This window comes from Theropithecus gelada, chromosome 3 (assembly GCF_003255815.1).
Source record: "Theropithecus gelada isolate Dixy chromosome 3, Tgel_1.0, whole genome shotgun sequence".
Classification (NCBI taxonomy): domain Eukaryota; kingdom Metazoa; phylum Chordata; class Mammalia; order Primates; family Cercopithecidae; genus Theropithecus; species Theropithecus gelada.
Window position 1 is genome coordinate 86,445,863 of NC_037670.1, and position 144,179 is coordinate 86,590,041.

Sequence of the window (144,179 nt, forward strand, 5' to 3'; positions counted from 1 at the left end):
GCACTGGGCATCAGTTGGATTTGACTACAGTGTAGAAATGTCCTTGATCTTCCTCTGAGCCACGTGATTTCAACCTCTATGGCCTTTTTCAAGGCTACCTCCTCAAATCCTGTAATCCCAAGTGTGGCATTCTCTCCTTCTTCCTGGGTACACGGCTGCCCAGCTAGAGACATGTCCCAGCCTTGCTTGTGTCTGGTGTGATCATGTAACTGAGTTGTCACCAAGTGATGTGATGATGTGTACAATTTCCAGATCATCTTCTTAAAGATGTCTAAGATTTGCTTTTAAATATAATGCAGCGAAGCTGTGGGGGACCTATTTGGGGGATATAAATGGTACAAGTTTGACCATACAAAGGTAACTGTTTAAGCTCAGTGACAGGCACATGGGAATCTCTTATACTGCATTATCCCTACATTTGTGTATGTTTGAAAATTTCTATTGAAAAATAAATTATGCTGCTAGGCACGGTGGCTCACACCTGTAATCCCAGCACTTTGGGAGGCCAAGGTGGGCTGATCACGAAGTCAGGAGATCGAGATCATCCTAGCTAACACAGGGAAACCTCATCTCTACTAAAACTACAAAAAATTAGCCGAGCGTGGTGGCAGGCACCTGTAGTCCCAGCTACTCGGGAGGCTGAGGCAGGAGAATAGTGTGAACCCAGGAGGCAGAGGTTGCAGTGAGCCAAGATGCGCCACTGCACTCCAGCCTGAGCGACAGAGCAAGACTCCGTCTCAAAAAAAAGAAAAAATAAATGATGCCAGGCATGATTGCTCACACCTGTAATTCCAGCACTTTGAGAGGCTAAGGTGGGAGGAAGGATGCTTGAGCCCGGGAGTTTGAGACCACCCTGGGGAACATAGCAAGACCCCCATCTCTACAACAGATAAAATTAGCTAGGCATGGTGATGTGCACCTATAGTCCAAAGTACTGAGGAGGCTAAGGTGGGAGGATTGCTTGAGCCCAAGAGGTCGAGGCTGCAATGAGCTGATACTGCACCACTGCACTCCTAGGTGACAGAGTGAGACCCTGTCTTAAAAAAAAAAAAAATTAAAAGGTGCTTTCGCCAGTTATGTTCTCTCCTTTCCTAGCCTGGTTAGAAAGAGGGCTGACTGGAGCAATCCTGGAAAGAAAAGCACGTATTGAGGATTGCCGAGCCACTCCTCCAGTCCAGGTCCCTGGGCGGCTTCCTGGAGCAGGGCTTGCTTACCTCCTTCGGAGAGTTACCTGAAAGAGAAATTGATTTCTCCCTCATTGGAGCCATTGCCATCTGGGGTGTCTTTCGACAACAGCTACAGTGTTGTCCAGGTGCCTCTACCTCCTTATTTATTTCCATTTTATTTCAAACCATCTCCTCTACTCTAACAGACAGTATAATCTTACCTGCCTTCACCAAACCTTTACTTATTTCTGCCTCTCTTATAGGTCAGAACAATGTTAGAGCCCAAGAAATGTTTACTATGTTTACATTTTTTGTTGTTTTGAGGTCAGGCTGAACCACCAACTACAGAAATAACTAGACTCCACTAAGACAACTTCAATTAAACTGTTCACAATACAAGTCACTGTCAAAACCTTTACACCAATTTCACATTTGAGTTTGGAGGTCATTATTTAACATAGCTATGAACAAACCTTTGATTCAGAAAAGAACCATAAATTACAGTAAAACTTAGGATGAAATATTAATGTTGAGAACATTTCAACTAGAAAATAAAAGGTTCAGGAAAACTTAATTTTTTTCAAAAAAAATATAAAATACAGTTGTGTTATAAACCCTGCAAGCTGACTGCAACCCACAGACACGTTTTATCTTCCCCTCTCCAAATGCGGCACAGTTCCACACAGCATTTCAGGAGTCTTGAATGTCAGTGCCCTTAGAGGGCACTAGTGCCTCCTCCCTCCCCACTGGCCTTGCACAAGGGCCTCCTTACACATTTACCCTGAGGCCTGTGATCTGCCCATAGATTGGGCTTAATGGGGGCATGAGGCATGTAGACAAAATCGTTTTCTAAAAAGAGTGGTTAATCCTCATCGTGGATTGCCAAAGAAGGTCATAGACCTTAGAAATATTCTTAGAAATAAGGTTGGTTTTCACACAGTGGTTTTGGGGTGAAGTCCCCTGAAGGTCAGGGGATAAACTTGGTAGGTAGACCAACAAAGAGGAAAACAAAAATTGGGTGCAAGCTGGTGTTCATGACTACTAAACAAAATTAGGAGTTTCAGGAAAACCTTTTACAGGGTTAGACTGCAGGCTTGTCTCTGATCACCACTGTGACAGCCAGTGTGCCCACCTGCTCCCACCCTCCACTCTCCCTCCCCTCCTCCACTCCCCTACCTCTCCCTCCCCCTACCTCCCCCCTCTCTGCCCTCATACCCCCACCCCAGACTGCTCAGGTGAATCCCATCTTTGTCAGACTAGTTCCTAAGCTATGGCTGCAAAGATTGGAATTAGAGCGGGGAGGAGCCGAGAGGGCCAGGGACTGCTGTGTCAGATTTACTCTGAGAGCTACCGGCAGAACAGCGAGGAATAGATCTGGAGGGTTAAAGAAAAGGGTGAGAGAGACAAGAGCCAGTGTGGGCTGGGTCTGGAAAATCAGAAAGAGGCTAAAGTCAGGAGTTTGAAAAGAAGCTGAAGAGGAATGGGATAGAGAGAGATACGTTGTTATGTGCTGCATAGTTTTAACATCTCAGTCAACAACAGACTGCATGTGCGACTGTTGTCCTATGAGTATCATGGAGCTGCTCTCTACAGGTGTACCATTTTTTATCTTTTATACAGTATTTTAACTGTACCTTTTCTATGTTTAGACCACATATATTCACCATTGTGTTACAACTGCCTACAGTGTTCAGTACAGTTACCTGCTGTACAGGTTTGCAGCCTAGGAGCACTAGGCTGTGGCCAGAGTGTTTAGTAGGCTATGCCATCTAGGTTTGTGTAAGTAAACTCTGTGATGTTCACACAACAAAATTGCTTAATGACACATTTCTCAGAACATGTCCGCATTGTTAAGCAATGCATGACTGCATATGATCCCCAACCTAGGGTGGTTTGATTCATGACTTTTTGACTTACAATGACATGATAGCAATATACATTCAGTAGAAATTGTACTTCAAGTTCACATACAACCATGCTCTTTCTCACTTTCGATATCATATTCAATAAATTACATGAGGTATTCAACACTAGATTATAAAATAGACTTTGTGTTAGATGTTCTTGCCCAACTGTAGGCTAAAGTAAATGTTCTGAATATGTTTAAGGTAAGCTAAGCTAGGATGTTCAGTAGGTTAGATATATCGAATGCATTTTGACTTATAATATTTTCAACTTACCATAGGTTTACTATTACATGATAGTATGACATACTGTCATAAGTCAAGGAGCATCTGGTGGGGTGAGAAGAGAGAGAGAAACAGAGGCTTTTAAGTTTGAGAGGCCAGGCAAGGTGGCTCATGCCTGTAATCCCAGCATGATCGCCTGAGCTCAGGAGTTTGAGACCAGCCTTGGCAACATGGCAAAACCCTGTCTCTACCAAAAATATTTTAAAAATTAGACAGGCATGGTGATGTACACCTGCAGTCCCAGCTACTCAGGAGGCTGAGGTGGGAGGATGGCTTGAGACTGGGAGGTGGAGGCTGCAGTGAACCACGATTGTGCCACCACACTCCAGCCTGGGCAACAGAGCAAGACCCTGTCTCAAAAATAAATAAACAAACAAACTTAGTACCATACTCCCTGCCTCTCTGTAGAACCTCTTCTCTGAAGGGGAATCGTTCTCATTTAGTGATATCCACATGTTCCTTGCACCCTGGCTTCAACAACACCTAGGGTGAATGCAAGTGCCCCTTAATCATTTTCAGAAGGAATCCAAAGTACTATAGATTCAAGGGATCACTGTTCACCCTTGTTTTCGAATCAGTTTAGGAAAACTGTGCACGGTACCCCTACACACAGACGCATACACACACACACACACACACACACACACACACACACACTTAAAGATTCACAGTGAATTTTTTTTTTCTTGAGGGTCTTGCTCTGTTGCCCAGGTGGGAGTGCAGTGCCATGATCACGGCTCACTGCAGCCTTGACCTCCCAGGCTCTGGCGATCCTCCCACCTCAGCCCTCCAAGTAGCTGGGACCATAAGCATGTGCCACCATACCCAGCTAATTTTTTTTTTTTTCTTTGTAGAGATGGGTTTTTGCCACCTTACCCAGGCTGGTCTCAAACTCCTAGCCTCCAGCGATCCACCTGCTTCGGCCTCCCAGAGTGCTAGGATTACAGGTGTGAGCCACTGCCCTGGCGTCACAGTGAATATTACCATATGAAAGTCACTGAGAAGTCCTGCAGAAAAATTAATATTAAACTTTATTTAGCCCAACGTGTCCAAAACGTAACTGGCCATGGAAACCTCCATCCTGCTTTTTTTTTTTTTTTTAACTTATTAGCATTCTTCAGAACTAGCGCTATAGGGAACACCTTTAGAAAGTTCTGTATCCAGTCTTTTTATTGTACTGAGGAGGAAATTGAGGTCCAGAGAGGTTGGGAACTGCCTTTGGGTACGTGCCAGCCACAGAGCCAGAACCTGATTCACCAGACATCCTTCCAAATCAACACTCTCTCCGGTAAATCACACTTCAGTATGTCTATTCCATACCTCTAATATATAAACAGTACATACAGCACATGAGTTGATAGCCTTGTAACTGCCAACTTACAAATCACCCTTTAAAAAAATACTAAGAAATCGCTAGGTGAGAGCTGAGATCATGTATACAAACTTGAAGTGTGTTTATATACACTATTAATCGCCCTTGTCATGGTTTATACTAGTTAGCCAAGTCTTGCTGGTATCAATTGTTTATCCTCATTGCCTTCTCACTGAAATACTACTACCAATAACAAATACTGGCTCCCTTTTTGCTCTCAGTGTGAAGGATAACATTAATATAGTGATGCAAATTTCTAGCATTTATCTTTATGCATTCATTTAAATGGAGCCAAAACTAAAGAAATCACTTGTTAACAAGATAACAAAAAACAAATCCTTATACTGCTCACTTCATTGATAGATCAAATCCCATTATCACTAACTAAAAGGGAAATTCTTTACTTTGGAATTTGGTTGAAATTAAGACAATTTTCAAAAAAGAAAAATAAGAATGAAGAGAGGGGCTTGGAAATCTTTGTTTTTGCAAGTTATAAATATTTGTCATATTAAAAAGTAAATTATGTTTGATTGTAAACTTTAAAAGGTAGGTAACATACAAATTTTTTAAAATCATATTTTGAGAGCAGTCAGTACCCAACTTTAAAAAGTATTTATGAATAATAACATATTAGGAAAGATCAATTGGAATTTCTGTCTCAAAAGTTAAATATTCAGTGCCTGTGATCTGTATTTGTTACTGAAGGCTTCTTTATCAGCAGAAAAGGCAAATGATACCCTGCAAATGTTTCCAGCATGCAACTTTGCTTATCTCCCTGTATTAATGATCCTTATGGCAGTTGTTACATTAACCTTATCACATAGTACAGCAGTAAGGGAAGACTATTGTGAAGGGAAAAAAACATTTTGTTTAATCTCTGGGACCTTTTTTGAACCTAGCAATTTTCTGATTGTCAAGGATGGAAAAAAAAAATGAAAGTTAAACTTTTACTGAGTTTATTTACAATCTCAAAGAAGAAACTGGACATTTCCAAATGGGTGATTCAGTAAACATCATAAAATTTGAAGAGGACACAGATTAAATTATCAACTAAATGCTCATTATGTGAGTTCTGGGTTTCATGGGGTCCACTAGGGCGCTCCCACCAGGAGTCAGGAAGTGGCTCCTGAGAAAGGCAGTCTCTCCTTCAGGGCTCTGAACTGCTCATTTGTGAATATGACATTACCAAAAAAACTCCCATTTGCCCCTCGTAAGACTTCTATCTCCTTCTTCATACAGTCTCTATGTGCACACAGATGAAATTCAGAGGCTCTGTCTTTTAATCCCTCTTTAACTTGGATAATATCAAACCTGACCCTGACACCATTCTACCTTCTCTTCTCTCAAGGTATTCAGAAATCACCTAACTCTATGATTGCAATTAATGTTTGGTTCAGCTACAAATGCTTGAGCTCAACCCACATACTAGCAGAATGAACACAAGTCCCTTCCACTCCCCCACCTAGGTAACATGCTTTTTCCTTTTTTTTTTTTTTCTTTCATTATCCCTTTAATACAGAGCAGGGCTACTGATTAGCAAGAGGCAGTTTGACTCCGGCAATAGGTCTTCTTCACTAAGCCTCACTGTCATGGAAATTCCAGCTGCTACAAGAATAAGAGGCTCAATCCATATTTGCCAGCTCTAATATGAAATCTGTCAGAGCCCAAATTAATGAGTTCCAAATTCCTTACATCACGATAACAGGTTAAGACTGGTCAATTAATTACATAAATCCTTCCCGATTCATTGTGCGTTTGCAGCCCAGATTGTGTCTTACATTACTCCATGACACAAGGCCTTTTGGCTCCTGTTGTTCTGCAGAAAGGCCCCATTTAAGTGGAGGCTGCCTGCCACGGCAAAATGTTAAATGTCACACGTTAAATTTGCACTTTTCTGTAATTGCTTTTGTTTAAAAAAAAAAAAATTAAACGAAAGCACAGGGCTCCCAGTACACTGCTATGCAGAGAGCTGGGATTGTACTGCACGGATCCCAGGGCAGGTCAGCACCTGTGTTTTACCTCTAATAGCACATGCTCCCAGTACCGGGTCCTCTATACGCAGTGGAACCCAGAATGTGCATATTTGTGAAAATAAGCCAAGTTTCCCTAAGATCTAAGATTCTTATCTTTATGAAAGGATTAAAATAGGATTTTCTACATAGCTAGCTTCCCTTGTCTACCAGTAAAAATATTGGATATCTTAAACACTGTCGATCTAGTCACCTTTCAGAAGCGTGTGCATATTATATTTGCATAGGCCTTTGCCTCCAAAAAAAAAAAAAAAAGATATTCCAGATGGCTTTGCTATTTGGATTTGTCACTGTAACACACCTACAGAGAGTGGTCTAATTGAGGACCTCATAATCATCCAGGCCAAATCTTTTCCTTTTTATAACATCACAATGTACCTGGAATCACAGCTAGTTAAAACTTGACCTGGATGTGTGACCTCCAGATTCCTAGCGTGGTCCCTCCACCCCACTACATGCCTCTGTGGACTTGTATGCACGTAGTTGCTGGGTACGGAATGGAACCGGTTCTGGTTGCGTTTCCTGAACCACCTTATTGTGGGCTAGGGGTTCTGCGAATACACCAGCGACCAAATGATGCTCTTAAGAACAACCGACACCTACGTAGGGAGCAGGTTCTTTCTACTTGGGAGCCCTAACACTACTCACTACGCGGGCAGCTCGCCAGACCCAACCAAGGGTGCATTCTGCAGAGGGCGGCTGCAGCCTCCGCACTGGCCCGGCAGCGCCCCCTTCTGTCCTCCGGCGGCCTGGCACCTGATGTGTCAAAGGCCGCGCGCTTTTTCCGGGGACTAGAACACAGTCCCGCTTACAGGGCCTCAGCCTAAAGCAGGTGGAAAACTTGTGTCATGCCCCCCCCCCACACACACACACACACACACAGAGCACCCTGACCCAGGCGCGTTTCTGAACCTGGAGACACGCACTCCTTCCCCAGTAGCCCAGTCTTACCACCAGGCGCGACTGTCCCCTCCCTCTCCAGACGGGAGGGGGCAGGTTAACGCAGCCGCGCGCCCGCCGGGCAGGTTAGGCTCTTGGGGACCTAGAAGAGAAAGGGGTTAACTAATGTGTGCGATGCGTGTGCAGATGACAAAATTTAGGGCGCGTAGAGTTTGCCCGGCGCCACCGCGTCCGCTCGCGGGGACCCTCGGGGGCTGGGCCCCACGGGGCCGGAGCAGCACGGTGTCGCCCCTCCTCCAGCCGGGCTCCAGCGTCTGCAGAACAAAGCCTGGGGACCAGCCCCGGCCACGGCGCGGCCGCCCCTCACCCAGTCCCCGGGTGGCAGGGCCTGCTCCACGCGCACTCTCCAGCCTGGCGGGGCCCTGGAAGCTGGGACACGCGGAGGCCCAGAGGGTCATCGGCGTTCAAGGCAGCCTCCCACACCAAGCGCACCGCCCGGAGCCCCTCTGCACTAGCGCTTTCTGCTTATTGCTCTTTTCCCCAGAAGCCAGAGTCATCATGGTAGCGCGGGAAGGGGCCTCGTGGGCCAGTCTGCAGCAGGTGCGGTCGGGAGCCGCAGGCCCGCGCGGTAAATCGCTGTTTCTTTGCGGTCGTTGTTCCCATTCACCGCCCGCCGCCCCCCGCTCCACCACGGTTCTTTTTTTTTCTTTCCGCCGCGCAGTTGCCATGGGTTACCAGGGCGGTTGCCATGGGTTACCGGACCGAGGCCGGCTGGCTCGCTACCTGCCGCCAGTCGCCGCCGCCGGCGGAGTGGCCCGGGCGGGAGTGGCGGGAGCGCGCGTGTGGGGGACGCAGCGCGGGGGATGCGCGCGGGCCGCGGAGGCGCCGCAGCCAACAGGCGGCCGAGGGTGCAGCCGCGGGAGCGCTATCGCCAGTGGGGTGGGGGGCAAAGCTATAAAGAAGGCCCAGAGGTAAGAAACTAGCAAAAACACAACCACAAGTTATGCCCGTGCTGTGCCTCTAGCAGCAAAGACAAGCGGTGTGGGGTTTTGGATGAATCTACACTTCTCGTCGGGGGAGAAAGGGTATTTTCCTCTTTAGCATAAGCCATTTGCATAGTGTCTTTAGACCAGAGTTTAAATTCAGCAGGAAATTGTAGCTTAATGTTTTGGGGTTTTTTTCTCTTTTTTCCTCTATATCTTTTGAAAAGAAGTCTTTGGAATTTTGGAGAAAGAGAAAGGGTCATTAACTACCAGAGTTTGCGCAGCTAAAATAAATTAAGTGTCCAATGCACTGCTCATGATCTAGAAAAGTTTCCAGTTAAGACAGTTAAGACTGAAGCGCAATTGTGTCTGCTAAAAAGGGACAATGGTGACTCGTTTGTAAGATGCATATGGCAAAGAATAGAACCAAAGTCCTTTGTATATATAGCAAATGTTAAAGAATGTTGCTTATTTACATCCTTCTGAAATTTTTGAACTCCACTCTATTAAAATTATTAATTTCTTATGACCTTTATTTGCAAAGAAAGTTCTATGCTTTGAATGTCAAATTGCAGTAACTAATTTCCGACAGTATTTTGTATTTGAAAATGTGTTTATATATAATAAACTAAGAAAAGGTCTATATTCCAAACAGAAACACAAAATTGTACTGAAATAAATTGTTTCCTTCATTGAAAATATGTTGCTTTGTATTCATAGGATACCAGCTAAATAATTTAAATATTAAGAGGAAGACTATTTAGAAACAATAAGCTTTGTTATTTTTGTTTTAAAATGTTGAGGCTTCCAATGAAAAGGGGTCGTCTTTTATAGCTCAAATACTGAAAACCTTTTTTGTACCACAGTAGCTCAATAATAATGAATCCTTAAGGCATCCAAAAAATACAAACCAAATTCAAAACAGCATCTAGTTTACTGTTGGATATAACGGTGATTGTAGCCAGGCTAAATGAATTTGTTTAACTTCTTAATTGTCATAAAAGAAATTTTGTTCTTTTACTTTATACTGCATATCACTTGTTTGTATTTAATTATTCAATGAAATGTGGACTAGGTTTGAAAAACTGGCAAGATACTTAACATCTTAAGGAATAGTATCTGCTTAAGAATAAATACTTGTCCCTAGTAATTTTTAAAACTTGAAATCTTAACTAGAATTAAGTAACTTTCTTCTAAGTGAGACTTTGTAAGAAGCCTCAGTAACAGGTTGTTGACGTTCACTGTTGACACCTTTGGGTTATATATAAATCTAGTTCTACAACAAAACACGTAAGTTGGCTTTATAGGTGAATAGTTTACCCTTTCAGAATTAGCCAGGGAAAATGCAGTTTTGCTGTATTGTAACCATAAAGAATCCAGGATTAGAATTATTTATATTTAAGTCATATTAAAAATAGTGTTAAATAAACATCTATTCATGTTAGTTACATCAGTAATTATTTTCTTTTCCCTAAAGAAAGCTTTATAAAAAATATGCCAGGGAAAAATAAGAGACAAAGCAAGAAAACCACTGGAAACTGAAGTTCATCTAAATATCTCGGCTGCAAGAAATCAGTTTTAAGAAGCCAGAGTGTGGACACTGAAACAACTGAACCAAGGCTAAATGCCTCAAATATGTACAACTATAGTTAATATTAAACCATGTTTTACCAAATTTCCTCATAAAAAATAAAAAACACTGAGTTTTGGTCTAAGGCAGAATATAGTCTCTTGTATAAAATAAGTGATCCGGCAAAGTTGATTTTTTTTCCCGTTTAATGTAAAAATGATCTCATGACATTTACATACTAAATATTAGGCATTAATATTAATTTTGATGGTTATGTTACATCATCTAAAAATAATATGACAATTGGTGGCATAGTATGTGTTTTTCAAAACTGCTGTAAAACAGAAATAGTGTGAACTCAAACACATATTGCTGAAGGGATGAGGATCGCTCTTAAATGCCTGGATGGCATAAACTTTACATATTAGCATGGTAAGAAATTACTAAATCTTGTGCACATGTATCCTAGAACATAAAGTATAATTTTAAAAAAAAGAAATTACTAAATCTTTTTCTTTTCCTGTATTAAAATAATGAGGATCTAAGACACATTAAATCAAAAATATTTACAAAAATTTAATAATGTTTTAGACCAAAGAAAAAAAGGACAAATTAAAGAAATCATTCTAAATTTAATTTTTTAAATGTTAGTTCTTAGTTTTGTTAGCTTTTTTTTCTGTTGGTTCTTTGAAACAAGCATTGTAAAGACTTTTTAATAATACAATAGCTTTTAAACTCCTAGTGAAAATGAAAAGGTTGCTTTTTGTAGTAGCTTCTGCCACTCTTCAATTAGGCTGGGTGACAAAGCAACAAGTTATCCTAGTTATCTGAAAATATCTTCCTGTTAGTTTCACAGAAATATTTTGTACCATTCAACATGGAAGAAACTTGGGTAATTATCTCAAGAAAATGTTGCCTCATCTGAAATCTGAAGTTCAAAATAGTTTATCTAAGATATCTTTGGGACACTAAAAAAAAAGACATTTTATGAAAATTATACCAATCTTCAAGTAGATGCTTTAAAAGAAGGGGTTTTTAAAAAATGAATAATTATTTCTGAAATTAGCAAGTTGACATCCTTTTCTAAATTATGGGAATATTTATTGGTAAAATTAAATTTATTATTTTTATAAAATCCTTCCTCTGATTTAAGTAGTAAGTAACCACCACTGATACTGAAAGTTATCTAGTGATAAGAAATTGCACATTTAGTCAAAAAATAAATCATTAACCTGTAGTTCTAATTATGCAATGATAATGAAAAAAAATGATTTGTCTCCAGAAACCATTTGTTGAAGCTGATTTTGGACAATGAAAATGTATTTCTGAATCTATATACTGGAATTATAAGTAATATTACTAGCACTATCTATGTTTTTTCTAAGATGTAAACATTATTTTAATATGTCTCTATTCATAAGATACATTTCCATCTAAGCGTGAAACAGAATACTGGAAAGGTTAAATACTCTTAAAATATTTCAGTCGAACACCCAAAAGCGTATAGTGTTTTGCCAGTGCACAGGAGGTATCCACAAAATATCAGCCACATGTCTGAGAGAGGCAGTCTGGTCTACAATGTTACTCTTCATAGGGGTTAACAACATATACACCGTGTTTACTGTTTACGGTAACACTGCCCCACTGATACAAGAAGGAATGCTCTATCTTGATTTTAAATGCTACTTAGTTGCCTATCTTTTTAAATTCAATAAAACCAACTAGGTTTTTTAAAGCATGTAAGTCATTTCATTTGAGGGCAAGATCTTGTTTACCAATAATGCCTGCCTGTAAAGGATAGTATTGCATTCACAGGATTTTTAGCTTTACACAGAAGCCTACCTAAAATAAGACAACATAAAAATACCACTAATAAACAACCCAACAGCTTTAAGAATTTAAATACCTAACATCATGACAGTGAGCTTTAGGTAAGAATGTATTATTACGAAGCTTTCTTCTCTATGACTGGACATAATTTGCTATTCCTAAGATAGTAACATTAGAATTATTTTTCAGGATTCCTGCGGAGCTGTATTTACTTTACATCCATGTGAACTGCTGTCATCACTACTGTGTCCAAGCCCAGAGGATGAACTGGAAAAGAAGAGAGGGGGAAAATAATAAAAAGAGGAAATTGGTTTTCACAACACACTCAAAGCCTGAGTAACAGAGGAGAACTTTAATTATCTCCAGTCACAAAGAGAGACAGGAAATTTGGACTTTTAATTAGCCATTTGGAGTGCAGTTGGGTATTTTTTTAGCTAGATAATTTAAACGCGAATAATTCAAGTCTGACTAAATGAAAGTCACATAATCAGAATGCAAATAATTGAATTTCTACTGCATTCATTAATTCAGTGTGGAGGTGTGTGTGAAGACTACTATGATGAGCTGTCACAGCTCAATAAAATCTCAGTCAATTAATTTTTTCATTATCTTAGTATTACATCAACAAAAAAGTGAAGTGTGTATATATATCTATACACATGCATATGTGCACTATGTGTTACATAAATACATATACATTAAATCAAAATGCAAGGAAATACCTTTCTGAATCGTAATCTATATCATTTTCTTTTTTTCCTTCTTCATCTTCTTCAGGGAAACGTCTGTTCATCAAGGCAAACTTGTGAATTGCTTCTTCCACAGAATACTTAGTCTGCCCAGAAACACACGCCTCAATGTCTTCTGAATTCAGATGGCTCTGTAAGAAGAGGTGAAGGCTGCTATCTGAAAGCAAAAGTGCATTCTGTAGGACTCTGTATTAAAATAGAAAAAAAGGAAAAATAATTGGTGAACAGGATGGTCAGTGATAGGGTAGAAGAAAGAAAAACATTAGAAAATGTACCACTGAAGGTAATTTCTCTCCTGTGGTAAACTTTGTATCAATTATGGGCTCTGCCCATTAAGGGGAGGAAAGCACATGTTAACTTTTATTCAATTATTTGGAAATTTAGGTGGGTAAAAACATGAAGCTAATAGTTAAGAACATCTGTTAAAAGAATAACTTCAAGGACATTTCTTCAATTTACCCATCTGTTATTACCATGTGGATTAATTATGGACATATTTTGCTTAAATAGTCATAGAAATTTATTCTACTTTAAAAAATTTACTGCCAATAGCATGTCAACTCAGTGATCTTTATGGGATAGGCTGTCATGAAACATCAAAACTTTCAACTACTATTAAAAATTATATGAAGTCGATACAATTCTCAGCACATTTTACATTTTAAAACTTTACAAGTATAGTTATATACTTAAGTGCATGTTTACAACAGCTCATGAGAGAGATGGCTTTTTTTAAATACTTAAGGTTAACTATAAATTTCTCCAAAATCTTTAGGAGCACTGAATCTGTGTGTTGTCAAAATGAGGAACCAAATAAAATTGATCCCAGCCAACTTTACCATATATATAATTAAAATATGATAATGTTGTGATGAGTACATACTGCTCTTCCCACATTCAAGATCAAAGTTTACAAAGACAGAACAGATTTCAACCAGGGCATCAGGACTACATGGAAGATTAAAAACTATTCTGTAGCAAAATCTTTAGATGCTCAAATTCATATCAGTGAATGTGTTTTCTCTGAAATGCACATCTTAGAATATGAAATCCAATCAAAGTATACCTTTATATTTAAATAAAAACTGATTTATCTTTTAGCAAAGATGTTGACATATGATAATTTAGTCTCTACGAATAATAGTTCAATAATTATGTAAGAGGAGACACTAAGACCAGATATAGGGGACAAAACTAAAACACTAAAACCAAGTAGAGTTTTCTTCAACAAAAGATATTTCCAGTATAACGATCTGTGAAAAATAGATCATGTATTTCAGACCAAATGAACCTTACCTTATATTCTGCTTGTTTAAACAAGTAATAAGGAAAGTAAATCTCTTTTGGCCATTAATATCAGTTTAGTGAAAATCCAAGGCCATTATAATAAGTCCTTTTCTACAAAATAAAACAATTATTTCTCAACAAAGGCAAAAATGCCTAAAAATGCACAGTATTAAAACCAAAATCTAGCTGTCCCCTTTGCTTCAGCAGGTTTACAGTTTGAGAAAATATTCTTTACTGGTCTATTAGAAGGAAAAGTAAAACCTTTGTGCTTTTTAAAAGGCAAAACCTCAAGCAAAACAGCTAAATCCTTCCTTTTCCCTCTGTGTCCTCAGCCCTGGGTCCTCCCAGAAGATGACCATGTCACATGATAATGATTAATTCACCAAGTACAAGTAGCTGAGTAGTAAATCCCTCTTTACTCTTTGAGATTTATTTTCTACATTTACAAATGTTTACCATTCTGGTTTTAAATACTTCAGATTAAGAGAAGAGTTATAGACAACAATCCATTAATATGAACTTGGATCATGAAGTCTGTGAAGTGAGCAGACTGTTTCCTGTGGCCTCTGTCAGCGGTTTCCTGCCTGCCATCAGTACAAGGAACTGTTCATGGGATTGTACTCACAGCTTTGTTTCTGTTAGAAATGTGTTTTATTTTCTTTATAAAATAATGGGTAATCTTTAAAATTGATTTTAGATGGTTTGAGGCATTACACCACAAAAGTAATGAGCACTAATGCCAATGATACTGGACACAAATTCATTTTAGCTTTATTTCATGTCTGAAGCAATTCTACTGAGCCTTGAACCGCTCACATGTTGTTATTAACTTGCTAGTAACTTAACACATGGGTACAGCAAACAAAAGTGATCAGAGTCCAGGTTGATTGGGACCTCAAGGCTACTGTCCTTTTTCTTGAGCTATAATTCAATTTCCAATTTTACTGTACATTAGACTCATTATTTCCCAGTGTTTTCTTTTTCTGCTCAATACTGCCATCTGGAGGACACACAGATGAAAAGAGAAGGAGCCAGGCTCACCAAGCTCACAATTCCAAAGAGGGAGAAAGATGTGGCTGAGGAGGGAACATCTGAACACTTCCCCAGGCCTAGAGTTCAAACCAGTCAGTCGGCTAGACCGTTTTGGTCTTTGGAATCTCCTCTGTTTCTCTGGCTAAATTCATGCCACCATACTCCATGAGTATGAGTTTTAAATAAGCAAAAATAATTTTTAAATGTATTTATATGCTTTTTATTTTATAGTCAGTTCATTCTGAAATTTAAAATGAAAATTTTTGAGTGTTTTCCCATCTGGTTAGGTGAGCATAATTAATTTATTCTGAGTACTATTTCGCTTACTATCAGAGAGGGCTGTGACTGCCACCATCATAATATTAAATCTTATTTTTTCCTTAGTCATGTTTGTGCCATATTTTCCACAAACAAATCTAATAGCAGAAAATCAATTTCAAACCTAATATAAAGAGTACTTTGTAAAACAGTGAATAAAATGTCATTTGTAGAAACCTCCATTTAAAAAGTATATGATTTTCAAATCTTTATAAAAGGAATGAAAAATAGCCTCTAGGATTTTAAAATAATTTCTAAAAAGATATTTATAGTGCAAATCAGAAGTTATTCCTTTCCCCATAACAATTTTAGACTAAACAAAGAAAAATCTGGTTTTTTCCCTAAATTGGACACAGTTGAAAAGCACAGTTTTCTTCAACATGATTTTATTAGATGTATTATATATATGATGGTTTAGCTAAGAACAATATATAGCTATGCAAAATCATTTCATCCTAACTAAGGATGTCCTGGGTCTACTGAACCCAATACAATGATATATATACACATCTGTATAGTACATGGAAGATTAGCAGTTTGATGTAGGAAAAAAAAATTAACTCAGCCTGTTTAGCTCTTACTATAAGAAAAAATAAAACCTACAAATCTTCATTGAAGATATTCATGATCTGTGCTGTGGTGCCCTCTATTGAATACAAAGACATAAAAATCGTGTGTGTGTAAAACTAGCTGTCATGGTTCAACACTAGCCTTTTGTAAAAAAAACTTTAATATTCCTTAATATTTGAAGAAATACAAAACCATGATACTAAAGTCTAAACTGTAGGGTAAATGTAGTTGTATTAATGGGATGAATTCAGTAAAGAAGGAAAGTAGCTCCCACTCATGAATAAATCTGTTCAAACCTAAACTGAAAATCCCATTCAAACCTAAAAATTAGTAGGAATTCCATTTTCCATAGTTGGAGACTTACTGAGTTTATGTTTTTTAGCCTATAACTTACTTTTCGTAACTATTAGAAGTTACTTTACGTTTATAATTACTCAGGGGCAAGAATACAAAAGGGAGATTATAGTTAAGACTGAAAAAAAATGAGTATATTTGAAAAATCTCACAATCATAGCAAATTTAGCCAGCATTTAAGAGTACTGCTAATTTTAAATTTGCCAGGTCCTGGGATTCATATAGTACATCCACCTTTCCTATAATTTCTTTATCTATAAAACTGAGATAATATCCAACTCCTAAGATTTTTGTAAATACTGAGACTAAAACATGTAAAATGCCAAGCACATAGAAAGTGTTCAATAAATGGTGGAAATTATTCTTATTTGGCACCCAGTCAAAGAAACAATTTTCTAATTCCTCTACAAAGATCAGTACTTTCTTATTAAATATGTATCATTTCACAAATGACCTTAAAGAAAAATAGATATATATACACATATACAAAGACATTGTGGTTTCAAAAGGTTTGAACATATTTAGTGCTTCTGGTTCATAACTTCAAAACTTACATGAAAACCAGGCTTTAAAAATACATGCTAAAAACCTACAATACAAGCATGTTTCCATGTTTTAATGCTGTGGTTTCTAAAATTCCTCTACGAACAAGGTACAGGCTATTGATGGCTGGCCCTACTTAGGTAACCAATGGGGGTTCAGAGGATGTCAGACTGGGGCCAAGACACAGGGCCGAGGTATACATCACATCCAGTTTCCTAAAGTGGACCTGGGTTGGGTGAGGGTAGAGCGCACCAGGGGCAAAGACGTCGAGGGTGCTGCCTTACACAACCCAGGCAAGCACAGATCTGAAGGACACAGAAGGGAGGCTGGGGAGGGTCAGCAGGGGCCGCAGAGCTCAGGTCAGGCCTGAAGCCAGCCCTGTGGTATTTGACTCCTCACTTCCTTCAGGTTTAGGCTGTGTAGAAGCACCAGCTTTCATTTTTAAAGTGAAATATTAACTTGTAGGCAAATGTTCACATACTACTGTGGAACAAATGGTATCACAAGAGAACCCCCTGCCAACTCCATGATTTGACAACCCAGTCGGATGGCAATCCAGATTCAGCGTTAATGAATCTAGCCGTAGCCCTGGATATGTACACAGTGCTCCCCACTAGAATGGAGGTGTCAGGAGGACAAGGACTTGTTCATTCTGTGCAGTCCTATGTCCGCAGCACACAGGATTAAGCATTCACTTAATAAACCTCTGTTGAATGAAGGATCGCTGCATGGTTTTTGGAGGTTTCTTCAAGTCCTTTTCATCTGTAGGACACAACCACTCAGTGAGGTTGGCTATGGGTGGGTAATATTACCCCACTCTATAGCAAACAAAGGCTTAAAAGGAATGAAGTGACTGCTCCAAGGCTCATATACAGCTACCAAAAAAACCAGGAATCATGATTATGGGAGACCTAGAACTCAGCTCCTTGAGTTCCTGAACCAGGACACTTTCTACTATGACATCTGCATCAAATACAACCAGCAAACAGTCAAACCATGCACTATGCAAAAATAACCTGGCACAAGCATAACCCCACTATGGCTGAATGACACTCACAAGGTCATTAATTTAATTTAGGTAGATCAACTGTGGATAGAAAGGTTGTGTTCAAAACAACGAAGTAATTCCTCGTCAAAAACATATACCCTGCACTTAACTAGCTATATAATTCAGAGGCATGTGCTGTCTTCTGGCCTGAAATAAGACTTCCCTATAGAAGACAAGCTGCCACAGCTCCCCCAGGACAACATCTACACTAGAGTGACAGGCAACTCTAGAATTGTGTGGCGGGGACCACATCTCAAGGGAGAGGCCATCAGCCACCTTGGCCTCATAGAGACAACAATTAAAATCAGAGGCCTCCTCTAGGGGAAAAGGCAGGAAAAACCTGGCCAGGTCTCTGTTCTGCCATGCCTGTGATATCCCCCAAAAATACAATGAAATGTTTTTGGAGGACTTGGCTCTGCTCATCTGTTCTTCTGGTCTCTTGCCATGTTTAATCCTCTGGCTTCTCTTCATTTGCCCACTCTCCCTCAATTTATAATCTTGGATCTTTCTGTATGTCTCTAGGACACCTTCAAAGGAAAGGCACTAAGTCAATCTAATAGAAATAAATATTAATATTAATGTGCATACTTAATATCCAAACCCTTTATGAGAGAGCCAAATGGGGAGGAGGCAATATATTATTTCAGGCTAGCTCTAAGGTCCTATTTAGTGAACCCCAAAGGAGATGACTTCAGATCCTGAAACTACTAGAAAAAGAAACAGTTCAGGAGATTGGGTCCTGTCACTAACTAGCAGTCACATGACTCAGCCTATTTCCTTATCTACAAAATTGGAAATTAGGAAAGCACAAGCTGTCTCATGTCTAAGTACATTAAGATACTAACAGCCAACATGAAGACAGCACACACTGCATGCCAGACACTGTCATGAGTGCTTTACAGTCACTAACTCGTCTATCTTCTCAACAACCCTATGAGGTAGGTACTATGATTACCCCATTTTACAGATGGGAAGACACAGGCAGAGAAGGTAAATGATCTGCCCAAGCCCCCAGCTAGTAAGTGGCAGAGTGAGGATCTGAAACCAGCTAGCCTGGCCTCGGAGTCTGGGTGTAAATCAGTGTGCTATATGGCCTCTAGCATTCTGGGTATTCCAGCATTCCAAAGAGTAGCCGGGGAGGGGCAGGGCGGGGGAATCACTGATAGTGTTATCTCAGGCAGCTTTAACTGCAATGCCCACCATCACAGAGTAATCCAGAGTTAATAACTCACTGAGACTGTTCACATGCCACCAAATACTCCTTTATAAACATTCCCTTCAAAGATCAGCATTAAACCATTAGAGGAACCCAGAAGGATATTAGCAGCCCATTATTGAACTGATTTTGGTCTGTAAATTCTAAGCATTGTAAACAAAGGCAGTTTTTAAGAAGCACCTTTTGATAAGTAGGCATATTTGTTTCCTGGCAAATTTTTACTTTTGTCAGCTAAACTCCCATGTAATTTGGATCTGCCTGACAGCTTAAAGGACCATGTATTTGTTATCTAATTGAATTCGTTCATTGTTTTCTTCCTGGAAGACTTGGTCCCAAATATGTACCAGATGATGTGAGCCACAAGATGGTGCTCTAATATAGGAAATGGACCAGTGGGTTTCACTTTAGTGCAGATTATTCGCATTTCAGAAACAGGAACATTCTTCCCCACGCCACCATGCAGCTCTTGCAAAGCGCTTGTTCACACCCCTTGTCTGGACACAGAAGTGTCTGGACACTCACTTTCTGAGGAAATCTTCCAGACCCTGGCGACGCTGATCCACATGCTGGCGATTGTTCATGTTGAAAAACAGGTTTTTAGATGGAAGTTCTGGAAGTTGTCTTAGGAGAAAGAAAAAAAAATGTTTTTAGATGATTAATTCAAGGTGCTTCTGTTACAGAAATCCCTCAAAGTGAAGGCAAATTACGTATGATGATTATTATCACACAATTATTCTATAATTATGATTACACATTATATAGTTATATAATAAGGATATGCGGAAGTCAGTTTAAAGAAAAACCTGTCTTTAAACATTTCTGAGGCCTTTCATGGCCTATACCTATCAAAGTTGGTAAAATTTAAGTGATAAATTTTAAATTCAGATGCAGTAGCTAAAAAACTAAACATACATCTTGTAATCAAGGCAAAAGCCTATAAAAATCCTTCATATCTTATATATCTTAATGAACATCAATTTCAAATATTCAATATAATGACAAAGTCTCCTCAATATACTCTAAATCACTTACACCAGCAACGCATTACTTTGGAGTCTTTGCCTCAGCCACACGAATTCTCTGTATCTTCTTCGTACACAGGATGTTTTCATTGTAAAACACATGCTATTAGTCTGTACAGAAAAAGTAGAAAAATGAGTCTCACCTGAGGGAAAAAAAAATGCATTTCTTGTATCTATAATTCACAATATGATCCCAATATTCATTCTAAATAGGATTTAAACCACGAAACATATATTTATATTTATGCCAGTACTCTGAAATCTTGCATATAACCCAGGAAGATAACAGTCGTGAAGACAGCCAGGATGATGGAAATAAGCAGTGTTGCCCCAGGGCGAGGTATGACCTGGCCACTGCCTGCATCCTGAAGGAGCCTCCTACTCACCTATGAGCACTGCTTTCAAGAATAAATAATAAAAAATAAATCCTAACATATAAATGACAGGTAGGAGCTCCGGTTCATCCGTTGCATTTTACCACCATCCACGTAAGCTGGAGGAGCCTCTGGGGCTTAGAGACACCTCCTCACGACCCTTTATGAGACATTGCAGAAATCTTCATCTCCTTGACATGGCCACCCTGCAGATCACACAAATCACCAGGAATCCTGAAATCACTTTTAAACTAGAGAACAGCCTTCCCTTCTCTGCTGTATGTGAGACAGAGTATGTCCATCCAAGCCAGAGAATGGCTGTAGTGCGTGGGGGATAAGCATCTGGCATGGAGGACAGGCCGACCGGATTTCCAGTCCTGGTTCTGCTACAGGGCAAGTCACTCAAACTTCAGTTTCCTGAGTGCTAAAATGGGATGAACTAGTACATATCTAATTCATAGGGTGGTTGTGAGGATTGATAATAAGCACTTGGCCAATGTTGTCTATTAATATTACCATTAGTTACTAAGTGTTGTTTTCCTTCCAGATACTCTAAGGCAGACTTGGAAAAAGCCACCAATGGCGTCCCCATGCTAAGCTCAGCCACAATGCTTCTCCTTTGGGTAAATGTAAGACGAGAGTAAATATTCTCCTTTGAGTAAAACCTAGCAAAATATTTGTTTCTCCTGGTTTTTGAAAATATGAGTATCTCTATTCTCTGTATTTCAAAATCCGATTTTCTAATCTAAATGAGAAACAATTTTTTACCCCCAAGATGAGTACTATTTCAAAAATTATTATTCTACCACTTCATATGCCCAGTGATTGTTTTCCTTGGGAAATCTAAGTAATTATGTGCATTAGCTCTTAAACTGTTCTCATGAAATATATGACATGGTTCCTGGTATTCTTACACTTTGTAAAGTTCAGAAAACTTCAGAATGTAGACAGGTTAAGAGGCTCACCTCCAAGGTAGCCACTGGTCTAAATCCCATTATCTTTAACGATATGGCAGCAAAACCCGCTGGAAGGAGTTTGTGGCAAATAACATTCTGTGGGTGGACTTGGAGCACACCAGGGTGTCACTCTAATGTGCTCTTTGGGGACTAGGTTTGTAGACCATGTTATACCAGAACTAGTGCCCTAATGAGGCTTGAGCAGGTATCTTCCCAGTACCCTCTCCCTAAAGAACCCCTGACCACTACAGGGATTCCTGACATCTCAGACACAGGCTGGGTCCATTTAAACTCCCTTTAATGTCTCTGCTCACAACCACCAGGGCTGTCAATATCTAAAAATCCACCTGGTACCTACACCAGACTGAGGTCCACCCATAAGTCCTTCATTTGCAGGGCAGGTTCAGGGGAGTATTTACGATGGCTACCCAGCTCTAGGGTCTACTAGTTTAAAATTCCAAGTAAACGTTAAGATCCCAGAGTTGCGTGACATCATCTTCCTTGAGGTTAATTTAAACAAGTTGTAAGACCAGCTTCTCTACCTCGAAGCTCTATGGGTTAACAACTAAGAGAAGCCAACCAGAACTCCCTGGCTCTGCCATCCACTTTTAATTGTATGACAGGTGGAAGTCTCTTCAAGATTAGAGGATACTGAGATCACTAACTGATTAAGTTCCTCTAAATCTATTTGCTTGTTTTTGCTGTCCACCAAGCCAAGGCTTAGCCATTGTCAATTTATTAGTGTTTCAGAGAAGTGCCAGGACACCATCAAATACTATTTGTGGAACCCATCATTTCTGGCTCCAGATGGAGATTTCTGAATTTACAGCAGGCTATTTATAGAGCAGAGAAAAATCTATACTTCCATTCACTCCTGGGAATAATTAAATTTCATGCCTATCATGAAGTGCGTGATAAGGACGCACAATTTTTTTGGAGAAAGTTAGAAGGCAACTAAAAATATTTCATTTTACTTCAAATGCTTATTCTTATATAGTCATAATTTTCCACACAGAATGCAACTCCAGTGTGAGCTTATGAATAAAACCAAAACAGAATCAAAATCCATGGCGTATCCTGGAATGGCTTTACAACACAATCAAAAAAGCAATTCTGGGTTTTTCTTTTATTTTTTGAAGTTGGGGAAACTTCAGAGAAAAAAGGGAAGAAAGGAGAATTTAAAAAAAGAAAAGTTCTATGGCTGGTGTTTGGGTGTCCAATATACCAAGTGAGCTATTTATAATGGGATGATTAAATAATGGTTACATTTTACTTCACTTGTGCTATGAAGTCACGGATACAATCTGGGTCAGCTTCTATGCTCCCCAATTGAACTAATTTAGTTTGCATCTGATATGCATCTGATTTAGAGGCAAAAAGTATTGTCCTCAAAACTGGGGCCAATAAACTATAGCCTGAGAGCCAAATCTAGTCTGAGACCTCTCTTTGCACATAAAGTTTTATTGGAATACAATTATGCTCATTCATTTATGCACTGTCTGTGGCTGCTTTTCATCTGCAACAGCAGAAATAAGTAGTCTCGATAGAAACTGTGTGGCCCACAAACTGAAGATATTTACTACCTTTACAGAAAAAGTTTACGTACCCTTATTTAAGATGGTCACAGAAGGCCACACACCACACAACACTGTTCAAGAGATTGTAACACAGTAGGATCCACGCAAGGCACGTCATTTCTAGTTACATTAATTACTCAGATTCTAGACAAATTAATCACAATAATTGCACATATCCATTTCCCACCTTCTGATTCTATATATAAAACACCACACATCTCTTTTTCCAAAGAACTCTATATCCTCTCAAACTTGAAGGTTATCAGGCATCATATGATTCAGAAATATGCTATAGCAGATCATAAGAAGTGCCATTAATGAGCTATAAGTACTCTTTACCCGTGCATTTTAGATGCATGCGCATCTTCATATGTGAAGGCAATAAACATTAAAATATTAATATTAACAAAGGAACAATAAGGGATTCAAATAAGTAATTTTTCAACTTTAGGAACCATCTTACTAGTTCATGTAAGATAAAAGCATTAATTGTAATCATTCAAATTCAGTTTTTTGAATCAGAAAAACTTTTACAAGTGTCAACTTTATCCCATAAAATGTATCCCATAAAAGTCCCTCAAAATTACTATTTCTACTGACTTCATACTTACATGAATACATATCTCATAGTCAATGTAAGAATGCCAGAAGTCCTCCTTCTGAATCCTAGGATCTCGAACCCAGACACTTACAAATTCCTGTAATGGCATCATAAACAAAGAATTATCCTTCAGAAGTGCAAGTAGGACTGGAAAGAACTGAGCAAATGACTGCACTAAAACAAAACTGAAATGAGCTTTAACCAATGTGGTACTTGTAATACTTTAAAAAACAAGAAGTAAAGTTAATGAATCAGGCACCACGAGCAAATCCAGAAAACACTTTTGCCACATAATGGAATTTTTTAAATAATGCAAAACTGAAGTGGGAGCACTTCTGGATAGTTTTACTGGTTATCTGAAGACAAAGTATACTGTAAAACTGACTTTTAATTTTTAATCATAAAAAATTGGTCCAGGTTTTTTTCGAATTTAAAAAGTGATCATTTCTTACTTTCTTCATCTCTCCAAATTGAAACAATGGGCCCTTCTGGGTAAGTTGCTTATTAGGACACAAATAAGAAAGGGCACCAGGCCAAGCATGGCAGCTCACACCTGTAATCCCAGCACTTTGGAAGGATCTCTTGAGCCCAGGAGTTTGAGACCAGCCTGGGCAACATGGCGAAACCCCATCTCTACAAAAAATACAAAATTAGTCAGGCACGCTGGTGCACGCCTGTGGTCCCAGCTACTCAGGAGGCTGAGGAGGGTGGATCACTTGAGCCTAGGAGGTCAAGGCTGCAGTGAGCCTTGATTGTGCCCCTGCACCCCAGTCTGGGCAAAAGAGCAAGACCCTGTCTCAAAAGAAGAAAAAGAAAGGATACCAAAGGTCATGGGAAAAGTAAGCAAAGAGGGTTGAAGTTGACTTTGTGCATACATCCCAGCCACATGAGAATAAGCAATAACAACTTATTAACAGAAAGAGGAACACCTTCTTTTACATAATACTTTTCTATTTTTAAAATACATTTCCCCTACGTTAAATCATTTCATCTTCATAATCTTTGTGTTATACATAGAAATTAGGGATATTAAAAGTCATATACAGTAGATAATTTTGTTCTTTTATAAAGATAATAAGAATAGAAAACATGGGGTAAAATTTAAAACAATAGGCCGGGCGCAGTGGCTCACGCCTGTAATCCCAGCACTTTGGGAGGCCAAGGTGGGCGGATCACAAGGTTGATTGAGACCATCCTGGCCAACATGGTGAAACCTCATCTCTACTAAAACTACTAAAATTAGCTGGGTGTGGTGGCGCGTGCCTGTAGTCCCAGCTACTCATGAGGCTGGGGCAGGAGAATCACTTGAACCCAGGATGCGGAGGTTGCAGTGAATCGAGATTGCGTCACTGCACTCCAGCCTGGCGACAGAGCAAGACTCCGTCTCAAAAAAAAAAAAAAAGAACAAGATAACCCTATAGTGATGCTCTTTGACCATTATTTCTTTTCCTTTTTCTCATTTTTGAGATAGGGTCTCACTCTGTCACCCAGACTGGAGTGCAGTGGTACGATCTTGGCTCACTGCAGCCTCAAGCTCCAGAGCTAAAATGATCCTCCTACCTTAGCCAATCTCACCCCCAGTAGCTGGACTATAGGCGGGTGCCACTATGCCCAGCTAATTTTTTAAATTTTTGTAGAGACAGGGTCTCGTTATGTTGCCCAGGCTGATTCCAAACTCCTAGGCTCAAGCAACACTCCTGCCTCAGCCTCCCAAAGTGCTGGGATTATAGGTATGAGCCACTGTGCCCTGGCCATTATTTCTTCTTCTCTATTTATTTTTTTTTTATGTGCATTAAGAGACAACCATCATTTCTTAAAAGCATATTCTAAATTACAAGAGGGACTAAAAGACCATTTTTAAACCAAAGTATCCATAATATTCCCTAATCACAGTGTGATAAAGCAGATTCTGCCCAGGGATGGAAACAGAAGCAAAAATCCAGATACTTTGCTCTTGGTCTATGCTTTTCACCTCCATCTCTTGTCACTGTGTATGCGGGTGTGTCTCTTAAAATTTTAAATGTACACTCAAAATTCATTGCAGCACTAAGACTCCACATATTTTTTCAATCCTGAAAATACTTAACTTGGAGTGCTAAATATCACTATTCTCTTGTGGATGACAAACTTCTTCTTCTCTGCTCCCTGAAATGTTTCTGTGCCTGAGTGCCATCCCAGGCCGTTGTTCTCTGCACACTATTGCAATTCTAGGGTGACCTCATCCAAACACATTCAACCCCCTCGCATGGGCTGATGGTCCCCACCCAAAGCTCCATCCCAGTCCAGGCACCTCTCCCATGGATCCAGCCTCTAGCTTGATCCACCTAGAAGTCCCTTGAGCACGCCGTGCCCATACCCTTCCCACATCATCCTGCTCCCCTTCTCAGTGAAGAGCATCTCCCACCAACCCCAGCTAGAAATCCAGTTCTCCCAGACCCCTCTGTTTGACTCATTCCCCAAATCCACACAGACCAAGTCCTTCAGAGTCATTCTCCTTGGAACCACTCACAACTATTCCCTCTGCTACTGCCTTGGTTTAAGGACCTCTAGCCCAACATTAATGCAAGAACTGCTAATTTATATCTGGGCCCATATCCAGTGCATTCCCCACATGAAGACAAGAATGGCTTCAAAACACGTATCTGATGATGTTGCTTTCCTGCTGAAAATACTTCAAAGGCTGCCCCATAACCTTCAAGTTCAAACTCCTAAACTAGCACAATACAGCCTTTCATGATTTTCACTCTGCTTATTTTCAAAGGCTAAGCATAGGTCCCCCTAAGCAACATGCCACTTCACACTTTCAGCCTTCGACCAAGCTGTTCTCTCTGCCTGGACTGCTAGGCCACCCTACTGCCCTTTTTTTTTTTTTTTTTTTTAAATCTTCTCTCTTTTTTTTTTTAATCTTCTCTCTCTTTTTTTTTAATCTTCTCTTTTCTTCTACTGTTTTTTGCCAACTCCAATTCATTCTTCAAATGCAACTTGGTTCCCACTTTTTCTGGGAACCCTTCTCGGATTCACCCAGTCTGACTTATTTGACCCTCCTCTGAGCCCCTAACGTCTCTGGGATTGCCTTGGACATAGTCCCTACTCACCATGTCCTACTGTGCTGTATTGTAATTACCTGTAGGCCTCCTCTAGCAGGTGCTAAGCTCCTGTAGGGCAGCTTAGGCTGTCTTGTAAGACTTGAATGCCTGATACATCCAATGCATTCCATTAGTATCATTTAATGAATAAATAAATGCCTGCAGGAATAAACAAACTGCTTTCAGGAAAGGAAAATCAAACTTCACTTGAAATTAAAACCTCATCTACTTGGATTATTGGGCTCCATGAATTAATGGTAAGTTATTTAGCAGCTGGTCTAAAGTTTATTTTATTTAACAAACCCCTTCCTCTAAGGATGTGCCAATTAACAGCATAAGGATACAAGAGCAATGTTTAAGATCTGGTAGAACAAACTGTTTTCTAGCACCCTAAAGAACCCAGAAGCACCTATTTACATAGAAATAATTGAAAATCCTTCTGATAGCTTCAATAACTTAGTCCCCTAAGACTTGTACCAGGCAACAATTTGTTAGCCTAGTTGGAGCTAAAATATGTACTCAAAAGTAATAAAAGTACATTTATTTTAAAATATTCTATAATTCACATGGGTCTCCTCCTCCCCCACTCTGCAATTAGTAGGAATTAGTGAAGTTTCCCCATACTCTCAGCTACAAATAGCACACCCAGGAAGCCAAGGTTCACCTCTAATCTCTTAATTAGACGCATCCCTCATGACATTGCCCGCCATCCTTCAAAGGAATGTTGACAGGCTGTCAGCCACAGAGGACAGTTCCACAGCCCCTTACCTAGAATCATATGGATTTCCTAGGAAAATTGCTTCAGCAGCTGCAGTTAGTCAATTTAATAACCTTATTAAACACTTTAATGACTTCTTGGGCCTAACGACTATATGTAGTAGGAAAAAGCCAGGCAGAGTGGAATTAAAAATTTAGACTAACTGTCCCTACTGTTCTCCATGTGAAAACAGACTTCTAAAGAAAGACAGACTCCTAGACTCTTTGAAGATCTAATTCCTGTGTTATCCTATAATAATCACCCTTTGATTTCAATTTCCCTGTTTTTCCCCCATCCCCACACCCCAGGTTTGACCATTATCCACTTCTACCCTGTCTTTTTTTTCCCTTAGCCCTTATGTGAGATGAAACTAATAATAACAATAACTGTATTGTATTGTACCAGGGCACTCGACATGTGGCGTGCTTTGTACTGTTTCACAAATGTTTTCTTCAATCTTTACAACAACCCTCAGAGCTCAGTATATTCTCATCCTACTCTACAGATTTTTTATATGAGGATTCTAAAGCTTAAGCAACTGGCCCAAAGTCAAATGACCAGTCTGAGCTAAGTTGCAAACTCACATCTGCCTTCTTCCAAAGACTGTACTCTAAAACATGTTCCATCTAGTGATTCTTTTAGTAATAACAAATATTAGGCAATTTCCAACTTCACTGTAATTGTATTGTTTTGGAGGGGGAAGTTTTTTCTACTTTTATTAGCTAAAATACCAGTTCAGACAACATGCTCTTCTCAAACTCTGTCCTTCTGGCTTCTTAAAGCTTTGTATTTCATTTTTGTATTTCTAGCACCAAGCACGGTACTGGCACGTACTAAGTGCATATTAAATGTTTCGGAATTAACCAACTGATTTACAAGTAAGATCTTTTAAAAGACAGAGGTCCTCTATGCTGAAAATCGTAAGATGCTATTGAAAGGAATCAAAGAGACATACTATGTTCACAAATTGGAAGACCCAACATAATTAAGAGATAAATTTGCCCAAAATTGATCTGTAGGTTTAACACAATTCCTATAAAAAATATCAGCAAGATTTTTTTGAAGACATAAATGGGCTTATTCTAAAATTTATATGGAAAGGGAAATGTCTTAGAATAGCCAAGAATTTTTTGAAAAAGAATAAAGTGGGAGGAAGCCTTCTTCCCAATGTTAAGGCTACAGTAGCAAGACAATGGAGTCCTAGAGAGGGACAGACACAGTAGATCAATGAAAGAGAACAGAAAACCCAGAGAGAGACCTACACAAATATGCCCACCTGATTTTTGACAAAGGTGCAAAAACAATTCAAAGGAGAAGGAAAAGCCTCTCAAGAAATGGTTATGGAACAACTGGACATCCATAGGCCAAGAGATGAACCTCAACCTAAAGCTTGCACCTCATACAAAAATCAACACTAACCAAACCACAGATGTAAATGTCAAACATAAAACATCAGAGAAAACTTTTAGAAAAACTTTTAGAAAAAAAAAAAAAACATCAGGCCAGGCACAGTGGCTGATGCCTGTAATCCCAGCACTTTGGGAGGCCGAGGCGGGTGGATCATGAGGTCAGGAGATCGAGACCATCCTGGCTAACACAGTCATGCCCCATCTCTACTAAAAAATACAAAAAAATTAGCCAGGCGTGTGGGCAATTCACATAAGGAAAAAGTGATCAATTAGGCTTCACCAAGCTAAAAATCTTTGCTCTGCAAAAGACACTGTGAAAAATGTTAAAAGAGCAAATTACAGACTGAAGAAATATTTGCAGATTACACATCCCATAAAGGACTTGCATCTAGAATACATTAAAAAAAAAAAAAAAAAAAAAAAACTCTCAGACAGGCGAGGTGGCTCTCTCCTGTAATCCCAGCACTTTGGGAGGCCAAGGTGGGAGGATCACCTGAGCTCAGGAGTTCAAGACCAGCCTGGGCGACATGGTGAAACCCCATCTCTATGAAACATTTAAAAATTATTTAAAAATTAGCTGAGTGTACTGGCTCACACCTGTAGTCCCAGTTACTCAGGAAGCTGAGGTGGGAGGATTGCTTGACCCTGGCAGATGGGTGGGAGGTTGCAGTGAGCTGAGATTGCGCCACTGCACTCCAGCCTCAGCAAGAGAGACCCTGTCTCAAAACACTCATTCACTCACTCTAAAAACTCAATATTTTAAAAATAGAATTTAATTAGAAAACAGGCAAAAGACATGAAGAGGCATTTCACCCAAATAGGGCATTCAGATGGCAAACAAGCACGAGGAAAGATGTTCAACATCATTAACCATTAGGGAAATATAATTAACCCCACAATGATATATCATACATACCTATTACAGTTTCTAGGGGGATTACCACTATTTTTTATTTTAGCCATTGTGATAGGTGTGTTTTTTAAAATTTTCCATCATAGCTTAGTTTGAATCTTTGTAGCACAGTAAAGATGAGTAGGTGTTAACTGTAAAAATATTTACTTAGAGGCTGGGTGTGGTGGCTCAAGCCTGTAATCCCAGCACTTTGGGAGGCTGAGACGGGCAGATAACAAGGTCAGGAGATCGAGACCATCCTGGCTAACATGGTGAAACCCCGTCTCTACTAAAAAATACAAAAAAAAAAAAACTAGCCGGGCGAGGTGGCGGGAGCCTGTAGTCCCAGCTACTCGGGAGGCTGAGGCAGGAGAATGGCGTAAACCTGGGAGGCGGAGCTTGCAGTGAGCTGAGATCCGGCCACTGCAGTCCAGCCTGGGCGACAGAGCGAGACTCTGTCTCAAAAAAAAAAAAAAAAAATTTACTTAGATTACAGAAAGATCACACAAGACGAAAGCTAATAAAGCAGAACATCTAGGCGTTAAGTGAATATTAATTTTTCATAGCTTTGATGAGAATTTTCTACCATAAAAATGCAAACTTGTCTCAGTTTGTTCTTCCTTCTTAGGATATTTTTTTTCCTATTTCAAAGTAATGTTTTACATGTTCATGTATTTAAACTATTCATTCATTCACTTAAAATACATTGTATACCAACAATGCGCTAGGTACTTTTCCATAGAACTAATGGTTATAGAATTTACCAGTGTGGGCTGGGTGTGATGGCTCACGCCTGTAATCCCAGCACTTTGGGAGGCCACGGCAGGTGGATTGCCTGAGGTCAGGAGTTTGAGACCAGCCTGGCCAACATGGTGAAACACCGTCTCTACTAAAAATACAAAAATTAGCCAAGTGTGGTGGCACACACCTGTAATCCCAACTACCTGGGAGACTGAGGCAGGAGAATTGCTTGAGTCTGGGAGGCGGAGGTTGCAGCGAGCCAAGATCGTGCCACAGCACTCCAGCCTGGCCGACAGAGCAAGACTCTGACTCAAAAAAAAAAAAAGAATTTACCAGTGTGTTAATCACCGGAGTGCTATTCAGGACCCCTATATAACAATCTCACAACTAAAATCTAGCACATTTCTTATACTATATTCTTTACAAATAACAAAATAGAAAGGCAGAAGGAATATATCAAGTAACCTTCCTTTATTTCCTAACAACAGCTGTAACAAATAAGAGACATAGGACAAGGGATATTACTTGCCACTCTACAGCATGGAGTATGTTTAAATACCATCCTCTGGTGGTACTGAATGATGATTTTTTGAAAAGCTTTTATTACTTCAGGATAAACAACTGTGGAGAGATTTAGCTAGACCTGCCTTTTACAGGACTTATAATAGTTCACAATGTTTCAAGTTTCTTTACACAAGCAGTATCCCAAATCAGTGAGAGTTACCTTTTCATATCCTGTAACACATTAGGAAAAGTGCAGGAAAAAAAACAAAAAACAAAAAACCTCCTCTTCTGCAGTAAGAAATAATTGGCATCCACAAGGATGCAATCAGCAAAATCTAGAATGTGAAAATCTTTACAAGGCAAAAGATGCAATTTCTTCCACAAATAAATTGCAAAAGGGGGAAAAGAGAGAATTAAAGACTTTAAACAATGTATCAACCAAATGCAACGTGTGGTCCTTATCTGAATCCTAATTAAATAGAGAATTAGAATAACCAAGTATATAATTTTTTTCAAAATAATCAAGGTAATTTGCACATTGAATATTTGATGATATGAAGGAATTGTTTAATTATTTAACATGTGATAATATGGTTCATTTTTTAAAAAGGTCATTTGTTAGAAATGCATACTGAAATATTTACAGATGAAATTATATAATACCTAGAATTTGTTTCCAAATAATTGACTGTGGTAGCAGGAGGAAATAGATGGGGTGGGGATACAGCTTGGTTATGAGTTAATAATGAGTTAGTAAACTGTTGAAGCTGGTTGGTAGGTACATACATGGGGGTTCATTATATTATCATCTCTACCTTGTGTATTTTTTTGTTTCGGGGATTTAAGAGGCGAGGTCTCACTCCGTTGCACAGGGTGGAATGCAGTGGCTATTCACGATCGCTCACTGCAGCCTCGAACTCCTGGGCTCAAGTGATCTTCCCGCCTTGGCCAAGTTGCTGGAATTACATGCATGCACCAACACACCAAGTTTTGTGCAATTTTTTAACACAAACGGGAGCGTAACCTACATTTATAAATACTATTTTGTTTATTGGTTTGTTCACTGCACAGTCTTTCAGAAATCTTTTTATGTGAGCATATATATGTCAATGATACTTGTTTTAATATAAACCTTTTATTTTAAACAGTTTTAGATATAGAGAAATTATGAAAATAGTACAGAGTGGTCCTATACATCCCATACCCAGGTTCCCCTATTATTAACATTTTATATCAGCATGCTGCATTTGTAACAATTCATTAATCAACACTGACATGTTATTATTAACTGAAGTCCATACTTCATTAAGATTGCTGGTTGGGCACGGTGGCTCACGCCTGTAATCCCAGCACTTTGGGAGGTTGAGGCAGGCAGATCACTCACGAGGTCAGGAGATCATGACCATTCTGGCTAACACAGTGAAACCCCGTCTCTACTAAAAATACAAAAAATTAGCCGGGCACGGTGGCAGGCGCCTGTAGTCCCAGCTACTCAGGAGGCTGAGGCAGGAGAATGGCATGAACCTGGGAGGCGGAGCTCGCAGGGAGCCCAGATTGCGCCACTGCACTCTAGACTGGGCGACAGGGCAAGACTCGTTCTCAAAAAAAAAAAAGGTTGATTTAATTTTCACCTAATGTCATTTATCTGTTCCAAGATCCCACCTGAGATACATTATATTTAGTCATTGTGTTTCCTTGGGCTCCTCTTGGCTGTGACAGTTTCTCAGGCGTTCCTTATTTTTCATGACCTTGACAATTTGAGAAGCCCTGGTAGGTATTTTGCAGAATGTCTCTAATTGGGATTTGTTTCATGTTTGTCTCATGATTGTCTCATGATTAGATTGGTGTTACAGGTTTTCAGAAGGAAAGCTACCTATTTCAAAAGGTAAAATGCCATTTTTATCATTTCCAGGGTATATGCTATCAACATAACATCACTGTGAGTGTTAACAGTGATCACCTGGCTGAGGAAGTGTTTGTCCGATTTCTTCACTGTAAAGTTACTCTTTTTTCATTTCTTAACAAATGTGAAGATGAATTTATGTTTACTAATTCTTTCCTTTTCTAAGACACTTCTAATTTAAACAGAGCTGGTGAAGTATTTCTTGAAATGTGTTAGAACACTAAGCTGGAAGAGTGAGATATTAAACTATAAATTCTGTATGATCTCAATTTTCTAAAAATGACATATACATATGTATAGAAAAAGACTAGAAAGAAATAGCTCAAAGTTTTATTTTTTCCTGTATACTTTTCCAAAAATGTTCTGCAGTGAACAATTATTTTAAAATCTGGAAGAAGAGTTAAGAAAAAAAAAAAAAGGAAGGAAGATCTTTCTCTGGGACAGGCTCAGAAAAAAATACCAGAGTCCTCACAGTAACTATAACACAAATGTAGTGCTCAGAAATGATAGCAGCCTTCTCTGAAACCTGGTGTGTATGTGTGAAGACAATATTCCCAGCTGCTTGTCTTTGCTTACAGAAGACTGTAAATTGCCTCTTATAGAAACCTAACTATTTTTTCAAATAGGAACACTTAATAACTGAGTATAATAGAGACTGAGAAAAATGGAGGCGGGGGATTGGAGGGGAAAAAAGGGAGAAAGAAGAAACGAGGGAGAGAGGAACAAATTTAGGTGTTGGGGAGTGGGAAAATGTTCTGTCTTGTTGCTTCCCATCAAAGTACCCAGCATCACAGGATCCTAGATAATATTATTTATTTGTTAATGATATCATCAGTTCCAGCCCAGTCGGTTTCCAGTCAGTTTCCCAATATCAAAAACATGCTTTCCTAGAGCAAGTCCAGAATATGACCATGGGTCAGCATAAGCGTATCTTGGACATATTAATATTAACCTTAGGGGCTGCTCATCCAAAATGGCAATACATCCCTCCCTGCTGGCTCTCCCCATAGTGCCCCATCTCCTCCCTCAGTGGTGGAGTCCTCATGGTTTGTGCAACTCTCCAGGGCCCACTTCGGCCTGCCCTACTCAGGATATTCCCTGCCAAAGAACTGATGGATGTATCATCGCTAAAATGTCAATAACTGGTAGTTGTCTAGAAGCTGCTGTTATACCTAGTATGAAGTATGTGCATTTGGGAAGGGGAAAAGCACTTATCCTAAAGGGATAAATCTCTAAAAGTAGAATGCAGCCATCATGATCCAGGAAAGCAGGGGAGATATGCATGCATGCACACATACATTCAAAAGGGTTGTTTCAGCCCACACTTCAGGTCACATCACACAGGGAGGAACAGTCTAGTTACACCAACTGAGCCCTGTGCCAAGGAAAGAGCCCAGTGCCCTTATGGAGGAGGGAGCAGGTGCTTGGGCAAGAATGTCCGACTCCATGAAAGGGACTGTGTGCAGCTGGATCAAATGCTCACTCATACACCCGACAAGATGAGTTCAGCAAGGCTGAGGCAAGCATCCTGAGTAGTACAGAAAAATCAAACAGCTCACTCTGGACATTCAAATATAAAAAGAACAAAAATGCCTAGCTCCACAAAAGACACTATCTGAAATACGTTTCCTGTCACAGCCACCTGCCTTTCCATTTGGAGTCTGGGTTCTGTCTCATTAAACAGAAGAGTTGATTCAGTTGGGTCCATCTAATTATTCTTATTAAAATATGTAACCATAATATTTTAATTGTAAATTAAAGTTGCATGCATGAATGAATCTGAATTCATTTTAATTTCACAATGGCCCAATGCCAAGGACTTTTTATGGAGAAGATCCATCAGCTCGGATACTGCTCTCCTGGGAATTCAAACCACTGTGCAAATGGAACATGTTTAACTAACAAGGGAGATTCTCACTCCCTTTTCTCCTCTTTCTAGATTTATTACAGTCATAAAGCTGTTTTAACAAGAGAGACTACATTTGATTCCTCACCCCCAAAATGTGTAAAAGAAAAAAACAAAACTAAAATTTAAGGTGAGTACTACCACTTAGATAGAACCAAGATGTCACTCCCAGGCTGTATGAATCTTGTTACAAGAATGGTAAATAAATCTCAATTCACGTGCCAACCTCATATTAATTAGTAATGTTTGCAGTGGGTGCTGAGAGGAAAGTGCTTCCATACTCAGTGTACCCTTGGTCGAGATTCCAAAACAATCAGTCATACTGCATTTGGTCCTTACACATTCGATTAGGTGGAACCTGAATTACTTTCCACTAAACAACCAGACACTAGGTACTGAAAGGCTTGACCTAAACCTTCTCTATTCCTAACTGGCATTGACTACAGGATACTGCTGGGAGGTGATTAGATGAAAATATCTTTTACAGTTAAAGGTTTAGAAAGCTTCTTCTTGACTTCTAAGCTGATGCCTGAAGGATAAGGAGAAGTCAGCCAGTCAACACAGTATGAAGGCTAGGGGAAAAGATCATTCCAGGCAGTGGAAAAAAAATCTGTAAAAGTCCATGGGGGTCAGAGTGCATGGAATATTCAAGGCTCTAAAATAAGCTCTGAAATAAGGAAGAAGAAGTGCACTGGAGTGGCATGTGGGGCACAGGAAAGAAGTCTGGAGAAAGGTTTGGATCCTGCAGAGTGCTAGAGACCACATGCAGGTGGTTTTGACTTTGTTCTAAGAGCAATGGATTTGAAGCCAGGCAATCATTCTAGCTACACCAAGTGACTCTGCACACTGTCACACATGGGTGCTGGGAGGATAACTCCGCCCGTGACTCCTTCAGGAGGATGACCAGAAGCTCTGCCCTTGGACCCCACCTGACTGCCCGTGCGTCCAGCTCTTGCTTTGGCTGGTTCTCGTTTGTGTTCTTTCTCTATAACAAGCAGCATCTGTGAGGTTAACAGCTCTTGAGTTCTGTGAGTTTTTCTTGTGAATTATTAAACTTGAAGGTGGTTCACGAAAGCCCCAAACTTGCAACTGGTGTTGGAGGCGAGGGCAATCCTGAGGCAACTATGCCCTTAACCTTGCAGTTTAATTAACTTCATGGGCGGGTATTTCCTGGAGCAAGCAGCTTGGTCTCAGTATTACTTAAAATGAGATGGAAAAAAGCATGCCTGGTATAGGTATTGTGTAAGGTCCCTCTAGGGGTGGAAGTGAGGGGGACTGACTGGAAAGGGGCACGGGGTACCTTCTGGGGAGCCAGAAACATCTATACTTTGATCTGAGTGGTAGTTACACAGGTATATAAAAATCCATTTAGGCCATGCTCAGTGGCTCATGCCTGTAATCCCAGCTCTTTGGGAGGCTGAGGCAGGAGGATCACTTAAAGCCAGAAGTTCAAGACCAATCTAGGCAACAAGGAGAGACCCTGTCTCTATTAAAACAAAAAAACAAAAATCCATTGAGCTACATACATAAGATTGGGACACTTTATGCATTTTACTGTACATATTATAGCCCAGTCTTTTTTCGTTTTTTGTGTGTTTTTTCTGAGACAGAGTCTCGCTTTGTCACCCAGGCTGGAGTGCAGTGGCATGATCTCAGCTCATTGCAACCTCCACCTCCCAGGTTCAAGAGATTCTTGTGCCTCAGCCTCCCAAGTAGCTGGAACTACAGACGCGTGCCACTACGCCCAGCTAATTTTGGTATTTTTAGTAGAGATGGGGTTTCCCCATGTTGGACAGGCTGCTCTCAAACTCCTGACCTCAAGTAATCCAACCACGTTGGCCTCCCAAAGTGCTGGGATTACAGGCGTGAGTCACGGTGCCCAGACAATTATTTTGGTTTTTGGTTTTTGATTTTTGGTTTGAGACAGGGTCTTGCTCTGTCGCCGGGGCTGAAATGCGGAGGCGTGATCTTGGCTCACTGCAACCTCTGGCTCCCAGGCTCAAGGGATCCTCCCACCTCAGCCTCCTGAGTACGTAGGACCACAGGCACAGGCCACCATGCCCGTCTAGCCCAATTTTTAAAAGTTAAAAAACAAACCAAAACACTGCCTTTGAAAACCGGGAAGCCCAGCCTAGAGTTAAGGGATGCAAGCAGGCTGGACTGCTGAGAAGAACCTGAAGCCAAAGATAAGGCTGAAATTAAAGATGTGAGAGCTAGCAAAGGACTTTCTGGAAAGATTCTCTGAAATAAATTGTTTCGTGCTTTCAACTTGGGCACGGTGAGCTAGGACCATGTTACTGTGTGAATGTGTGACTCGTGTGCAAATGTGTGCACACTCCCTAGACAGGCCCCTGTGCTGCTTCTCCACTTCATCAGCCTCACCAAGTGATAATGTGCACTGCACCACAGCAGGCAGGGCAACAGGTACTGCCAAAGGAGGGACATCAGCTGGGGCTGGCATGATGGCTGTCCTACCCTCCTCCCAGTCAGGGAGAGGCTCAGGGGGCTAGCATGGAGGCCTGGGAAGCCAGGCTGCAGGCAGAAGGGCCAGTCTTGCCTGTGTTGTATGAAACCAAGCCCAGGCAACAAGTGGGGCAAACCTGAAACTAATGGCAGAAATTCCCCTGGGCTGCTACCTGAAGGGAGGAGAATTCAGGGATGAGTCAATGGAGTAGAAAAGCAGGAAGGCAGACTGGATGGAGACGGCTCCAAGCAAGGGGTGGGAGGCAGAGCCTGGGCGAATTCTGAGTCACGAGCTGTGGGTGGGAATGTGCTCCACAGCTGAGTCACTGGAACCCAAAATGAAGGCCATGCAGGCACCAGTGGTGGGAGTGGAGGAGCAGGTACAGGAGGGTGGGCCTTTGTTCTTTCATGAAACCTCCTCTAGCAACCCATGGGTTTATAGTTCGCGAATGAAGAACTAACCTGTGTGAGTCAAAACATGTGGGTTATTTATTTTTGGATTTGTGATGACATACCTCTTTCTGTTGTTCCGGAAACATCTTCAGCACAGGACACGATCAATCTGAAAAATAAGATATCCACAATGGGTGATTTGCAACCTCCAAACTGGAGTGGATCCGCCGCTCATGGCCTCCCACCCAAATCCCCTGACAGAGCCCCCCGCCCCACAGTCCCTGACACGTGAGCCTCTGCTGCTCCCACGCTGCCCTCTCCTGTTGGCAGGACCAAGGTGCACATCAGTCCACACCAGGGATGAGGAGTCTGGACCCCAACAAGTCCAAGGCAGCTGGATGACGACAGACCTTCAAACTGCAAGGCCAGCCAGTCAGGCGGAGGCTGGAGCCTTAGCAAATCGGGAAGGAAGCTAGAGATGCTGGGGAGCAGAAGCCATGCGCAGGGGGATGCTGGCTGGAAAAGACGCCCAGAGAGATCCACCACCAGAGGCAGCCCTGACGCTTTTACTGGAAGCTCAAACTTTCTGGGACCAGACCCTTCCTGTGACATTTAAATTATTCCAGAGGTCACACAAGAGATGGCATGGCCCTCAGCGGGAGAAAGTCAGGACCTTGACTCTGAGCTTCCGAGCAGTGCAGCCAGCCTGTCGTTTGACACCAGGCCCTGCATGTCTCTGGGGTTGTCAATTGTTCTTTAAACCCACTTGGTATGTAAGCTCATTAGATTTAACACCTGCTCCCTGCCAAAAACAAAAGGCAAATTTAAATCCCCTGCCTATATCCACACATATGTATTCTTACAACTGAGGGCGACTATGACTGCAGGTCCACTATTTGTCTTCACTTTGATAATATTAGCATGTGTCTGAACCCACTTTCCAGGTCCATATTATCCCCCACACGTATTCCCAGAGTCTCTATACTCATGTTTCTGGCACCATAGGGAACACAGGGAAGCAAGAACACAAGCTCTGCCTCCAGGGCCCTGTGGAGGTACAGACGAGAGACCCCACAGAGCCTCTGGAAGGGGAGAGTGAGCCACACCCAGGCAGCAGCAGGAAGCTTTCCAAGAATGTCCCTTTCCCCTAGAGCAGTCAGAGGACACATGAGAGGGAAGGAGAGAGCAGGGGATCTCAGTGTTCAAGGAAGAAAAGCAGGACCTCCAAGGGAGCAACACCACCACCCACAGAGCCTGGTGAAAAGCGTGCCCTATGGTCCAGAGATCGTGACCAGGCCAGATCAGCGGGGGGACAGGGTTCTCAGAGGGTGCAGTCGCGTGGAATCGCGGCTGCCATAAAGATATGTCCATGTCCCGATCCACAGAACCTGTGAATGTGACTTTATTTAAAAAAGGGTCTTTGCAGATATAATTAAGTTAAGAATCTCAAGGTAAGATCATCCTGAATGACTGGAGTGAACCCTAAATCTGATGGCAAGTGCCCATATAAGACAAAGAGAGGAGACACACACACAGAAGAACATGCGAAGACAAAGACGGAGGAGGGAGAGGGATGCAGCCCCCAGCCACAGAGCCCCTGGGGCTGGAAGAAGCAAAGGCAGGATTCTCCCCTAGGGCCTCTGCAGGGGAGCACGGCTCTGCTGCCACCTGGATTTTGGACTTCCAGCATCCCAAATTGTAAGAGGTTCCAAATATCAAGTTTGTGGTAATTTATTGCCGCAGCTGTAAGAAGCTAGTCAAGAGGGGACTGGTGGAGATTAGGTTGGAAAGACAGACTGGGGTTGGAACTGGAGATTCTGTTTGGTCACTCTTCATGGAGCTCCTGCTACGTGCCATGAGCTGGGGTGGAAGCGGGACACACGGTAGAGTACACAGCAGGCTTGGAGCTTTTGAGGCGACTTCCTAATTATAACGTGGAAATGACAGGAAAGGACGCCGTGTGATAGGAATGGAAAAACACACAACAGGGCTAAACCTGGAGGACATAGGCCAAATGAAATAAGTCAGTCACATAAAGACAGACACCGTATGATTCCACTTGTATGAAGTACCAAGGGCAGTCACATTCAGAGGCAAAGGCCGGGTGCGGTGGCTCACACCTGTAATCCCAGCACTTTGGTCGGCCAAGGCAAGCAGATCGCCTACCTGAGGTCAGGAGTTCAAGACCACCAGCCCGGCCAACAGGGCAAAACCCCATCTCTACCACAAATAAAAACTTATCCAGGTATGGTGGCACGCCCGTGGTCCCAGCTCCTCAGGAGGCTGAGGTAGAAGGATCACTTGAGCCTGGGAGACAAAAGTTGCAGTTAGCTGAGATTGTGCTACTGTACTCCAACTTGAGTGACAGACCCCATCTCAAAAAAAAAAAAATTCAGAGACAGAAAGTAGAAGGGTGGCTGCCAAGTATGGGAGGGAGAGGGGGTGGGGGGCAGCTGAGTGAGTACAGAGCTTCAGTTGTGCAAGATGAAAAGAGTTCAGGAGATCAACTGCACAACAATGTGAGCATCCTTCACGCCACTGAACTGTACACCTAGAAATGGACCAGATGGTACATTTTAGGTCGTGTTTACAACTTAAAACAAAATTTTAAAGAATGGAGGGACTAAGTGGGGGTGGAGAGGGTTTACTGAGAAAATGGCACTTCCGCTGAGGCCTAAAGGATGGTGTGAGATAGCCAGGAAAGCAAAAGAAAAAAGGCCCTCTACACAGAAGGCCTGGGTCGTGCCAAGGGGAGGAGGCCAGGAGGAGGAGTGGTTCAAGGCCGGTTATCATGGGATTCCTGCACCAGAGCCAAGTTAGCTGGTGGGTTCCACCATCTCAGGATCTGGCCATGCTTCCCGCACACGTCGCATGCTCCACACGGCTGAACCTCTGCCCTCATACTTTCACCCTTTCCAGCCACCAGCAAACTCCCGCTCCTCTGCCAGGATTCTGCAAGGAAATCACTTCCCAGGCTCTCTGCCCCGTTACACAACTGCGTGCTGTGCAGTCCCCTGGTGCCATTAACCTCGCTTGCATCACGATGTTTAGATACCCTCTGTCTCTCCTATTTGACTGAATTTCTCCAACAGGGTATAGCTGTGTTTCCTTGTGTAATTAAACTCCACAACTGTCCTATGAGGATTTGAATATCCCCACTTGCCAAGTAAGAAAGCGGAAGGTCAGAGGGGTTAAGGTGCCCAAGGTCACACTATGAAAGAGTGTGAAAGCTCAAGTTCCACTGCAACCAAAGCCAGTCTGCTTCCCGAGGGTGGCCTTCCAATGCCACAAGCTGCCTCCAAGGCTCTGTAATGTGAACAAATGGTTCAAAGTTGGGGTCTTAATTTTCCCCAAAGGGCTTGAGCTTTTCCCAGCCAGACAGAACTTTGCACTTCTATCTAATAGGAGTCTGATAATTGGCCACTTTAAGATGCTACAGACCAAGTCCAACTATGAAGTAGGAAACTGGCCCCAGTGGCTCACACCTGTAATCTCAGCACTTTGGGAGGATGAGGTGGGCAGATCGCTTGAGCCCAGGAGTTCAAGACCAGCCTGGATAACCTGGCAAAATGCTGTCTGTACAAAACATACAAAAATTAGCTGGGCATGGTAGCATGCGCCTGTGGTCCCAGCTACTTGGGAGGCTAAGGTGGGAGGGCTGCTTGAGCCCAGGAGGTCAAGGCTGTGGTGAGCCATGATCATGCCACTGCACTCCAGCCTGGGTGACAGTGAGACCCTGTCTCAAAATATAAAAGTAAAATAAAATAAAAAAGAAAACAGGAAACTTGAGAAAGTTGAAAGCAGTTTTAACCAGTTTCAACAAGTTGTTCCAAAACATCACAGTGAACTATCATGGTCAACCTCTAATACTGTAAATATGTACAGTGAAAATGGTGGTGGGCAGGGGGAGATCATTTCATTTTCTAACCTCTATACACTTCCATATTGTCTGAATTTTTCTAGTAACACATTAAACTTTTTAAAGTAATAATTATTTTAAATACAGTAAATAGCATAATGCTCTCAGAATAAATAATAATTTTGACATAAATTATTTTTATTTCATGTAAAATAAATGGCAAATTCACATGTATTAAAAGATGCTACCTTTATAACACAAGAAAAAGTATCATTTGGTACTAGACCTTGCCATGGCATTTACTGGTGGGGAGAAGGAAATTCAATGATAGCACAATTGTATGGTTTGAGATAAAAGGGCAACTGTCTATAATTTAGCAAACCAAAGCTGCCAATCAAAAATTGCTCCCTGAGGCCAGGCGCAGTGGCTCACTCCTGTAATCCCAACACTTTGGGAGGCTGAGGTGGCCAGATCACCTGAAGTCAGGAGTCTGAGACCAGCCTGGCAAACATGGTGAAACCCCGTCTCTACTAAAAATACAAAAATCAGCCAGGTGTGGTGGCGCATGCCTGTAATCCCAGCTACTCGGGAGGCTGAGGCAGGAGAATCCCTTGAACTTCGGAGGTGGAGGTTGCAGTGAGCCGAGATCGTGCCACTGCACTCCAGCCTTGGCAACAAGAGCGAGATGCATCAAAAGGAAAGAAGGAAGGGAGAGAGGGAGGGAGGGAGGAAGAAAGAAAAGAAAGAAATTGCTCCCTGACAAAACTATGCCCTTTAGGTGAGTTGGAAAATTTTAGATTCATATAGATAGATTTCCAAACTCCCCGGACTAGCTTATGCATCTGTCATAATAATGCACATAGAGGGCTGGGTGTGGTGGCTCACGCCTGTATTCCCAGCACTTTGGGAGGCTGAAGTAGGTGGGTCATTTGAGGTCAGGAGTTCAAGACCAGCCTGACCAATATGGTGAAACCCTGTTTCTACTGAAAATACAAAAATTAGCTGGACATGGTGGCATACACAGCTACTCGGGAGGCTGAGACAGGAGAACTGCTTGAACCCGGGAAGCCAAGGTTGCAGTAAGCCAAGATCGCGCCACTGCATTCCGACCTGGTCAACAGAGCAAGACTCCATCTCAAAAAACAAAAAAAAATGCACATAGAGAATTCTTGTCTCACTGAAAGACTGTTATGCCAAGTCTGGATATCTGCCTCCCGGTGATAGGCTGTCTCCAGAGTATTCTCTCTCTCCTCCACCAATGAAGAACCCCCATCACACCTAGATGGCCACCCATTCTCCTTCTCTCTTACCTTCATTGTAAGAATTATTATTTTTATTTTATTTCATTTTTTTAGAGACCGGGTCTCATTGTCACTCAGGCTGGTGTGCAGTGGCACAATTACAGCTCACTATTGCCTCAGATTCCTAGGCTCAAGTGATCCTCCCACCTCAGCCTCCCTAGCAGCTGAGACTACAGGAACAAGCCACCTTGCCTAATTTTTTACATTTTTGTAGAGACAGGATATCCCTATGTTGCTCAGGCTGGTCTCAAACTCCTGGCCTCAAGCCATCCTCTTGCCTCAGCCTCCCAAAGTGCTCGAAAACAGGTATGAGTCACCGCACCCTGCCCATTCCAAGAATTATTAAATCTCACTATCAAGCTGGGTGTGGCTTGGTTTCCACAGTATTTGAATTTTTCGTTTAAAAACAAAAAATCAGCCAGGGATGGTGGTGCACACCTGTAGTCCTAATGACTCAGGAGGCTAAGGTGGGAGGATCCCTTCAGCCTAGGTTAGGCTGCAGTGAGCTGTTTGCACCACTACACTCCAGCCTAGATAACACAGCGAGACTCTGTCTCTAAAATAAACAAATGAAAAAAGATAAAATCTCACAACCATATCAAACAACAGGAGTGATTTCTCAAACCTGCTGGCAACATTACAGCTGGATACACACAGGCAGCAGACACATGGGTTATCCCCTTCCTGGGAAACATGGCAGTTCTGAAGACTCATCTAAGAGACTCGTGTGTCTCTTCACAACCCCACTGCCCTGAGAGCACGGTACACAGATCTGCCCAAACCAAAAACTCGAGGAGAAAGCTTCTTCTATTTTCTACCCTAGAATATTTTTTCTATAAAATGCAAAATGTCTATGAAGCAAAGATAAAATTCTATAAAGCACCACTCGGCAATCTTTTTGTGTACAGGGTCAGACGGTAAATATTTGAGGCTTTGAAAGCCACAGGGTCTCTGCACCTCTGACTCAAGTCTGCAGTGCATAGTGAAAAGGCACTCACAGATGCCTAACTGAATGAACATGGTTGGGTTCCAGTTAAACTTTATCTACAAAAACCGGTGGCAGTAGTTTGCAGACCCCCACTACAGAGCAAGCCATTACTGTGCCTTCAATACTTACATACTATATCTTAATAATACCTTTCTGAGGTCAACAGGCCAAAACATTTGCAATAGTAGGCTTGGTCTATATGCCTATGGGAGATCTCACTGATAAGTAAACTACTGACCAAAAGTTTGTGGACTATCCAGGTGAAGAGAAAGGATCACATATTTTTTCAAATGGTGAAATAAGAAATAACAAGTATGGTTCATATCATGATTTAAAATAAAAATGGCAAAGACTTTTTCTAAATCTTTAGATCAGGTGCTCCCTGATTCACGAATCACTAATAAAAGCCAATTTAATTTTTAAACAAAATTTTTTGTAACTTCTTCTTTTGACAGGATCAAAGTCTCAGAACCAACTGTTTATTTAAAAAAAAAAAAAAAAATTCGGCCAGGTACGGTGGCTCACGCCTGTAATTCCAGTACTTTGGGAGGCCGAGGCAAGTAGATCACAAGGTCAGGAGTTTGACACCAGCCTGGCCAATATGGTGAAACCCTGCTTCTACTAAAAATACAAAAATTAGCCAGGCATGGTGGTGGGCACCTGTAATCCCAGCTACTCAGGAGGCTGAGGCAGGAGAATCGCTTAAAGCTGGGAGGCGGAGGTTGCAGTGAGCTGAGATCGTGCCACTGCACTCCAGACTGAGTGACAGAGTGACACTCCATCAAAAAAAAAAAAAAAAAAAGATCAAGCTCAACAACAACAATGCAAACTACCTGTACCCTAAATGCCTGACTTCACCACTGTGCAACCTGGCATGTAACAAAATTGCACTTGAACCCCATAAATTTGTACAAATAAAAAATCTGATTTAAAAAATATGCAAGACCGGGCACATGCCTGTAATCCCAGCACTTTGGGATGCTGAGGTGGGAGGATCACTTGAGCTCAAAGTTTGAGACCAATCTGGACAGCATGGTGAAATCCTGAAACCGACTCTGCAAAATTATAACTGAGGAAATTATGGCAGTGAAAGAAATCAGACCTAACTGACTCCATCTTGCTTATAATCCTTAAGATGTCCTTGTTCATTCCTGGGCATAAAGCTGAACTAACTCTGGGAAGGAAATCAATTCATGGTTTGACTCTGAAATAAAATTGATAACAGCCCTTTCCCGAAAAGACCCCTTTCTTGCCTGGGTTCCAGTCTGCCTTGGCAGGACTAACAAACTAGCTACAAGATTAGAAATTACAATTTAGGGGTCATGTAGTCTCTGGCTCCAAGGGTCTGAATCTTCCCAAATTGCTCCTGGGGATAACACAGTTATTGTAAAACCTAAGATCCGTGCTTTAGATATTTAGCAGTCCCTGCAACTGCACTCGAAGGATCAGCTGATACCACCCAGAGTAGTAATCTGGCTCAACCAGTTCTGCCATCCCACCTAGGCACAGAAGACAGCAAGAAAACCTCATTTTGACCCTGCTATGATTCCATCTCCGACCTGACCAATCAGCACTCCCTACTTCCTAAGCTCCTACCCACCAAATTGTCTTTTAAAACTCTGATCCAGCTGGGAGCGGTGGCTCACGCCTGTAATCCTAGCACTTTGGGAGGCCGAGGCTGGCAGATCACGAGGTCAGAGATCGAGACCATCCTGGCTAATATGGTGAAACCCCGTCTCTACTAAAAACACAAAAAATTAGCCAGGTGTGGTGGTGGGTGCCTGTAGTCCCAGCTACTCAAGAGGCTGAGGCAGGAGAATGGCATGAACAGAGATTGCACCACTGCACTCCAGCCTGGACAACAGAGTGAGACTCAGTCTCAAAAAAAAAAAAAAAAGAAAAGAAATAAAACAACAACTCTGGTCTCCCACACAGCGGGGTCTGTGTAAATTACTCTTTTGCCATTGCAATTCCCGTCTTGATAAATTGGCTCTGTCTAGGCAGCAGGCAAGGTGAACTCATTGGGAGGTTACAATTCCACCTCTACAAAATACACAAAAATTAGCCAGACATGGTAACATGTGCCTGAAGTCCCAGCCACTCGGGAGGCTGGTGTGGGAGAGCTGCTTGGGCCAGGGAGGCAGAGGTTGCAGTGAGCCAAGATCATGCCATTGCACTCCAGCCTGGGTGACAGAGTGAGACTCTGTCTCACCAAAAAAAAAGAAAAAAAGTACAAAGAAATTGATAGACATTTCTCCAAAGATGACATGCAAATGGCCAATAAACATATGAAAACATGCTCAACATCACTAATCCACAATGAGAAATCAACTCACACCCATTAGGATAGCTACATTAGGATACATCCAAGAAACAAACAAAAAAAAAAACAAAAAAGCACTGATGAGGATGTGGAGAAATCAGAACGCTTCTGTTGGCAGCAACGTAAAATGGTGCAGCTGCTACGGAAAACAGTAGAGCCGTTCCTCAAAAAATTACAAACAGAAAACTACCACATGATCCAGGAATCCCACTTCCAGATATCCATCTAAAAGAACGGAAAGCAGGCTCTCAAAGAGCTATTTGTGGGTCCACATCCACAGCAGTATTATTCACAATAGCCAAGAGGTGGAAGTAACCTAAGTGTCCATCAATGAAATGTAATGGATGAGCAAAACGTGGTCTCTCCATACAATGGGTCCCATTCAACCTTAAAAAGGAAGGAAATTCTGCCACATGCTACAAAGGAGGATGAACCTTAAGGACATTATGCTAAATGAAATAATCCAATCATAAAAAGACAAATCCTTTATTATTCCACTTACATGAGGTTTTCAAGGAAATTAAATTCATAGAGACAGAAAGTAGAATGGTGGTTGCCAAGGGCTAGAGGAAAGGGGAAATGGAGCATTTAAGGGGGAAATAGAACATTCTTGTGTACTGATACAGAGTTTCAGTTTGTGAATGAAAAAGATCTAAAGATCTGTTGTACAACAATGTGAATACGCTTAACGCTACTGAAGTGTACATTTAAAAACTGGTAAGATCTATACACTAGTACCATGTGAAAAAAATAGTAAAAATGGGTAAGACTGCAAATTTCATGTGTTTCTTACCACAATTAAAAATAAAGTTTTTCAAAGAAGGTCAATAATCTACTTAAATGTTTAGTCTTGCTATTAACAGAAGTGCAAATAAAAACAAGTACCGTATTTTTTTCTTTAAAATTAGAAATTTATTTAATCATATCCACTGCTGGCAAGGATCATGAGAAATGGGAACTAACTACTGTTGGTAGGCATGTGAGCTATTTCAATATTTCTGAAAGATAATTTGGTCATATATTTCAAAAGCAACAATATAAATTGTTTATATTCTTTAACTCAATAATTTGACCTCTGGGAACTCAACCTAAAAAAAATCAGTGCTACATGTGCAAAATATTTGTACAGGAAAGAATGTTCAAAATGTAGTTTTTTTAAGAAACAATCAAAGAAAATGGAACCCTGAACATCCATAAGCAGAGTCAAAAACAATGAATTATGTTCCATCTGCATAACAGACTACATCATAGCCATTATAAATTGTTATAAAAGAATATTAAATGATCGGGGCTGTTCAAACAGTATTGTTGATTTTTTGTTCTTGTTATTTTTTGAGACAGTCTCGCTCTGTCGCCCAGGCTGGAGTGCTATGGCACAATCTCAGCTCACTGCAACCTCCACCTCCTAGGTTCAAGGGATTTTCCTGCCTCAGCCTCCCCAGTAGGTGGGACTACAGGCGTGCACACCAAGCCTGGCTAATTTTTTTTGTATTTTTAGTATAGACGGAGTTTCACCATATTGGCCAGGCTGATCTTGAACTCTTGACCTCAAGTCATCCACCCACTTCAGCCTCTCAAAGTGTTGGGATTAAAGGCATGAGCCACTATGCCCGGCCTCAAACAGTAATATTAAGTGATTTTTTTTAAGTACATATATATTTTTCTTATTTATTTAAGAACTGGAGCTTATACACAACAAAGTTAAAAATTAACAGTGGTCATTTCTGGGTGGTAGGATTATGACTGATTTTTACTTCCTTTTTTTTTTCTGTATTTCCCCAAAAGATTACAGTGCATTTGTTACTTTTAAAGTTTAAGAACAAAACAGGTTTTTCAAAAGAAAGTAAAACCTAATGTGCTCTGTTACTTTTATTATTCCCTCCCCACAAAAAACAAACAGCAATCAAGTTAATTTCACTGTGTTTCATTTCCTCCCACATGTTCAGCTATTTTTCTATTCAAATAAAAAAATCACTGACTCCTTACTTTCATCTCTTAAGAATATTCCATCTGTGAGGTTATTTTAAATTCAATGTTATGTGCCAAGTTTTCCCGTATCTGCTCTCAATATTACCTATGCCCTTGGCTCTGCACTGGACACATCTGTGGTGGTGCCAGGGCCCTCCCAGATTTGCTGGGGAAGAGCCTACCAAGGTCCTGCTCCTAGGGCAGATCTACGGGCAGCCAGCTCTCATGACCCTCCCCAGACACAGTAGGGAGGATCAGGGATAGAATGGATGTCGGACTCGAAAGAAGCCAGTCAACAGGTTAGAGGGTGCCTAGGGCACAGCCTGGCACAAAAAGACGAAAGCGCTGGGCAATGGCTCCCTCCTGGTACTTGAACTAGGAAATATTACTACATTTGGTGGTTATTTAAGAATGGAGCCGGCCGGGCGTGGTGGCTCAAGCCTGTAATCCCAGCACTTTGGGAGGCCGAGACGGGTGGATCACGAGGTCAGGAGATCGAGACCATCCTGGCTAACACGGTGAAACCCCATCTCTACTAAAAAATACAAAAAACTAGCCGGGCGAGGTGGCGGGCACCTGTAGTCCCAGCTACTCGGGAGGCTGAGGCAGGAGAATGGCGTGAACCCGGGAGGCGGAGCTTGCAGTGAGCCGAGATCCGGCCACTGCACTCCAGCCTGGGCGACAGAGCAAGACTCCGTCTCAAAAAAAAAAAAAAAAAAAAAAAGAATGGAGCCTGGAAAGTGATGAAAGAGAAACTGGAGAGATAATGACATCACAGCTGGGGTTCTGAGGGACCAGAGGTTCTTGTGTTATACTCGTATAACACAAGTAAATATGAGCCATGATGTAGATAAAAGATACTAAAGGCCACAGAAATTGGCCACCAGGCAAGTTGAATCACAGGAGCCAGCTTCTGTTGCTCAAATCTGCAGGGCTGCCTGGGGCCACTTTCCCAGTAGCTTCAGTGTCCACCATCTCTGAGGTTCCAACCTATGCACAATGTCCTTAGCATAAGCACCCCTTTACTCAAGGTGGCTTGAAGGTGACCCCAGTTTGGGCAATCAAAGGAACTCAAACAAAAAGAAAAAGAAATTAGAGCTGCACCAAAACATGAAAGCTGGGCTGAAGGCAGGCAGGCGTACACTTTCGGGGAGGGCCCATAGAGCGAGCAGAACCATCTGCAAACCAGGCCCAAACTGTCTCCCTCAGTCCCAGATTAGAACTAGAAAAGGCAAACCAAGATGGAAAAACAGCAGAACTCTGATACTCAGTTAAAGTTAGAAACACAAATAAAATTGCATTTAAGTTTTTCCACCATTCATCACAAAAGAAAAAAAAGAGGATATGACAACACATCTTTTTTTAAAGTTTATTAGCAATCTAAAAAAATACTGGTTCATAGGACATAAATCAAAGAAACCACTAACTTGCTAATCTCTATGACATAGAAATTCCACTTATGGTCATGAACTTGATAGTAGGCCAAATTTAGGGTTTAAAATCCAAGAAACAAACAAACAAAAAAAACTGAAGTTTAACCTCACAATTATTTGAATGTCATTTTGGAAAAGTGCTACCTGAGACAGAGACACTGAGAACATACCTGCATATGCATGTTAGCCCTGACTCCACCTCCCTTTGTACTCACACTAAGAAGTATCCCAGTTACTAAACAGAATAAAAGGAAAGAAGCTGTGAAAAATGACATGAGAGAAGGGAAATGACCACTGGCATAGGTGCTTCCTAACTCATACTGTGACATCCTCTCTCTTCAAAAACTGCCCTTAAATGTTTGAGGTGATGGATATCCCAGTTACTCTGATCTGATCATTACACATTGTACAGATGTATCAAAATGCTACATGTACCTCAAAAATACATATAACTACGATATAGCACGTTTAAAAAGACAAAAACCAAAAAAACTGTCTTGACCTCCCAAGCCAAATCCAAAAGCATTTTTCCCACTTCCCACTTTTACCAAGATCTTTTGGAACATCAGATAAATCTCAGAAGCTGGGGGAGTGGTATTAGTGATTTAAATATTAGTGTTAATTAGTCCAATCAGATTGCCTTTCTATTAACCAAGAGCTATCTTCAGCTACTCACTCATCAGTCATCCCTTACCACCACACAGGGTTTGGATTAGGATGGGGAAAGGGGGAAATCATTGGTAGCTGGGTGCATGGAGTTCTTTGAAAGCTGATGTATTCCTCGATGCCTTGCCCCAGGATTGTGAAAAACCTGAGAACACAACCTCCTGAATAACAGCAGAAAATGCCCTGCCCTCTCTCCTGCCAACAAAATGTTTTTTCAATTCTACTCACTCTACCCCTTCACCTGATAAGAGTAAGAAGTACTATCACAACTTCCCATCAAAGTACTACCTAAATATAGCATCAAAAGAATAAAATACCTAGAATTACATTTAACAAAAGAAGTACAAAATATATACTCTGAAAACCACAAAACATTGTTGGAAAAAATTAAGAGATTAAAATAAACATACCATGTTCATGAACTGGAATACAATTTAACATCTTAAAATGGCAGTACTGCCCAAAGTGATCTATGGATTCAAGCACGATCACTATCAGAATCCCAGATGACTTCTCTGTACAAACTGACCAGCTATTTTAAAACTCACAGGAATTGCAAGAGACTTCAAATAGCCAAAACAATCCTGAAAAAGAAGAATAAAGTAGGAGGGCTCCCACTTCCCAATTTCAAAACTTACTACAAAGCAACAGCACTCAAGGCATTGTGGTACTGGCATAAGTATAAACAAACAGATCAAAGGAACAGAATTGACAGTCCAGAAATAAACCTATGGGTAGTCAACTGATTTCCCCAATAAGGGCACCAAAACCACTCAATGGGGAAAGAATCATCCTTTCAACAAATGGTGCTGGGACAAGTAGATAGCCACAGGCAAAAAAATGAAGTTGAGCTCCTACTTTATACCACATACAAAAATTAACTGAAAATGGATCAAATACCATTTCGTAAGAGCAAAAAACTATAGAAGAAAACACAGCAGTTAGTCTCCATGGCCTTGGATTTGGCAAAGGATTCTTTGATATGGCACCGAAAGCATGAGCAACAACAAAAAAATAGGTAAATTAGACTTCATAAAAATTTAAAACTTCTGTGCTTCAAATGCCACCATCAGAGACAACCCACAGAATGAGAAAATATTTGCATATCATATATCTAAGGGACTGTGTCTAAACTATATAAAGAACTCTTACGACTTAATAATAAAAACACAAATTACCCCACTCAATAACAAGCAAAGGATCCTGAACAATTTCTCCAAGGAAGATATACAAATGGTGAAGAAGCAAATGAAAAGATGCTTGATATAATTAGTCACCAGAGAAATTCAAATCTAAACCATGGTAAGATATCACTCTACTCCTACTAGTCTGGTTAGAATTAAAAAGTCAAATAATAAAAAATGCTGGCAAGAAGGTAAAGAAATCAGAACCTTCATACACTACTGGGGGAAATAAAAAATTGTGCAGGCCTTTGGGAAAAGTCTGGCAGTTTCTCAAACAATTAAACATATAGTCACCTTATGACTTGGCAATTCTACTCCGAGGTATATATCCAAGAGAAATAAAAACTTGTACATGACTATTCATAGCATCTTAATTAATAACAGCGAAAAAGTAGTAACAATCCAAATGCTTATCAACAGGCAAACAAAATGTGGTATATCTACTCGATGGAGTTACTAGTCAACAATATAAGGGAATGAAGTTCTGATACATGTTACAACTTGGATAAACCCTGAAAACATTACAATAAGTGAAAGAAGCCAGTCACAACAGCCCGCATATCATATGACTCCATTCACATGAAAGTCCAGAGATGGAACATAGACTACTGGTTGCTTGCAGTTGGGACTAGGACTGGGACTGGAGGAAGAACTTAGTGGGTAGGGGAGAGACAGCCAAAGGGTACAGAGTTGTTGCTTTTTGAGGTCATGAAAATACTCTAAAAGTGACTGTGGTGACAGGTGCACATATCTGTGAATACACCGAAAACCACTGAGTTATATGCATTTTATTTATATTTTATTTTATTTTATTTTATTTATTTTTTTGAGACACGGTCTAGCTTTGTCACCCAGGCTGGAGTGCAGTGTCACGAACACAGCTCACAGCAGCCTCAACCTCCCAGGCCCAAGTGATCCTCCTACCACAGTCCCTCAAGTTGGGGGTACTACAGGCATGGGCCACCCTGCCTAGCTAATTTTTGTATTTTTTGTAGAGACAGGGTTTCACCATGTTGCCCACACTGGTCTGGAACTCCTGGGCTCAAGTGATGCATCTGCCTTGGCCTCGTGAAGTGCTGAGATTACAGGAGTGAGCCACTGTGCCCAGCCTGTATGCACATTTGAAAAGGGTAAATGTACTGTATGTGGATCATATATCAATAAAGCTGTTTTGTAAACATGCTACCTGAAACCCAAAGCCTAACCCATTTCTTTATGCTAATAAATCTTTTTTTTTTTTTTTTTTAAGTTCTCTTTTTTTATTGGAGACAGGTCTCACTCTGCCACACAGGCTTCAGTGCAGTGGTGTGATCACAGCTCACTGCAGCCTCAACCTCCCAGGCTCAAGCAATCCTCCCACCTCAGCCTTCCAAGTAGCTGGGACTACAAGTGCATGCTACCACGACCAGATAATTTTTAAGTTTTTTTGTAGAGACGAGGTTTTGCTCTGTTGTCCAGGCTGGTCTTGAATTTCAGGGCTCAAGGGATCCTCCTGCCTTGGCCTACCAAAGTATTGGGATTATAGATGTGAGCCGCCACGCTCAGCTTAGTTCTGTTTTTTAGAGAAAGGTCTTGCTATGTTGCCCAGCCTGGTCTCGAACTCCAGGACTCAAGCGATTCTCCTGCCTCAGCCTCCCAAGTAGCTGAGACTACAGCTGCATGCCACTATGCCTGGCCTAACCCATTTCATTCACAACCCTCATGTCCAAAACACCCTCCTACTATAAGCCACAATGTCTGCCCAAGCTGAAGGGCCTCCAACAACATCCATCCTCTGGAGTTCTCTCATCTCTACCAGGATCTGACTCTGTCCTTCCTCCACCCTCTCCTCTTCCTTTTTTTTTTTTTTTGGCGGTGGGGGAAGTGGGGGAGAGCTCTGTCACCCAGGCTGGAGGGCAGTGGCTCAATCTCAGCTCACTGCAAGCTCCGCCTCCCGGGTTCACGCCATTCTCTCCTGCCTCAGCCTCCCGAGTAGCTGGGACTACAGGCGCCCGCCACCACGCCCGGCTAATTTTTTGTATTTTTAGTAGAGACGGGGTTTCACCATGTTAGCCACAATGGTCTCTTTATTAGCCACGATGGTCTCTATATCCTGACCTCATGATCTGCCCGCCTTGGCCTCCCAAAGTGCTGGGATTACAGGCGTGAGCCACTGTGCCTGGCCCGGCTCGCCCTCTCCTCTTCTAACCCTTCCTTCCACTATGCCTCAGGAACTCAAGTCAGGGCTGCAAATAATTCAAACCCATTTCAGCAACTTCATCTTAACTTCACCCTGGCTTCTCCACCTGCCCCTCCCTGATAACTCTCCCAAGTACCGGCTGCTCAATCCTCATGTGCTCCCCTCTATCCCAGGACCAGGAGAAAACCAAATTGTCCTGGTCACTGTTATCTCCAGACAATAACCTACCAAGAAGTACCTAGAACCTAGAGATGAAACCAACCTCCTCCTCCTCATTTCCTAGCAAGACCTGCTTCTCTCCAGCTTCCTGCTCCTCATGCCTGCGGCTTTGCTGACCCCTCCACACTGACTTCCCCACTTTTTCCTGACCTCCCACAAGGAGAGCCTTGATCATGAGTAAAGCCCTAACATTCTGGGCTCTTTCCTTAGCCTACCTCCTTCTTCCCTGTTACCTAACCCTCTGTTTATCAACCCCCATGTGGCCACAGCCCTGGCCATGAAATGTAAAGCTAGAAGTTCCCTCTGACCACCAGGGCCTGCCCTTCCTGATCTCACTTCCTCATTCTCACCCAAGCGGCTATTCCACTTGAATGAAACCACTAGAACCCTCACCCACCCTTCCCATCTCCCTCTGGACCTCCTGTCCTTCCACTGTGTCACATTCCCTCCCTCTGCACCCTCAGCTCGCTGTCCCACTGCCACATCAGCCACTTGTATCTCAGGGCCCTGAACCTGGATCAACCTAACATTTGTCTCCCCCATTTTCTCTCCTGTGCCACCCACCACTGAAGAAAAATCCCACCACTTCTGTGACTGGCTCCATGACCAGGTTACTGTTTGCATCCTCCTCCCTTTGTAATACTGCGTTTATTGCCTGATGCCTTGTTCCTCAAGCAGGCACCTCAAGCAGGTACAAGGTATCGGGCAACAAACACCACATTACAAAGGGAGGAGGATGCAAACTAAGCAAACTAACACTTGTTGAGTGGGAATCCAGGGTTCAGGAGATAAGATCCCAGCAGACTCATCCCAGCAGCTTCAGACCTTTACTCTACCCTCCAGCCCCTCACCTCTGCCTACCCCCTACTCTCTATTCCCTCAGTCAGCTGACAACCGTACCTTCCACTACATCAAAACAGTAAGACCAGCGGGTATAGTTCTTTATCTTGGTCCTCTGCCTCCTCGTAATCCACCCATATATTCACCCACTTTCCCTTAGTCTCAAAGCACCAAACTCCCCCATCTTCAGGATCTTTTCCCCTACCTCTTCCAAGGCCTTGGTCCATCAATTATCCCAACACTTAACTCCAACCTCTTCCTTTTCACTAGGCCCTTCTTCCTTCCCCAACAAACAAGCTCAGGCTCCTCTGATCTCAGTGCTGACGACAGCCCTGGCAAATTCCCTCAACTAGTATTTGTTGAGTACCAGTCTTCATTTACATAATAGTGAGAGAATACAAAGTAAACATGTAAGCAAATAAAAGAACAAGATAATGAGCAAGCTTAATGAGAAAAACAAAACTGGGTGATGTTTTTGAGAGTGACTACCAGGACTTGGTGAGGACTACTTCATATGTGGGTGGTCAGGGAAGGCTTCTCAGAGGAGGTGACTTTTGAGCTGAAACCTGACAGAAGGAAACCAGGGACAAAACTGTCTGGGGAAGGAACACTGCAGGAAGAGTGGGCAGCATGTGCCAAAGCCAAGGCCAAAAGAGCCTGGCATATCTGGAGAACAGAAGGAAGCTAGTGTGCTGGAGTGTGAGGGATGAGGGAGAGGATCTCAGAGAAAGAGACGTGGGCCTGGTCACGCCAGGCCTGTGGACCACAGTGAGGAATCTGGAAGCCACCGGGGCACTTTCAGCAGGTGCGTGACCTAACCTGACTTATGTTTTAACAGGATCCCTCTGGCTGCTGGGTGTGGAATAGACTGTAGGGGGGCCAAAGTAGAAGAAGGGAGACCTGTTTGGAGATGACTAATGGTGCAGGCCAGAGGTGATGGAGGTCCAGACAGAGAAGCAGCACTGGACGTGTGTACAAGGGGAAGGAGGTATTGGCGTGTTTCTTCACTTATGCTTATCCAGTGGAGGGAAGAAAAATGAAGATGGGCAGCTACAAGGAGAGAGGAACCATAGCATGTATTCAAGAAGAATTATTTGTGAGACATGTTGCAGGAGAAGAAGACAGACATTCCATGCAGCCTGAGGCCTGCAACGAGGCCCATGATGGGAAACAAGGCATTCTCCTCATTTCTGTACTGCCTACCCAAGGGCTGGCCTTGACGTGCACAGACAGTGACATGTTCTTGGTGGGGCACATGGGCAGTTTCAGTGGTGAGGCGTCACATGTGGCTTCCCAGCAGAAGCCACAGACTCCCTGTCGCCTTCCACTTTAATCAGGGCACTTCCCCAATGGGCCACTGGCAGCCCTCTTCCCTTCCACTCTACACTCATTCTCTGCTTTGGCTACTTCCACTCCCATATCATGTGTAAAGGTGTCCAGAATCAGAACTGCCTTTGAGGGTGGACTAGCCACCTCCTAGTGGTCTCTTCATGAGGACATTCTGCACATAACTCAAACTTACTGTGTCCAAACCAGGCTGGTGGCCACATGATACCTTCTCCCTGCCCTTCTACACCCTAGACAATTCTACTATGTTCTGTGTTGCCCATTTTCATTAATGATGTCAGCATCCACATGGTAGCTCAAGCAAGAATCTTGGAAACTGTCATTGATTCCTTTCCAAACCCAACTGGTCAGCCAGCCCTTATAGTCCTCTCTCTAAACACGTCCTAAGTCCATTCCTGTCTCTCAACCTCCAGTGTCACTGGCCTAGTTCAAGCTCTCATCAGTTCTACTCTTGACTCTAGCTGGAAGAAGGGTACATTCCGTTGGTAGGGCCCAACATACTTAGCAAGTGGCTCACCTGAATGATTTTTGAATAAACAAGAAAAAGAATGTGGCCAGGCGTGGTGGCTCATGCCTGCAATCCCAGCACTTTGGGAGGCCAAAGTGGGCGGATCACAAGGTCAGGAGATCAAGACCATCCTGGCTAATACGGTGAAACCCCGTCTCTACTAAAAATACAAAAAATTAGCCGGGCATGGTGGCAGGCGCCTGCAGTCCTAGCTAATCGGGAGGCTGAGGCAGGAGAATGGTGTGAACTTGGGAGGCAGAGCTTGCAGTGAGCCGAGATCGCACCACTGCACTCCAGCCTGGGGGATACAGTGAGACTCCGTCTCCGGAAAAAAAAAAAAAAAAAAAAAAGAATGCATAAATGAATAAAATGAAGAAATGAGTGATGAAATCAATGAATAAACCAAAAAACAAATTTTTATGTGCAGAGACAAAGAAAATTAAAACATATTCAGCCTAATGGAGGAGATGCAACCAAGCAGGTACAAGCATCAGGCAACAAACATGGTGTTACAAAGGGAGGCAGATGCAAACCAAGGAAACACATTTGCTGAGCATCTACCAGTTGTCAAGTACTAAACCAGGCACTTCATAAACAGTGTACTTCTCGCACTCCAGATGAAGACACTAACATTCAAAGAAATAGAATAACTGTCCCACGTCATCTAACACAAAGTAGCAGGGTCCAGACTCAAACCTCGGTCAGTAGGCCACAAATCCTGTGTTGGCTAGTGGACATTTGCTTACTGGAAGGGTCGTACTTCAAAAGATAATTAACAGGAGCCTGGTGCAGTGATTCACACCCGTAATCCCAGCACTTTGGGAGGTCAAGGCAGGTGGATCACCTCAGGTAAGGAGTTCGAGACTAGCCTAGCCAACATGGCAAAACCCCATCTCTACTAAAAATACAAAAATTAGTCAGGGATGGTGGCGCATACCTGTAATCCCAGCTACTCTGGAGGATGAGGCACAAGAACTGCTTGAACCCAGGAGGCAGAGGTTGCAGTGAGCTGAGATCACACCTCTGCACTCTAGCCTGGGTGACAGAGTGAGACTCCGTCTCAAAAAAAAAAAAAAAAAAAAAAATTAAAAAAAAAAAAAAGATAACACATAGAAAGTGCTTATAAAGGATAATCGCTGTTCTAAGCACTTTACATATATCCTTATAAAAATAGTCAGTTCATCTGGGCACAGTAGCTCACGCCTGTAATCCCAGAACTTTGAGAGGCTGAGGCAGGAGGATCACTTAAACCGAGGAGTTCAAGGCCAGCCTGGGTAACACAGCGAGACCTTATCTCTTTCAAAAAATATACACAAATAAAATGAAATTTAAAAAACAAAAACAAAAATGATAGGTACTAATATTATCCCCATTTCACAGTTAAGCAAACAGAGAAATGGAAAAGTTAACAGGTAATGTGTCAAAGGTCATATAGCTATTAAGTGACAGAATTTGGACTTGAACCCAGGCAGCCTTGCTTTGGTGTCCCAGTTGGCCAACATTAAACCTTTTCATTGCATTAATGAAGGAGGTAATATGGGAGGCATGGGTTCCAGGTACAGAGTACAATATGACCCATGTAGGGAGGCAGAAGGTGCAAGCAATGTGTGGGATCAGGAGGTGATTCACTGGACTGGGATGGGGAGGGTAGAGGAAAATGAGGCTCCAGAGAAACGATGGACTCAGACATGAGAATTCCTGAACCTATTCCAGGATCACGTGATTGACTTATTTGAGATTTAAAGTGCCTCTGTCTTTCACAAGGTAGTGAACAGTTACAAGGAAGTGTTCACTGTTTTCTTAGCCAAGGTATTTAGTTCTCTCCATTTTGAAGGTAGAAAAACTAAAAAAGCAAGAGAAGAACTAATTTGCTCAATGTCTTATCATTAACTAAATGGCATAACCTCCCCCACAGTCCATAGAGATAAATATCAGCACCCTAACCCCTTAGTATTTACTTTTAATACAGTTTTAGTTGTAAAAGACTACTCATAACATATTTTTAAAATCTCTAATTTTGGCCAGGCATGGTGACTCATGCCTGTAATCCCATCACTTTGGGGGACCAAGGCGGGTGGATCACCTGAGGTCAGGAGTTCGAGACCAGCCTGGCCAACATGGCAAAACCCTGTCTCTACTAAAAATACAAAAATTAGCCGGGTGTGGTGGTGCACACCTGTAGTACCAGCTACTTGGGAGGCTGAGGCAGGAGAATCGCTGGAACCCAAGAAGCAGAAGTTGCAGTGAGCTGAGATCGCACCATTGCACTCCAGCCTGGGCAATACAGCTAGACTCCATCTAAAAAAAAAAAAAAATCTCTAATTTTGTTTCATATACTTCAAATGTGAGCCAATAAAACTGTTACTTGTATGCCCCATTACCATGAAGCTACACACAAATCCATCAAATATAAATTTATATTTGATGGCTGGGTGCTATGGCTCACGCCTATAATCCCAGCACTTTGGGAGGCCGAGGCGGGCGAATCACTTGAAGTCAGGAGTTCAAGACCAGCCTGGCCAACATGGTGAAACCCCATCTCTACCAAAAATACAAAAAAAATCAGCTGTGCATTATAGTGTGCACCTGTAGTCCCAGCTACTCAGTAGGCTGAGGCAGGAGAATTGCTTGAACCTGGGAGGTGGAGACTGTGGTGGGCCAAGATCGTGCCACTGCACTCCTGCCTGGGGACAGAGCGAGACTCTATCTCAAAAAAACAAAAAAAAATTATATTTGGCAAACTTCAGTAGAAAAAAATTCAAAGCCAGATCCCACAAACTAACCTTTAACTGTAACACTGCTTTGGGAAAAGCAAAGGAGAACAGGCCTGCAAGTGATCTAAGCAAACCCTTAGGTCATTTTGAACCTACTAGGATCCTAATCTTATTAGTTACAGAAAAAAGTCATCTTGGAGTCTGTAAGTGCTAAGCTAGGCCCTTCTTTCATGAGAATGATGGAAGGCAGAGGGGGATGATCACAGCTTCAAAGCCTCCCAGCTGGATTATCCCCGTCCTCAGAGACCACCCATTCTCTGAGACTATGTCTCCACGGTATCCCTACCACTTCAAAAGGCAAGAGACATTTAAGTGCTTGGTGAAAGAGCCAAAGAAATGTTCTGTGACCTCTGAAAGCAAATATTCTAAAGCAAGATCATTCTTTTTATGTATTTTTAAATTTAAATTAATGTTTAAATAATATAATTCAGGAAGTTTGAAAAACAGAGAAGTAAAATATTGCCCATAACTAGGGTGACCATATGGCCAGGTTGCTCAGGACAGTCTTGGTTTTCTCTTGCCATCACAGTATGTATAATTATTCATAGTACCTTCATTCCCCACTCAGTCATTTGAACTGTGCTCAGAAGTGCTATGATTGAGGCCAGGCGTGGTGGCTCACACCTGTAATCCCAAGATGTTGGGAGGCCGAAGCAGGAGGATCACTTGAGGCCAGGAGTTCAAGACCAGCCTGGGCAACATAGTGAGGCCTCATCTCTACAAAAACAATTTTAAAATTATCCAGGTGTGGTATGTGCACCTGTAGTCCCAGTTACTTGGGAGGCTGAGGTGGGACGATCATGTGAGACAGAAGGATTGAGGCTACAGTGAGCCATGATCACACCACTGCATTCCAGCCCGGGTGACAGTGTAAGACCCCGCCTCAGAAACAAACAACGTGTCATTATTTGCATAATAAATTATTCCTGGTCACCTTAACCATAAACCACCACAATAAACAATCATTATCACAATTTTGGTTTACTTCCCTACAGTGTTTTTCTCACACACATATTTTTTATTGATATAATCATAAGTGCTTTCACAAGCCTACATTTTCTCTTCTTCAACCTCATTACAACAAAAATATCCATGTTTCTGGATAAGGGGTTATCTTATTCGATGGAGCGGATGTTACCTTACCTGTATTGTTGAGCATTCAGGTCTGCCATGGTGGGAAGGAGGGTAGTAAGGACTTGGGGAATTTTAAAGAAAGTGTATTTGTGAGGTACCTACAGGACCAGTATATAAACTTCAAGAGAAATTTCAACCTAAGTGAGGGTGTGACCAAAAAATGATTAGTATTAGGAGGAAATTTTACAAATTCCTTTCATGAACAGGGCAGTCCTCTGTTACATTCTAGACCAACTGGATTCCCTCATTCAGCCCGTATTTATGGAGCACTCATTGGCTTCACGCACCATGGTAGGTGCTATCTGGAGATACATGTCCTGTTGGCACTACTTCCAAATGTATCCTAAATCTCATCGCCAACTTTATTGCTGAAACCCTACTCCTGGTGACCACCATCCATCAGCCAGACTGCTAAGACAGTCTCCTAGTGACTCTGCAGTCTTGCCCCACACAATCCATTCACCATGCACTTAGAGTGATCTTCTCAATGTAAAAATCAGATCAAAACCCCTTCCTACATAAAGCCCTCCAATGGCTTCCCACTGCAAAAGAAATAAACAGTAAATCCCCTGCCATGACTACCAAGGCCCTGCTTCCCCCACCACTCCTGCCGCCTCCTGGGCACCTCCATCCACTCTCCTCCTCTCGTCTATGTTCTGCTGCCACAGCTTCTCTCTGTCCCTCACACACGCCAAGCGCATCTCACGACAGGGCCTTCGCATCTACCGTGCCCTCTTCTTGGAATACTTTTTCCCTAGACTTTTTTCTGGCTGTATCCTCAGCTCATGTTTCCAAAGTCACCTTTGCTCCAAAACCATAACTTGTTTTTCCCCTAATTCAATCTCCTTCCAATTTACACTATTTTTTTATTTTTATTTTGTTTTGAGACAGGATCTCACTCTCTCACCCAGGCTGGAGTGCAGTGGCGTGATGCTGGCTCACTGCAACCTCCACCTCCCAGGCTCAAGTGATCCTCCCACCTCAGCCTCCCAAGTAGCTGGGACTACAGGCTCACACCACCACACTTGGCTAATTTTTGTTATTTTTTTGTAGAGACAAGATCTCACTATGTTGCCCAGGCTAATCTTGTACTCCTGGGCCCAAGTGATCCTTCTGCCTTGAACTCCCAAAGTGCTGAGATTATAGTCACGAGCCACCATGCCCAGTCTGCTATTTTATCTTCTCAACAGCACTTAACACAACCTGAATCTATACTATGTATCTGTTTTCAATTATTTTTCCTGTACTGTGAGCTCCAAGAGGGTACAGACATTTGCTTTTCACTGCGGCGCCCCAGTGCTCGCACATAATCACAGGTGGGCAATGAATAACTGCAGAATGAATGAGCCAACGCTGGACAAGAGAGTCACTAAGACAACACATCTTTATTCCATCCTCCAAGAATACAAAATCTTCTTTTGTTTATTCTGCAAAATGACCATTTTGTACTATTAAGTGGAAATAATAAAATAAAATGTTCATCTGAGTACACATCATCAACACCAATAAGCAGTATCACCTGGATTCAAGGAATTAAATTTTGGCTTTGTAAAAATATAAAGAAAAAAACCTCTGGCAGTCTGAAACTTACGACATGGGTTCCTAAATGGTACTTAGGTCTATAACCAATTGTTTAATAACAAATTGGGAAAAAGAAAGACGATGCACTGGACTTTTTATGTAGCTAGAATCTCTCAATTTAAAGGACTCCTCTTTATCCTGAGATTATGTCTTTCTTATTTTGGGAGGGTGACAAAATATTCCTTCTTTTATAAAATGGCAGAGAGTAGATCTGACAGGTTTGGGGAGGTATCAATGCCTTTTATATAAAGAGCAAAAAGCTAGCAATCCTGTGCAAGACTCCTAACATTCTTTTTTACATTTTAGTAATCCAAGAATTCCACAAATCTGGGTACCACTCAGCATTCCTCAAAAACCCTCTCAAGTATGAACCCTGGAAGGGTTTTCCCAGGCCCTTAGTTGTACCAACTCCAACCCGGTAGGACGGGCTGCCTGGGGTATCAAGAAAGATCCCAAGGGCTTGTCTGGCTCACAGGATCATGTTCAAAAGAACATGATCAATTAGTGATGTCTGCCATGGTGGGAAGGAGGGTAGTAAGGACTTGGGGAATAAAGGCATGGGAGAGTGGCATGAGCAATGCAGCTGACAAAGGTAAGCTGTGGCCTATATGTATCATAGCCCAATGTTAAAACCATTTGGGAGCCAGGCACAGTGGCATGTGCCTGTAGTTCCGGCTACTCAGGAGGCTGAGACTCAGGAGGATATCTTGAGGCCAGGAGTTTGAGGCCAGCCTGGGCAACACAGCAAGACCCCAACTCTTAAGGAAAAAAAAAAAAAAACTGGTAAAGTGAAAAAATTTAATGATTTGCTCAGTCCCTGATGGAGAAGATAATGAAGTAAGGAGGGTGTCCAGCAGTCAGCAGGGATTCATTCACTCCCTCTTGGTACATGATTCATTTCCTGCCTGAACAAAACCTTGGGAAGCTGTCAGTGCTCAAGTCATTACATCCAGGGTCTGCAGTGCACCTAACCTGGAAAGGAACACGTGGCCAAGGCAGGCAGGCCAGGAAAGAGCTCAGTGGGAAGGGCTCAACACTGACCAAATTAAACAAAGCCAGCAGGAGTCTTCTTCAAAGAAAGCTAATCTTGTGATCCTGTCAGTAAATCAAAGTCCAAAGACGAACAAAATATCCAGAAGGAAAACGAATGAACTTGGGGAGTGGGAAGGAAAACCAAGACTGGCTTTATTCCAGGAGCAGACTTAACATATTAGAGTTCTCTGTGAGTACATCTGGAATGAAGCAAGATTCAAGAGAAAAAGCTTTTACCTTTATACATTTCAAAAGGATGAAATAGGCAGAAATTGTCATCCCCATCAAATAACTCTGCCTACACATGGGGCTGTGAGCTCCATGCTACTCTGCCTGCCTTGTGGAAACAGAAAATGGCCACAAGAAGAAATGACTCCATCTGAAACAGGCCAGTGTTCACACTTTCACCCTGATCCGAACACAGGGCTACTGACAAGTCCAGAGTTCACATAACCTTTGGTTCAGCATCCCTACCTCCAGGCAGGTATCCTTCAGAAAGATCAGCACCCAGAGGCAAAGCCACATGTGTCAGCTGCTCACTGAGCCATGTTTATAACTGGAAGAGGTGAGATAACCCAAATGTCCATTAGTAAGGAAATGATTAAATAAAGTAGGATGTAGTCATGGAATACCTTGTAGTTCAAAGGAAAGACGTGAATCTATAAATGCTGAGATAGAGAGATGTCCATGATGCACAAACAGGAAACAGCAAATGGCTGAACAATATGCAGTACGAGTCCATTAAGTGTGTACATATGTGTATACACACTTGTATGCATAGAATATGATTCCAGGCTGGGCGCGGTGGCTCATGCCTGTAATCCCAACACTTTGGGAGGCCGAGGCAGGCGGATCACAAGGTCAGGAGTTCAAGACCAGCCTGGCCAATATGGTGAAACCCCCGTCTCTAGTAAAAATACAAAAATTAGCTAGGCATGGTGGCAGGCGCCTGTAGACCCAGCTGCTCGGGAGGCTGAGGCAGGAGAATCACTTGGACCTGGGAAGCAGAGGTTGCAGTGAGCCAAGATCATACCACTGCATCCAGCCCAGGCAACAGATTGAGACTCCATCTCAAAAAATAAAATAAAATAAATTTAAAAAAAGAAGATGACTCCAGAAAATATATGCCAAGGTAAACAGAAGTGGGATGGGGGAGGGGGACTTTCATTTTTTTCACTTTGTACATTCCAGGATTAACAACTTTTTTGTATATATTATTTTTGTGATTTAAAAATATAGGCCGGGAGCAGTGGCTCACACCTGTAATCTCAACACTGTGGGAGGGCGAGGCGGGCAGATCACTTGAGGTCAAGAGTTCAGGACCAGCCTGCCAACAAGGTGAAACCCTGTCTCTACTAAAAATACGAAAACTAGTCGGTTGTGCTGGCCGGCACCTGTAATCCCAGCTACTCGAGAGGCTAAGGCAGGAGAATCACTTGAACCCGGGAAGTAGAGGTTGCAGTGAGCCAAGACTGCACCATTGCACTCCAGCCTGGGCAACAGAGCAAGACTCTGTCTCAAAATTAATTAATTAATTAAAAATATAAACAAATATATAAATACAAGTAACATATACATATAGATATATAAAATAAAGAAGAGCCCCACACTCCTTTCTTCCTCTTTTGCTGAATTAGGAAAAACCAATACTAGAGAAGGAAACGTCCTGGAGAAGTGAACACTTGGCTCCTTCTCTCTGAGGCTTTTTTCATTTCCCCCCGCATTAGCTAGCATATCAGGTTGTATTTTTGTTTAGTTATCATCAGTCAAAATCAACACTTAATTTTTGAAGCAGGGTTTGCATTAGAAGAAAAACAAAATAAGAACTGCAGAGCAAATCCAAATGTTGTTTTTTTTTTTTCTTTTTTCCTAGGTTTAGCTCAGCTGAAGATAAGTCCAGATGGTCTAGAAGCAAGCTAAGCCCAGCCCAATATGTTTGTGGTGATATCAGATGCTGACAGACAAAAGCTTTACTGGCCTTCGGTCTCACTGATACTTCTTTCCAACTCCACCCATCTCTGAACATATCATTTATTTATAATGTATCTTCCCCTTGCTTCCAAATGGATTTGAAGCAGCTCCCAGATAGATTTAAGGCAACAAACAGTAGTTGACCTGAAAATGGCAAAACTGTTAACATAGAAGCTGAGGAAGACAAATGGCATGAATGAGGAAGAAATAAAAATGCTATTTTAAACATAAACTCCTAACATTTCATAAGCATATTTAATTTTCAGTTGTTATATACCAGAGTTCCTCAAGGAGGAGATAATAGCCTAGAAAGACACTACTAAAATATCTACATCTACTGATTCAGTGAATAAATCTAATCTAAATTCAACAAGCTTCCCAGTGCTTTTCAGACATGACATCGTTTATAAGCCTCTCTTACGACCACAGAAGTATAATAAATCTCTTGACACAGACTCCCCTTCCTCCACTGACACAGGGGTTTGATCATCTTCAATAACTAGCTTGAAAGGCAATATCGCTGGGCGCAGTGGCTCAAGCCTGTAATCCCAGCACTTTGGGAGGCCGAGACGGGCGGATCACGAGGTCAGGAGATCGAGACCATCCTGGCTAACACGGTGAAACCCCGTCTCTACTAAAAAAATACAAAAAACTAGCCGGGCGAGGTGGCGGGCGCCTGTAGTCCCAGCTACTCGGGAGGCTGAGGCAGGAGAATGGCGTAAACCTGGGAGGCGGAGCTTGCAGTGAGCTGAGATCCGGCCACTGCACTCCAGCCTGGGCAACAGAGCGAGACTCCATCTCAAAAAAAAAAAAAAAGAGAAAGGCAGTATCAAAGTGTTTAGAGTTCACGTTTGGAGTCATTCACATCTGGGTTCAAATCCCCAACTGTGCCACTCATGGGTGTGTGACCTTGAACAAGTTACTTAACCTCTCTGAGAGAGCTTCAATTTTCTCGTGGAGATAAAGGGATCTCACGTGGAGAAAAAGTGCCTCTTTCATAGGGCTACTAGAATGATTAAATCAGATAATGTACTTAAACCACTTAGCAAGTGTACAAGAAAAATTAAGTATGGGTTGGGCACAGTGGCTCATGCCTGTAATCCCAGCACTTTGCGAGGCCAAAGCGAACAGATCACTTGAGCTCTGAAGTTCAAAACCAGCCTGGGCAACATGGCAAAACCCCATATCTACAAAAAACAAAAAAATTAGCCAAGCATTTTTTTGGCAGGCACCTGTAGTCCCAGCTACCTGGGACACTGAGATGGGAAGACTGCTTAAGCCCAGGAGGCAGAGACTGCAGTGCGCCATGATCTCACCATTGCACTCCAACCTGGGCAACAGAGTGAAACCCTCTCTCAAATAATAATAATAACAACAACAACAACAACAATAATAAATAAGTACGACCACTGGCTGAATTGTGGTACTTTTTTCTTCAAAATATAAGAACAGAAGGTGCAAAAAAACGGTATTATTCCAATAAAAAAGCTGGACTGGATATCTGCATATACACGTACATCTTCACAGACCAGAGAGACAAAAGCAAGACTCGCCTTTCTCAAAGGATGCACAAGGATCCCTGCACACTTAGCTATAAGAAATAACCACATATACCTGCAAACACTGTGGCAAAAAAAAAAAAAATCACTGGGCAAGTAGTCTATGGCCATTGGCACAGGAAATATGCATTAGCCTGGCTATTCAAGATTGACCACCATCAGAAATGTAGGAGATGTGATCTAACACTTGCGTCTTAAAATTCTAGTATATTCCGGACATACTCCAATTGCTTTCAAATAAGCTCCACTCTGAATGTGTCTTCAAACCAACAGTCCCATAAAGGCCTTTCCCATATCCTAGACACTGAGGACATTTGGCCTATTAGAAGATCACCATGAAAGCCGGGCGTGGTGGCTCACGCCTGTAATCCCAGCACTTTGAGAGGCCGAGGCAGGCAGATCACAAGGTCAGGAGTTTGAGACCAGCCTGGCCAACATGGTAAAACCCTGTCTCTACTAAAAATACAAAAATTAGCTGGGCGTGGTGGTGTGCACCTTTAATCTTAAAGCTATGCAGGAGGCTGAGGCAGGAGAATCGCTTGAACCCTGGAGACAGAGGTTCCAGTGAGCCGAGATCGTGCCACTGCACTCCAGCTGGGGCAACAGAGCAAGACTCTGTCTAAAAAAAAAAAAAAAAAGAAGATCACTATTAAATATATATTCATTCAGGCTTCCATTTTCCAAGTTAATTATTCCCAGGTATTTAGTGGCCCTTGCTACAGAGTAAGAGACTTAAATAAGTGTCTCTTCTAAGTTCTCAGTAAAATGAACAGAAAATACAAACGGTAATAAAAACTGAAACTACTGATGACTACGTGTTGGCCTTGTGCTGAGTATGTTGTATGTTCTTAATTCTCACAATCACCCATTTTACAGATGAAGATACTAAGGCTTAGAGAGGTAAAGTAACCTGTTCAAGGTTATCACCACAAAGTGACCAACGTGCTCAAGGGCAATGCTAGAATTCAAATCCATCTGTCACTAGTTAACACTACTCACTTTTCAGATCTTGGTTACAACCTCACTACCCAGGGCACTTGCCCTCACTCCCTCTGACAAGGTCAGCTCTCCCTAGGTAGCTTCCCTTGTACCATCATCTTCCCCTGTAACTCTGATCATAACAATAAAAGATTATTCTGAGAAGAAAAATATCATTACCCTTATTCGGGTAAATACTGAATTAATGTCTGTGCCCCACCAAACCGTAAATTACAAATTGCATAGCTCCTCACTATTCTTGTTTATTTAGCATCTCTGGCCTCAATCTTAGTAGTATCAGGCACAAAATGGGTTTTCCATACACATTCGCACAGACAGCATGAATAAATGGAGAAAAAAAGTGCCCAGAAATACTCAGCAGCTTAGGGCACTGCACTGATGAAGCACAGGCTGCCCAGTGTTCATCCACCCTGGGATCAAATCCGGCTAAGTGACCCTGGTCCACCTGCTTAGCCTCTATACACCTCGGTATCCTCATCTATAAAACAGTGATCAACAACAGAACCTAATTCTATATAATTATTACAAGGTACAAAGAAGTTAATATGTATAAAACACGTGGCCTAAAGCCTGGCTCATAACAAGCACATAGTAATTGCTGCCGTTAATTATTATTATTAGGCTTAAAACCAACAAACAGAACTACGGTTTGTCATTTGTTTTCCCCACTGGCACAAGCCCAGGGAAGATGACTGTTGAAATGCCACAAGAGTTAAGGAACAGGTGCTTTCTTTCCCTCTGGTCACTTAATGCAAGGCAAACCCATTACGGTTAAAGGATAATGTAATCACACCAATGATTCATTGTTCCCATCCATAACCCTGGGTTTCTGGAAAATCCTGGGTTGCTTTCAGGTCTGAAATCATGTGATTCTAAGCCAATTTACTAATTAAGCTAGACCAAGAATCCAAAACTGTCGTCTGCTGCACTGAAATGAGATCTCTTTTATTTCTTTTTTTTTTTTTTTTTTTTGAGATGGAGTCTCACTCTGTCTCCCAGGCTAGAGTGCAGTGGCGCGATCTCAGCTCACTGCAAGCTCCACCTCCCAGGTTCACGCCATTCTCCTGCCTCAGCCTCCCAAGTAGCTGGGACTACAGGTGCCCGCCACCACACCTGGCTAATTTTTGTATTTTGTTTAGTAGAGACGGGGTGTTAGCCAGGATGGTCTCGATCTCCTGACCTCGTGATCCGCCTGCCTCAGCCTCCCAAAGTGCTGGGATTACAGGTGTGAGCCATCGCACCCGGCCAACTCCACGTATAATTTAACCAAATAAGTTGCAAAAGACACCTTCTAAATATAAATTTGATAAAAATATAAAAATCTCAAATTTTTCAGCTTCAATTTTATTTACATAAAAGAAAGCACCCCCTTTAAAACTGCTTTTCTAATAGAAAATATAAATTCACTTGATTTTGTATTACATTAACTATTTTGCAGTTTTAAAACATTATCAAGTATTTTGTAATTTTTTTTTTTTTTGAGATGGAGTCTCGCTGTCGCCCAGGCTGGAAGTGCAGTGGCGCGACCTCAGCTCACTGCAACTTCCGCCTCCCAGGTTCACATCATTCTCCTGCCTCAGCCTCCCCAGTAGCTGGGATTACAGGCGTAAGCCACCACACTCGGCCATATTTTGTGATTTTTTAAAAAGCTGTAACACTTTTGGGACAAATGGGGATACATTAATGTGACCCTGTTTATTAGATAATGTACTGTATAAAGTTAAATTTCTAGGGTATGATAATGGCATTATAGTTATCTAGAAAAATGCCTTTGTTCCTAGGTTCAACTCTTTTAAACAAATATTCCTATGATCACATCTACAGGGTTTTCTGTGCACCCAAACATACAAATTCATTATTTACTCCTGACCAATCCAATTAACACATTTTGTTTAAATTGCTTTTCTAATTCTTTTTGGTGGACTATTTTCACTACAGATGGCTTCTCTTTTTATTCTTTTTCCTGCTATTGTAATCTGCTTTCTAGCCCCTTCCTTGGTTATCTTTTTTTTTTTTTTTTTTTGAGACAGACTCTCATTTGGTCACTCAGGCTGAAGTGCAGTGGCGCGATCTCAGTTCACTGCAACCTCTGTCTTTCGGGTTCAAGTGATTCTCATGCCTCAATTTCCCGAGTAGCTGGGACTACAGGCGTGTGCCACTACACACGGCTAATTTTTGTATTTTCAGTAGAGACAGGGTTTCTTTCACCTGTTGGCCAGGCTGGTCTCAAACTCTGACCTCAAGTGATCGGCCCGCCTCAGCCTCCCAAAGTGCTGGGATTACAGGCATGAGCCCCACGCCCGGCCTGTTCTTTTTTCTTAAAATACTTTAGGCAGAATCCCATGCAGTTCACAGGCTATGTTCTTGACACTCACCTATGAAACTGAAAGCCACTAGAAAAAAAGGGAACTGCATATACTACGGAAATAGTTGCTAAATCTCAGCAAATTCACAAGTCAATATAACAACTAAAAGCCCAAAGGTTTCAGAGCAATGTATTTTAAACAAGCCACACAGGACCCATATTATACTTAGTCATAATATAAAAATATTGCCAGCCTGGCTAACATGGTGAAACCCCGTCTACTAAAAATACAAAAAATTAAGCCAGGCATGGTGGCACATGCCTGTAATCCCAGCTACTTGGGAGGCTGAGGCAGGAGAATCGTTTGAACGAAAGCAGAGGTTGCAGTGAGCTGAGATAACACCACTGCACTCCAGCCTGGGTGACAGAGTAAGACTCCATCTCAAAAAAAAAAAAAAAATTGAACAGTAGACTCATTATGTCCTTTACAAGAACGAACTACCCTTTGAAAATACACTGACAGACAAGCCATTTCAGTCTAACAAAATTAAAAAGGAATAACTTTTTAAAAAAGAAAATGGTATTTGTTACCTGTCAAAAATTCAGGTTCTTGGGCCAGGCGTGGCAGCTCACACCTATAATCCCAGCACTTTGAAAGGAGACCGAGGTGGGAGGATCACCTGAGGTCAGGAGTTCAAGACCAGCCTGGCCAACACGGGGAAACCCCATCTCTACTAAAAATACAAAAATTAGGTGGGGTGGTGGCATGTGCCTGTAGCCTCCCCAGCTACTCGGGAGGCTGAGACAGGAGAATCGCTTGAACCCAGGAGGCAGAGGCTGCAGTGAGCTGAGATCGTGCCTCCACTGCACTCCAGCCTGGCAACACAGTGAGACTCTGGCTCAGAAAAAAAAAAGAAAAGAAAAGAAATTCAGGTTCTTCAGCACTCAGGATTTCATTACCTGTCTGATGATGGCTCAATTTCACATTTTTTTTTAATTATTATTATGCCACAAGGGAACAATGATCCTTAAGAGGAGAGAGAATGTGGGGACAAACAGGAGGTGGGGTTTTGTTACATGAATGTTCAGGAAAGGACAGACTTTAGCCACACTTGTTTGGCAGGGCCCCCAATTCATCTAATGCCTAAATTATTTAACCCTTTGTTAACAGGCAGCCTTTAAAGGCATATAATTCCTCTGAATATTCTTTGCATAGAGTCCCAAATATAGTAAGTCCTCCCCATGCTGGCAAAACAATCACAAAAAGCTCAGTTAAGCAAACTCAGCCAAGAAAGGTGCATCAGGTGAAGTGAAGCAGTAGCCTTGGGAAGAAAGACTTCAGTTTACAGGTTCTAACAAGATCAGGAGTCCACTAGATAAATTAAGCAGCTCTAAAGATCTGCTGTACAACATTGTACCTATGGCTAACAATACTGTATTATACACTGGAAAGTTTGTTAAGAGGGTAGGTCTCCTGGTGAGTATTCTAATCACAATAAAATGTTCTTTTTTTAAAAGGCAGGGGACAGGTATCTGCTAAATGGTTTTTAGTTAGCTTCATTCTCTTTTTGTGGCTGTGTACTATTCCACGACATGAATGCAATACACTTCATTTCAACAGCACCCACGGATAAGACATTCTCATGCTATTATGAACAGTACACAGTGAATACCTACCTGCATGAGTACAGCTAAGGATAAATTTCTGTAAGTGGAATTGTTGGATCAAGCAAGATCATCTGAATCATTAAGATATTGGCGCCGGGCGCGGTGGCTCAAGCCTGTAATCCCAGCTCTTTGGGAGGCCGAGACGGGCGGATCACAAGGTCAGGAGATCGAGACCATCCTGGCTAACCCAGTGAAACCCCGTCTCTACTGAAAAATACAAAAAACTAGCTGGGCGAGGTGGCGGGCGCCTGTAGTCCCAGCTACTCGGGAGGCTGAGGCAGGAGAATGGCGTCAGCCCGGGAGGCGGAGCTTGCAGTGAGCTGAGGTCTGGCCACTGTACTCCAGCCTGGGCGACAGAGCAAGACTCCGTCTCAAAAAAAAAAAAAAAAAAAAAAGATATTGGCAAAGCAATGTATTTACAAGTGAGTGGGTTGTTTTCCTGTATCTTCCCTAACATGATCTGTCTGCAAAATGTTTTATCTTTGTCAATCCTAGATAGGCAAAAAATGGTTAATTTCAATGTGATTTAATTAGTATTTTTTTCAATCATGCATAAGAGCAAGCATTTTCCATGTGTGGTTTTTTTTTTTTTTTTTTTGAGACGGAGTCTCACTCTGTCGCCCAGGCTGGAGTGCAGTGGCACGATCTCGGCTCACTGCAACCTCCGCTTCCCGGGTTCAAGCGATTCTCCTGCCTCAGCTTCTTGAGTAGCTGGGATTATAGGCAAGCGCCACCATGCCCGGCTAATTTTTGTATTTTTAGGAGAGACGGGATTTCACCATGTTGGCCAGGCTGGTCTCGAACACCTGACCTTGTGATCCACCAGCCTCAGCCTCCCAAAGTGCTGGGATTACAGGCTTGAGCCACAGCGCCTGGTGCCACTATTTTCTTTTACACAAATTGTTTATGTCTTTCAATTATTTTCTTACAGAGCTCCTATTCTTTTCCTTATTGGTTCATAGGAGTTCTTTTTGTATTAGGAAAGTTAATCCTTAATATATAACATAAAGTTCAAATATATTTTTCTGGTCTGTAATCTGTTTGTTTTGCTTATGGTGGTTGCTATGCCAATACTTTTTATTAGATAATGAATTTTATGAAGGTTTTCCTTATGGCTTCTAGGCTTTGCACCATCCTTACAAAGACCACTCCTACTCCAAAGTTATAAAAATACTACCCTTTAGATTTTTCTAGAGACCAGTTGTTGCGGGAAGTCAGGGACCCTGAACAGAGGGACGGGCTGAAGCCACGGCAGAAGAACATAAATTGTGAAGATTTCATGGACATTTATTAGTTCCCCAAATTAATACTTTTATAATTTCTTATGCCTGTCTTTACTGTAATCTCTGAACATAAATTGTGAATATTTCATGGATACTTATCACTTCCCCAATCAATACCCTTGTGTTTTCCTATGCCTGTCTTTACTTTAATCTCTTAATCCCGTCATCTTCTTCTTAAGCTGAGGAGGATGAATGTCGCCTCAGGACCCTGTGATGATTGTGTCAACTGCACAAATTGTTTGTAGAGCATGTGTGTTTGAACAATATGAAATCTGGATATCTTGAAAAAAGAACAGGATAACAGCGATGTTCAGGGAACAAGGGAGATAACTTTGAACTGGCCGCCAGTGAGCCGGACGGAACAGAGCCATATTTCTCCTCTTTCAAAAGCAAATAGGAGAAATATCACTGAATTCTTTTTCTCAGCAAGGAACATCCCTGAGAAAAAGAATGCGCCCCTGAGGGCAGGCCTATGAACGGCTGGTCCCCTGTAGCGCTCCCAGGCTTATTAGGATGAGGGAAATTCCCACCTAATAAATTTTGGTCAGACAGGTTGTCTGCTCTCAAACCCCGTTTCCTGGTAAGATGTTATCAATGACAATGCAAGCCGAAACTTCATTAGCAATTTTAATTTCGCCCCATCCTGTGGTCCTGTGATCTCACCTTGCCTCCATTTGCTTTGTGGTATTTTATTACCTTGTGAAGTACGTGATCTCTATGACCCACACCTTATTCGTGCACTCCCTCCCCTTTTGAAAATTGCTAATAAAAACTTGCTGGTTTTACTGCTCGGACAACATCACGGATCCTGCCATGTGATTATCTCCCCCGGACACCCAGCTTTAAATTTCTCTCTCTTGTACTCTTTCCCTTTATTTCTCAAACCAGTCGAGACACCTAGGAAATAGAAAAGAACCCACGTTAACCATTAGGAGCGGGTTCTCCCGATACCAGTCATCTGTGAACAGTGAAAAGTTCTGTTCCATGGTCATGAATTACATCCCGGCTGTAACGTGCTATGGGCCATAATGTACAGAAACTAAATTTAATTTTTTTGAAGTAACTTTTGTCTTCCGATATTGTGTAATTTATAGCCGTAATGTGCTATGGGGCATAATGTACAAAAACTAAATTTAATTTTTTTGAAGTAACTTTTGTCTTCTGATATTCTGTAATTTATAAAGCACTGTTCCATGACAGCTGATGAGGCAGGCAGTGCAAGACTCATTTGTCCTATTTACCAGAGAAGTTAAATCACTGCCCAAAGCCACAGAGCCTGGTGCAGACACAAATGCAATGCCAGCTATTCTCTTATCCCCTCGACACTATCTCTCTCAGCAAAAGGGCAACATACATGTGCGTGAAAATCTTAAAGGATGATGTCTTGTTCATACAATTTCAAAATAAAATAACTTTTCTATTCAAAAACAGTATTTATTTAAGTGGGCCACACAGTAATCCAATTAAACAGTGACTCAGCCTCAGAGGTCGGAGCCAATGTTCTCAACAATTGACAGAATTCCATGTTCCTATAGTGTGCCTCTATAACCCTTCAAAATTTAATTGAAAAGTAAGAGATGTAAATGTTCCCAGATGCCCAAGGATTCTGAGTGGGTTTTGAAGAGCTAGCTGTGTTTCTCAATTTGAAGAGATGGAAGGCAAGGTATGTCCAAATCACCATGTCCTCTTTTCAACCCCACACACCCTGACAATCCCCTCCTCCCAGTGCAACAGCCCCACACTAGAAGAGTATCTTACGCCTTCTCAAGTATGTCAATGATAGAAAAAAATTTTAAGCCACTGGCCAGGTGCAGTGGCTCACACCTGTAATCCCAGCACTTTTGGAGGCCGAAGTAGGAGAATCGCTTGAGCCCAGGGGTTCCAGACCAGCCTGGGCAATACAGTGAAACCCCATCTCCACTAAAAATATAAAGATTAGCCAGGCGTAGTGGCGCATGCCTGTAGTCCCAGCTACTTGGGAGGCTGAGGCATGAGAATCCTTGAACCTGAGAGGCGGATGTTGTACTGAGCCGAGATCGTGCCACGGCGTTCCAGTCTGGGCGACAGAACGAGACCCTGTCTCAAAAATAAAAATAAAAATAATTTAATTTAAAAATGTTAAACCACTGTTCCAGATAACGGGGTATGCACTTACACAATCCCTATAAGCCTTGCCCCTTCGGTTCCCTGGTCACCCCCTCAGCCAAGCTCTTCTGCACACTCCAGGTATCTTTTCACAATGACCAGACTATTAACAGTTCCTCGGCTTGGCGGGGCGTGGTGGCTCACGCCTGTAATCCCAGCACTTTGGGAGGCCAAGGTGGGCGGATCAGGAGGTCCGGAGATCGAGACCATCCTGGCTAACACGGTGAAATCCCGTCTCTACTAAAAATACAAAAAAAAATTAGCCAGGCATGGTGGCGGGCACCTGTAGTCCCAACTACTCGGGAGGCTGGGGCAGCAGAATGGCATGAACCTGGGAAGCGGAGCTTGCAGAGCCGAGATTGCTTTGAGACAGAGTGAGACTCCGTCTCAAAAAAAAAAAAAAATAGTTCCTCGGCTTCCTCCCTCAGGCCCCTCATGCTGCTGTTCTCTCCACATTCTCCCCTTTCCACCTCCCCACCCCCAACTCACCAAGGTGGCTCCTTCCCAGCTTCAGATCTTGGTTTAAAGACCACCTCCCCAAAGAGGGTTCCCTGACCACCCATTAACGTACACTCCCCCAGGAACTCTATCCTTTCATTTTCTCCTTGGACTTTGTCACAGTGCATATTAATTTATTATTTATCTATTAATCTACTTTCTTGAGGATTCTATGTCCTCTGTAAAGCCCCTTGAGGGCAGGGACCTTGTCCAAATTATTTATGCTTTATAACTTTAGCACTTAGCACAATGCCTGGCATATTGTCAGTGCCCAGAAAATATGCAGTAAATTAAATTTGACTGAAGGAGTTCCAGCTGACTTTCTCCACTTCTGCATCTCCATCAAGTTTCTAAGCAGCCCAATCACCAGGGAAGGGAAGATGGGTACAAGAACGACAGCCCCGCCTCTCCCGCCAGCCCACTTGTGAGCCCACTCATGGTTAATCATTCATCTTGTGAGGAAAGAAAGTGTTTAGCCAGCAACAACACAGACTGAAATGGCCTCTGTTTTCTGTCTTTCCTCCTAAACTAATTCCACTGGACTGCGGAGGATGAGACTGGGGAATAACGTTAAAATTATGCCATTAAAAATGCAAAATAGCAGTAAGACCAAAAAAAATTGTTTACTATGTCCCAGACACCATGCAAAGCTTGCAACATGAATTACCTCATCTAATCCTGGTAAGGGCCCCAGAAGCCAGGTATTATCATTACTCCAATTTTGCAAATAAGGCACCTAAAGCTGTGCAGCTGATCAAGTGAACAAGCCAGGATCTGGGTCCAGGTAGCCAGACTCAGAGGAGCCCTCACCCTCACCACAAAGTACCCCTACATCCAACAGGGCATCCAAACATCCCCTTAGAAATAAATGATGAAAAGCCAGCAGTGAGTCAAAAATACCAACCATCAACTGAGTTATTAACGGCTCAAATGCTTTAGGGATGAGGGTTGGGGGTAGATTTCTTCCCATACATGAACCTGGGAGAAGCCAACAGCAGGATACCTGAAAAGATGTAATACTTATCTTCCAAAAAGAGGTAATACTGAGAAAAGTGCAGTGCATTCACTCGGCGGAACTGGTTAGGGTCCCTAGCTATGAAGGGCCACCTAAGGCTACGCAGAGCACAGTGGCAAGTCAGTCCAATATATAATCACTGAGAGCCGACTGGGTGGGAGTTCCAGGTTTGGTCCTGGTGAGGGATTTTTTTTTGTTTTTGGATGATTAAGTAACACTCCTTGAGTTCTAATACCTAAAGATGTCAAGACTCAGATATGAAACAGGCTCCTTCCAACGCAATGCTCACTGTGATGTGCCAGAAGAAACTGCACTGGTAGCAGGGCTAACGGGAAGAATGGAGGGGGAGGCTTCATGGAGAAGGCAGAGCTTGACTAGGTCTTGATGCTCGCATTAGGACAAGCAGAGAAAACAGAACCAGCCTGCGGTGATTAAGAGGCAGTAATGAGTTTGGAAGAAGTGAGGGGCCCAGTCTCCCATGGAGGGCTGTGCTGGCAGAATATCACAAGGAGGTTTGTCTGAAGAGCTGTCTGAGAAACTCAGACTCACAGCACTTTTTTTAACTCCCTTACTCAAAGACAATCAATCAATATAGAAGATTTCTGTGACCAAGTGTGTGGGGACTTCTTCCCACCAACAAGCAAGCAATCAATTCTGCGGTAGACACCAGCTGGGTGTCCTCCAACCCAGTTCAATTCTGACCCTACCTACCTGGGGACATTATCAGATCCCAGAGGTTGAGGCTCAGACCCAAATGACTGCCTCCACTTAACATGCCAATTTCAAACCCCAGGCTGTTTCGCTTGTGCTTCTGACTCACTGGCTATAAACGGGGGATCCCAAGACCTCCTCCTTGGGTTTAATTTGCTAGAGTGGCTCACAAAACTCATTACTGGTTTATTATAAAGGATAGTACAAAGGATACAGATGGAGACACACAGGACAAGGTATGGCGAAGGAGTATGGAGCTCCTATGCCTCCCTGGGTGCACCACCCCGAAGGAACCTCCACGTGCTCAGCCTTCCCGAAGCCCTCCAAACCCTGTCCTCTTGGGCCTTTTACAGAGACTTCATTGAACAGGCATGACTGAAGCATGGGCAGCCATGCAGAAACGTGATTGGACAAAAAGGGCGTGACCCTATACTAACAGACTGAGTGGGGAACCCAGAAAGGCCTGTCTGTTCAGATTGTTCTAGGCCTCTTGGTGCAATACTGCTTCCCCCAGAGTAAAGGGCAGGATTCCTCCTGAAAAGAGGGTCTTATGATCTACAATCACACAAGGTAAGTCTGCTAATTTCTTTATGAAAACACAGGGGAAGATTAGCCTTGGGGACAAAAAGGAGCAGGTTGAAGGGAGAACAGGAGAAGGTCAGCAAAAGGTCCTGTTTACTGAGGCCTAAAACACCCAAACACTGTAACAAGGGCTATGGGATTTACGGGCCAGGAACTGTGGGCAAAACCAACATATATATCACAATATCACAGGCTGTGGTAAGCATTTTAGGATTGGGAAGTCCCTGAAGAACAACAGGAGGAATTTGGACTTCTATCCTGTTGGAAGGCAGGGATGGAGGAAGTGGAAGCTTGACATGATGGCAGTGATTCATCTGGGATGGGTGTTGGAAGGATTGCCAGGGAAAGAAACTATAAGCCAAGAGCTTCATCAGGAGACTGATGGAATGCGCCAGCCAGAGGAAGAGCTCATGGACTCAGGCGGGCAGGAAAAATGGAGAAGCACACTGAAAAACAACAAGAAGCAGAGCTGAGGTTTTCTGGGCAGTGAAGTAATTCGACGTGATACTACAATGGCAGATACATGGCATTGCACATTTGTCAAAACCCATAGAACATACACCAGCAAGAATGAACCCTAAGGTAAACTACAGACGTCCACTTTGGGTGACGACAATGTATCAAGGCAGGTTCATCAACGGTTACCAATGTACCCCCGCGGTGCTGATGTTGATAATGGGAGAGGTGGGTTATGGGGAGCAGGGAAGCTCTATACTTTCATTTTTGCTGTGAACCTAAAACTGCTCTAAAAAAAGAAAGACTATTAAAAAAAAAAAAAAGAATGCCAGCCTGGGCAACATGGCAAAACCCCATCTCTGGAACAAAAACCAAAAAAAATGCAAAAATTAGCTGGGTTTCATGGCACGCACCCATAGTCCCAGCTACTCAGGAGGCTGAGGTTGGAAGATGGCTTGAGCCTGGGAGGCGGAGGTTGCAGTGAGCCAAGATCGCGCCACTGTACTCCAGTCTGGGGGACAGAGTGAGATCCTGTCTCAAAAAATACAAATAAATGAATGAACAACAAGAAAAAACTTGGACACAGGGCATGATGGAGAAAAGGGAGTCAAGGATGACTCACAGGCCGGGTGACTGGAAGAAGACTGGTGTTCCCAGAATGGGGAAGTTGGAAAAGGGGAGCTGTTTTGAGAGGTAAGAAAGAAACCAACTTCAACTAGAACACGTTAGGGTGTTGGGGACGTCCAGACGGGATAGACAGTCTTTAGGCAGCTGGAGAGCAGCTTGCAGCTGAGATAAGGAAAGGACACAGGGATGCAGATGAGAGAAAAAAATTCAATGTTTAATGTTCTGCTTTTAAACAGAGAAAGCAATTCTCTTTTCTAAAGGAAAAGCATTGCAACACACTGGAAATAACCCTCTTTCCTTCACGGTGCCTCTGTCATGAAGACCCACTGCTGAGGAGCAGTTTAGGGGGGAATGCCCCCCTAAAGTGAGCAGGAGGGGCACAGTGAGTGATAAAACTAAGCGTGAGACATTTGACTCCAGACCACCTGGTTGTGAATTCACATTCTGCCCTTTACCAAATTACTTCATCTCTGTGCTTCAGTGTTCTCATCTGTAAGAGGAGATAAATCTACTGTAAAGATCAAATGAGCAAGCATGGAGGCCTATGCCTGGCTCCGACTCTGCCAGCTGCAGTCACTGTTCATTCTCAGACCTTCCCAGGACCCACAACATGAAAAATGCTGAGGTGCCTTCCTCATGATCACAGAGCATTTGTTCCTTTACAAAAATTTTCTGTCTGGGCATGGTGGCTCATGCCTGTAATCCCAGTGCTTCAGGAAGCTGAGGTTGGTGGATCGCTTGAGCCCAGGAGTTCGAGACCTGGGCAACATGACGAAACCCATCTCTACAAAAATACAAAAACATTAGCCGGGGTGGTGGTGCGTGCCTGTAGTCTCAGTCACTCAGGAGGCTGAGGTAGGAGGATCACCTGAGCTCAGGAAGCTGCAGTGAGCCATGATCTTATCACTACACTCCAGCGTGAGTGACAAAACAAGACCCTGTCTCAAAGAAAAAATTCTCTTCAGGCATCTTTTTTGTCAGATGGGATAATAATATTTAGGGAGCAGAATATTTTAAATCTAAATGCTCTGAAACTCAGTCACACTGTGGCCACTCCCTGCAAGAGTTGGATCATTTACTCATGGATGTCCAATGCCTGGCCTTGATCTAAGAAGCCTAAGATAAGTAATACAAGAAAGTCCTTTCAAAAAGTTGGTGAGGCCAGGCGCGGTGGCTCACGCCTATAATCCTAGCACTTTGGGAGGCTGAGGCGGGCGGATCATGAGGTCAGGAGATCGAGACCATTATGGCTAACACGGTGAAACCCCGTCTCTACTAAAAAAAAAAAAATACAAAACTTAGCCGGGTGTGGTGGCGGGCGCCTGTAGTCCCGGCTACTCAGGAAGCTGAGTCAGGAGAATGGCATGAACCCGGGAGGCAGAGCTTGCAGTGAGCTGACATCACGCCACTGCACTCCAGTCTGGGCAACAGAGTGAGACTCCGACTCAAAAAAAAAAAAAGTGGGTGAAATGTGGCTGGGTGCAGTGGGTCACATCTAAAATCCCAGCACTTTGGGAGGCCAAGGTGGGTGGATCGCTTCAGCCCAGGAGTTCGAGACCAGCCTGGCCAACCTGGCGAAACCCTGTCTCTACAAAAAAAAAAATACAAAAAAATTAGCCAGGTGTGGTGGCTTATGCCTGTAGTCCCAACTACTCGGGAGGCTGAGGCACGAGAATCGTTTAACCCTGGGAGGCAGAGGTTGCAGTGACTCACAATTGCGCCACCGCACTCCAGCCTGGGCGACAGAGAGAGACTGTCTAAAATAAATAAATAATTTAAAAAATAATAGAAGTGGGTGAAATGCCAAAGTTATTATTCTTAAACTCTTACCTGCTGGCAATAATGACTGTAATCCAAGGGCATTTGACATGTGTCTGTCTACAGACTCAGTATGGCAAAGTCCTCAAAATAGACGCCACCGTTTTTCAGTTTCCCAACCACTAGCAAAGTGAGGTGACTAGCAAATCGCAGCATCCGGTCTGCGCCTGGTTGTAAATCTTTAAGCTGATTTCCCAGCATAGGAAGTTTTCTGTGTGTTTAGACAGAAAGAGCTCAGTTTCTCAGGGTCTGATCATCTGCAGACAAATTGATGAAGAGACTCCAAGTTGTTTGCCGTGAGAGTCCAGAACCCAGAGCTACAGTGACACTGGCTGCCCCCTAACCCCGACAGTGACCTTCGGGGGTGGCAGGAAGAGCACATCTTCTCCCCAGCTCTTCCAAATGCCACTCTACAGTAAGAGCTGCTACATCAGTGAGAAAGGGGAAGATAATTACAGTGTGATAGAAAACTCTTTTGGGTGTGTTTGTATTTATAACCTCTAAGCAGTGCTGGTTCCCTACATATAAAGCCCTTTGTTCTGCCCTGTACTTTGACTTGGGTTTATAAGTTGAAGAGAGGAACTAGGGAGTATCCATAGTTACAGAGGAAGAAGACTAGAGCTCACGGACAAGTGAGGGGGATGGAGTGAGGGGTAGGGATGACAGAAGGAAAGAGGGACCCAGGAGACTATGCAAGGTCAGGAGCCCCACAGGGTGACTTCTCCACTAACCCAGTAAAATCCACTCAACTAACAAAACACATGGTAGTGGTGGTGGATTTCTCCATCCATGAGGGAAGGGGCTGAGTTTGTGTCGGGGCTAACACCAAGGTAAAAAAGAAAGCACAGGAGGCCTCCCTTAACCACCTCCCCAGGAATTCACAGAAAACGTGGGCAGGGCTTTGGATTTCCCTGGGCCATGGACTTGTGGATTCTCACCAAGCTTAATCAGCTCTCTAAGGAACAGGAATTCAGCGCTAAAAGATGACACTGGGGTTAAAAGAGAATATGTGATTCTTCCCCAAAAGTAATTAAACATAGTTTGATTGCACTATTTAGCATCAAACGCCACAGGAATGCACTGAAAGCAAAGAATTAGGGAGTACCCATCCCCATTTGTGTTCACAGGCCTTACACAGCTCAAGTTCTTCCAATGAAAAGTGGTAAAGTGGGACTGAAACCAACAAGTGTAGTTGATAATTCTTGTATACCTCCCCAGACACACCCCCACTTCTTTCAAGGTTCCAGGATGGTCAAGCTTGTGTGGTGTGATCCCACCTGACCCTCTCCCATCTGCCCACACCCCTGGCCCTGCCACCAGGCTCAGCCATTTCTATGGACGCATGGCAGGACTGGAGTGACATGTTCTGATGTACTTTAAAAGACTGCGCTGTCTGCCTCTGGGAAATTGGACTGGAGGGGAGCAAAGTGGAACCAGAAAGACTCAATCAGAAGCTAATAGGAAAGTAACAATGGCATCCTGAGATTTGGGGCAAGGAGGTACTGAATTGGAGAATCAAGCAAGACCTTCAGAGGGCTCGGAATTGGGCTGAAGATGACAAAGGCTCCTAGGTTTCTGGTCTAAACAAACAAATGGAAGGCAAAGGCCTTTATTCAGAAGGGGAAGGCTGGAGGAGGCGGTGTTGGGGTGAGTAGGAGAGCAGAGGAGGAATGACCAAAGGCTACAGAAGCCAAGTTCCCAAGCCCTAATCTGCACAGTGCACCACCATGTTCCCACATCTCGTTTTGTATTCTCAATTCTGTGTTCCTTTTCTTACAAAGGACCCCAAACTATGTAAGTGTTAGGCCCTTACAAAACTGGGGAGAGGATCAAGTATTGGGCAAGTTAATTTGAGATGTCTGTGACAAACCCAAGAAGCCACAGTCAAATTCAACGTTAAATATCTAAACCTGGAGCTCTCAAGAGAGCTAGATATCCACACCAGGGAACTGGTAATTTATCAACGACACTTAAAGTCATAGAATGAAACCAGCTTGTCCTGAGCGTGTCACAGCCTCTGGACCACCCAGGAATAAGATACAAGTTCCTAGGTCTCATCCTAGAACTACTGAATTGGAATACTCAGACCCAAAAATCTGCCTTAACAAGTTTCCCAGATAATTCCTATGCACAAAAATGTTGGAAAACCACAGATCTAGGGAGGAAACATAAAGAAGAGGGCTCAGAACAGGCCCCAAGGAGTTGTCAATTGGAAGAATCAGAGACAGCAGAGGAACAAGCAAGGGAATGGAGCAGAGTGGCCAGATGAGTAGAGGAAAGGTGGAGTTCGGCATGATGAAGGCAAAAATGTACTAAGAGGGTCGGAGGAGCCTGAGAGACTGCATCAGAGGGCAGCAGCCCTTGGATGGGAAGCCACGTGCAGGCAGGGCCAGCCAGGCCACATTGAACCATGTGCAAGTAGAGAAGCCCCAGCCAGAGAAACAGGGAGACAGAGTTAGAGGCCTTGGGCCCTTGCGAGAGAAGTGAAGTGCAACTTCAGTTTTTGACTTTCCAGTTCCAAGCAAGGTGCCTCTGAGTTGTCTGTAGTATCCTTACATTAAGCCCCCAACTCCCAATGCTAACATAGGAAAGTTTCTCTTCTTTAAAACCAGCAAGAGCTAAAGTACAAAGGGATGAATTTGCAAGAATATTGTAAATCTTGAAAGAATCACGACAAAGTATTTCGAAGACTTTAGGGGATCTGCCACCAACAGAGTCGAAGCTAATGCATTCTAATTCTCAGTAGCTGATTTTAGCTGAGGAGGATTCTCAATCCATGTGTTACCTCTGATCTCCCTTCCTTTAGGGTCCTCTCTCTCTCTCTCTCATTTCTGAGACTATCAGAAACAGATTTTTTTTTTTTTTTTTTTGAGACGGAGTCTCACCCTGTGCCCAGGCTGGAGTGCAGTGTGATTTCGGCTCACTGCAGCCTCTGTCTCCCTCCTGCCGTGTTGGCCCTGCTGGTCTCAAACTCCTGGCCTCAAGTGATCCACTCACCTCGGCCTCCCAAAGTGATAGGATTACAGGCATGAGCCACCCTACCAGGCCAGAAATGTATTTTGTCTAGAGATGGCAAAACTGGGGTCAGGACTCCAAGCCCAGCCTTTGTGAGTATGCAGCAAAAGTGGTCACAGGAACCAGGGAGCAGGGAGGAACAGAAATCGAGGGTGCACCCGGCAGAAAGCAGCCACGCTAGTGAAGGCAAAGGATAAGAGCGCACAACACACAAGACGAGTAAGACATTACCCGAGGGTCCTGGGCTATACGTAGGCCAGGTTGAGGTGCACTGTGCTTAAGAGAGAAGCTGTACAAAAATGTGAAAGAGGAGGCATGCTGCACACAGAGGAAGACCACGTGCATGGAAACACAGTGCTGAGGTGGGGTTGTCTTGGGGCTGCAGAGGTGGCCCCCATTGTCACTGCTGGTGCCAGGCTGGGTAGCGTCCATCTCCTGCCTGCAAAGGAGTTGGCTCTCAAGGTCACATCAGGGCAAGTGCCCTATAATGATGAGAGTTGTATAAGATTCTGGGCCCACACAGCTTGAGATGGGTCTTTCTGTTTCTCTGATACCCAGAGAACTCTGGCCACATGCTAAAGGGGCCTTTGCAGAATCAAGGAAGCATAAAAAGGTACAAAGAAGGAAAATGCACACCTGAGATGGAAAATGGAAAAGGAGGTTGGGAAAAAAAAAAGAGATGAAAATAACCTCACACCACTGATATCAAAGTTAAAATGCTCTGAGGTATTTCACAAAACCCTGGTTGTCTATGATATAAGTGAAAAAATGTATGACCCAGTCCCCAAGTGACAGCCTTTTATAATCTACATGGATTATGTGTGAGGATCAGAAGTGGAAACCTCAGAGTCCTATGCCTAATGATATACCCAGTATGACTTTTAAATTTTTCCCTTAATAAAAAAACTTTTAAATCAGAGAGAGTGCATCTTGGCTCTAAAAGCAAACCCAGTGGTGGGACTCTTAAAATAAAGTACTGAAAAAAAATGGGTATGGGAACAGCTGTTGGTTCAAATCCTGTCTCCTCCACTTGTTCGAGTCATGAAATATCTCTGAATCGGCCGGGCGCGGTGGCTCAAGCCTGTAATCCCAGCACTTTGGGAGGCCGAGACGGGCGGATCACGAGGTCAGGAGATCGAGACCATCCTGGCTAACAGGATGAAACCCCGTCTCTATTAAGAAATACAAAAAAAAAAACTAGCCGGGCAAGGTGGCGGGCGCCTGTAGTCCCAGCTACTCGGGAGGCTGAGGCAGGAGAATGGCGTGAACCCGGGAGGCGGAGCTTGCAGTGAGCTGAGATCCGGCCACTGCACTCCAGCCTGGGCGACAGAGCGAGACTCCGTCTCAAAAAAAAAAAAAAAAAAAAAAGAAATATCTCTGAATCATCGAAAATGGCTGTAGCAACTCCTATATCACAGGATTAAATAATATAACGTAAACTGAAGTACCCAGGACAGTGTGTGGTACATGTGAGTAGTGAATAGATGTTTCCATCTCTTTCCTAAAACATGCCATGTCAAATAAACACAATATGTTCCTGGAAGCATGTCAGAAAGCCTTGTCACACTTCTTGGACACAGGACTTGTCCTGGGTGAAGTCTGTCTTTGGCCTTTGGTGCCCCTTCTGTTCCCCCTCACCCTCTTTTTTGTTCTCCCATCCCCAGGAATCCAAAGCTTCTTAATGCACAGCACCTTGGAAGCTATTAGGAATTTATTAGGCATTTCCGGCGTGAATCTGAAAAGGGGCTCAAGACTTCCCTTTCAGGGGATTCTGAAATCTTCCTAAGGGATTCAGACCGCATGGGGAAAAGAAAAACATCAAGGACATGACATGTGTAGTTCCTCGTAAATTCTGCCTTACCAGCCAGCTTTCTTGAGCACAAGAGAATATACACGTTTAACTATACAAATGAGTAACATAAGATCTGGTCCTGTTAATGGCAGAAAGCCTGGTTAGACATACACTCTGTGTGTGGTTTTTGGGGGAATTTGGGAAGGGATAGTGATGCTGAGAAAACACCAATGAATACCAATGATGAAATAACAGAACTACTTTTAAGCTATACCCAGGAAACACAACCAAAACTGCTAATTTTGTTTGTTTGTTTGTTTATTGAGACAGAGTATCACTCTGTCACCCAGGCTGGAGTGCAGTGGTCCAATCTCGGCTTACTGCCACCTCCGCCTCCCAGGCTCAAGTGATTCTCCCATCGCAGCCTTCCGAGTAGCTGGGACTACAGGTGCTCGCCACCACACCCGGCTAATTTTTGTATTTTTAGTAGAGACAGAGTTTCACCATGTTGGCCAGGCTGGTCTCGAATTCCTGAGCTCAAGTGATTCGCCCACCTTAGCCTCCCAAAGTGCTGAGATTACAGTGAGAGACACAGCACTCAGCCTAATTCTTTTGAAGTACTTAAAGACCATGAAATCCAGGGTAATCACCCTTCTGAATTAAGCAATACTCTTGCTGCATACAACTCCTGCCTTCAGAGATGGAGGCTGGGATAAACCTTTTAAAATAAGTAGCAGAGAAGGCAACTGGGAACACTCACCTGGAAATCCAGAGGACCTGGTCTTCCATTCTAGCAGAGACCACCCCCTCCCCAGGCAGTTCAGCTGGGAGGCTCTAGGCAGGAGGGCCCTGTTAATACTTCAAATCATTTTGTTATTATTTTCCACAGGTTTTAAGTATTATTTTATGTCAGCATAACATACTCATTAGCTTTAAAAATAAAAGATTTAGGGCTAGATGTGGTGGCTCATGCCTGTAATCCTAAACCCTTTGGGAGCCAAGGCAGGAGAATCACTTGAGACCAGGAGTTTGAGACCAGCCTGGGCAACATAGCAAGACACAGTCTCTAATCCCCCGAGCCAAAAAAAAACGTTTATTATTTTGGCACTTTATTTTATTTTATTTGTATTTATTTATTTACTTTTTTGAAACGCACTCTCGTTCTGTTGCCCAGGCTGGAGTGCAGTGGCATAATCTCTGCTCACTGCACCCTCCGCCTCCCGGGTTTAAGCAATTCTCCTGCCTCAGCCTCCCCAGTGGCTGGGATTACAGGCATGCACCACCATGCCCGGCTAATTTTTGCATTTTTAGTAAAGATAGGGTTTCGCCATGTTGGCCAGCCTGGTCTTGAACTCCTGACCTCAGGAGATTCACCCACCTCGGCCTCCCAAAGTGGTGGAATTACAGACGTGAGCCACCATGCCCAGCTTTTCCGCTCTTTTTAAAAGTTTTTTTGAAAATAGAGACAGGGTCTCACTATGTTGCCCAGGCTGATCTCAAATTCCTGGGCTCAAGCAATCCTGCCACCTCAGCCTCCCAAAGGGCTGGGATTACAGGTGTGAGCCACTACACCCAGCCTGCACTTTTTATAAGTTTAAAATTATTTCAAAGTTTGGGTTAAAAAAATAGAAATATAGGCCATACGCGGTGGCTCACACCTGTAATCCCAGCACTTTGGGAGGCCAAGGTGGCCAGATCACGAGGTCAGGAGTTCGAGACCAGCCTGGCCAATACAATGAAACCCTGTCTCTACTAAAAATACAAAAACGATCTGGGTATGGTAGTGTGCACCTGTAATCCCAGTACTGGGGAGGCTAAGGCAGAAGAACTGCTTGAACTCGGGAGGCCGAGGTTGCAGTGAGCTGGAAAAAAAAAAAAAATTGGAGGCCAGGTGCGGTGGCTCACGCCTGTAATCCCAGCACTTTGGGAGGCCAAGGCGGATGGATCACAAGGTCAGGAGTTCAAGACCAGCCTGACCAACATGGTGAAACCCTGTCTCTACTAAAAATACAAAAATTAGCCAAGCATGGTGGCGCACACCTGTAATCCCAGCTACTCAGGAGGGTGAGGCAGAAGAATCGCTTGAACCCGGGAGGCAGAAGTTGCAGTGAGCCAAGATCACACCACTGCACTCCAGCCTGGGCAACAGAGCGAGACTCCATCTCAAAAAAAAAAAAAAAAAAAAATTGAAATATACTGCTGAAATCCTCCATAATGCCATTCCCTTTCCCTTTCTAATCTCACCCTCCATAGGTAATGACTGTCTACAATTAGGGGCATATCATCCTTCCAGATTTTTTTCAAAAAATGAGATTGTATTTCTCCCACTGTTCTTGTACTTTGCTTTCATTACTTAATATAGAGTACAGGTTGAATTGTGTCCTGCCAAAATTCATATAGTAAAGCCCTAGCCCCCAGTGTGCTGGTATTTGGAAACAGGGGCTCTGAGGGATGATTAGGTTTAGATGAGGTTAAAAGGGTGGGGCCCTCGCAATGGGACTGGTGAGATACCAAGCAGAGACACCAAGAGCTTGTTCTCTTTCTCTCCTTTTCCACCATGTGAGGACGCAGCAGGAAGGCGGCTGTCTACAAGCCAGGGAGAGAACTCTCACTAGGAACCAAATCAGCCTGCATTTCCCAGCCTCCCAAACCCTAAGAAATAAAATTCTGTTGTTTAAGCCACCCAGTCTATGGCATTTTGTTATGGCAGCCCAAACTGACTAACACAATGCATAATGAACATTTTCCATTTTGGCTCATTCAGAGCAACTTCCTTTTTTCAAGTAGGCAAGTATTTCAGAGGGATAAGGTTCTAGAAGTGGAAGTACTAATCAGAAAGTATGCAAACTTTAAAATGTTATAAACACTGCTGACATGCCTTTCCAAGAGATGGTACCAATTTACACTCTCCGCCTTATAGAGTGACAATCTATTTTCCCACACCTTCATCAACACTGGATATTACAAACCTAAGCAAAAATGGTTTCATGGTTTTTAATCCACATGTATGATTATTAATGAGACTAAGCATTTTTACATATATATGTGAATTACCTATTAATAGCCTTTGCCCATATTCCTACTGGATTATTTTTCCTATTGATTTCTAAGAGTTCATGCCTGTTATAGATATTGCAACTATTTGCTTTACTCCTTTGTCATCTGCCTTTTTTTTTTTGAGACTGAGTCTTACTCTGTTGCCCAAACTGGAGTGCAATGGCACGATCTCAGCTCACTGCAACCTCCACCTCCCAAGTTCAAGTGATTCTCCTGCCTCAGTAACTCACCACGCCTGGCTAATTTTTGCATTTTTAGTAGAGATAGGGTTTCACCATGTTGGCTAGGCTGGTCTCGAACTCCTGACCTCAAGTGATCCACCCTCCTCGGCCTCCCAAAGTGCTGGGATTACAGGCGTGAGCCACCGCGCCCAGCCCTGTCATCTGCCTTTTAACTTTGTTTATGGTATTAACATATTCTTCCTTTTTAAAAAATGTGTTACATATATATCTGTAATATGTATAATCTCCATAAACATATACTAAGGCATGTAAAGCAACGTTTAGAGCCAGCTTTATGAAATAAGAGGTGACAGAGAGGTGGCAGAGGTGCAGCCATTATTTCTTGAAATTTTACATGTATATCTAAAAATATTACTTACAACAAAGGAGAGACAAAGAAAGTGGCAGGTATGGAAGGCCCTGAAAAATCTGTTTCCTGCAGAAGAAGAAAGATGTGAGGAAAGAATGAAGGAGGGTGTCCTGGGGGGAATCCCACCTGCCAGTCTGCAGTGGGGAAGGACAGATTTGGGGTGCCTGAGCTGTGAAGATAGGAAATGTAGCCAAAGGTCATGTTCAAATAAACTACTAGACATGAAGTATAATCTTTCATGAAATTAGGTCTATCAATATTTTCCTTTATGGTTTCTGAGTTTTATTAAACTTGAGGTCTTTCCTACGCCAAAGTTATTTCTAAAAATCATCTTCTGGCTAGCCGCGGTGCCTCATGCCTTTAATCCCAGTACTTTGGGAGGCCGAGATGGGTGGATCATGAGGTCAGGAGTTCAAGACCAGCCTGGCCAAGATGGTGAAACCCTGTATCTACTAAAAGTAAAAAAATTAGCCAGGCATGGTGGTGGGTGTCTATAACCCCAGCTACTCGGGAGGCTGATGCAGAGAACTTCTTGAACCCAGGAGGCAGAGGTTGCAGTGAGCTGAGATCATGCCACTGCACTCCAGCTTGGGCGACAGAGCAAGACTCTGTCTCAAAACAACAACAACAAAAAGCTATTTAAAACCATCTTCCATATTTACATATATTTTAATATTTATAATTTTGGTTTTGACATTTAATCTTTAAATGGAATTTACTTTTGTGAATGGTATGAGGCAGGGATCTAATCTTTTCCAAACTGAGAGGCAATTTTCCCAACAGACTTAATAACAGTCCATTCTATCATACCCTCAATTGCTATCTTTACAATGGAACCATTTGTCGACTTTCTATTCCTAGTTCCAGATGATATATATTTTTAAAAATTGTTTTAGACATGGGGTCTATGTTGCCCAGGCTTGTCTTGAACTCTTGGCCTCAAGCAACCCTCCACTTCAGCCTCCCAAAGCACTAAGATTACACACGTGAGCCACCGCGTCCTACCTCCAGGTGATATATTTTGACAGCTGGCTGAACAAGCCTCTCCTCAATATTCTTTTCCAAAAATGTATTGCCTGCTTGTATGAATCGATTTTCCAGGTAAGCTTTATTAGTATCAGTTTGTAAAATTTACGTCGTGTTAAAAGGCTGGCCTAAACTATTAAAGGTCTCATGACTTCTTAGGTTTTTCTTATTTTTCTTATTATTATTTCTTTTCAGAGTTGGGGTCTCACTCTGTCACCCAGGCTGGAGTACAGTAGTGAGATCATGGCTCACTGTAGCCTCCAGCTCCTAGGCCCAAGTGATCCTCCTACCTCAATCTCTCAAGAAGCTAGGACTAAAGGTGTGTGCCACCACACCCAGCTTTTACCCAAGCTGGTCTCGAAGTCCTGACCTCAAGCAATCCTCCCACCTCAGCATCCTCAGTCACTGAGATTGCAGGTGTGAGCCACCATACCCCAACTCTTTTAGTCTTCTTCTGTCATTGGAGCATCAACCTTCAGCCAGGAGATGGCTTACTTCCCAGTGAGCGACATACTATGCAGAAATCTCAGACTTCAGGGAATTTGGGGTTTATTTGTATTTATTTATTTATTTATGAGACAGAGCCTAATTCTGTTGTGCAGGCTGCAGTACAATGGTGCAATCACAGCTCACTGCAGCCTCAACCTCCTGGGCTCAAGCGATCCTCCCACCTCAGCCTCTTGAGTAGCTGGGACTACAGGCATGTGCCACCACACCCGGCCCAGGGAATTTTGTTTGAATTTCTACATCTCTTAGCAAAAACTTTCCAACACAACAATTCTACCAAGAGGTCTGAAAGGCTGCCTGTGCCTCAACCAATGCATGTCTGCAACATTCCTCCTCTTCTCCCCAAACAGCTTTTCTTTTCCTGGCTCACATCTCTCCAAGTTGTAGATTCCCATACCAAATCAGAGTAAAGTGGCTCAGCTAACAGGATCACCTGCCGAACGATGTGGTACTTTGACAGGCACTTCCAGGCAGCTTTGCTGGCCTCATGCATTGGACAGTCTGGTGAGAGAGTTGGGGGTCTCTGGCAATTCATAATTTATTGATCTGGCACCCCTTAATCCACAGGGAACTATCAGGCTATAATGGAAAGAATATGAGACTGGAAGTTCAGGGACCTGAGTTTGAGTCCCCTTTTTACCTCTAATTAGCTGTGTAGTTCAGATAAAGTTATTCTGCCTCTCCATTGAGCCTTGGTAGCCTCATTTGTAAAATGAGATTATTAGAATACAATGGTGAGTAATGACTTTCTTTCCACCATGGGTGACCACTAAGAATCTGAAGAAAGCTACAGATTCTCTCCCCCGGAATAATGCACTTTTGCAAATGAATACGCAATCAGGCTGGCCGCAGTAGCTCACACCTGTAATCCCAGCACTTTGGGAGGCTGAGGTGGGTGGATTGCTTGAGCTCAGGAGTTCAAAACCAGCCTGGGCAATATGGCAAAACCCCATCTCTACAAAAGTATTAAAAAAAAAAAAAAAAGCAAAAATGAAATCATATATTTGAAAGGGGTTCACAGATCGGATAAAGACTATTTCCCTATCCCCAGGGGCAAAATCACTGAGGCCTAGCACAAGCTTTTAAAAATAACAGAGACTACAACAGAAATACATACAGAACCACAAAGCCTTGAGTAAAGTTGAATCACTTATAGAACTAAAAGCATCTCTTCTGCAGAAACTGGGGGCAAGGAGTAGTTACTTAGGGAAAAATATATGTAAGTATCAACAGAAGTTGCCCTTGATTGAAGCTTGGCTAAGCCCTTTACATTCGCAGGTGGGTGGCTGAGAGTTACTACTGATTCCAGACCCAGGCTCCTAGTTCAAATTTTGGCTCTAGCATTACTAGTTGTTTGACCTGGGGCTTTGTGCCTCAGTTTCCACATCTGTAAAAAGAAATAAGGGGAGAAAAACAATACCTATCTCAAGGGTTGTTAACGTACTTAGCACACTTGTAACAGGGCCTGCCACACAGTAAGCCCTAGATAACTATTAGCTTATAATAGAAATCTGACACACATTTGTTGGGTAGTTAAAACTGTAAGCTGAGGAGTTTAGAGAAATCATAAATACTTTGATGCCTTAGTTTCCCCAGACGTAAACTGAAGACAATAAATCTGCTTCATAAGTCTGTTGTGATGCTTAATGAGACTGACACATAAAAACTCTTCCACAATGCCTGGCCCATAAGTGCTCAATAATGTGACAATGCCTGGAATATAGTAAGTGCTCGATAAATGTCAGCTGTTGTATTAACAGTTCTGGGAGGCAAAGATTACCATCGCCCTTTTTTAATTCTGAATAATAGACAACTCAGAGAGTGTTAAGTGCCCTGCCAACAAAACTATACTCAGAAAAATATTATACCAAGATTTCACCTCAGATAGGTCTGGAATCACAAGTTCTAACCACTATACTGTATACCTTCCTCTTTGAACAGGACTTAGAGAACAGAAGAGCTAATTCATACCTACCAGTTTACTAAGAGAAAGATGTTTGGAGATAACAGTGCTAAATTTGGTGGATTCCCCACAGAGTCAACCACGAGCTTGGCCAAAAGCCCTTCTCCGCCATGCTGGGAAATGAAAATCTGCATAGACTGAACCCTGTTCTCAACCAGTTGTCTGCCTTTCGCCAAGCGGTTGTGAAACCGCAGCCCTGTCACCAAAAATGGAAAAAAAAAGTCATTTTCCCCAGTAGCTTAACGAGCAAAATGAAGACTTAAAGTAGTGATCCCAGGGCTGAGAAAAGATATCCATTGCTCCAAAGCCAAGCAGAATTGCTGTAAAACACTAACGTTACCCTTTGATTAACATACTTTTATTTTTTTTTTTTTAATGAACGTGCTTATTTCTATTATTTTAGGTTACCTAACTCAGGGGTACTTCCCATTAGTAAAATAAGAGGAAGTGTGTACCAGCCTGTAGGGGAGACTCCCTGGGGGGCACAGTGTCAGACTAAGCAAGTCCCACTGTCAACACTGATGTCCTCCCCAGTTAATGGTAATCAAAAGGGAAAATGAAATGGACTGGCAGAAGAAACAGGACGACCGGTCGAGTCCATGCTAATCACTGATATTTCACATCTTTTCACAGTTTCTTCTACATGTATTTTATTTTTGTATTTTTATTAAAAACTGCCCTATTGGCCGGGCGCGGTGGCTCAAGCCTGTAATCCCAGCACTTTGGGAGGCCGAGACGGGCGGATCACGAGGTCAGGAGATCGAGACCATCCTGGCTAACACGGTGAAACCCCGTCTCTACTAAAAAATAAAAAAAAAAATTAGCCGGGCGAGGTGGCGGGCGCCTGTAGTCCCAGCTACTCGGGAGGCTGAGGCAGGAGAATGGCGGGAACCCGGGAGGCGGAGCTTGCAGTGAGCTGAGATCCGGCCACTGCACTCCAGCCCGGGCGACAGAGCGAGACTCCGTCTCAAAAAAAAAAAAAAAAAAAAACTGCCCTATCAGTCAATCTCAAGTCTACCCTTCCTTTAAGAAACAGTAATAAAAAAACCCTGTAATCCTAGGCAGGTGGATTGCTTGAGCTCAGGAGTTCCAGACCTGCCTGGGGCAACATGGCAAAACCCTGTCTCTACAAAAAAATACAGAAGTTAGCCAGGGTTGTGGTGGCCCGCACCCGTGGACCCGTGGTCCCAGCTACTCGGGAGGCTGAAGTGAGAGGATCACTTAAACCAGGGAGGCGGAGCTTGCAGTGAGCCAAGATCGCACCTCTGCAATCCAGCCTGGGTGACAGAGTAAGACCTTGTCTCAAAAGAAAAGCAAAAAAAGTAAATAATATTAAGAATAATGAAGGTCCAGCTATGTACCTACCTTAGGAACAGGCATCACTGCGAAGTGATGGCAGAGGCAAGGCAGGAGTCCCTGACCTCACCTCCATTCTCTCACTGAGAAGCCCCTGCAGAAGCTAGTCAACTATCAAAGCAGTCCCTGCTTCTTCCCGGTGAAGGCCTCAGCCTCCAGCCCAGCCCCCTCCCGGGAGAGGAGGGGCAGTTTATGCAATCCAAAACCAGTTCCCAGGCCCCAGAGGTGGACGTCTGCGGGGTGGAAGTCAGAAGCCCGCCAGGTTGTAGGCCTGGTTCTGCTCCCATCTGGCTGAATGATCCTGGTCACAACACTCGGCCTCCCTCGGCCTTAGCCTCCCTGTCTGTAAAATGAAAGGTTTGATGGAGATCATGTGCAAGCCTCCTCCCCGTTCTAATTTTCTGATACCATCATTTTTAACGTGTCTTGCAGAGATGCCCTTCCTTTCAGCAGGGCATGTTGCTCCCCATTTCATGACGATCCCCCTCAATTATCCGTGTAATTTGAGAAAAGTATGATGTATCGGAACTGAAAAACAGGCTGCAGCTTTCCTGGTCACCAAATCTGATAATCAGTCAATAATATGGGTTTTCCCTCGGGCCTTCTCCCTCAATCCCACAATCCCACGAATAAACCTGCCTACCCCTCCCAATTCCTCAACTCAAAGCTGCCCGTTCATGAATTAAAAAAAAAAAAAAAAAAACCTCCCCACCCCCTTCTACCCGGCCTAGTGTAAGGTGCCACAGCACTTCTTCCGTAATCTAGAATCCACCTCTGCCCCACCCTCTCCCCGGGGTGTCTTTTTAGCTAGGAATCCCTGGATCCACACGCTCCATCATCTCCCCGCTCTACCAAGCCAGTTGATCATTTCTCCCTGCCTGGCACCCGGCACACCTCGGCAGAAAAGGAGGCGGCGCCTCCACTCCAAGCCCAAGGGACCCAAACCTCTTTCCAACCCGCAAGGGTGCGGGCACCTGGGCGCAGCGGGAAGGGCCCGCGCCTCTGGAAAGAAGGGCCGCCGTCCCCACAAGGGCGGCGTAGGGGAGGCCCGTCAGCGGGTCTCTTGTCACTTACGGGCGGCTCCTCCGGGCAGAGCAGACCAGGGCCGGGCCGGGCTCGCGGGCAGCGGAGTTTGCTGACTCAAAGGCGCGCGGCGGCGGCGGCGGCGGCGGCAGCGGCGGCGGCGGCGGCGGCAGCGGCGGCAGCGGCGGCGAGCGCCCAGGAGCGCACACGAGCGCAGCCCCGCGCTCCCCGCGCACGTAGCGGCCCCGCGCCCGCGCTCGGCGCCAGCAGTCCGCCTGTGGCCGCCGCGCCTAGTGCTTCCGCCGCCCCAGCGCAGCCCAGCCCAGGTGCGCCCCCGCCCTGTCGAGCTAGCCTCCTGCTTCCTGATATTGAGTTAGGGAGGAAATGCCCCCATTAGCCGGGAAGCTGAGGCTGAAGGTGATCCAGCAGCACCCTTCGGAATTCGCCACCTGAGTCACCTTAAGCTTCCTAATCCCGACCCCACAGTTATGGGGAGGATTGCCGATGTTGAGGGGAACGGATAAATAACGTGATAAACAAGAATGGCAGAATGTTCGTAGCATCTAGGTGGTGGGCTTATGGGTGTTTATATAAAATTACTTCAATTTTTGTCTGTTTGAAATGTCTCTTAATAAAACATTTGGGGGGAAAGCTAATGAGATCTGCCAAGGGACCTGACTGAGGAAAGCATTTCCCAAATGGCACCTGAGGCTGGGTCCCCACACCTGTTTGCATGGGAAACCGCAGCCATCACTTAAACTGCTAATAAGTGACTGAATGACACAGAATAATAAACGTAGCCTAATATTTCATTTTCCAAGCATGAATTTTCCCATTAGACACAGTTTGTCGCTGATCATCCTCCAGGGACCATTCCAGGCCCACCTGAAAATGCATCTGTTCACCACACCTACATTAACTCCCTAACAAAATGTATAAATATGCAATGTTGTGTCTTAACATCTTGGATCTTGAAGCTGTATTGCTGAACCCTCAGTCATTGGTATTTAATTTCCTAAAATTGCACCCAAGTGATGACACACAAGTGAATGCAACCATGATCACTTTTGAAAATCAAATTAGGCCGGTGCCGTGGCTCACGCCTGTAATCCCAGCACTCTGGGAGGCCCAGGCGGGTGGATAACAAGGTCAGGAGATCGAGACTATCCTGGCTAACATGGTGAAACGCCATCTCTACTAAAAATAGAAAAACCGAGCTGGGCGTGGTGGCATGCGCCTGTAATTCCAGCTACTCGGGAGGCTGAGGCAGGAGAATCGCTTGAACCTGGAGGCGGAGGCTGCAGTGAGCGGAGATCATGCCATTGCACTTCAGCCTGGGCGACAGAGTGAGATTCTGTCTCAAAAAAAAAGAAAGAAAATCAAATTAAAGTGTATTTTTTATATTCTTGTCCCTATGCTCCACAAAGAAAAACATTGAGTAGAAAACAAAATGCAGCATGTATCTAAGATCCTAAGAGATTCTGTAAAATTAAAATCTTTCTGAACTTATTGTCAAGAGCATGACTTTACAGCTGTAGACAAAGCAGCAACGAACCCTTGGAGAGTCTACTGACAGTCATTTGAATATCTGTTAGAATTATGACCCTATTAAGAATGGTAAATTGCAACCTGAATCCAGGAAACTTAAGTGATGGTCACCTTTTTTAGGTTGTGGCATTTTTGTTATACCATCAGTGAGGTTGGGTAAAAACTGAGACTCTACAGTGGTTAAGAAAGCTTGCTGGCCGGACGCGGTGGCTCGTGCCTGTAATCCCGACACTTTGGGAGGCGGAGGCGGGCGGATCACGACGTCAAGAGATCGAGACCATCCCGGCTAACACGGTGAAACCCCGTCTCTACTAAGAATACAAAAAAAAAATTAGCCGGGAGTGGTGGCAGGCACCTGTAGTCCCAGCTACTCAGGAGGCTGAGGCAGGAGAATGGCGTGAACCCAGGTGGTGGAGCTTGCAGTAAGCCCAGATCGCGCCACTGCACTCCAGCCTGGGCGACAGAGCGAGACTCCGTCAGAAAGAAAGAAAAAGAAAGAAAGAACGGAAAGAAAGGAAAGAAGAAAAGAAAGAAAACGAAAGAAAAGGAAGGAAAGAAAGAAAGAAGGAAGGAAGGAAGGAAGGAAGGAAGGAAGGAAGGAAGGAAGGAAGGAAGGAAGGAAGGAAAGAAAGAAAGAAAGAAAGAAAGAAAGAAAGAAAGAAAGAAAGAAAGAAAGAAAGAAAGAAAGAAAGAAAGAAAGAAAGAAAGAAAGAAAGAAAGAGAGAGAGAGAAACCTTGCCTGCTGGCCAGGCGTGGTGGCTCACGCCTTTAATCCCAGCACTTTGGGAGGCCGAGGCAGGTGGATCATGAGGAGCTTGAGACCAGCCTAGCCAACATGGTGAAACCCCCATCTGTACTAAAATACAAAAATTAGCCAGGCATGGTGGTGCATGCCTGTAATCCCAGCTTCTTGGGAGGCTGAGAGAGGAGAATCCCTTACACCAGGAGGCGGAGATTGCCGTGAGCCAGGATCGCGCCAGGATCGCGCTACTACACTCCAGCCTGGGTGACAGAGTGAGATACTCAAAAAAAAAAAAAAAAAGGAAAGAAAGAAAGAAAGAGAGAGAGAGGGAGGGAGGGAGGAAGGGAGGAAGGAAGGAAGGAAGGAAGGAAGGAAGGAAGGAAGGAAGGAAGGAAGGAAGGAAGGAAGGAAGGAAGGAAGGAAGGAAGGAAGTCCGCCTACTGAAAAGATCACCATAAACATTGCTTTTAAAAACAAACATCAAAATTCTTAATAGATGAGCATTTTAACCCTCGGAAGACTGAAAATTGAGTATGAGACGTGTAAAAGATTCAAGCCTGTAATATTAATGTTTTGTTTTAAGGAATCTGGGCATATTTGGAATTCTATGTATGTGTTAATGTGTAAGAGAACTTGGCCTACTGAAGTAACCATTTGCCTTGTACGTTAAGTTTTAAAATGTGTAATTTAATAGCTGGATACGAATGAGTTGAAGATGGTCTTATTAACTTAATAAACAGTATTGGAACACTCACTACAATTTAAGATTTACCACATTTACAAATTTAATTTATTAGATGTTGAGTTACTTGTTAATCACACAATTAAAGACCTTTACAAGGGAAACAAATATATTAAATTCACGAATGAAGTTTAAAATATTTAGAGGTAATTAAGTTAATGGGATGAAACATTAATCAAATGCCTTTTTGATTGTTAAAGTTTGCTAGAGTTATAAATGGAATAAGATTAAGTGTGATATTATAAAATATATATTTGGCCATCATCCTCATTTCCTAGTATAAAACTCTTAAAATCCTTAGAATCTCCAAAGTGATTTTTTTTGTATGCTAGTGAGTTGACTGGTGGCTGGCAGCCCCTAAGTAGCTTCAGGAAGGGGCTGGTCACTGGAAAGACCACACCCTGATTAGAGGATCGGTACTTCCAGCCCCATTCCCCAATTTCTGTGGGGTGGGGAACAGCTTAACATTGAGTTGATCACCAATGAGCAATGGTTTAATCAATCATGACTACAAAATGACGCCTCCATAAACACACAAGAGGACAGGGTTCAGAGAGCTTCGGGATAGCTGAACATGTGCAGGTGTATGGAGGGTGGTCCACCTGAGAAGGGCATGGAAGCTCCATGCCCCTTCCCCCATGCCTCGCTCTATGCATCACTTCATCTGTATCCTTTGTACCATCTTTCTGATAAATGTATGTGTTTCCCACAGTTCTGCGAGCCACTCTAGTAAATTATTTGAACTGAAGGAGGGGGTCATGGGATCCCCAATTTATAGCCAATCAGTCAGAAACACAGGTAAAACAGCCTGAGCGGAGCTTGCAATTGTCATCAGAAGTGGGAGGAGGCAATCTTGTGGGACTGAGCCCTCAACCTGTTGGATCTGACACTGTCTCCAGGTAGGTGGTGTCAGAATTGAACTGGGGCGGGGCGCTGTGGCTCATGCCTGTGATCCCAGCACTTTGGGAGGCCGAGGAGGTTGGATCACTTGAAGTCAGTAGTTCGAGACCAATTTGGCCAACATGGTGAAACCCCATCTCTACTAAAAATATAAAACTTAGTTGGGCGTGGTGGCCCACGCCTGTAATCCCAGCTACTCGGGAGGTGGAGGTGGCAATGAGCCAAGATTGCACCACTGCACTCCAGCCTGGGCCACAGTGAGACTCCATCTTAAAAAAAAAAAAAAAAAAAGAGGAATTGAACTATAGTAGAGAACACCCAGCTGGTGACGGCTGCAGAATTAACTGGTTGCTTGGTGTGTGGGGAGAAACCTCCACACCTTTGGCCACAGAAGCCTTCCATGTTGACTGTGGAGTGAGAGCAGAGGAAAAACTTTTTCCACAGAGTTAGGAAAACTTTAAAAACTAAGGAATAATTATACTCTTAAACTTGTAACTTTAACAAATCAAATATTCTAAAAATAGCATCAAAACAGTATTTTCTGTGCACAAGAACTACTCTTGGAGGCACACACACACACACAAAAAAAAAACACATAAACAATTATGACCAGGCCAGGCATGGTGGCTCACGCCTGTAATCTCAGCACTTTGGGAGGCCAAGGCGGACAGATCGCCTGAGGTCAGGAGTTCTGAGACCAACCTGGCCAACATGGTGAAAACCCATCTCTACTAAAAATACAAAAAATTAGCCAGGCGTGGTGGCACATACCTGTAATCCCAGCTGCTTGGGAGGCTGAGGCAGGAGAATTGCTTGAACATAGAGGGGGAAGTTTTCAATGAGCCGAGATCATACCACTGCACTCCAGCCTGGGCAACAGAGTGAGACTCCATCTCAAAAACAAAAACAAAAAAACAATTATAACCATTTCTGCCTCTCGGTATAATGTCCTTATGCTGGGGAAAGATATTTTATTCTGTGTCTCATGGAATATCTTCTCAGTTCTTTGTATTTAGGGCTGTAATGGGAGCATTTGGGAAACTTTACTTTCTTGTATTTGTGGTAGATGTACTACTACGCCAGCTTCATAGGGCTGTTATGGAGTTTAAATGAAATAACCCAGGTAAAGCTCTTGTGCTGGGTAAACAGTAAGTGTTCAGTAAATTTTAGCTGTTATTATAACTTGATCCTCTTCTCCAATCTCTCCTGTCTCCAAGCTAAGTGCACTTAGTTACACTCAGTAAGGAAAGCCACCTCCACCCCCTTCCTTCCACCATCTCTTAGGAAAATTGCAAAATCCACAGAGCAAAAATGGAAGTTGCCTGGACTTGATGTTAAGAAATTATAATTGGCCGGGCGCGGTGGCTCAAGCCTGTAATCCCAGCACTTTGGGAGGCCGAGGCGGGTGGATCACGAGGTCAGGAGATCGAGACCATCCTGGCTAACATGGTGAAACCCCGTCTCTACTAAAAATACAAAAAACTAGCCGGGCGTGGTGGCGGGCGCCTGTAGTCCCAGCTACTCGGAGGCTGAGGCAGGAGAATGGCGTGAACCTGAGAGGCGGAGCTTGCAGTGAGCCGAGATCGCGCCACTGCACTCCAGCCTGGGTGACACAGCGCGAGACTCTGTCTCAAAAAAAAAAAAAAAAAAAGAAATTATAATTGACTGATAATATACATAACATTGTATTCAAAAACACTTTACATTTACATGAATGGTTCTGCCTTCTTGGGAAACACTGCCACAGGAAATATTTGCGATGTAGGGAAGATGGTTTTTATCTTTCATCAAACAACTAATAATGTGATATAAGAAAAAACTTAAACAAATGACAATTTGGATTTTGATTTCTGATATTGTGATCATAATTACTGTTTTTTCAAAACAATGAAATATAGATTAATGGTGAATAACATAACCACTCTTAAATATCAATCTTATACAGTTTTTCAAAATATTTAACCTATGCACGCCTCTCCAAAAAAGACTAGAAAAACGTTTTGAGCGACCTTACCTGTTTGTAAGACGAAGGGGTTTAACTTCTCATCCATCCACCCACCTCCTTATTCTTGTTAGTGGACTACTCTTCTCCCAGTTAACACCCCAAACACGCTAACTTTAGCACTTCCTTTGACCCAATCCCTTCCTTTGATCTACTCAGGTCCAAGATCCATACATTTCTTCTTGGCCAGATCATGGTGGAGCCCACCTTCTGTGTTCTACTCTCTCAACTCTCAGAATCCTACAGTAGCCTCTCTACAGCGATCCATTTACTGGTTTTTCAAACATCTTTAGCAATGGAACCCTTTTTTCAAATGAACTCCATTTATAAAACAAAGAAAAACACAATTCCATTACTATACATTTATTTGATGAATTCAATTTTGTAGCATTTGCTAATTATAGAGAAATCAATGACCATCGGAAGCTGTTTCGTTGAACACCAAGATTTGAAATTAGGGATTTGTGAAAGATTGTTAGAATCTCCTATCAGTGTCAACATCCCATTTTTCCCCTCTATTTGATTGCTCAATATTAACAAGATTCTAATCTACTCAGAAAAATATTTGCAAATGGAAACAATTCAGACATTTGAAAAAGGAGTAGTTGAAATTTTTGTTTCAAAGTTGAAGTACTAAGGGCATCTCACATCCTCACATTTTATAACTTACAGAAGTTGCAAGTAAGAAGACCAATCCTTACTGTAAATGCTAAAGTGTCTATAATGGGAATTATCACCACGTGACTTGCTATATGTTCATATGGCTTTACATAACTGACAGGAGCACACACCCAAGCAGAGGTAGGCACCTTGCCCAGTATTCCCCAGAACCACCAAGGGATGCTCTGCAGTGATATCTTGCTCATTCTGCTCTACCAAAGTAACTTCATTCCTGGGAAAGAGAAAACGAAAACAAAAAAGCTCTTGCATTATCAAAAGCTACATTTTAAGGCCTGACACGGTGGCTCATGCCCATAATCCCAGCACTTTGGGAGGCTGAGGCGGGCAGATCACTTGAGATCAGGAGTTCAAGACCAGCCTGGCCAACATGGTGAAACCCCATCTTTACTAAAAAATACAAAAATTAGCCAGGTGTGGTGGTGCACACCTGTAGTCCCTGCTACTGGGGCAGCTGAGGCAAGAGACTCACTTGAACCCGCGAGGCAGAGGTTGCAGTGAGCTGAGATCAGTCACTGCATTCCAGCCTGGATGACGGAGTGCAACTCCGTCTCAAAAAAAAAAAAAAAAAAAAGGAAAGAAAAAGAAAAGAAAAAAAAAAGCTTCATTTTAAAAGCATTCGTTTCAATGGTGAATTTTATTTTATTATTATAAACTAAAAATAAATTGGTTGATTAAAACTGACAAAAACGAAACAAACCTTTAGCTATTACTGAGCATATCAAACATAAACCCATTCCCAATCATCCAATTTCTAAGCCTTTGATATAAATGGCAGTATGGTATAATTGGCACCAACCCTCAATCAAAGAACAAGAAACCAGTAGAGAAGCCATCTTCTTGCATGGAGGAGCTGGGGTTTTTTGTTTTGGGCGGGTTTGGTTTTCTTTAGTGCTCTGCATGTGCTATGTAGCCTTTAGTACCTGTACACGTGGTACTAGTTCTGGATATTGGGTGCATTATAGTCTATAACCATGTGGAGGTAATAGAGTACAGTGGTTAAGGCTCAGGCTCCAGCGCCGAAAAGCTTCCTTCTAATCCCCAAATTCTTTAGACAAGTTACTTCATGTCTCTAAGCCTCAGTTTTCTCATCTGTGAAACAGTACCTATCCAACAGGGTTATCATTAGGAAATAATAGATATAAATTACTAATATAAATTACTAAGTCCAGGACTGCCACAGAGTAGGAAAGAGCTTCATAAACATGATTTTGATGTTGTTGGTTTTAGTGCACATCTCATCTTTCCTAAATAAATAGTCGCATAATATCCAAATCTCATTATGACAACTTTTGCAGAAGAAAGTATGCTTATACTCGTTTATACAATTTTCTGTGAATGGACAGAGACAGGACTCAATTTTTTCTAACAACCAACCTATGTATATGTATGAAATTCCTCTGAAAGGATAAACTTTGGTGAGGAGAAATAATGAGGTGGGGGCAAACATGAGAGGAAGATTGCTTTTTAATCTATATCCTTTTGAACCATTCAAATATTATGTAGAGTGCATTCAACAGTATATAAACAGGCCAGGCGTGGTGGCTCATGCCTGTAATCCCAGCACTTTGGGAGGCCAAGGCCGGAGGCCTGAACCCAGGAATGCAAGACTAGCTTGAGCAACATAGTAAGACCTTATCTCTGCAAAAAATAAATTTAAAAAAAAAATAGCCAAGCACAGTGGTGCACACCTGTGGTCCTAGCTTCTCCGGAGGCTGAGTTGAGAGGATTGCTTGAACCCAGGAGGCAGAGGCTGCAGTGAGCTGTGATCATGCCACTGCACTCCAGCCTGGGTGACAGAGTAAAACTCTGTCAAAAAAAAAAAAATATACACACACACACACACACACAACTATATATATATATTTATATATACTAAATATATTTCTCTATATATGCTATATATAAATATATTTGTATATATTTATAAGATATACAAATATATTTATAAGATATGTATTTTTCTATATATTTATATAGAAAATAGAGTATAGTGAATAAATATTTATAAATATTTTTATTTATATACATAAATATATATATCTACATACACAAAGAGACAAGCACTGAAGGTATTGTAGGGGCAGCAAAACTCCACCTCTGTCCTCTTTTAGCCTGGGCTGGAGCATTAAATTCACATAAGACAGATTAACAGGAGAAAAGCATGCAAGTTTATTTAATGCAAGTTTATTTAATACAAGTTTTAAATGATGTGGGAGCCCCCATAAGGAAATGAAGACCCAGAAGCATTTAGAGTTATTTTAACAAGGTCTGTACAGAAGTTTCTCAGTCTCAACTTTCCATCCTTGATAAGAATGCTGTGGGCGTGGCCGGGCACAGTGGCTCACGCCTGTGGTCCCAGCACTTCGGGAGGCCGAAGTGGGCTGATCACGAGGTCAGGAGATCAAGACCATCCTGGCTAACATGGTGAAACCCCGTCTCTACTAAAAATACAAACAAATTAGCCGGGTGTGGTGGCGGGTGCCTGTAGACTCAGATACTTGAGAGGCTGAGGCAGGAGAATGGTGTGAACCCAGGATGCAGAGCTTGCAGTGAGCCAAGATCGCGCCATTGCACTCCAGCCTGGGCGACAGAGGAAGACTCTGTCTCAAAAAACAAAAAAAAAAGAATGTTGTGGGAGTTTTGGGGGGTTTGTTTGGTTGTTTGTTTGTTTGTTTGTTTAGAGACAAGATCTTGCTGTATTCCCCCAGCTGGACTCAAACGATCCTCCCACTTCAGCCTCCCAAAAAAATACTGCATCTTTCACATGAGAATTTCATCTCCTGCTTTTAAGAAACAGAATGAAGATCACATTCTTTTTTCTTTCTTTTTTTTTTCTTTTTCTTTGAGACAGAGTCTTTTTCTCTGTCACTCAGATTAGAGTGCAGTGGCACAATTATGGCTCACTGCAACCTTGACCTCCCCAGCTCAAGTGATCCTCCCACCTTAGCCTCCCAAGTTGCTGGGACTACAGGCACAAACCACCATGCCCGGATAATTTTGTTTTGTTTTGTTTTGAGACAGAATCTTGATCTGTTACCCAGGCTGGAGTGCAATGGTGCAATCTCAGCTCACTGCAACCTCTGCCTCCCAGGTTCAAGCAATTCTCCTGCCTCAGCCTCCTGAGTAGCTGGGCTAATTTTTGTATTTTTAGTAGAGACAGGGTTTCACCATGTTGGCCAGGCTAGTCTTGAACTCCTGATCTCAAGTGATCGTCCTGCCTCAGCCTCCCAAAGTGCTGGAATTAAAGGCGTGAGCCACCGCACCCAGCCTTTTTTTTTTTTTTTTTTTGTAGAGATAAGGTCTTGCCATGTGTTGCCCTGGCTGGTCTTGAACTCCTGAGTTCAAATGATCCTCCAGCCTCGACCTCCCAAAGTGCTTGGATTAATTACAGCCATGAGCCACCACACCCAGCCAGGGGTGTCATATTCTTAACCCCTTCAATATAAATAGACAACTCACAAAAGAGAAAATACCAATAACTAATAAACATAAAAGGAGAATCCATTTCTCAACAGTTTAGTAAAAAAAAAAAAAAAAAAACCAATTTGAGACAGGGTCTCACTCTGTCTCTGTTGCCCAGGCTGTAGTGCAGTGGTGTGATGATGGCTCACTGCAACCTCAGCCTCCCAGGTTCAGGTGACTCTCCCATGTGTCTCCTGGGTAGCTGGAACTACAGATGCACCCACCACACCTGGCTAATTTTTTGGATTTTTCATAGAGATGGGGTTTTACCATGTTGCCCAGGCTAATCTCAAACTCCTGGGCTCAAGCAGTCTGCTCACTTCAGCCTCAAAATGCCAAGATTACAGTGTGAGCCACTGACTCCAGCCCAAAAAATTTGTTTTACCTTTTATTTTTTATTTTTTTATAGAGATAGAGTCTCACTATGTTGCCCTGGCTGGTCTCAAACCCCTGGCTTCAAGCAATCTTTCCACTTCAGCCTCCCAAAGCACTGGCATTACAGGCATGAGCCACCACACCCAGCCAAGTCAAAAAATTTTTGCATTGAGAATATCACATATTGACAACAGATAGTTTCATGCTTTGCTCATGAGAGTATAAATGGGAAAAGCAATTTTTAAAATTTATTTATTATTATTTTATTTTTGAGACAAAGTCTCACTCTGTCACCCAGGCTGGAGTGCAATGGCGTGATCTCGGCTCACTGCCACCTCCACCTTGCAGGTTCAAGCGATTCTCCTGCCTTAGCCGCCCAAGTAGCTGGGATTACAGGCATGGGCCACCAGGCCCAGTTAATTTTTGTATTTTTAGTAGAGACAGGGATTCGTCATGTAGGCCAGGCTGGTCTTGAACACCTGACCTCAGGTGATCTGCCTGCCTCAGCCTCCAGAAGTGCTGGGATTACAGATGTGAGGCACTGCGCCCAGCCTGGAAAAGCAGTTTTAGAGAGCAATTTAGCAATGTCCTACTGAAAGGACAGGCAAGCCCCAAAATTGGGGCTTAGCCTGGGAGGGTTCTTGGCTTCACCCAGGAAAGAATTGAAGGATGAGCTGGTGGTATTAAACAGCAACTTTTATTGAAGCAGCAGTGTACAGCAGCAGCAGAGGTACTGCAGTTGTGGAGCAGGGCTACCCCATAGGCAGTGTGCCCAGAATAGCAGTTCAGAGGTAGTTCATCGGTCACAGTTACACCCACTTTTAATTACATGCAAATTAAGGGGGAGTTGATGCAGAAATTTCTAGGAAAAGCATGGTAACTTCCAGGTCATTGAGTCATTGCTGTGGAAAGGGATGGTAACTTCTGAGTGTTGCCATGGCAATGGTAAACTGACACGGCACACTGGTGGGCATATCTTATGGAAGGCTGCTTCCACCCTGGCCCTGTTTAAGCTAGTCCTCAATTTGGTCTGGTATCCAAGCCCTTCCTCCAGAGTTGAGTCCCACCTCCTACCTCACTATCACAACTAAACTCCTATGTGCCTTATGGCCCAGCAATACTACCTCAGTATCTCTCCTACAGAAACCCTCACACATGTGCCTGAGACGATAGGTACAAGGGTGGACACTGCAGCATAGTTGGTAACAGCAAAAAACTGGAAGCAAGTTAAATGTTCACCAATACGGAAATGTTTAAATAATCCATAGTATATTCATAGTGTGGAATATTATACATCGGATTTTAAAATTAGCAAGGGCTAGCTGTTCAACACACATAGAAGCCGATATGACATTGACTTTTGAGAAAAGAACTTGACTGGCAAGGAGACAGGAGTCAGTTCTCAAATCTCTCTCTCAAGCTGGGGTCTGGGGCAGGTTTTATGGGCAAAGGGGAACAATGGAGGATATAGGAAGATGAAATAAGGTGTGACCTGACTGGGTTCATGCAAAGAAGCAGTAGTCTGATGAGATCATGCAATGAGGTGATGTTGGGTCCTCGGCTTTTAGAAAAGTCCGTACTCCAACCAAACAGGGCAACCCTTGCTTTTTAATCTGGTCTCTGTTGCTTGGTCCAAGCACTTAGATTCTGCCTGTGGTTGGCTTTTTCATTCCAGCTGGTTCTGAGGTCAGGACCTGGGCCCGCTTGATTCTTCTGGCCATACTCAGGTTAGGTGACTTGCAACCTGGGGGTCCTTAGGAGCTGAAAAACAACTCATCATTTTGTTACATTTATTGTTGACAAAGTTGAACCAGATTGTATAGTTCCAGGGTTACATATGGTTACATTGAAAGATCTTTAAGGCATACTGAGAAAGGCGAGATAGAAAATATAGTGTGCTACTTGTTAAGGGTGCAGGGTCTTTACTGCAAATTGTCAGGTTCTTGGCATTTTGAACAGAGAATTGGACAAAATGCACAGCAAAGCAAGAAAAGAATTAAGCAACGAAAGCAGAGATTTATTGGAAATGAAAGTACACTTCACAGGGTAGGAGTAGCTGGAGCAGTGACTCAAGGGCCCTGATTGCGGGATCTTCTGGGGTCCAAATACCCTCCAGAGGTTTTCCATAGGCCATTTGGTGGATACCTCATGCAAATAAAGTAGTGGCCAACGATCAGTCTGATTGGTTGCAGAAAGCAACCAATCAAAGGCTAAAGTGAAGTTACAAAGTTACACTCCTATGCAAACATCTGATTGGTTGTACAAAGCAACCAATCAGAGGTACTTTCCATTTTCCATCTGCCAGGCCGAAAGTGGGGGGCAGGGGTGGTTTGCAAAGGGTTTGCCTTTGGTCCTTTTGATACTTAGGTGTTGAAAGTTGGGGTTTTCCTTTTTAGTTCTAGGAAGTCAGCATGAATTGGCCTTAGGTTCCCTGCCTCCAGACCCTATTTTGCCCCACTACTGTTTATATATTTAAAGTTTTTTTTTTCATTTATATATTTACCTATTATTTTATTTTGTTTCTATTTTTTTTTTTTTTTTTGGTAGAGATGGTGGCATCTCACTACATTGCCCTGCTGGTCTCGAACTCCTGGCCTCGTGATCTTCCTGCCTTGGCCTCTCTAAAGTTTTAAAATAATAAAACTTCTATTTTTCTATGTACATATATTTATGTTATGTGAATATATGGTCTAGAAGGACAACTTCAAACTTTTATAAGAGATTACCTCTAGGGAGAGGAATGATCCAACATAGCTGGTAGCCTATATAATACCTTTGTGAGAACTTTTTAACGGTTACCTTTCTTCCAGACAATTTACTGCCATCTGCTGGAAAATTATCATTTTAAAATGTCAAATGTACTACCCTGTGAATAGAGACCCCTAGGGTTGCTCATGGCACAACTTGCACATAGTCTGTGGCCTTAGAGGATGTTCCTTGAGACTGAGATCAAGTTTTATTCTGAGGTCTATACAAAATAAGTCAATTTGACCACATGGATAAACACTAGCTTTCAATGTGTTAAAATTTATTTTGTAACATTTCTACGTACAAAAGCAGCTAAGTTTTGGAGAGGTGAGTATCGTGGGTTAAATTGTGGGTTATGTCACTGGCAAAATCAGAGACTCACTACTTCCAAGTGCAGGGAGGATTGAGCAGCAGCAACTGGGTACTAAACAAGACAAGTTACCTCTCAGGTCCTTCCTTTCGAATAGCAGGAATGCAGTATATTCTTGCATAATAAAGTATTTCTCAGTACCGGGTGTCCATTTTCTTCCCTTCATGTTTCAAATCAGGGAGGAAGAATTGGTAAAGTAGTTGCAGCAATTGCTTCTGGCAGTTTACAATATTTTTGAAATATTAAGCAATTCAAATTACCAATTTCTATATATGTGAGTTTAGACATAACACCAGTGAAATATGATACTGATTTTTATATTCTTAAAGCAAAGTAAACATGGCCTGAGAAGGACTCTGTACTTCTTTTTTTCTTTTTTTTTTGAGACAGAGTTTTGCTCTTCTCACCCAGGCTGGAGTGCAGTGGTGCGATCTCAGCTCACTACAACCTCCAACTCCCCGGTTCAAGCAATTTTCCTGCCTCAGCCTCCCAAGTAGCTGGGATTATAGGCACCTGCCACCACACCTGGCTAATTTTTGTATTTTTAGTAGAGACAGGTTTCACCATGTTGGCCAGGCTGGTCTCTAACTCCTGACCTCAGGTGATCTACCCACCTCGGCCTCCCAAAGTGCTGGGATTACACCATGCTTAACCAGGACTCTAATTCTATATTTGAGTCCTTATGGACACACCATAACCTACCTTAATAGGTAGACAAGATTGAAAACCTAACTTAGCAGTATGCACCTGCAACAATATAGCTGAGTCTTGGCCAATCCCAGCACCCGTACTTTAACTACTCATCGCTGTTGAGTGTGCAAACTATGTTTAAATAAGGCAAATGCCAAGCTGTAACCAATTCAGCTGCTTCTGTACCTCACCTCCAATTTGTGTACATCACTTTCCTTTTTTGTCTATAAATTTGTTCTGACCACAAGGCATCCCTGGAGTCTCTGAATCTGCTGTGATTCTGGGGGCTGTGCAATTCGCAAATCATTCATTGCTCAATTAAACTCCTTTAAATTTAATTCAGCTGAAGTTTTTCTTTTAACAATGTTCAAATTGTGAATAATTTTATTTGTATGAAAATATAAGGGCAAAAGGAAAACTTCCTCTTCATCCTTAGAAAGTTCACTGAAAAATCAACTCACAAAAAACAGATTAAGCCAGGTGTGGTGGCTCACACCTATCATGCTGGCACTTTGGGAGGCTGAGGTGGGAGGATCCCTTCAGGCCAGGAGTTCAAGGCCAGCTTGGGCAACATAGTGAGACCTCGTCTCTACAAGAAATTTTTAAAAATTTTCCAGGCTTGGTGGCACATGCCTTGGTCCCAGCTACTCAGGAGGCTGAAGCAGAAGAGCCCAGGAGTTTGAGGTTACAGTGAGCTATGACGATACCACTGCACACCAGCTTCGGCAACAAAGTGAAATCCCATCTCTTTTTTTATTATTGTTATTTTTATTTTTTCAGACCCCAGTGGGTCCGGAGTTGGTTCCTTCCAGTGGGTTCGTGGTCTTGCTGACTTCAAGAATGAAGCCAGAGGCCGGGCGTGGGGGCTCATGCCTATAATCTCCATACTTGGGGAGGCCGAGGCAGGCAGATCACCTGAGGTGGGGAGTTCGAGACCAGCCTGACCAAAATGGAGAAACCCTGTCTCTACTAAAAATAAAAAATTAGCCAGGTGTGGTGCTGCATGCCTGTAATCCCAACTACTCGGGAAGGTGAGGCAGGATAATTGCATGAACCCAGGAGGCGGAAGTTGCGGTGAGCCGAGATCGTGCCATTGCACTCCAGTCTGGGCAACAAAAGTGAAACTCCGTCTCAAAAAACAAAAAAAAGAATGAAGCCACGGACCTTCATGATGAGTATTACAGCTCTTAACAATGGCAGGGACCCAAAGAGTGAGCCATAGCCAGGCTTATTAGGAAGAGCGAAAGAACAAAGCTTCCACAGCATGGAAAAGGACCCAAGCAGGTTGCCACTGCTGGCTTGGGGGTGGGGAGTGGCCAGGTTTTGTTCCCTTATTGGCCCTGCCCATGTTCCATTTCTGTCCTATCAGAGTGCCCTTTTTTCAGTCCTCCCCGTGATTGGCTACTTTTAGAATCCTGCTGATTGGTGCATTTTACAGAGTGCTGATTGGTGCGTTTTACAGAGTGCTGATTGGTGCGTTTTACAGTGCACTGATTGGTGCATTTTACAATCCTCTTGCTAGATACAGAGCACTGATTGGTGTGTTTTCTGATTGGTGCATTTTACAATCTCTCTTGCTAGCTACAGAGCACTGATTGGTGTGTTTTACAATCCTCTGGTAAGACAGAAAAGTTCTCCAAGTTCCCACTAGACCCAGGAAGTCCAGCTGTCTTCACCTCTCACCAGCTCTTAAAAAAAAAAAAAGAGCAGAAATTGGAGTAAAGGCATACAAATGTATTATTGTATGTACAGGTGAGAATCACAAAGTGATTGCCCAGTATCCCAATGGGGCCCAAATACTTATATAGCTTTTTTTTTTTCTTCTTCTTCTTTTTTTTTTTTTTGAGACCGCATCTGGCTATGTCACCCAGGCTGGAGGGCAGTGGCGTGATATCCGCAACCTCCATCTCCTGGGTTCAAACAATTATCCCTGGCTCAGCCTCCCAAGTAGCTGGGATTACAGGTGCCTGCCACTACACTGGGCTAATTTTTGTATTTTTATAGAGACGGGGTTTTGCCATATTGGCCAGGCTGCTCTCAAACTTCTGACCTCAGGTGATCTACCTGCCTGGGCATCCCAAAGTGCTGGGATTACAGGCATGAGCCACCTCGCCCAGTCTTGTATAGCCTTATTTTTAGAAGGGAATGAGGAGATGGAAAAGTGTGGGCTATTTTAGGGGGCTAGTAAATGATTTTTAGGAACAGTCAATGGGCATGAAGAACATACAATGGCCTAGGACAAAGTCTGTTGGGTCCACAGGGCAAAAAATGGTTTGTGACAAAAGGCTGTCTGGGTTTGTTGAGAGACTTTAGTCTTTCTTCCTGTGATAAGAGTTCAGTTAATGAAAACTCAGGGACGGACCAGAGGTCATTGTTTTCTTCTTTGGCAGATCTGAACTCTAGTCAGACAAAGGAATTTTAGAGAACAACTTCATCCTGCCTTTGGAAGGGATAGAGGATTGAGAGACTGTGGCAAGGGGAGGAAGCAGTGGGGTGGGCAACAATTGTTCTCCTTGGTTGGTCCTTCAGATCTTCATGTAGGTAGGGGAAAAGTCTCTTCTAGCATCTGTTGATCTCTACAGGACTTTAATTCAAAATATTCATTATACCAGGGAGCCACATTTGGAGATGAAGTTTTCTGTGCACTCAAAAATATTAAGTAACCAGGCCTGGTGGCTCACACTTGTAATCCCAGCACTTTGGAAGGCCAATGCAGGAAGATCACTTGAGCCCAGATGTTCGAGATCAACCTGAGCAACATAGTAAGACTCCATCTCCACAAAAATTAAAAACATTAGCTGCGCATGGTGGCATACGCCTGCAGTCCCAGCTACTTGGGAGGCTGAGGTGGGAGGCTCACTAGAGCCCAGGAGGTTGAGGCTGCAGTGAGTTGTGATTGTGCCACTGCACTCCAACCCAGGTGACAGAACAAGACTGCTCAAAAAATTAAAAAAATAATATTTCATTACGTTTTTAAAACATCAGCCAGGTGTGGTGGCTCAAGCCTATAATCCCAGTACTTTGTTGCACTCCAGCCTGGATGACAGAGTGAGACTCTGTCTCAAAAAAAAATAATAATAATAACAAATAAATAAATAAATAATTTCTTTTCTTTTCTTTTTTCTTTTTTTTTTTGAGATAGAGTTTCACTCTTGTTACCGAGGCTGGAGTGCAATGGCGCCATCTTGGCTCACTGTAACCTCCGCCTCTGGGTTCAAGCAATTCTCCCACCTCAGCTTCCCGAGTGGCTGGGATTACAGGTGCCCGCCACCATGCCCGGCTAATTTTTTGTATTTTTAGTAAGGACAGGGTTTCACCATGTCAGCCAGTCTGGTCTCGAAATACTGACCTCACGTGATCCTCCTGCCTTGGCCTTCCAAAGTGCTGGGATTACAGGCGTGGGCCACTGTGCCTGTCCCTAAATAATTTATTTTTAATATTTTATGTTTAGGCTGGGCACGGTGTTTCGTGCCTGTAATCCCAGCACTATGGGAGGCCGAGGTGGGCGGATCACCTGAAGTCAGGAGTTTGAGACCGGCCTGGCCAACATGATGAAACCCCATCTCTACTAAAAATACAAAAAAATTAGCCAGATTGGTGGCACGTGCCTGTAGTTCCAGCTACTCGGGAGGCTGAGACAGGAGAATCGCTTGAACCTGGGAGGCGGAGGTTGCAATGAACCAGGATCTCACCACTGCACTCCAACCTGGGCTACAAGAGCAAAACCTCGTCTCAAAAAAAAAAAAAAAAAAAAAAACCCCAAGGAAAGAAAGAAAAAAGAAATCTGGTGGGGCGTGGTGGCTCACTCCTGTAATCCTAGCACTTTGGGAGACCGAGGCTGGTGGATCACCTGAGGTAAGGAGTTCAAGACCAGCCTGGCTAACATGATGAAACCCCGTCTCTACAAAAATACAAAAATTAGCCGGGCATGATGGCGGGTGCCTGTAATCCCAGATACTCGGGAGGCTGAGGCAGGAAAATTGCTTGAATCCAGGAGGCAGAGGTTGCAGTGAGCCGAGATCACACCACTGCCCTCCAGCCTAGGCAACAGAGCAAGACTCCGTCTCACAAAAAAAAAAAAAAAAGAAGAAGAAAAGTAAAGTCTATTAAATAAGATTTATTTTTGCTTTTTAATTTTTTCTCAAGAAACACACCTCTGCCTTCATGTTTTAATTAAATTTATTTATTTGTTTGTTTATTTATTTTTGAGGGGACAGAGGACAAATACATGTTAATGGGTTTTAAGATTTTTTTTTTACAACTATAACAGATAATCATGCAATGCTGCCAGTATTGAACCCAATCCGGGGCCACAAGTCTGCACACTCCTTTGCTACTGGTCCTGTAATGGCAGAACCTTTCATCTCGTCTTTATTTTTTATTATGACCCCTGCATTATCTTCAAAATAAAGAAACACTCCATCTTTTCTCCATATGACTTTCATTGTCAAATGACCGCTGCTGGATGTACCTTTTTTCTGAGCTCTGGTTTGTCTTTCTTGACTGTGGCCATCCCCATGTCACCCACACTGGCAGGGAAGTCTGTTCATCCGTCCCTGATCCTCTTCCCGGAGATGATATACGGATTTTTGGCTCCTGTGTTCTCAGCACCGTTGAGCAGGGATCCTACCAGAAGACCCGAGGAAATCCAGAATTTCGCACCAGAGGACTCACTTTATCCTCGCTTCGACATCTTGAACGCCAGAAAGAAGGAAAAAGGCAATTGACTTATCTTTTTTTAGAAACAGGGTCTTGCTCTGTCTCCCAGGCTAGAGTGCAGTAGCTCAAACACAGTTCACTGCAGCCTTCACCTCCTGGGCTCAAGCAATCCTTCCACCTCAGCCTCTTGAGTAGCTGGGACCACAGACATGCACCACCACGCCTAAGTTAATTTTCTTTTTTTGTAGAGATGAAGGTATTGCCATGTTGCCAGGCTGGTCTCAAACTCCTGGGCTCATGCAATCATCCCACTTCGACCTCCCGAAGCACTGGGATTACAGGTGTGAGCCTCCATGCTCAACCTAGCATTTTAATTTTGATAGGTGATATTGAATGTGTTAGAAGATGAATAACTTGGATAACGCATATGGAACTTTTGATTAAAATATATTCAAATTTTGTTCATTTGACTTTAGCTACATCTTATTTTTAATACTTTAGATATTTACTGTTGATAGAAGACAAATTATGTCAAAATCTTGATAACAAAATTGATTTAGACAAAATAAAGTTAAGAAAAATAACTTTATGGAATAAATATATAATAATTTTGAATTACGAATGAGTTTATCACTCTTGTAAAAACACCAGTCCATCAACAGAACACCCAGACATGCCCAATAATAAAGAAACTCTGTAATCTTTGATATTTTTCCAAACATAAAAACACGAGTATGAATGTATTTTTCAATTTTGACATTGTGAAGCTAGATCTGTCAAAGTAGGGGAATAGAATATATTTAACTTCACAGTTTGTCAGTTTGATTTATATCTTATAAATATTTAGTCATTTGAAATACAACTCTCGGCCGGGTGTGGTGGCTCACACCTGTAATCCAGCACTTTGGGAGGCCGAGGTGGGTGGACCACCTGAGGTCAGGAGTTCGAGACCAGCCTGGCCAACATGGTGAAACCCTGTCTCTACTAAAAATATATAAAATTAGCTGGGCGTGGTGATGGGCGCCTGTAATCCCAGCTACTTGGGAGGCTGAGGCAGGAGAATTGCTTGAACCTGGGTGGTGGAGGTTGCAGTGAGCCGAGAGCACCCCACTGCATTCCAGCCTGGGTGACAGAGCGAGACTCCATCTCAAAAAAAAAAGAAATACAACTCTCATGCCAGGTGTAGTGGCTCATACCTATAATCCCAGCACTTGGGGAGGCCAAGGCAGGTGGGTCACTTGAGACCTGGAGTTCGAGACCAGCCTCACCAACATGGCAAAACCCCATCTCTATGAAAAATCAAAAAATTAGCCCAGCGTGGTGGCATGTGCCTAAAGTCTCAGCTACTCAGGAGGCTCAGGCAGGAGAATCGCTTGAACCCGGGAGGCAGAGGTTGCAGCGAGCCAAGATGGTGCCACTGCACTCCAGCCTGGGCGACAGAATGAGACTCCATCTCAAAAAAAATAAAAAGAAAAAGAAAAGAAAAAGAAATGCATCTCCATTTTACATTTGGCCCAGGACCTATAAATGTTAGGGGCACATTTATGAATATATACATATATATTTTTTAATATCACATGATAAATATCATTTCAAGATACATCATAGATCTAAATATGAAAGGTAAAACTATCTTTTAGTTGAGAAATTAGAATGCTGTTTGCTGAATATAGGCAAAAAGTTTTTTAAACGGCATAAAAAGCATTAAACATCAGGAAAATCTGATAAATTGGACTACATTAAAACTAAGTAGTTCTGTTCATCAGGACACATTAAGAGATTGAAAAAATTAAGAGTGGGAGAAATATTTTCAATATATACATCTGACAAGCTACTTGTATCTAGAACACATAAACAACTCCTTAAAATCAATTGTTTTAAAAAGCCAGAAAACTCAATAGAAAAATGGGCCAAGCTTTGAATTTCCCATAAGATAACCAAATAAATAAGAAATATATAAACATATAAAATAATATTCAATTTTGTTAGTTATCAGTGAAATATACAGTAAAACCACTGACACAGCCGGGCACTGTGGCTCACACCTGTAATCTCAGCACTTTGGGACACTGAAGCAAGATTACTTAAGCCCAGGATTTTGAGACCAGCCTGGCCAACATGAAGAGACACCCTCTCTACAAAAAAGTTTTAAAATTAGCTGGGCATGGTGGTGCACACCTATGATCCCAGCTACTCAAGAAGCTGACGTGGGAGGATTGCTTGAGCCCAGGAGGCCAAGGCAGCAGTGAGCTGTATTCACACCACTGCACTCCAGCCACGATGACGGAGAAGAAACTGTCTCAAGAAACAAAAAACAAACAAAAAACACTGACCAGAATAAAACTAGTAATACTAAATTTTGCTGAGGATGTGGAGCAACTAGAACTCTCATAATTCACTTTTGGGTTTTTTGTTTGTTTGTTTTGTTTTTGAGACAGAGTTTCACTCTTTCTGCCCAGGCTGGAGTGCAGTGGCATGATCTCGGCTCACTGCAACCTCCACCTCCCAGGTTCAAGCAATTCTCCTGTCTCAGCTTCCTGAGTAGCTGGGATTACAGCCACCTGCCACCACACCTGGCTAATTAGTTGTATTTTTAGTAGAGATGGGGTTTCATCACGTTGACCAGGCTAGTCTTGAAGTTGACTAGGCTAGTCTTGAACTCCTGACCTCAGGTGAGCCACCTGCCTCGGCCTCCCAAAGTGCTGGAATTACAGGTATGAGCCACCGCACCCGGTCTCATAATTCACTTTGGAAAATCATTTGGTATTATTTACTATGGACACATCCCCTATGGACCAGTGAATGCACTTCTGGATGTATAACCAGGAGAAATGCACCTGCACGCATATATTTCTAAATAGCATGTATAAGAATGTTCCTAGCAACAATATGCATAATATCCCCAAACTATCAGTGACGCAAATGACCATCAACATCAGGAGAGATAAGTAAATTATGCAATATTCACACAACACTGGGAGTGAACTTACACCAATTGCTGTACACAACAATATGGATGACTCGTAAGCATGATGTTTAGTGAAAGAAGCCAAATGCCAAAGAGTATATAAAATACAAAACAGGCAGAACTCCCTAGAATCACCACTGAGGTTCAGTCTGTGGTTCTGCTGGACCTGACAATGGTCTTAGCCTCCCTGCGTGAGATTATGCTTTCATTGCTTCACTGTTTGGCAAGTTTCTTTTCACTGCCTCTCAAGTATCACTGGAGGAGCTTCAAGGATTTCCCTGCTCAACATTTACATCAGCATGAACTACAGCAAAAATTTGAGCAGTATGACTTCCATGAGGGTTTTCATTCACCACAGGTGGACTTTTCCCTGGGCCAGCATGAACTGACTTTACAGCCCTGTAAAGCATGCTTGAGCCAACAATAAATGATTTTATGTGACTGACTCCATCATAACGGAACAAATGGCCTTCATGAGCAAATTTTCTGCCATCCCAACTAGATGCGACTATTACATTAATTACTGCACAGTGCATTTTTCTCATTGAACACCATCTTGTATGCAGTTTCTTGAGCTGCTGTCAAGCTACCCTGGCCTCTGATCCAGAGACACAATTGATGATACCCTACTGTTGGTTATGGAGGTATCATCATTATTATTCATTTATTATTACTAGGGGCAGCAGTGGGCGCACCTTTCTGAAACTGGTCAAAAGGAAAATAATGTAGAATGGAACAAGACTTGGGAATTGGGTGGGATATAGTGAGAATGTCTTTTGTGTATATGACTCAGTCCTTTTGGAAAAAAGGAAATTCAAATATGATAGTTTGATATTTTGTCTATATAAAAATATGTCATGTTGAAACATCAATATCAGCTGCAACTAGCTGGGATCAAAAAATTGTCATTTTTGGGTCACATACTATAATAACAGATAACATATAGTCTTTTTAGCCTCAACATCCCAATCACGTTTGTTTGTTTGTTTGTTTTTGGAAACAGTCTCACTCTCTCACCCAGGCTGGAGTGCAGTGGCAGGATCTTGGTTCACTGCAACCTCCACCTCCCGGGTTCAAGCGATTCTCCTGCCTCAGCCTCCCAAGTAGCTGGGATGACAGGCGCCCACCACCACGTCCAGCTAATTTTTGTATTCTTTAGTAGAGACAGATCACAAGGTCAGGAGATCCAGACCATCCTGGCTAACATGGTGAAACCCCATCTCTACTAAAAATACAAAAAATTAGTCGGGCATGGTGGCAGGCACCTGTGTTCCCAGCCACTCGGGAGGCTGAGGCAGGAGAATCACTTGAACCCGGGAGGTGAAGGTTGCAGTGAGCCGCGATGGCGCCACCGCACTCCAGCCTGGGTGACAGAGCGAGACTCCGTCTCAAAAAAAAAAGAAAGAAAAAACAATTTAGCAACATTTACTACAATTAAAAGTACATACATCCTTCAAACCCAAAAGTCCACTTCTTAGAATCTATATAAAAAGAACTTTATAAGGAAATTTTACTAAAGGATGGTGATTGTTTATAGGAGCCAAGAACCAAAAAAAAAAAAAAAAAACTCCTATCAACACAGAATGCCTGTATAGGTTGCATTTTACCCACACCATGAAATATTTTACAGCCATTCAGACTAATTAATTAGCACTCTATCAGTTGACTTGAGGAATTTTCATGATTGTAAAATGAAAGGTAAGGTACAGCCGGGCACGGTGGCTCACGCCTGTAATCCCAGTACTCTGCGAGGCTGAAATGGGTGGATCATCTGCGGTCGGGAGTTCAAGACCAGCCTGGCCAACATGGCGAAACCCCACCTTTATTAAAAATACAAAAAAATTAGCCAGGCGTGGTGGTGGGCACCTGTAACCCCAGCTACTCGGGAGGCTGAGGGAGGAGAATAACTTGAACCCGGGAGGCGGAGGTTGCAGTGAGCCTAGATAGTCCACTGTACTCCAGCCTGGGCTACAGAGCGAGACTTTGTCTCAAAAAAAAAGGTAAAGTAGGCCGGGCGCGGTGGCTCAAGCCTGTAATCCCAGCACTTTGGGAGGCCGAGACGGGTGGATCACGAGGTCAGGAGATCGAGACCATCCTGGCTATCATGGTGAAACCCCGTCTCTACTAAAAATTACAAAAAACTAGCCGGGCGAGGTGGCGGGCGCCTGTAGTCCCAGCTACTCGGGAGGCTGAGGCAGGAGAATGGCGTGAACCCGGGAGGCGGAGCTTGCAGTGAGCTGAGATCCGGCCACTGCACTCCAGCCTGGGCGACAGAGCGAGACTCCATCTCAAAAAAAAAAAAAAAAAAAAAAAAGGTAAAGTAAAAAAACTATGTATGATCCAATTTTGGATAGCATACACAGACACATACATTTTAAAAACTGCATGTGTGTATATATATGTATATATGTTTATGTGTGTTTATATGTGTATACATAATTCTACATATGTATTTCTATATACACAATATATATTTTTATGATCACATGTATACAAAGAAGAATATGAAAGGGCATATTAACTAGGTAGTTAATATAGCTTATCTAGAAGTAAAGATGGGAGTGTGTGAAGTGTTCATGTTGTGGACATGTTACCGGTGGACGCCATCCAAGTTACTCCGAGTTACTGGCAGCGCATCTGTACAGGTCCCCAGCAACTTCAGTTCTTGCCTCCCCAGAAGAAAGAATTTGACTGAGAGACATAAAACAGAAAAAGGGACGAGGCAAGTTTCAGAGCAGGAGTGGAAGTTTATTTTAAAAGGCTTTAGAACAAGAAAGAAAGGAAGGTGTGTTTGGAACAGACCCAGGAAGGCACATGAAGTTTAAAGAGCCAAGTGCCCCATTTAACCGTGATCCTAGGACTTTATAGGCTCACCTCTTTCCCATGATTCTTCCCTTAGGGTGGGCTTTCCACATGTACAGAGCTCTTCTCAACCTTGGGAAGTGAGCACATGCAGTGTGCTTAGGAAGCTGTACCTATGACCACGTGAGACTTTCTTCCCTTTTTCCGGTGGAGTGTACCCAGAAGGTCATATTTTGCCACTTCGTCTCTTAGTGCACGTGCCCAAGAAGTTTCTTCCCCCTGACATCTGTATTCAATTAACACTTTTTTTTTTTTTTTTCTTGAGACGGTTTCGCTTTTGTTGCCCAGGCTGGAGTGCAATGGTGCGATCTCGGCTCACTGCAACCTGTGCTTCCAGGTTCAGGTCATTCTTCTGCCTCACCCTCCTGAGTAGCTGGGATTACAGGCACCTGCCACCACACCCGGCTAATTTTTTTGTACTTTTAGTAGAGCTGGGGTTTCACGATGTTGACCAGGCTGGTCTCAAACTCCCAACCTCAGGTGATCTGCCAGCCTCAGCCTCCCAAAGTGCTGGGATTACAGGTGTGAGCCACCACACCCAGCCCACTTAACACTTTTAATGTTAATAGCTGTGGATCATCAGGAGATTGTCTCTCCCTGCCACCCTGAGTGGGCTGCTAAATTATCATTTTTAGAGAGGCAGTGTGATAATTGTTGAACCATTACCTGATGTTCCTAGTGGGTTGGGGGAGAGCCCTCTCCTACCCTGCTCATGCCTATCTAAATATCTGTAACAGATAGAGCTGGGGGAAAGTTTTCCAAATAAATACTGCATGAATGATATGATTCTTTTTACTTACAATTTTATATATGTGTGTTTGTATAAAAAATAATAAAGGCCAGGTGCAGTGGCTCATGCCTGTAATTCCAACACTTTGGGATGCCAAAGTAGGAAGATTGCTTGAGACCAGGAGTTCGAGACCAGCCTAGGTTGATATAGTGAGACCTTATCTCTACAAAAAATTTAAAAATTAGCTGGGCATGATGGCAGGCACCTGTAGTCCCAGCTACTTGGGAGGCTGAGATGGGGTGATTGCTTGAGCCCTTTAGGTCAAGGCTACAGTGAACAGTGATCTTATCACTGCACTCCAGCCTGAGTGCTGAGCCTGTTTCTCAAAAATAAAAAATTAAAATAAATAAAAATAAGTAAGGCCGGGCATGGTGGCTCATGCCTGTAATCCCAGAACTTTGGGAGGCCGAGGCAGGCGGATTACAAGGTCAGGAGATTGAGACCACCCTGGCTAACATGGTGAAACCCCATCTCTGCTAAATAATACAAAAAATTAGCCAGGCATGGTGGCGGGCACCTGTAGTCCCAGCTACTCGGGAGGCTGAGGCAGGAGAATGGCGTGAACCTGGGAGGCGGAGCTTTCAGTGAGCCAAGATAGCACCATTGCACTCTAGCCTGGGTGACAGAGCAAGACTCTGTCTCAAAAATAAATAAATAAATAAATAAAAATAAAAATAAGTAATAAAAGTTTAAAGAGTAAAATAAAAGTTGAGGCAATACCACAGGTTCAATACAATCTTTATCAAAATCTCAGCTGATTTTTTTGCATTAATTGATAAGCTGATCTTAAAATTCATATGGGAATGTGAAGGACTCAGAACAGCCAAAACAATCTTGAATAAAAGAACAAATTTGGAGGACTCACACGTCCCAATTTCAAAATTTGCTACAAAGTCGTAGCAATCAGGCTAGGCACTGTGGCCCATATCTACCATTCCAGCACTTTAGGAGGCCAAAGCAGGAGGATCAGTTGAGCCCAGGAGTTGGGCAACATAGTGAGTCCCTGTCTCTATTTTTAAAAAAGCTACAGCAATCAAGACAGTGTAGTATTGCATAAGGAAAGACATATAGATCAATGGAATAGACATGAGTACAAAATAAATTCTTACATTTATGGTCAATGGATTTTTAGCAAGGGTGCCAAGATAATTCAATGGAAGAAAGAATAATTTTTTCAACCAATGGTGTGGGGACAACTGGATATCCATATGCAAAAGAATGAAGTTGGGTTTCCTGCCTCACACCATATACAAAAGTTAATTCAAAATGGATCATAGACCTGAGTGCAAAAACAACAACTATAAAACTCAGAAGAAAACTTAGGAGTTAATCTTTATGATCTTGGATTAGGCAATAGTTTTTTAGATATGACACCAAAAGCTCAAGCAACAAAATAAAACAAATTGTAACAAAAGTTAAACTTTTGTGCTTTGGAGGATACCATGAAGAAAGTGAAAAGAGGCTGGCATAGTGGCTAATACCTGTAATCTCAGCGCTTTGGGAGGCTGAGATAGGAGAATCGCTTGAGCCCAAGAGTTCAAACCTGCAGTGAACTATGATTGCACCACTGTACTCCAGCCAGGGCCACAGAGTGAGATCTTATCTCGAAAAAAAAAAAAAAAAAAAAGGCTATTTTGTGTAGCCCTGCTCTGCAAGGAGCAGTATAAAAAAAAAAGAAAAAAGAAAAAAAGAAAAAAAAGAAGAAAGAAAAATGAAAATAAAAAAAGAAAAAAGAAAGGGAAAAGATAGTTCCACAATATGTGAGAAAACATTTGCAAACAATATATTTGGTAAAGGGTTGGAATTCAAGATATATAAAGAATTTTATAACTCAACAACAAAAAAAGATAAACGGTCTAGTTTTTTTAATGGGCAAATGACTAGGTAGACATTTCTCCAAAGAAGATACAAGGATACCTGGTTTTATTGCACTTTGCTTTATTGTGCTTTACAGATAACCGTGTTTTTTACGAATTGAAGGTGTGTGGCAACCCTACATCAAACAAGTCTATGGGCACCATTTTTCCAACAGTTCACAATGTATAACTGTGTCACATTTTGATAATTCTTATAATATTTTAAATGTTTTCATAATTATTGTAATGGTATGTTGATCTGTGATCAATGATCTTTGATGTTGCTATTGTTATTGCTTTGAGGCACTAGGAACTGTGTCCATATGAGACAGTGAACTTAATTAACATTGTACGTGTTACGACTGCTCCACTGACTGACCCGTCCCTTATTGCTCTCCCTCTCCTAGGACCTTCCTATTCCCTGAGACACAACAATATTGAAATAAATAACCCTACAATGGCCTCTACGTGTTCAAGTGAAAGGAAGATTCACACATGTCTTACTTTACATAAAAGGTAGAAATAATTAAGCCTGGGCTGGGTGCAGTGTCTCAAGCCTGTAATCCCAGCACTTTGGAAGGCTGAGGCAGGCAGATCACCTGAGGTCAGGAGTTTGAGACCAGCCTGACCAACATGGAGAAACCCCCCTCTACTAAAAATACAAAATTACCTGGGCTTGGTGGTGCATGCCCATAATCCCAGCTACTCGGGAGGCTGAGGCAGGAGAATCACTTGAACCTGGGAGGCGGAGGTTGTGGTGAGTCAAAATCATGCCATTGCACTCCAGCCTGGGTGAAAAGAGTGAAACACGATTTAAAAAAAAAAAAGAAAAAGAAAAAAAAAAAAAGAAAGAAATAAACCTAATGAGGAAGGCACGCTGAGACCAAGATAGGACAAAACTAGACCTCTTGCATCAAAGAGCCAAGTTATGAATGCAAGGAAAAGTGCTTTTTTAACCAAATAAAAAATCTCACATATATACTATTGAGCCAGCCTACTAACGCAGAGCATATAAACAAAGAGAAAAAACATTTTCCCGGCCAGGTGCGGTGGCTCAAGCCTGTAATCCCCGCACTTTGGGAGGCCGAGACGGGCGGATCACAAGGTCAGGAGATCGAGACCATCCTGGCTAACCCGGTGAAACCCTGTCTCTACTAAAAAATACAAAAAACTAGCCGGGCGAGGTGGTGGGCGCCTGTAGTCCCAGCTACTCGGGTGGCTGAGGCAGGAGAATGGCATAAACCTGGGAGGCGGAGCTTGCAGTGAGCTGAGATCCGGCCACTGCACTCCAGCCTGGGCGACAGAGCAAGACTCCATCTCAAAACAAAACAAAACAAAACATTTTCCCAATAAAACATGCCCAACTGTTCAGATAGTGTTGACATTTTCAGCTTGCTATGGTAAGACGATAGTAACCTTGATACAGCATAAGCATGTGTGCCATCTCATGTGACATTGCTAATAGGCCCAGCTTGGTTCTTCTCCAATGTCTTCTCTTGTGTGGAGACCAGCTCTGTCAGGGAGACCCTAAACCACCAGTGCTAGAGGAATTAAAGACACACACACAGAAATATAGAGGTGTGGAGTGAAAAATCAGGGGTCTCACAGCCTTCAGAGCTAAGAGCCCTGAACAGAGATTTACTCACATATTTATTGACAGCAAACCAGTGATAAGCATTGTTTCTCTAGATTATAGATTAACTAAAAGTATTCCTTATGCGAAACAAAGGGATGGACCAAAGTAAAGGGATGGGTCTAGCTAGTAATCTGCAGCAGGAGCATGTCCTTAAGGCACAGATCGCTCATGCCATTGTTTATTGTTTGTGATTTAAGAACACCTTTAAGCAGTTTTCCACCCTAGGTGGGCCAGGTGTTCCTTGCCCTCATTCCGGTAAACCCACAACCTTCCAGTGTGGGCGTCATGGCCATCACGAACATGTCACAGTGCTGCAGAGATTTTGTTTATGGCCAGTTTTGGGGCCAGTTTATGGCCAGATTTTGGAGGCCTATTCCCAACATCTTGGAATTGTACCTGATTTTATTACCAATTTTCATTCAAATCCACTGCAGGATGAACCGTTTTGCTTCTGTTTCTTGGCCAGAAATTGCTTGATTTTGAAAGTCTTTGTTTGGGTGAGGGAAAAGGGACAAGATGGAGGAAGGTGAACAAGATGGAGCAGTCCCCATTGTTTCCGGGTTCTTCATCACAGATTTTCCCGCCCCCGGGAAAAGAACCAAATCAACTGAACATGCGCAGAATGACGTCAAGCCGGGGACACCGAAATTCAAGAAGCCACTCCTACATACACGCCCCAAACTCCTCCCCTTCCAGCTCCCAGGCATAAAAGTCCGCCGCCGGCAGGAGCCAGCGTGACTTCTTCGGCCCCCCGCATTTGTGGACCGGAGAACATCACCCGAGAGCGCCAGCGCGACTTCCCTGGCCCCCCACACCTGAGGACCAGTGAACCTCGTGTGAGAGTGTATGCATATTTGCAATAAAAGACTGCCACTTTCTTACGTACTTTGGCCTCATGTTTAATTACTTAGCTCTCCTAAATTAAGTTAAATTACATTAAATTAAAACAGTTGGTGCCGAAACCCGACCTGGGAGGACACCCTTCCTCAACATCCCCTAGGGATCTGAGGAACCTCCTCCCCAGCGAACCGGCTCCCAACCCAACCAGCCACCAACACCGAACAAGTGTTCCAGCTTTCCACTGGTGCCGCTCTGAGAATTTCTTCTTCGGTGAGTACTCCCCTTTGTTAACCATCTCCGTCCGTTTCCGTGTCCTTGGCCTAGAGTCGTGCGCACGCCCAAGGACGTAGCCACCCTGTGGCGCAGTGAGGCCTTCAACCCGGAGACGTCCGTCTTGAAGTTCCTCAATTCTCCGTTAGTGGCTCCAGGAGCCCCCGGTCTCCAGCAGCGGCAAAGGATGCTTTACCACTGCGTGAGGTCGGTTTCCATTTCTGGTGGTTAAACAATGGGAACCTCACAATCCAAAATCCCTAGGAACACCCCCTTAGGGTGTCTCCTCCAAAACTTGCAAGCCTTGCATTTAGCCCAAGATTTAAAACGAAAGCGGCTAATTTTCCTTTCCACTGTGGCATGGCCGCAGTATAAATTAGACAACCAATCTCAATGGCCACCACATGGCACACTTGACTATAACATTCTATTAGATCTTTCTAATTTCTGCCAAAGGCTTGGAAAGTGGTCAGAGATTATCTATGTCCAAGGCTTTTGGGACTTGCGCTCTCGCCCAGACCTGTGCGCCCAGTGTTCAATGGCCCAGGTCTTGTTAGTTAAAACCCAGCCCTCGGCCTCCACACCACAAGCAGAGGAAGATTCTACTTCCATCTCAGACGAGGCCGACGGCGGGGCACCTCCCTCCCAACCTACCAAACCCCCTCCCTATGCTCCTCCTACTGCCCCTCCCTCAGCCACTCCTCTTACCTCTCCCATTTCCGCCCACACTCGCTCCAAGACCGCGGTAGCGGCCCCCACTAGTCAGCCCTCTACCAGTCAGCCTGCCCCAACCCCCTCTACCGGTCAGCCTGCCTCAACCTACCCGACTGGTCAGTCTGTTTCAACCTCCCCTGTTAGTTTGTTGGCCCCCCTCCGAGAGGTCGCCGGAGCCGAAGGACTAGTTAGAGTCCATGTCCCTTTTTCCTTGACAGACCTTTCCAAGATTGAAAAACGGCTCGGCGATTTCTCTGCTAACCCCACCCTGTATTCCAAGGAGTTTCGATACCTATGTCAGGCATATGATCTAACCTGGCATGACTTACAGGTCATTTTGTCCTCCTCCCTTAACCCAGAGGAAAGAGAGCATATTCTTGCAGCCGCCAGGCAACATGCAGATCAATGGCATTTAACTGACGCCACTGTCCCGTTAGGAGAGATGGCTGTCCCGTCCATAGAACCAGATTGGGACTACCAACCACAGCAGCCTGGCCGCCATAGGAGAGACATTATGGTTCAATGTCTCTTGGCCGGTATGCAGGCAGCCTCTAACAAAGTGGTCAATTTTGATAAACTAAAGGAAATTATCCAGCACCCAGATGAGAATCCGGCTTCCTTCCTAAATCGCCTTACAGAGGCACTAGCCCAATTTACTCGGCTAGATCCCACCTCCCCAGCCGGAGCAGCTGTCCTAGCCTCCTATTTTATCTCCCAGTCAGCCTCAGATATTCGAAAAAAGCTAAAAAAGGTTGAAGATGGGCCTCAAACCCCCATACAGGACTTAGTAAAATTGGCCTTTAAAGTTTTTAACTCCAGAGAAGAAACAGCTGAGGCCGCAGAGCTAGACAAGGAGAAAAGAAGGGCTGTGCTTCAGGCACAAGCTCTAGTGGCTGCCCTCCAACCAGCGTTGCCCACTCTGCCGGCAGGGAAGACACAGGGCAAGTCTCCTAAGGGCGCTTGCTTCAGATGCGGAGACTCCAAGCATTGGGCTAATAAGTGCCCTCAGGCAAAGGGGAGGCTACCGTCCAATCCTTGTTTCAAGTGTGGCACAACTGGGCATTGGGCCAGTAAGTGCCCAAATCCTCGCTTGCCTACCACGCCATGTCCGGTATGCCATCAGGAAGGGCATTGGAAGTCTGATTGCCCCGCTGTCAGGACGGGCCCTGCGCCTCAACGTGGTGCCTCTCCTCAAAGGTCGGAAGGCTCCTTCCAGCTCCTACACCTCGACGACGATTGACGGTGCCCTCACTCGGAGACCCCAGTCACCCTCGCCGAGCCCAGGGTAACGCTACAGGTAGCGGGTAAGCCAATTTCTTTTCTCATCGATACGGGGGCTACCTACTCAGTTTTGCCATCCTATGGTGGACCTAGCCAACCCTCCACTATTTCAGTAGTGGGGGTAGACGGTAAGCCATCTAACCCTCGCCAGACCCCAATGTTAAACTGTTGCCTGGATTATGCATATTTTGCCCACTCTTTCCTCATCATGCCCTCCTGTCCCACCCCCCTCTTAGGACGAGACATCTTAACCAAGCTCAAGGCTTCCATTAACCTGCCCTCTCATCCCCTCCCCAGCTCCAACATTACCCTAATAATGCCTTTGTGTACCCATAATCAGGGCCCCAATCCACCTTCCCCGGTGTTCCCGGTGCCGGTTGACCCTCAGGTGTGGGATACATCTACCCCAGTTGTTGCTCGACATCACTTACCAATCCTTATCCACCTGAAGGACTCCACCCACTTCCCGTCTCGCCCTCAGTTCTCTCTCCCACTGCGTCACCGGCAAGGAATCAAACCCATCATTGACCGCTTACTTCAACAACAGATTTTAATCCCCACCCATTCTCCATGCAACACCCCCATCCTCCCTGTTAAGAAACCCTCAGGAGCTTACAGACTAGTTCAAGACTTACGAATCATTAATGAGGCAGTAATCCCAACACACCCAGTAGTCCCTAACCCCTATACCCTTCTCTCACGCATACCTCCTGAGACCTCCCACTTCACTGTCCTTGATCTAAAAGATGCATTCTTTTCTATTCCTTTACATCCCGATTGCTACTTTATCTTTGCTTTCACTTGGGAAGATCCCGAAACCCATGTCTCTACTCAACTCACTTGGACGGTTCTTCCCCAAGGTTTCCGAGACAGCCCCCACTTCTTTGGGCAGGCATTGGCCAAAGACCTAGCCCAGTGCCCATTCCACTCGAGCACCATTATCCAGTATGTTGATGATTTACTTCTATGCAGCCCCTCACATGACATTTCCTTACAGGATACTGCCACCCTACTTAACTTCTTAGGTAGGCTGGGCTATAGGATTACCAAACAAAAGGCCCAACTTTGCCTTCCCAAGGTTATATACGTAGGCATAGAACTTACCCCAGTGTCCAAATCGCTGACTACAGATAGATTAAGTCTCATTCAGAGTCTCACCCCCCCATCTAACGGAGACGAAATCCTATCTTTCTTAGGTCTTGTAGGATTCTTCCGACATTGGATCCCAAATTTTGGGGTCTTGGCCAAACCCCTCTACCAAGCTGCCAAGGAATCCCCAACAGGACCCCTATCAGACCCAAAATTGATAGCTACACACTTCACACGCCTTAAATCATGTCTCCTGTCCGCCCCCACTCTCTCCTTACCCAACCCCCTGTACCCATTCTACCTCTTCACTGATGAACGTCATAAGATAGCTACAGGTCTCCTGGCCCAGCCAATAGGCACAACCTTCAGACCAGTCGCTTATCTCTCCAAACAACTAGACACCACAGTACAGGGATGGCAGCCCTGCCTACGCGCTCTTGCCGCAGCGGCAGAACTAACCAAAGAAGCTTTAAAACTTACCTTAGGAGGCCCACTTACAGTCCATTCCACACATCGTCTTCAAGACTTAATCACCCACAAATGCATCAGTCATCTCACTCCTTCCCGCATACAGTTATTCCATGTCCTATTTTTAGAAAATCCTGACATTAAAATAGCCACCTGTTCTTCTCTCAATCCTGCTACTCTCCTGCCTACTCCAAATACCTCACACACCCCAGAACATTCATGCCCAGAGATTATCCAGTTAGCTCTCCCAACCCATCTCCACTTACGGGATCAACCCCTCCCAGACCCACAACTGACATTCTTTGTGGACGGGAGTTCATTCGTTGACCCCCATGGAAACAGACACGCGGGATATGCAGTAGTCACCAACACACAGGTGATAGAAGCTAAGCCTCTCCCATTAGGCACCACCTCACAAAAGGCAGAACTCACTGCCTTAACCCGGGCACTCCATCTCTCTGAGGGAAAAACAGTTAATATATATACTGATTCCAAGTATGCATACATGATAGCACACACACACTCCGTCCTTTGGCAAGAACGTGGGTTTTTTACCACAAAAGGAACCCCTATCATAAATGGGAAACATATCCAACGGTTGCTAGAAGCTCTAACCTCCCCTAAAGAGGTAGCTATAGTTCATTGTAGAGGACATCAAAAACCTACCAACCCCATTGCCCAAGGCAACAACTTGGCCGATACCACTGCAAAATCCACAGCACTATCTACAGAACAACCTCAATCCCTATGTTTCTTAACTCCTTAATACACCCCTTCTTATTCCTCAGAAGAAAAAAACAAGCTTTTACAGAACCCACATGCAACTATTACCCCCGACCAATGGATCTTTATCCATAACCGTGTCGTCCTCCCTGAAGCTCAAACACAACACATTTTAAGAGATATTCACAACTCTTTACACATTGGACATCAGGCCCTATACAACTTTCTAGACCCCATCATTGAGTGTCCATCCCTTCTTTCTCACCTCAAGAGAATTAGCCAACAGTGTTTAATCTGCCTAAAAGCAAATGCTCAAGGGGGAATACGTAACGCCCATCCAAGTCATCAGCTTAGAGGACATCAACCCGGAGAGGATTGGCAGATTGATTTCACCCACATGCCTAGGCACAAAAAGCTTCGTTACCTGCTCACCCTGGTAGATACCTTTTCAGGATGGATAGAAGCCTACCCCACCACAGGAGAAAGTGCATCCATTGTAGCCTCCATTCTCATAGAACAAATCATTCCTCGTTTTGGGCTTCCCCGGTCAATCCAATCTGATAACGGCCCGGCTTTTATTTCCAGAGTGATCCAGCTAGTGACAGATTCTCTCAACATTACTTGGAAGCTACATATTCCATACCATCCCCAGTCATCCGGAAAGGTTGAACGGGCAAATGGACTCATCAAGCAACAACTCACCAAACTTTCCATAGAGACACGTCAATCGTGGGTAACCTTGCTTCCCCTTGCACTTACCCGGCTACGAGCTACACCTAGAGGCCCCACAGGCCTCAGTCCTTTTGAACTAGTATACGGGCGCCCCCTCGCACTACAAGAACTCCCTAGCCTCCCCATGCCATTGGCACCCTACCTTCCATACCTTTCTCTCTTAAGACAATTACTTAGAGAACACGCTGAGAGGTCACTTCCCCACCCTACACAAGGAAATTCGGAAGCCCCCTCAGCCCTTTCACCAGGCGACCAGGTTTTACTCAAGGACCTGCACGCAAAAGGCCTTACCCCTAAGTGGAAAGGTCCATACACAGTAATCCTTACCACTTCCACAGCAGCCAAACTCTTAGGCCACAGTTCTTGGGTCCACCTTACTCAACTAAAAAGAGCCCCGCCCCCTCAGACTCAGTGGCAGTCCACCGAACTGTCACCCACCCGTCTGAGAATAACCAGACTTAATACAAACTAAATGAGCTACGCTCTTCTGAAATTCTCCCGCTTTCTCACTATTCTCCATCTCAACTTAACTGAATTTCCCCTCATAGACCCTCTAGAAACCTTCCTTCCCGACCCTTCCCCTGACCAGTAGGTTTCCCAACTTTTTACTCTCATAGAAGACCTAGCTCGGTAAGGTGCCCTTTATGATTTCAGCAATGTTAAACCTACCCTCTACACCTTTGTTACCACTATTATGGTTCACCCTAATTATTCCTGCTAGCCTTACTAATCCTAAATTTGTATGGAGATTTTCTATAACTGAAACCTGGTCTACTGGCAACCAGGCTCACTCACAAATGCAAGGTACTGCAGATTGCTCCCCCCAGGGCTGTCAAGATGCCCTCCTCCTTAACTTTCACCTGAGTTCTGTCGGCAACTATGACCACCCAGTCATATGTTTCTTGTACGACCAAACAGAGTATAACTGTAAGAACTACTGGCAAGAAACCAACCTGGGGTGTCCATACAACTATTGCAACATGCATGAGATAGGTTTAATGTGTGCAAATGGCATTTGCACCCCCAATGATCGACCTTTTGTAAGAAATAGAACATCAGGAGGATATATTCTTACTATTAAGGATCCCTGGGACCCCCGGTGGGCTCAGGGAGTTAAAGGTGGACTATATGCAACATCTTGGTCCTCATATCCCACCGCAACCCTCCAAATAAAGAGAGTATACGTGCAACAAGTACCCGCCCCTAAGAGTAAACAAGTAGATCCTCCTAAGAGTGTACAGGCCCTACAAAATTTAACCTCAGTTGTAAAATCTCATGAACAGAAAATACAGAAGCTGTTAAGCCCCCCAAACTCCCCTAACAATGAGGACCCATTCTCATGGCTAACACTTATTCGCCAGGGACTTAACTTAACCCAGGCTGCTGGAGTAAGGAACCTCTCCCACTGCTTCCTTTGTGCTGCACTCGGAAAAGCTCCCTTAGTGGCAGTCCCACTACCAACCGCTTTCAATATCACCACTGACTCTACCAGCTCTTCTCAAGCAACATCCTTGCCTCAAGTCCCATTATACCATAATCCACAGAGTCAGACCCTTCCTTTTTGCTATTCTACTCCAAACTCTTCGTGGTGTGATCGCACACAAGCTCCCAGCAGGACCCAGACGGCCCCCGTTGGTGGCTACTTTTGGTGTAACCAAACTTTATCTAAAACTCTTAACCATGCCTCCATCACCCAGTCCCTTTGTGTTCCGGTATCTTTAGTGCCTAGCTTAACCCTATATAGCGAAGGAGAATTATCTGAACTAGCTTCCCAGCTCAGCTCCAGCAATAACATCCAAAAGCGGGCTGTTTTTCTTCCCTTAATTATTGGGGTTTCCCTAGCATTGTCCCTAGTAGCCTCAGGACTTGGAACAGGGGCCCTCACCCACTCAATTCAATCCACACAGACCCTCTCCACTCAGGTCCAGGCAGCCATAGAGGCTTCAGCTGAAAGCTTAGCCTCTTTACAACATCAAATCACCTCAGTGGCCCAGGTAGCAGCACAAAATAGACGGGCATTAGATCTTCTTACTGCTGAAAAAGGAGGAACGTGCCTTTTCCTAGGAGAGGAGTGTTGCTACTATGTAAATGAATCAGGCCTGGTTGACACCAATGTCAAAACATTAAACAAAATCAAAAAGGAGCTTCAACAATTTAACGCCCCCTTAACCCCCGGACCACCGGTATGGCTACTGCCTGTAGTACAGCAGATGCTTCCATTCCTAATTCCCATACTAATCCTCTGTCTTATGTTATGTCTTGCTCCCATTCTAATAAAATTTCTCCGAGCCAGGGTCCAAGAGATCACCCGAGTCACCTTCAACCAAATGCTCCTGCATCCCTACACCCAACTGCCAACCTCAGAACCTAACTACGCCCCTTAACAGCAGGAAGCAGCCAGACAGACCACGGCGCCCTAAATTCTTATAATCAATAAGAGGTTGGACTGTTTGGGTGAGGGAAAAGGGACAAGATGGAGGAAGGTGAACAAGATGGAGCAGTCCCCATTGTTTCCGGGTTCTTCATCACAGATTTTCCCGCGCCCGGGAAAAGAACCAAATCAACTGAACATGCGCAGAATGACGTCAAGCCGGGGACACCGAAATTCAAGAAGCCACTCCTACATACACGCCCCAAACTCCTCCCCTTCCAGCTCCCAGGCATAAAAGTCCGCCGCCGGCAGGAGCCAGCGTGACTTCTTCGGCCCCCCGCATTTGTGGACCGGAGAACATCACCCGAGAGCGCCAGCGCGACTTCCCTGGCCCCCCACACCTGAGGACCAGTGAACCTCGTCTGAGAGTGTATGCATATTTGCAATAAAAGACTGCCACTTTCTTACGTACTTTGGCCTCACGTTTAATTACTTAGCTCTCCTAAATTAAGTTAAATTACATTAAATTAAAACAGTCTTGTGAGAAGACATGGCAAGAAATGGAGTCAACATCACACACCACAATGGCAGAGAAAGGAGGCAAAACAAGTTCTCAAAAGGAATTTAAAATGTTATTTCAATGAATGCACAAATGATTAGAAAGCAAAACAGCCTTATCGGTGATATGGAGAAACTGAGTGGTTTGGATAGAAGATCAAAACAGTCACAATGTTCCCTTAATCCAAAGCCTAATCCAGATCAAGGCCCTAACTCTCTTCAATTCTATGAAGGTTGAGAGGTGAGGAAGCTGCAGAAGAAAAGTTAGAAGCCAGCAGGAGGTTAGTTCATGAGGAAATAAGCCATCTCCGTAAAATAAAACTGCAAGGTTTCAAGCTCATTCTTTCTGGTAAAAAACAAAACAAAATTAAACAAAAAAAGTACAAGGTGAAGGAGCAAGTGCTGATGGAGAAGCTCCAGCAAGTTATCGAGAAGATCTACTTAAGGTAATTGATGAAGGTACATTGAACAACAGATTTCCAATTTAGATGAAACAATTTAGATGGAAGAAGATGTCATCTAGGACTTTCATAGGTAAAGAGAAGTCAATGGCTAGCTTCTAAGGATGGGCTGGCTCTCTTGTTAGGAGTTATTGCAGCTGGTGACTTTAAGTTGAAGCCAATGCTCATTTGCCATTTCAGAAATCTGAGGTCCTTAGAAATTGTGCTGAATCTACTCTGCCTGTGTTCTATAAATGAAACAACAAAGCCTGAATCACAGCATATCTGTTTACAACATGGTTTACTGATTATTGTAAGTCTACTGGTGAAACACACTGCTCAGAATATTACTGCTTATTGACAACGCACCTGGTCACTCAGGAGCTTAATGGAGCTGTACAAGGAGATTAATGTTGTCTTATGTTCATGAACCCAACATCCATTCTGCAGCCCATGGATCAAGGAGCCATTTTGACTTTCAAGTGTTATTATTTAAGAAATACTGGCCGGGCGCGGTGGCTCAAGCCTGTAATCCCAGCACTTTGGGAGGCCGAGACGGGCGGATCACGAGGTCAGGAGATCGAGACCATCCTGGCTAACACGGTGAAACCCCGTCTCTACTAAAAAAAAATACAAAAAACTAGCCGGGTGTGGTGGCAGGCGCCTGTAGTACCAGCTACTCAGGAGGCTGAGGCAGGAGAATGGCGTGAACCCAGGAGGTGGAGCTTGCAGTGAGCTGAGATCCGGCCACTGCACTCCAGCCTGGGCGACAGAGCCAGACTCCATCTCAAAAAAAAAGAAAAAAAAGAAATACTGACCGGGCGCGGTGGCTCATGCCTGTAATCCCAGCACTTTGGGAGGCCGAGGAAGGTGGATTACCTGAGGTCAGGAGTTCAAGACCAGCCTGGCCAACATGGTGAAATCCTGTCTCTACCAAAAATACAAAAATTAGCTGGGCATGGTGGTGGGCGCTTGTAATCCCAGCTACTCAGGAGGCTGATGCAGGAGAATCGCTTGAATCCAGGAGGTGGAAGTTGCAGTGAGCCAAGATCGTGCCATTGCACTCCAGCCTGGGTGACAAGAGTGAAATTCTGTCTCAGAAAAAAGAAAAAAAGAAAAAGAAAAACAAATACTGGCCAGGCGCAGAGGCTCACACTTGCAATCCTAGCACTTTGGGAAAGGCCAAGGCGGGTGGATCACCTGAGGTCAGGAGTTTGAAACCAGCCTGGCCAACAAGGCACAACCCCATTTCTACTAAAAATACAAAAAAATTAGCCTGGCATGGTGGTGCACACCTGTAATCTCAGCTACTTGGGAGGCTGAGGCAAGAGAATTGCATGAACCTGGGAGGCGGAGGTTACAGTTAGCCTAGATGGTGCCACTGCACTCCAGCCTGGGTGACACAGCAAGACTCCTTCTCAAAAATAAAAAGGAAAGAAAGAAAAGAAATACACTTTGTGGCCGGGCGCGGTGGCTCAAGCCTGTAATCCCAGCACTTTGGGAGGCCGAGACGGGCGGATGACGAGGTCAGGAGATCGAGACCATCCTGGCTAACCCGGTGAAACCCCGTCTCTACTAAAAAATACAAAAAAAAAACTAGCTGGGCGAGGTGGCGGGCGCCTGTAGTCCCAGCTACTCGGGAGGCTGAGGCAGGAGAATGGCGTAAACCCGGGAGGCGGAGCTTGCAGTGAGCTGAGATCCGGCCACTGCACTCCAGCCTGGGTGACAGAGCCAGACTCCCTCTCAAAAAAAAAAAAAAAAAAAAAAAAAAAGAAATACACTTTGTAAAGCTATAGCTGCTGTAGATGGTTCCTGTGATGGGTCTGGGCAAAATACATTGAAAACCTTCTGGAAAGGATCCACCATTCTGAATGCCATTAAGAACATTTGTGGGAGGAGGTAAAAATGACAACATTCACAGGAGTTTGGAATGAGTTGATTCCAACCCTCATGGATGACTTGGAAGGGCTCAAGATTTCAATGAGGAAGTCACTGCAGACGTGGTGGAATAGCAAGAGAACTGGAATTAGAAATGGAGCCTGGAGATGTGATTGAATTGCTGTAATCTCATGATCAAACTTGAATGGATGTGCAGTTGCTTCTTATGGATGAGCCAAGAAAGTGTTTTCAGAAACCAGGAATGTACTCCTGGTGAAGATGCTGTGAATACTGCTGAAATGACAACAAAAGATTTAGAATATTCCATCAACGTGATAAAGCAGTGGCAAGGTTTGAAAGAATTGACACCAATTAAAAAAAAATTCTTCCGCTGGGCGCGGTGGCTCAGGCCTGTAATCCCAGCACTTTGGGAGGCCAAGGCGGGCAGATCACGAGGTCAGGAGATCGAGATCATCCTGGCTTACACAGTGAAACTCTGTCTCTACTAAAAATACAAAAAAAAATTAGCCGGGCGTTGTGGTGGGTGCCTATAGTCCCAACTACTCCGGAGGCTGAGGCAGGAGAATGGCGTAAACCTGGGAGGCGGGGCTTGCAGTGAGCCGAGATCATGCCACTGCACTCCAGCCTGGGCCACAGAGTGAGACTCCATCTCAAAAAAACAAAAATAAAAACATTATGCTAAATGAAAGAAGCCAGTCACAAAGACTGCATATTATATGATTCTATCTATATAAAATATCTAGAAAAGGCAAGTGCATAGAGATATTATCAGGTGCTAAACTTTTCTTCCCATGTTTTTCACAATGACATTAGTTGAATTTGTGTAGCATACATATACAAAGGATAAAAACCAGAAATCTGCCAGCGTGGGCACCATAGTGAGACTCTGTCCCTACAAAATACTTTAAAAATTAGCCAAGTGTGGTGTTGCGTGCCTGTAGTCCCAGCTACTCAGGAGGCTGAGACAGAAGGATCATTTGAGCCCAGGAGTATGAGGCTGAAGTAAGCTCTGATGGCCACTGCACTCCAGCCTGGGGACAGAGCCAGAGCCGGTCTCTACAAAGAAACAGACAGACAAACAAACGAACCCAGAAATCTGATAAAGCAGGAACCATAAAAATATGAAAACTGGAAGCAACAAGTTACTCTCAAAGGATTCCATTTATTTATTTAGAGACAGGGTCTCGCTTTTTTGACCAGGTTGGAGGGCAATGGCACAATCATAGCTCCCTGCAGCCTCAAATTCCTGGGCTCCAGCAATCCTCCTACCTCAGCCTCCCAAGTAGCTGGAACCACAGGTATGTGCCACTATGCCCAGCTAAATTTATATTTTGTTTTTGGTTTTTTTTTTTTTTTTTTTTTTTTGGTAGATTTGGGATCTCACTATGTTGCCCAAACTGACCTCAAAAACCTAGGCTCAAGCAATCCTCCCACCTCAGCCTCCCAGAGTATTGGGATTACAGGCGTGAGCCATCACGCCCAGCCTCAGAGGATTCTTCAGGTAGCCACAGGTCTGGCCCACAGTGAGAGCAGGTGTTGCTGAGAAAATGCATCAGTTCTGATAACAGCTGTCATGCCCCATGTCCCAGGCATTATTCTTATCATCTTACTTAATCCTTCAATATCCCTGCCATGCAAGTGGCCAAAGTACAAAATATTTAATAGGGGAAAATATAGGCATTCCTTGTTATATGTTACTTTGCCCCTGCCATAACCCATTTGTTTGACATCATTGGAGAATAAAATGTTACACATTCTTAGATAAGATTAAAAAATAATAATAATAACACTCCTGCTCACCTAGAGGATTCTAGCCAGTATGACTGTCTGCAACAAAGTTCATAGTCATGATTATTATAAGACCCAACACTAAAACCCATTACTAAAAACCAACACTTCACATGTAGCAAGACCCTTAAAACTCATAGTTAGACCTCTTTTCCTCTTATTTACTGCAATTCTGGACTTTCTAGTAGGCCGTAAAACAGAAGGGGGACAGGACATGTTCAGGGTAGGCATCATGATATCGGAAAGGAAAGAGAAAAACTTTTCGAAAAGCAAGTCTGAAAAGATCCCCTAAATCCCAACACCACTGCAAGACTGATGTCCATCTTCCTCATCAGACTATGGGCTTCCTGAAGGCAGGAACTGTGCTGCCTGTAGACTCCTGAAGTTCCAGATGTGGACCCGAACACAGGCTCTAGGTCCTTAATAAAATCATAAGGATGGGAGGGGAAGGAAAGAAAGCAGAAAGCAAACTGAAAAGAACTTTCTTGAAAAAAACCCTTACCAAAAATGTCCCTATTAAATTAATAGGGACTAAAGTTGCTAAATTAATAGGATTAAAGTTGCTAATCCTAAGGGCAACTTTTTTCTTTTTCTTTCTTTCTTTCTTTTTTTAAGACAGGGTCTTGCCCTGTTGCCCAGGCTGGAGTGCAGTGACCCAGTCACAGCTCACCAAAGCCTTGACCTCCTGGGCTCAAGCAATCCTCCCACCTCAGCCTTGCTAGCAGCTGGGACTATAGGCACATGCCACCACATCCAGCTAATTTTCATATTTTTTGTAGAGACGGAGTTTCACCATGTTGCCCAGGCTGGTCTCAAACTCCTGGGCTCAAGCGATCTCCCTGCCTCAGCCTCTCAAAGTGCTGGGATTACAAGTGTGAGCCACCACACCTGGCTCCAACTTTTCTTCTGTAGAAGTAAATCCCCAACTAATAACAAAATTGTGTGGAGAAGAGAAAGAGGATACATAGATTTCCCCTGTAATATCTATTTCATAGAGCAAAAGGAAACTTGCAAAGACAAATATTAGGAGAAAAAACAGCCCATATCTTTGCTTCAAGCATCCGAATAGAGGTATCTCTTCTTTTCTTCCCTGGGTACACCTTGGTGAAGCCCTAAAGAGATTATACCTTGATTCTGAAATTTTTAAAATTTTACTATCAAGAGAGACTTTCAGTTTCCAGGTGACAATGAAATTAACCATAGAAACATTCCATTCCTAGGCTAGGTGCGGTTGCTTACACATGCAGTCCCAGCACTTTGGGAGGCAGGGGCAGATGGATCACTTGAGCCTAGGAGTTTGAGAGTGACACAGCAAGAGCATTGCCATCTTGGACAAGCACTGCCATTTTAAAGTTCCCCTTGATCAAAAACTGCCTAAATCCAAAGGGCATCAGCCTAATAGCTAATGTCAGCATGAGCATAAACCATAAATGACATCTCTGACCAGAAACATTCCAACCCTAAGATAAACCCCTCCCCAACCAGAGACGTGCCACCCCCAAGGTAACCTCCCCTCCAACCAGAGACATTCCAAGCCTGCAATAAACTTCTCCTCCACACAGAAACATTCCAAGCCTGTAATAAACTCTCTCACCTTAAAACCCTTAAATACTCTTAGTCTGTAAGAGAGAGTGCTCCCGACTGAAATCGACCAGAAACCCCTCTCAGGTTTATTCTCCAAAATAAACCTGTCTTTAACTATTGAGCCGCTTTTCGTGTTTCTTTCCTCTTTCTTAAACTCTCACAGAGACCAGTCCAGGCAACATGGCGAAACCCCATCTCCACAAAAACTACAAAGATTAGTTGGATGTGGTGTCATGTGCTTGTAATCCCAGCTCCTCAGGAGACTGAGGTGGGAGGGGTGGGAGGATCACTTGGGCCCAGGAGGGGCTCAAGGCTGCAGTGAGCCATGTTTACACCACTGCATTCCAATCTGGGTGACAAAGGGAGACCCTGTCTCAAAAACAAAAACAACAACAACAATAATAACAACAAAAAGGAAACATTCCATTCCTTTGTAATCAATACCAAGTAGCATTTAATTGTGTGAGGCAACAATAAGACAAAGTGAATTACAGTCCATCCTGTTCCCATGGCTCATCTGGACAGTCTCACTATCTGTGATTCACTTTTCTTGGAAGTTAGTGTGAACCAAACGAAGCCAGTCATGAGCTGCCCTGGAGTATGTTGCCTGTACAGGAATGAATGTACTTCAGCTGTATAACAAAACCTACTTGTTTTTAAAGCATCCATACCTACTTGTTTTTAAATCAATAATTGAAATGGCTTGTTATTTTTTCTCCACAATTATTTCTGTGTAAGAAAAGCCATCAAAGCATAAACCAAAAATAAAATTCTAAGGCCTCCCAACCATCTAAACGAACTTGCTCCTCAGCCAGGGCTGTTAAAATGTAACATGAAGGACTGGTTCAGGCCATGAAGGGAAGTGGGGGTCAGACATGCCTCATTATACCTCTGCCATTAACATCAACACAGACTTTCAGTCTGATAAGAAGCATTTTACAGCCTGTTCTCTCTGAAGCCTGCTAGCTAAAAGCTTCATCTGTCTCCACAACTTCTTATCGTAACCCAAACATTTCTTTCTATTGTCCCAGGTCTTTAGACAAACTCAACTAATTGTCAACCAGAAAATGTTGAAATTTACCTTAGCCTAGAAGTCCCCCACCCACCCCACTTTGAGTTGTCCCGCCTTTCTGGAGCAGACCAATGTATTTCTTAAATGTACTTGATTGATGACTCATGTCTCCCAAAAATGTATAAAACCAAGCTGCACCCAAACCACCTCGGGCACATGTTGCCAGGACCTCCTGCGGCTGTGTCACAGGCACATCCTCAACCTTGGCAAAATAAACTTTCTAAATTAACTGAGACCTATCTCAGATTTTCTGAGGTTCACAAAAGTAAATCCAGAACCATAGACCATCATAACCTCAGCCCCTGCTTTCATTTATGTTTATCTTAGGTTTGTTCATTCATTCAACAGGTACTTACTGAGCATCTATTTTGTGTCAGCCCATAAGCCAGCTTTTTCAATAGACATTATCCCTGTCCTCATGAAGCTAACAATCTATTAGGAAAGATGAATTTTAATCCAGTAACCACAAAAATAATTAAGTATAATCTGCTTTAAGTGCTATGAAGAAAAAGTACTAAGTGTTATAAAAGTAAAAACTGACACAACCGACCTCGTCTAGAGGAATCAGGAAAGGTTTCACTGAGAAAAGAGATTTGACATGACATCTGATGTTTTTGCCATTTAGAATCACATGTTCAGAGGCCCTGTGGCTGAAGCACAGCACCTGGGAGGACCACTGGAGATCAAATTGCAAAGGTAGTTATAAGAGATGAAGCTGCAAAAATGTTTACAAAGACTTACAGCCAGGTTAGGGATTTTGGACTAAATCCTAAAACATCATGACGTCAGTAAGGAGTTTTAGATAGAACAGGAATGTGATCAGATTTCCATTTTGAGAAGATCACTCAGAAGAGTGGTTGTTACAGGGTCTCCCCATATTGCCCAGACTGGTCTTGACTCCTGGGCTCAATCAATCCTCCAGCCTCAACCTCCCAAAGTGCTGGGATTGCACTGAACCACTGTGCTCAGCCTTGAACAAGATTTAGAAGAACTAATACAAGGAGACTAGAGAGCGATAACAAATATTTGAGTGAGAGATGATGATAACTGGCTTAGGGTGTTGGCATTGAGTATAAAGAACACTGAAAGTTTTAAGAAGTATTTAGAAGGCAAAATTGATGGTTGTGGTTAACTGTAAGTGGTTTACTTGGCAGTAATTTTATTTATTTATTTATTTATTTATTTCTATCAGGTGCTCATAGTGAATTGGCAGTAATTTCAGAGAAGAAGATCATTCTCATAATGCATAAGAGGTAGCAAGTTAGAATGGGAAAAGCCTGGGTGGTAGAAGCAAAAGTATATTCAATTTTCATCTCTGCTCCTTGTTAGCTGTGTAGTCTTGGACTTGTTATTTAACTTCTCGGAGCTTTAATTTATTTATAAGTAACCCATGTTAATGTCACTCTATAAACTCAGATGTGCAAGAAATATCTTGACTTTAAAAAAAGTCAACAAACTAGCTTTTAGCTGGGCATGGTGGCTTACACCTATAAGTCCGGCACTTTGGGAGGCTGAGGCGGGTGAATCACTTGAGGTCAGGAGTTCCAGACCAGCCTAGCCAATGTGGTGAAACTCCATCTCTACTAAAAATACAAAAATTAGCCAGGTGTAATGTCGCATGCCTGTAGTCCCGGCTACTCAGGGGGCTGAGACAGGAGAATCGCTCGAACCCAGGAGGCGGAAGTTGCAGTGAGCTGAGATCATACCACTGCACTCCAGCTTGGGTGACAGAGTGAGACTTCATTTCAACAACAACAATAAAAAAAGAAGAAAGTAAAGAAATAAAAGAATGGCTACTCTATATACACAGTAACAAAGTGAGACTTCATTTCAAAAAAAAAAAAAGGCTGGGTGTGGTGGCTCACAGCTGTAATCCCAGCACTTTGGGAGGCCAAGGCAGGTGGATTACAAGGTCAAGAGATCGAGACCATCCTGGCCAACATGGTGAAACACCGTCTCTACTAAAAAAGTACAAAAAAATTAGCCAGGCGTAGTGGTAGATGCCTATAGTCGCAGCTACTTGGGAGGCTGAGGCAGGAGAATCACTTGAACCCGGGAGGCAGAGGTTGCAGTGAGCCAAGATTGCGCCACTGCACTCCAGCCTGGCGACAGAGCGAGACGCTGTCTCAAAAAAAAAAAAAAAAAGAAAGTGAAGAAATATAAAAGAATGGCTGCTCTATAGACAGAGTAGCCCCAAGGGCTGCTGATTGCCCATTTTTTGGCTATTTTTTGATTATAAGTTAAACAAGGGGTGGATTATTTATGCCTCCCCTTTTTAGACCATGTAGGGTAACAACTTCCTGACGCTGCCATGGCACTTGTAAACTGTCACGGTGCTGCTGGGAATGTAGCAGTGAGGACCACCAGACGTCACTCTCATGGTCATTTTGGTTTTGGTGGGTTTTGACTGGCTCCTTTACTGCAAATGGTTTTATCAGCAAGGTCTTTATGATCTGTATTTTGTGCCAACCTTTTATCTCATCCTGTAACTTAGAATGCCTTACCAGTCTGGGAATGCAGCCCAGTAGGTTTCAGCCTCATTTTACCCAGCTCCTGTTTAAGATGGAGTTGCTCTGGTTCACAGGTCTCTGACACAGGGAAGCTTTCATTTCCATCACATGACCTTTCAGAGGCACCTCCTACTCTCACTACCTCCTGGACACCTCAAATATTTCTACTAATGATTTCACAGTGTGTAGAACAACACCCTCTTTTGGGGATGGTTGGGAGGATAACATGAATAAATCTAGCTAAAAGTCTGATACATTGTTATCCCCCTTCCCTTAAGATCCTGGAAAGGTGATACATTTCAGAAACAGAAAAAAAAAAAGTTCAAGATAGAACCATTTCCTGAAGATGGCATTTGGAGGGCAAAAGGAAGTAACAACCCTTCCAACCTCACAGCTCTGCTGTTGCTGGTTCTCAGCCCAGCACAGTGGCCACATGGACATAGCATTGTGAGACAGAACCCTAAGAACCAAGGTGACAGACTCTTTCAAGGCTGAGGTTCATTTCTACCAGTTCGAGAAGGAGATGCTGTTGAAAGAGGAGGAGCAGTGCGCACCGAGTCAGGGTAAACATGGGGTTGATCCTGACATGGAAACACAGGAGTGACAGTAGGCTAGGGAAGAAAGGAAAGGCGGGCAACTGTGTTGTTTCCCCCAGTGTCACTCTTTGCTTGTGCCCCTCTTTGTGTCTCTTTCCATATTCCAACATCTGGTCAGGTTTTTCTCCACAGCAGTTTAAACCCAACACGTGTACTCAGGGAAGAAAATTATATCCTTAAGTTGTTCTCAGGCTTTTTCAGGCACGTTTTGATGTTCTGGTGAGTTCTCAGTTCTCTACCAGTGAGGTAGAGGGAGAACTGCAAGGGCCAAGAGGATGAGGACTAAGCTCTGATTTTTTTAAATTTTTTTTGAGACGGAGTTTCACTCTTGTCACCCAGGCTGGAGTGCAGTGGGGCGATCTCGGCTCACTGCAACCTCTGCCTCCCAGGTCCAAGCGATTCTCCTGCTTCAGCCTCCCAAGTAGCTGGGAATTATAGGCGCATGCCACCACACCTGGCTAGTTTCTGTGTTTTCAGTAGTGATGGGTGTTTGGGTGAGGGAGAAGGGACAAGATGGAGGAAGGTGAACAAGAAGGCATAATCCATGTTGCTTCCGGGTTCTTCCTCACCAACTTTCCTGCACGCGGGAAAATGCAGCCTGCCCTGGGAAGATGCAGATCAACCGAGCATGCGCCAGGTGATGTCAATCCGAAGAGATCGAAACTTACCCGGCCACGCCTATGGAGACGCCCCTATCACGCCCTTATCCCACCCACTGCCCTCCCCCTTCCAGTACCAATGCATAAAAGTCTGCCACTGGCAGGAGCCAGCGTGACTTCTTCGGCCCCCGCATTTGTGGACCGGAGAACATCACCCGAGAGCGCCGGCGCGACTTCCCTGGCCCCCCACACCTGAGGACCAGAGAACCTTGCCCGAGAGTGTGCGCATATTTGCAATAAAAGACTGCCACTTTCTTACGTACTTTGGCCTCATGTTTAATTATTTAGCTCTCCTAAATTAAATTAAATTAAACAAAACAATGGGGTTTCACCATGTTGGTCAGGCTTGTCTCGAATTCCTGACCTCAAGTGATCCACCTGCCTCAGCCTCCCAAAGTGTTGGGATTACAGGTGTGAGCCACCATGCCCGGCCACTCTGATTTTTTATCTTGCCCAAATTCCTATCTAAGGGGTCTAGGGAGTCATGCCCTACAAACCATAAATTCTCAT

General features: G+C 43.3%; 1 protein-coding gene and 1 pseudogene across 6 annotated transcripts; both read right to left on the bottom strand.

Moving 5' to 3' along the window:
* Window positions 1-10,769: 10,769 nt before the first annotated feature.
* On the bottom strand, window positions 10,770-95,115 carry SNX10 (sorting nexin 10). Of its 6 annotated transcripts, none has more exons than XM_025380846.1 (7): window positions 94,996-95,115; window positions 37,864-37,910; window positions 23,698-23,784; window positions 20,190-20,290; window positions 19,680-19,778; window positions 12,763-12,975; window positions 10,770-12,307 (listed from the first exon to the last, which is right to left on the bottom strand). In XM_025380846.1, exons 2-7 carry the CDS (start codon window positions 37,885-37,887, stop codon window positions 12,226-12,228), a joined length of 606 nt encoding a protein of 201 aa, XP_025236631.1. In that variant the 5' UTR covers window positions 37,888-37,910; window positions 94,996-95,115; the 3' UTR covers window positions 10,770-12,225. The 6 variants fall into 6 exon arrangements, with proteins under 6 accessions (XP_025236631.1, XP_025236630.1, XP_025236629.1 ...); XM_025380845.1 differs by lacking the exon at window positions 94,996-95,115 and adding an exon at window positions 94,916-94,994; XM_025380844.1 differs by lacking the exon at window positions 94,996-95,115 and adding an exon at window positions 26,812-26,932.
* An 18,463-nt stretch (window positions 95,116-113,578) lies between these two features.
* On the bottom strand, window positions 113,579-113,997 carry LOC112621305 (annotated as a pseudogene).
* Between the last annotated feature and the right edge of the window lie 30,182 nt (window positions 113,998-144,179).

Excerpts from the sequence above, each read along its gene's own strand:
- SNX10 (XM_025380844.1), bottom strand. The coding sequence starts at position 26,913 with ATGATACTAATGGAATGCATTGGATGTATCAGGCATTCAAGTCTTACA. Across the intron at positions 23,785-26,811 it reads CTGCTAGAGGAGGCCTACAG|GAATTTGTAAGTGTCTGGGT; the intron begins GTAATTACAATA and ends ATGCCATTACAG. Across the intron at positions 12,308-12,762 it reads ATAGATTACGATTCAGAAAG|TTCATCCTCTGGGCTTGGAC; the intron begins GTATTTCCTTGC and ends CTTCTTTTCCAG.